At 36.6% G+C, this 114,186-nt stretch overlaps 9 protein-coding genes, 2 long non-coding RNA genes and 5 pseudogenes across 14 annotated transcripts; 10 read left to right on the top strand and 6 right to left on the bottom strand.

Annotated features, from left to right (window-relative positions):
- Nucleotides 1-9,367: 9,367 nt before the first annotated feature.
- On the bottom strand, nucleotides 9,368-22,551 carry LOC137717182 (uncharacterized). 2 transcript variants are annotated; one of them, XM_088698558.1, is made up of 6 exons: nucleotides 22,221-22,551; nucleotides 21,486-22,125; nucleotides 20,397-20,854; nucleotides 20,143-20,257; nucleotides 18,316-18,952; nucleotides 9,368-9,557 (listed from the first exon to the last, which is right to left on the bottom strand). In XM_088698558.1, exons 2-5 carry the CDS (start codon nucleotides 22,111-22,113, stop codon nucleotides 18,381-18,383), a joined length of 1,773 nt encoding a protein of 590 aa, XP_088554684.1. In that variant the 5' UTR covers nucleotides 22,114-22,125; nucleotides 22,221-22,551; the 3' UTR covers nucleotides 9,368-9,557; nucleotides 18,316-18,380. The 2 variants fall into 2 exon arrangements, with proteins under 2 accessions (XP_088554684.1, XP_088554683.1); XM_088698557.1 differs by having other exon boundaries at nucleotides 21,486-22,551.
- Nucleotides 15,430-17,525, bottom strand: LOC148694604 (uncharacterized). Of its 2 annotated transcripts, XR_015965697.1 has the most exons (5): nucleotides 17,285-17,525; nucleotides 17,115-17,183; nucleotides 16,417-16,478; nucleotides 15,660-15,729; nucleotides 15,430-15,516 (listed from the first exon to the last, which is right to left on the bottom strand). It is a non-coding gene; the product is annotated as an uncharacterized LOC148694604 (long non-coding RNA). The 2 variants fall into 2 exon arrangements; XR_015965696.1 differs by lacking the exon at nucleotides 15,430-15,516 and having other exon boundaries at nucleotides 15,531-15,729.
- A 91-nt stretch (nucleotides 22,552-22,642) lies between the features above and the next one.
- LOC137717183 (ankyrin repeat-containing protein NPR4-like) lies at nucleotides 22,643-26,483 on the top strand. Its single transcript, XM_088698556.1, has 3 exons — nucleotides 22,643-23,476; nucleotides 24,340-24,863; nucleotides 25,601-26,483. The coding sequence occupies exons 1-3, from the start codon at nucleotides 22,780-22,782 to the stop codon at nucleotides 26,240-26,242; spliced, it is 1,863 nt and encodes a 620-aa protein (XP_088554682.1). The 5' UTR covers nucleotides 22,643-22,779; the 3' UTR covers nucleotides 26,243-26,483.
- Nucleotides 26,484-28,263: 1,780 nt separating this feature from the next.
- LOC148694603 (tubulin-folding cofactor E-like) lies at nucleotides 28,264-34,536 on the bottom strand (annotated as a pseudogene).
- A 1,663-nt stretch (nucleotides 34,537-36,199) lies between these two features.
- Nucleotides 36,200-43,378, top strand: LOC137717689 (esterase/lipase/thioesterase family protein). Its single transcript, XM_068457129.2, has 13 exons — nucleotides 36,200-36,478; nucleotides 36,556-36,640; nucleotides 36,728-36,798; nucleotides 37,085-37,199; nucleotides 37,310-37,389; nucleotides 37,836-37,920; nucleotides 38,022-38,102; nucleotides 39,321-39,415; nucleotides 39,568-39,618; nucleotides 40,279-40,359; nucleotides 41,244-41,316; nucleotides 41,397-41,474; nucleotides 43,104-43,378. Exons 1-13 carry the CDS (start codon nucleotides 36,354-36,356, stop codon nucleotides 43,140-43,142), a joined length of 1,059 nt encoding a protein of 352 aa, XP_068313230.2. The 5' UTR covers nucleotides 36,200-36,353; the 3' UTR covers nucleotides 43,143-43,378.
- Nucleotides 43,379-43,866: 488 nt separating this feature from the next.
- LOC137717992 (cytochrome c) lies at nucleotides 43,867-45,843 on the bottom strand. Its single transcript, XM_068457521.2, has 3 exons — nucleotides 45,599-45,843; nucleotides 44,703-44,836; nucleotides 43,867-44,265 (listed from the first exon to the last, which is right to left on the bottom strand). Exons 1-3 carry the CDS (start codon nucleotides 45,708-45,710, stop codon nucleotides 44,173-44,175), a joined length of 339 nt encoding a protein of 112 aa, XP_068313622.2. The 5' UTR covers nucleotides 45,711-45,843; the 3' UTR covers nucleotides 43,867-44,172.
- A 3,365-nt stretch (nucleotides 45,844-49,208) lies between these two features.
- LOC137717184 (uncharacterized) lies at nucleotides 49,209-51,031 on the top strand. Its single transcript, XM_068456485.2, has one exon. It carries the CDS (start codon nucleotides 49,342-49,344, stop codon nucleotides 50,848-50,850), a length of 1,509 nt encoding a protein of 502 aa, XP_068312586.2. The 5' UTR covers nucleotides 49,209-49,341; the 3' UTR covers nucleotides 50,851-51,031.
- Nucleotides 51,032-53,583: 2,552 nt separating this feature from the next.
- Nucleotides 53,584-57,426, top strand: LOC137717185 (protein DETOXIFICATION 14-like). The gene is made up of 7 exons (XM_088699233.1): nucleotides 53,584-53,874; nucleotides 55,072-55,619; nucleotides 56,149-56,235; nucleotides 56,327-56,380; nucleotides 56,479-56,720; nucleotides 56,968-57,173; nucleotides 57,364-57,426. Exons 1-7 carry the CDS (start codon nucleotides 53,599-53,601, stop codon nucleotides 57,424-57,426), a joined length of 1,476 nt encoding a protein of 491 aa, XP_088555359.1. The 5' UTR covers nucleotides 53,584-53,598.
- A 7,227-nt stretch (nucleotides 57,427-64,653) lies between these two features.
- LOC137717250 (ethylene-responsive transcription factor ERF021 pseudogene) lies at nucleotides 64,654-65,966 on the bottom strand (annotated as a pseudogene).
- Nucleotides 65,967-75,773: 9,807 nt separating this feature from the next.
- On the top strand, nucleotides 75,774-78,300 carry LOC137718520 (uncharacterized). Its single transcript, XM_068458076.2, has 5 exons — nucleotides 75,774-76,407; nucleotides 77,110-77,224; nucleotides 77,323-77,404; nucleotides 77,573-77,624; nucleotides 77,976-78,300. Exons 1-5 carry the CDS (start codon nucleotides 75,916-75,918, stop codon nucleotides 78,036-78,038), a joined length of 804 nt encoding a protein of 267 aa, XP_068314177.2. The 5' UTR covers nucleotides 75,774-75,915; the 3' UTR covers nucleotides 78,039-78,300.
- Nucleotides 78,301-78,727: 427 nt separating this feature from the next.
- LOC137718512 (uncharacterized) lies at nucleotides 78,728-81,179 on the top strand. Its single transcript, XR_015965630.1, has 6 exons — nucleotides 78,728-79,162; nucleotides 79,590-79,706; nucleotides 79,844-79,870; nucleotides 80,152-80,248; nucleotides 80,452-80,495; nucleotides 80,624-81,179. It is a non-coding gene; the product is annotated as an uncharacterized LOC137718512 (long non-coding RNA).
- Nucleotides 81,180-81,226: 47 nt separating this feature from the next.
- LOC148694602 (uncharacterized) lies at nucleotides 81,227-84,572 on the top strand. Its single transcript, XM_088699044.1, has 8 exons — nucleotides 81,227-81,244; nucleotides 81,634-81,677; nucleotides 81,793-81,845; nucleotides 81,948-82,048; nucleotides 82,406-82,471; nucleotides 82,875-82,996; nucleotides 83,307-83,480; nucleotides 84,078-84,572. Exons 1-8 carry the CDS (start codon nucleotides 81,227-81,229, stop codon nucleotides 84,142-84,144), a joined length of 645 nt encoding a protein of 214 aa, XP_088555170.1. The 3' UTR covers nucleotides 84,145-84,572.
- A 3,717-nt stretch (nucleotides 84,573-88,289) lies between these two features.
- LOC137716839 (ethylene-responsive transcription factor ERF019) lies at nucleotides 88,290-89,114 on the top strand. The gene has a single exon (XM_068456207.2). The coding sequence runs from the start codon at nucleotides 88,405-88,407 to the stop codon at nucleotides 88,942-88,944; it is 540 nt and encodes a 179-aa protein (XP_068312308.1). The 5' UTR covers nucleotides 88,290-88,404; the 3' UTR covers nucleotides 88,945-89,114.
- Nucleotides 89,115-90,658: 1,544 nt separating this feature from the next.
- On the bottom strand, nucleotides 90,659-91,186 carry LOC148694601 (peroxisome biogenesis protein 12 pseudogene; annotated as a pseudogene). The gene is made up of 3 exons (XR_015965622.1): nucleotides 90,990-91,186; nucleotides 90,740-90,844; nucleotides 90,659-90,666 (listed from the first exon to the last, which is right to left on the bottom strand). The product of XR_015965622.1 is annotated as a peroxisome biogenesis protein 12 pseudogene (transcript).
- Nucleotides 91,187-100,800: 9,614 nt separating this feature from the next.
- LOC137716834 (ethylene-responsive transcription factor ERF019 pseudogene) lies at nucleotides 100,801-101,881 on the top strand (annotated as a pseudogene).
- Nucleotides 101,882-110,121: 8,240 nt separating this feature from the next.
- On the top strand, nucleotides 110,122-110,939 carry LOC137716811 (ethylene-responsive transcription factor ERF019 pseudogene; annotated as a pseudogene).
- Nucleotides 110,940-114,186: the final 3,247 nt, after the last annotated feature.

Genomic DNA, 114,186 nt, shown 5'->3' with positions numbered 1-114,186 from the left:
TTAAATGTGGATTAGCTGTGATCCAATTGTTGGCACAGCTAAGCATATTAATTAGTTTAATATTAGCTGCTTTTCCGTGTTTGTAGTCTAGTATAAAGTAGTAGTAATTAAATGATTAAGTTTTATGGATACGCAATCATGTATGTTTGAAGATTTGGGTAAGGGAAGGGCGTGCACGCGATGTACTTATTCTGTTTTTGTTTTTGTTTTTTTTCTTTTTAACGAAATAAATAAAACTGAGTAATTTGTTTTGATATAATAATATAGGGTACATTGCAATTTGAGTATCTGAATTATTACTTCAATTAAAATTAATTTCTTAAACTATTTTTTTTTGGTAAATTAACCATTTGAATTGTTTGAAATCAGCCAATTAACTTTTTACAGTTAAATTCTGTCTGTTATTCGTCAAATTCAAAAGTACATTAATATTTTTATCATTACTATTACTTGTAAGTTATAACCATCAAAATAATTATGACATTATTTTCATCATCAGTATTACTTGTCAGCTATAAATTATAATCACCAAAATAATTATGACATGGACTCAAAATAATTCCAAAACGCGAATGTGAAATATTTTCTGAACTTTGGTGAAGGCTATGCGCTCAGTACTGTCCGGTGAAGTGGAAGTTAATTAATTAAATAAAAGCAGAGGAATTATTAATTAATGTGGATGATAGCTGTAATGCGCTTTTGATGGAGGGATTATCATATCTTATTGGCTTGCTCGTGTTTGGCTTTGTTTGGTTGGGAGGATTAGTTTTATACAACAATTATATCATATTTTGGTTGTGATTTGTTATGACTTTTGGAACTGTCAGTGTCAGCCACCATTATTCCTTATTTAAATTATGGGATCCTTTAAGAGCATATTCAAAGAACATATTAAAAGATAAATATTAAATATTAATTTGATAGCTGACGTGGTAATGTTAGATTTTCTTTACTTCAAATCAATATGTTTTTTTGTTATAAATGATACTTGTATGATACGTTTTAAAAAGATATCAATTAAAATAAAATTTAAAGATATAGAATTAGTGCATTAATTGGAGCCACACAATAATATAATTAAAAATGATTTGACATCATCTTTTTTCATATGTCAAACTGACATACGAAAACTTATATGTCAATCCACATAGGATTAACATATCGGTTAGAGCTTGCTCTTACCTTCAAATTTGATTACATGACATTCCACTTAGGATTTGACATCTCATTTAGAGATGGTCTAAACTACATTCCTAGTGTTTAGCTAACTTCTAGAATTATGATATGAATACAATGAGTAGGTATCTGTTTCGAAAATTCATAAGATTAATATTCAGATGATGGCCCAGGCCGTTTCTCTTGTAATGTCTGCGTTAGTGGTAGAGTTAGAATTTTAGATTAGGAAGGGCCTCTGACAAATGTTATAAAAAAAAAAAAAAAGCGCAACAATATATACCGCCAACAATGCAACAACGTTACAACCGCTCATGAATCCCTCTCTCACACTCGCAAATTCATTTCTCAACCGTCGTCTAGTTATTGTCTCATTCATCATCTAGTCATTGTCTGAGTCACTACTTTGATACTTTAGATTTTTGGTCCGATTCTGATGTTTATTTGCTCGGTGACGACAATGTTGATTTTTCAATTCCACTCCATTTCATCAGTACATTATGCCCAGTTGGGAGTTTTTTTTTCTTTTATGAGTACAATGATATATTTTATACTAAGGGAGGGAGAGTTCGGCTAAGCCACATAATGAGCAACCTAATTTGGTATAGAATTCTCCATCCATGAGATTTAAACCTAAGACTCTCACTTACAAGTGAAGAAGAATACCATCAGATCATAGTACTGAGTGGCTTGGCCAGTTGAGAGTTGATTGGCAAATAAAACAACCTAATAGAAAGGGCTAACAAGAACATAAAAATTGCACATGGATTTCAGCAGAATTCAAGCTTGTCAACAACCACCAGAACCATGTGAAAACAATTAAACTCTAGGAGAAAAAGCTCTCTATGAAAATAATGTCAGGGTAGGTCGAGGACCATTCTTATCCCTTTATGGCTCCGCCTCACGAGACATTATTTTATCAAACAAAGGTCATGATTCTAACTGCTTATTCTATTTACCATCGCTTAAAGCTCTCCGTGAAAATAATGTCAGGGTAGGTCGAGAACCATTCTTGTCCCTTTATGGCTCCACCTCGCGAGACATTATTTTATCTCGGAGTCACGTTCACCACTGCAGTCCACTGCATCAATCAGTCTTGTTTGTTGGAGTGGTGGAAGTCGCGAGAGAGAGCAGCCATAGAGGGAGCTGTCAAAAGCTTTTTTGTTGGAAAAAAGGAATAAATGTAGGGTGGGAAGAACTCACTACTACAGTGTATTGTATGTTCAATTTTATTTACTGAATTTATTGCTCTCTGTTAGTTAAATTTTCAATAGTCTAAACTGCTTGTTAGTAAGCAAATATATTATATTCAACTCAAGTTTGATCGTTCATTTTTCATACTATTAAGTAATTTGGGCTATTAAAAGAGAAAAAAATTCATAGGAACTGAAGCATAACCAATTCAAAAAAGGTTTTACAATTTACATGAGTAAAAATTGGTATGCGACAAAAAATGAGACTAATTGTTGCTAAAAATCTGTGCCATTCGATTGAAAATTTAATAAAAATCACCTTTTTTAAATTCAAAATAAGGAGAAAAGAACTTTAACAGAAGTTTTTTGGTACGCGTGACCCACATCACAACAATAATGAGTCCTCCTAACTATGTCACGCAAACAGTTTTAATGGAATTTGTTGATATGAGACAAAGTGAGACACGAGTTGGATTTTAGCAAATCACACAAGTGACACAATATAACACACACAAAGAGCAACTGGTATGCGGGTGTACGACTTTGCAATTATGCATCTTGACGAGTACGAGTAATTATTCGCTGGTATAAAACCTTATATGGTTCAAATTTATTGTTCATTCAACAAAATCTGTACACTTTATTGGGACCAAATTCAAAAAATCTGTCCAGTTAAATACTTAAATTTGATCATGTTCCATGAATGTGCCTCTTTAATTTTATAGACCAATACAATCTCTCGAACACTTACTTGAAAACTGCACTATTTCTTGTGGCCTTCTCTCCCGGACCTGGAGATAGGGTACTCTTTCACCGGCTCCATCTCTGGGATTGTGTTTTCTAAATTTGGATCCTCTCTGAAAATTAGTGTACGGAATCTAAGGACCAGAAAATTTGAACCCTTGGTATGGAAGTCACATATTTTAATAAAAGAGAGATAAGCGCATTGGAGAAAAAGAGTGTAAAAATCAATTTTCCCAATCACAGTTTTACTATTATCACATTTTCTTATTCCTACTAGTTGGCCTCTAAGTATGGAAGTCACGTATTTACCAATGCTTATAACAATAACCATTATGTTGCTAGTTTTCAAATCTAAATATAAATTGTGAAAATTAATTGATTCTCAATTCAGTTCAATCTTGAAGTCATTTGATCACTTTAAGGATAGCTTAAAATTGACACATTCAGAAGCGTGTCGAATTTACGATCAGTACATAATCTAGTTGAACAAAATTTCAAAACAAGGAGACTGAAAATTGGGGAAGGGATCCTGAGAGAATCCCTTCCACCAAATCCTGTCAATCAACAAATCCGGGTCTTTGAAATTTGATATGACGGCTAAAGTTATTATAACTTTTAAAAGGGTCCCTTGTTTTTAGCCGTTAGGATCAAATTTTAAGGATCTGAATTGGTTGATTGCCAAGATTTGATGAAAGGGATCCGGAAGAAGATCCCTTTCTGAGATTTGGGGCCTCTTCCGACACTAAGAGGAGAATTATCACCAGTTGAATAGTTAACTAATCAATCTAGTTATTTTTATACTTAAAATAGTAAATTATGAAAAATCACTTACCCACTTTTGAAAAATAATACTTTTTGTCCATAATTCTTAATTCATCACACTAGCAAGTGACAACTCAACTTGTTTGTTGTATTCTCTTTCTAATCAGATTGGATTGAAAGTCCCTGGTTTTTGTTTGTTGTCATTACCTTTTCTTAAAATAAAAAAAAAAAAAAAAAAAAACTAGTTAATGGTCTTGCTACAATAGTCTGTCCTTTTAGGAATTGAAAAAACTCATAGAGACTATTTAGAATATTAAACAAACGATATTATCTAATATTCTAGATAGCACAAATTAATTCTTCAAATCCCGCAAAATATCTATTCACAATACAACGGGTGTAGCTTTAATACAAGAGAACTTTAACGAAAAGCTTCCGGTACTGTTCATTTTAACGAAAAACCACATTTTAACACTAAAATATCAATTCTGATATTATTCATTTTACCCTTTATTTCGTCATTATCTTTAAAACTTAAAGTTTTTAAACCATTTTCATTAGTTTTTCTTTAATACAAAGTGCCATTCAATATTATGAGTGTTTTCACCTTCTCACACAACAAAGGTATTCTCCTTTCTTCTTCTTTTTTGAATTCCTGCATTGAATAGTGGGCAGGGCATGAATTTCGCCCATTTCAGAATGCCAGTATGAGATGAGTATCTGTGAATGGGATGGGAAATCCCGAAAATATTTTGATTTTCCCCAGTTTCAGTCAATCGAGATAATCGGTTTGGTTTTGGGTTTTTTTTTTCTTTCTTCCCAAACCATTCAATTCGGTTTTCAGTATGATAATTTCGATTCGGTAAACATCCTTATCCAAAACTGTTGAGATCTTTTATTTTCTTATTTATCAATTTTCTGTATCATTCAATGTTATAAAGTAGTGAAGAAAAATCCAATACACCAAGCCGATTTTTTTTTTTTTGGAATAAGCAATATTATCTATATTAAAGGAATAAAGGGAGGGGTGGGCTTAGCCTCACAATGAGCTAGCAATAATGTGATTCAAATTCGCCTCTGGCGAGAATCGAACCTGAGACTTCTCACTTACAAGTGAAGAGGAATACCACTATACCGTAGTACTAAGTGACAGCAACCAAACCGAATTAAGTAACAAAGGAAGTTGAAATATACAATATATAATACTCATTTTTGAGCTTTCTACACATCATTTTGTTTACAAAAAAAATTGTAAAATATTCAATTTGAAGTGCGGATGTTAACAACAATCCAGTTGGAAATGCTTTCAAATTATGAGCGTCTCGCACCCACACCTGATCTTTTGCAGTCACACTTGTTTGTATCAAATAAACACCACTGCTGCTTGAAACTCACACAAGAATCATAAAGTCGTGTGTACACGTACCAATCTGCAGCTTAACCCATGTTCAACTAATTTTTTTTGTGATATGCAATTTTCTTGCTTTGTCGTGCTTTGAAGGAAGTCCCCAGGAGTAAGGAAAAGAAAAGAAAAAAGAAAAAAGGAAAAAAGGAAAAAAGGAAAAGAGAAAAAATCGTTTTTTTTTTTTTTTTTTTGGGCTACTGTTTGTTTTTCTAGGGTCTCACATTGTTTGACCTAGTTGGTTTGGAATCTTGGCCCTATCAATCATCTCAGACGCTGCATTAAACTCACACGGAGCAACGACATGCTGGACTCGTCATCCCCGCTGTAATGAGTCGTGTGCATTGATTGCCGAAGTTAAGGTAGATTATGATCATACAAGCAATGATGATAAGGTTTTAAAGGTTTCTGCATCTGTTTCGAATAATATATGAATAATTGATTCTGGTGCTACAGAACACATGACTTATGATTCTAGATAGGTACAAACATTAAACCCATCCACCAAAACTAACGTGAGTGTTGCTAATGGTAATGTTGCCCCCATTATTGGGTAATGTGCTGTCTCTCTTTATGATACCCTTAATCTTGATTATGTACTTGTTGTTCATTCTCTTGACTATAATTTATTATTTGTTTCTCAAATAACTGTTGCCCTACATTGCTTGTATTTTTTGGCCTTCCTTTTGTGTTTTTAAGGATATTCGGACTCGCAAGACGATTGGTTATGGTATTAAGAAGGGAAAGCTCTACTATTTGGAACTGACACCGAATAGTACCCGAATGTTGACTCAAGCTCTTGCTGTGGAAGGATCTCAGGGGGAGAAGAATAAAGCTCCGAAGGTTTGGTTGTGGCATCGTTGACTTGGACATGCTTTTTTTAGTTATCTACGAAGGTTGTTTCCTAGCTTATTTGTTCATAATGATGTTTCTAGCTTTAAATGTGGTGTTTGTGAATTGGCTAAAAGTCATTGTACTTCATTTCTGTCTAGTTTGAGTAAAAGTTCAGTTCCATTTATGATAGTTCATTATGATGTGTGGGGGCCTTCTAAAACTGCTACATTTGGTGGTGCTCATTGGTTCGTTACTTTTATTGATGATTGCACACGTATGACTTGGGTTTGTTTAATGAAGTCCAAAAGTGAAGTTCCTTCTTTGTTTCAACGATTTCACAAAATGGTGCAAGTACAATATAAATAAAAAATACAGGTTCTCAAGAGTGATAATGGTGGCGAGTATGTGAACTCTGAACTTCGTGCCTTTTATGATCATCATGGTATGGTTCATCAAACTACATGCCCATATACTGCATAACAAAATGGAGTTGCCGAACGCAAGAACCGTCAACTTCTAGAGGTTGTTCGTGCTTCCTTGCTCGAGGCACGTCTCCCTTTATCCTACTGGGGAGAAGCTCTCACTTCAGATGCGTATCTTATTAATCTTGTTCCCTCTTGATCAGTTGATTTTCAGACACCACTTCAAGCTCTTTCTTCACATGTTAATGTTCATGTAATCCCCAATCTTCCACCTTATATGTTTGGCTGTGTGGCCGTTGTTCATCTCCACAAACAGCAGATGAGTAAGCTTCAACCTCGGACCTTACGATGTGTGTTTGCGGGATATGCCTTCAGTAAAAAAAGATATCAATGTTATCACCCTCTAACAAAAAAGCTGTTTATTACTATGGATGTTGCATTTCATGAGCATGAGATGTACTTTGCCAATCCCAATTCTTCACTTCATGGGGATAATCAACTAGAAGTTCAAACTCTTGATTATACAATTCCGGATACAGATACTGTGAATGATTTAGAATTAAGTGGTGATGACTCGGAAACAAGTGGTGATCATTCACAAGAAAATAGTGATGTGAATGACGTGGAATTAAGTGGCAATGTCTTGGAGACAAGTAGTGATCATTCACATGAAAACAATGTTGAAAACCTTGCAAGAGACGAGCCGACGCCACCAGACAACTCATTGCCTTCCTCACCACTGAACAATCCAGTGCCGCATGTTATCTCACAGTTAATCTCGCCACTATTGAGCCCTAATGACCATAACGAATCATCTTTGATCTCAAATGCACCATCACCATGTCGTTTCCCTAACTGTGTCACCCGAGGTATTCCTAAACTTACTTATGAACCTAACCCTAAATGCAATACTAGATATTCATTGAATAAACCCAACCCTGAGCCTAATGTGCTATACCTGTTAAGAAATTATGTGTCTACTAGTTACTTGTTATGATCAAACAAGTCATTTGTGCATCAATTATCTATTGTATCTATTCCTAATAGTGTACAGGAGGCTTTAGTTGATCCATGTTGGCAAGCAGTAATGAATGAAGAATTGAAGTCTTTGAAGAAGAATGCCACCTGGGAGATCATAGACTTGCCAGCTGGCAAGAAACCTGTGGGTTGTAAATGAGTTATATTGTGAAGTATAAAGCCGATGGGACGGTAAATCGCTTCAAGGCGAGACTGGTAGCAAAAAGGTACATAAAAAATATGGAATCGAATATATGTATACTTTTGCTATTGTGGACAAAATCAATATGGTTTGTGTTTTGTAGTCTTTGGCTGCAAATCTTAATTGGCCCTTACAGCAGTTCGATGTGAAGACTGCCTTCTTGCATGGAGATTTGACAGAAGAAATTAATATGGATCTTCCACCAGGATTTAATGCTCCAGATAAATACAAAAGAAAGGTTTGCAGGTTGAAGAAATCCTTGTATGGTTTGAAGCACTCTCTTCAAGCATGGTTTGGAAGATTCACAAAATCTATGAAAGCGTTTGGTTACAAGCAAAGTAACTCTGATCATACTCTGTTTTTGAAAAGAAGAAATGGAAAGTTGACTGCACTTATTGTGTATATATATGATATGGTGGTAACAGGGAATAATCCGGAAGAACGTGTGGCCTTGCAAAAATACTTGTCTACAAAATTTGAGATGAAAGATCTTGGATCCCTAAAATATTTTCTAGGGATTGAGGTATCGAGAAACAGTTTTGGAATTTTCTTGTCACATAAGAAGTATATTATTGACTTGTTGCACAAAACTGGCATGTCAGCTTGTCAGCCAGTAGCTACACCATTAGAGGAAGGGTTGAAGCTTTTGAAGCTTTTTGTTGAGCCTAATCAAGTTACCAGTTGACAAAGGGAGATTCCAAAGGTTAGTAGGTCGTTTAATGTACTTGGCACACATAAGAGCAGACCTTGCTTATGCCTTGAGTGTAGTAAGTCAATATATGCATGACCTTGGAGAACAACATATGAAAGCAATCATGAAGATTTTGCAATATTTGAAGGTAAGTCCAGGTAAGGGAATCTTGTTTAAAAGTAATAACCATTTTAGAGTTGAAGGCTATACTGATGCTGATTGGGCAGGTTCAGTTAGCGATAGGCGCTCAACATCAGGTTACTTTACATTTGTTGGAGGTAACTTGGTTACATGGAGAAGTAAGAAACAAAATGTGGTTGTTCGTTCCAGTTCAGAAGCTGAATACAGAGGTATGGCCTTGGGGATTTGTGAAATTTTGTGGCTTAAGCTTCTATTAAGTGATTTGGGTATATAACATAATCAGCCTATGAATTTATTTTGTGATAATAAAGTTGCCCGTGACATTGCACATAATTCGGTACAACATGACAGAACAAAGCATATTGAAGTTGATCAATTCTTCATTAAAGAAAAATTGGAGGAGAAAATAATCCTTACAAAGGCTGTTTCAAGTCAAAAGTTTTCATGTTTCTTACACAAGTTGGGCATGTACGACATACATGCACCAACTTGAGGGGAAATGTTGATTTTTATGTATATTCTTGTAATCCTGGGATTTTAGCATAGTATGATTTCATGTAATTATTTCTTTCCTTATTGCTATGATTGTAACATCATATAAATTCCTCCTTAAGAGATGAATAGACACACAATACTATTCTAAAAGCATTCTCTCCTGACAATTTAGGTAAAAAATATTTACTGCAGGAACGAGAAAGTGATTTATGTTGTAGGCATAATTTACCAAATAATTATGGAGGCCAGAGAAAGAGGGAATGTGCGGTATAGAGAGAGAAGAGAGAGATGTGTAATTGTGCGTGTATTCTATTCCACCCCATTGTGCCTTTATTTATAGTAGTAGGGAAGGTTAATACCTTACCCTTTTAGGATTACAACTCTTAACAGGTAATCAACTCCTAATAAGAATATAAGAGATATACCTAGATATACTAGGATTTACACAATCACCTTCCTAATCCAATAGGACTGCAACACTCTCCCTTGAGTGTGTAAATACTCAAGTAAATGGTGCATCAGGTTTTCAACTATGAAGCCAATACAGTTGATGAAGTTATCGGCATAAAGAGCAAATGCGAGTTTTAGATCAACAGAAGAATGCATAAAAAAAAAATAAAACTCACAAAACCTCGCTATGGTAAAACCCAAGGTGAGAGAAAAACCCATAGATTAAGGAGAAAAGTGAGAAGTTGCATTAAGTCAAAACTATACGTCTTTTTCACGCAAGTAGAAGAGCTCATAAGGGTATGATCAGCCCATGATGGGTACCTCGTTAAAACCTAGTTAGGTAACAAAAACCCAGTGGGAAAAATGCTCCTAATCGTAGGAAAAAAAGTACATTAAGATCAAGTGAGTATACTTCTGGATACTCCCCATAAGTTTAACACAACTTCCAAATGAGAACTACAAATATCACATATGAATAGTTAGGCATACCTAACTTCCAAATGAGAACTACAAATATCACATATGAATAGTTAGGCATACCAATTCCTCGAACAAGCTTCTAGAAAGTTGACTTTGGCAGTGACGTCGTGTAGAGGTCGGCCAAGTTGTCTGGGATCGGCTTGCATGACTTCAATCTCCTTATGCCTTGCTGATGTAGACGTAGACGCAATATGTCTTAACGTTGACTTTGTTGATGTATCATGGCTTGGTCGGGATGATACATGCAGCATAATCTTCATGGATCATCGTTGGGACTCAACGATGGATGAAAAACACAGCAAATGCTTCGAATATACTCAGCAAGAACTTCTAACTATGTCTCACTTGTGGCATAATGAAGTAAGGTGAGTCTTGGAATGATTCAAAGATTTCGCAACTAAGGTCATATCGTGGACCTCCAAGATATTACGATATCCCTAACGGTAAAGACATAACCATTTGGTGATTTTGCCTTGTACGGGTTTGATAAGCAACCCGCGTCAACATAACAAACAAGGTAAGCATCATTTTGAGGATCAGGGGGGTTGGATCCGCTTAAGATGCGTTGGGATTTGCCCTAGTGGTACCTTCAGGATATGTCTTTAATACCAATTCAGTGGTTGCGTGTAGGCGCGGTGCTGCATCCTTACCAAGATCAACAACAAAGGAAATGTCCTGTCTAATACAATGAGTTAAGTACAACGAAGTGCAAAGTTGAACTTAGATATGGAATTTTGGATTCCATAACCTCTTCAAGGGTCTCATTTTCATATAATGTATGGACGATCAAAGATATACTCAAAGGTGACATCTTCATGGTGTAGTTCGACTGGTAGACCAAAATACTGTCAGAACAATGCTTCAACTTCAGGTCAAGGCATAAACGAGTTTTCCCAAGATCCTTCATCTTAAATTCCATCTTCATGTTAGAGGCAATTTTCTCAAGCTCTTTCGGAGTCTTAGTGAGATTCGTGTTAACGACATAAACTGTAACTCTAACAATTTGGAATAAGACTTCGTAGTTTAACACACAAGGGCATAATTCATATCCCTGACTGATCAAATAGTCACTTAGACGGATATACCACATCCATCGGATTGTAAGTGAACGCCTCAAACAAGTTAAGAGGGTGTTCCGTGATTTGGAACTGGTTGAACCAGTCCATGTAATTCTTCGAGAACTTACATGTAAATCTTAGTATCTATATCCCTATGGAGAAAACAGTAACCATATTTCATAATGTTGCTATCAATCACAGGACGTTTTGAGAGAAACCGTGCGCCATAACACGTGCATCATATTGCACGATTTCATTCATCTCATAACGCTTCCTTTCCCACTTGTAACACAATAGGGTTACCTTGGGCAGTGCAGGAACGACAGGTCCAAAACACACTTTGGTAAGGAATGTGACCTGGATTGTAATTTTGGTTGTCTAATCAGTTCTACGTTTTCACTTAATCAACGGAACACGGTTTGATATCATCGTTTTTCATTTATGTCGGTATCTACCATATAAGTGAAAACATCATCGATGGTAATCGAATTTCAATTCTATGTAGCTCATCCAAACTAGTATACTAGACCAAGAACTTTAAGTCTCGGGAGTAATATGGATTATTCTCATGAGATGGAAATGATTTGAGACAACAATCGAGTATAGATTCATTGTTGTGCCATGTCTTCCTCTTTTAGGGAAGTGAATCCTACGAACCAAATGATCTATCGTGCTCCAGGCCACGACAGATTGATTGGTTATCCGCCGGTGTACTGGACCGTCCAACAGGGGCGTCCAAATTGTCCAATAGAGGCGGCACACCTTTCGGGGATGTTGACTCGATGTCCGTTAAGTACGTCTATCCTTGCAAGTATGTTTACAACTGGTATATGATCTCGTCACTTTAGCTAGATCAGAGGAATGCGTCTGAAGCAACATTCTTAAAGCTAGAATTCATCGCACTTGTTTATCACACTTGTGCGGTATAAGGATTGAGATGAGATATAATGGGCAACATCCATGCAACTTTGCGCCGTTCTACAAGAACGTTGATGTTCTTATCTCCTCCTAACGGCAGAAAGATTGTCTCATTAAAGTGACAACTCGCAAATGAGCAGTAAAAAGATCGCGTGCAAGGGCTCGAAGATAGCTAATATGAAGGAGAATCATAATCTACAAAGATTTACATCCTTCTTTGAGGACCCATGTTGGTATGTTGCGACGACGCAACTTGGCACATGGAATGCACACCCAAATGTGTAAATACGAAAAACGTCAGGTTCGTACCCAGTAACCAACTGTAACATCATATAGGTTGGGTGGCAATGGGCCTTAAAGGTGGACCACCATAACTGCGTACAAGATTGCATAACCCTAGGCGAAAACCGAAAACTGAAAACTTGGTACGTTCACAAAAATATAGGCGATCATTTAAATTGTGCTTTATGATCACTAGGCGGGGCTATTTGGGGTGAACACGGGAGTTTGATGTTCAATTATAAACCCAAAATACATGCAATACTTTATTGAAAACCGTCGATATAAACTCTCCGACATTATCCGAACCTTAAAGGATAAGTAGGGTGGTGAACACTTAATCGGCCATGAGGTTTAGCAGCAATGTATGTGGACAAACATGTGACCAATTTGTCGATTCATTAACCAAAACCATAAGTATTTATATGGTCCGCATTTTGGTTGGATTAGTCCACACATATTCCCTTGAATGCACTGTAGAAAGAGAGTTGTTTCGTATCTTTGCGAGGAATGATATTGAAATCAATTTCCCTAATGAGCAGGCTTGGCAAAGTATGTTTTGTAGGCACAAGATCTTTACTTCGGGTAAGAAGATGCGTCGTAGCATCATTGTTCGACCTAAGTGTCCCAAAAGGTCGTTCCAAAGCAAGTAAAACTGCTCAATCACCAGGCTCCAGGCCGACCATATATGGTGTGTTCCCAGTTGGGAGATAACTCACTGGCCCCAAATCAAGGCCTCATGCTCATTTTTGGAGGTGGTGCAAAGATATTCCACTCTATTTTCTTCAGTGGTTTCATTTATGATCATTGTTTTCTCGAATATCCTTAAAAACTCAACGACAAGGAGAATTTAAGGTCCCTTAAATGGTAATGCAATACCATTCATATAACGAGGAGCGTGCCAAATGCTTTTAATCAGGTTGGATATACCTAAAGTCGTTGTTAGAGATGTGATTTAGGTGTAAAGTTAGTGTGCGTAGAACACATTCATCCAGACAACTAACTTTCCCACATTCCTACCTAATCAGGTGTTAAGAAACATAATTCAATTAACTCATATTCGAGGACAATATCAATAAGATTATCCATAAGTAAAACAATCACCAAACATGAATCCAAGAACATGAAAAAATGTTCACAAAGTAAATGGTTTACTAAAGGAATTCGGCCAATAAGGCTATCCATTTTAAAGTTCTGCTCTTCCAACAATGTTTGGTGGAGCAAAATTAGTCTCACATATTGATTACTAGAATTGTACTTCTTAACAACATTGGTAGGGGCACGAACAGGTACATAACCAATGATCTATTCCATCAAGACAGAAGTAGATTTTGCAGGGTTAAAGTTTGGGAATACTATCGCTTATTCTTAAAGTTTTAGGTCTTAGGTGCCAAGGATCATGCTTCGGGCATGATGCCACACATTGGCAGGCCCTGATTATACCATATGTCGTAAAAACAAACTCGAAATTGGATTGTGAGAGAGACAGACCCGAATTGGGTTCGGTAGGCTTCAGCCGAACTGGTATAGATCTATACCTTTATCTCATGTTTGTGGTAGTACTCAGATTAGAGATTTCAGTAAACTTCCTGCTTTCTAAATTGCTGCTTCAAGGGAGAGTTAGAAACATGGAAGGATGAGAAAAGTATTCTCCAGTCAAAATTCGATCGGATTTATAAACTTCAGAATTGTACTCATTTGTGGACGTAATCATGGTGTGCTTTGGGCAATATATCGCATGATCATACGGTCTGTAGAAGCGAGCCAAAGAGCCATGGAATCCTCGTTCAGGAGGTATTTCCATTGATAATGCTTCGGGCATAAGTCTTCAAATGAAGATCATGGCGGAGGCTTATTAAGCTTTTCCATGCCATTGTTGGCTTTAATGGTTTCTCAGCTTCGTGATAGTTAAGTGGAGATTCACGTCTTGTAACCCACATTAAGTAGTTTCTATTATAAACGTCCAAATAAGGAAAATCAAACTTGTGACGGTTCGACAATCCATTGAATTGGAGGGAATGGGAATGAATCTTCCATAAGCATCAAAGTTAGAACATTCGAGTTCTAAGACATGGTTTTCATGAAAAACGTCGGGTTTTCATATGTGTATTATTTTATGAAAACTTCGGGTTTCAAGGGCACTAAATTTGAAACTACATGTTCAATTTAGTTTATGAACGTTTAGTTCATAAAAGAGAGGTTTCTGCAAGAACACAAAATGCAATATGCTTATTTAAGTGTAGTGGATTTGAGGTTCTTCAGGAACTCAAGTGTGAGAGCTTCGTTACTACGAAAGTATGTCAACGGTTCAAAGTATAAAAATAAATGATTGAATCGCTAATGTCCAAAAGTGATCTTCAGGTCAATAATTTTGGATTCATTATCGGATTAATGTACTGCATGTCACTTTTAATCAATTCAATAAATCGGGACCAAACACGGTCGATTGTAAAAAAATAATATTAGAATGATATTATCGGGTCGAAAATAGCATAGCCCAAAGGATAGGGTTGGGTGCCGTGAGCAAAAAAGGTGCTCGGAAGTGGGCTGCAGGCCACGGGTCCAAGGGATAAGCCCAGCCATGAAGGTTGGTGTGTTAGGCCAGGGGGGTTAGACACGGGAACAGGCCCAACAAAATTGTTGGCCTGGTTGTGGTGCGAGGAACCCAGCCGAAGGCTGGTTATAGTATAAGGTCGAGGAAAGGAGCCCAGCCGCATGGGTTGGCTGAAAAACTATGGGCCGGGGCTAATACAAGCCCAGCAAGCATGGCAGCTTGCTGGCGTAGGCTAAGACAAGGGATCAGGGCTGCAGGCCTGTGCCTGGGAACAAGCCCAGCATGCTTCTGGCATGTGGGTTTGGGCTCGGGTGGACTAGGGCTTTCAGGCCCCTGTGACATATAAGCCAAGCCGAGGCTTAGTTGTGTTCGATGTGGAGCAACAGGCCCAAAAAGGCTGCACATGTGGTCCTGTTTGTCGACGCCATCCCATGGTGATGCCAAAGATTACCCAAATTTTTTTTTTTTCGAACCTAGGGTTTAGGAAACCCAAAATTTGCTTTTAATTTATTTTATATACATTGACTCAGATATTCCACATAGCAATTTAATTGTGCGATGCATGAAACAAATATATGGAACATATACAATATATATATCGGAAGGTGACACGCCCCGACCCCGATATTCCCCGAATACCAGAATAGGCACATGCTGGCCGACACCCGAGGGTGACGAAAGCCATTTATTGAGTGCAAATGCTGAAAACAAGAGATAAATAAGGTTTATAATTATAAAAGAATAATGAATATGCAAATAAGGACCGTGTTCAGAGCACACCTCTAATCTAGAACACTAGAAGAAAATAATATAAAATTGAATGAAACCAAGGAATGGGTCCTACACCAAGAGGACTTGAAGATGCCGATGCGGAAGTGCCTGGACGTCGGGATTGTATGCCTCGATTCTAAGTCCTGAAGGGGGCGCAAAACAAACATGAGTGGACCAAGTTGATATATATATATAATAAAACAGTTATCAACATACTAACCCCTAGGTTTTATGAAAACACATATATATAATGATAAACATAGGTTTTCCGAACCTAGCATGTCGTGCAATGTCTCAAATCATAATTCGCATAAATAATAAACACTAGTGAATGTCCGATATAACACTTCAGGCCCCATGCCGGCTCCCTGTCTCTGAGCAGACAGTCAGAGGAAAATGCACTTCAGGCCCCTTGCCGGCTCCCCGTCTCTGAGCAGACAGTCAAAGGAAAACACACTCCAGGCCCTATGCCAACACCAAACCGTCGCCCGGGACGGACCGGATCTATCCCTACATCCCGCAGCGGAAAGGACCACTAGGTAAGTACAAAACCAGTGAACATACATATATTGAAAATCAACTTCATAGTATAAAGTCATCCATCATCTATACTATAAAGAAGTGTTCTAAACATGTTCTAAATATCATATCGTCATCCATCAGATATTATATAAGAACATGGGTTATAGGAAAAATAGTAATACTTCAAACTAGCCTTAGTAGGCATGTTATCTCGTAAAACGTTTCATAAAACATAATCATAAAGTCATGCTTTTCTATGTATGCAATTCTACCATTAAAACATGAATTTTTAGAAGGGATCCACTCACAGTACTTCGCCGTCGAAAAGCCACGCCACTAGCGAAGACGGAAACGCCACAAATAATTGCCCCTAAGCACATAAAGGGTACATTTAGTCAAACTCTACTCAAACGATTGAATTTGAAAAAACGGACATCGGAAACGGGTTCAGGACGTCGAAATTAGCTTAGGAGGGGTCCCGCACAAAAACTCAAAAAGGTCAACGGTCAAAGTCAACGTTGACCGTTGACTGGTCAAAGTCAAAGTCAACACTAACCGTTGATCGGGTCAATGGGTCACGGGTTTGGGCTTTAGGGTTTTGGGTTAGGGTAATTGGGTTAGGTTTTAGGTGGGTTGGGTTTGGATAAAAAAGGAAAATGGGTTTGGGTTTTAGAACCTCACGGCCCAAGGCCTAATTAAAAAGGGGAAATGGATTTGGGCTGCAACCAAGGCCCTAAGGCCTTTTGGGTTTTTAAAATGAAACAAAAATAAAAACAAAAACAGAAAGGGTTAGGGTTTTGGGCCAAAAACCAAACAGGCTCTAAGCCCGTGGGTGTGGGAGATGGCCCAAAGGCCTGGGTGGTTTCTTGGGCTGGGTTTCCCGCCGGAGAAGAAGGCCGGAATTCGGCCGGAGAATTCCCAAGCTCCGTTGGAGCTCTAAACTCAACCAAAACATGTCATTCAATATACCAAATTGAAGCCCCGAAGGTAAGGAATCGAAATATACCCTTGGTTCCCGTCATCGTGGTCGGAGTTGGCCGGAAAACAGCCTGGAAGCCACGGGTGTCCGCCGGAACTGGTTAAGATTCAAATGAGCATAACTTCTTCAATACTCAATTAAATTGGGTGAAACAAAAAGGAAAGTTGTAGTACTCAGCGAGACGAAGAGATTGATACCTCGCACGCCGGCCAACTCGCCGTGGTTTGGCCGGAAATTGCCTCGAAAGGGGCGGTGCTCGCCGGAAAACTGGGAAATGTCTCCGGGGTGGTTTCTTCGTGGTTTGACGTCCAAAACACAACCACGGGGTTAGAAAAGAGTTATAGGTGTGGGCATGGGTGTGTGTGGGTGTGTGTGTGCGCGTTCTGCTCGGAGGGAGGGAGAAAAAGACAAAGAGAAAGAAAGAGAGAAGAGAGACTGAGAAGACTTTTCAGAAGAAAAAAAAGAAAAGAAGGGAAAGGGAAAGGGAACGGGGAACAAAAACAGGGGGTGGGCCCCTTGGGCTCACCAATTAAGGCTCAAAAATAATTTTAAAAAAGAAACTATCCCCCAAACTTAGTGAAAATACAAAAATACCCATTTTCTTACGTAAATCCGGGACGGGTTATTACAGAAGGTAAATATAAATGTAGGGGATTCATCCATCATGGGGAATGTTTTCATGCTTCAAGGTTGTTTAAAATATTTTACTTTATTTTAAGAGTACCTGATTGGCAGAAAACTATAAAAGCCTTTGAATTTGTAGAAGATCCTTCTAAAAAAGCCGGAATTGCATCTTCAATGCGTTGTATCACATTCAACATAAAAAAATAAAAAAATAAATTGAATCAATAGCATGTAGATCAATTCAAGAAAATAATAAATTAATTATAAAAAGAATGATTAAAACGTAATACTCCCTAGATTGGAGATCAAACTCTCTTTAGCGTAACATCAAGAGCGTGCTGATAACGTGTTGTAGGCATAGTTTACTAAACAATTATGGAGACCAGAGAGAGAGGGAAGGTGCGGCATAAAGAAAGAAAAGAGAGATGTGTAATTAGGGGTGTGTTCTATTACACCTCATTGTGCCTTTATTTATAATAGTAGGGAAGGTTAATTCCTTACCCTTTTAGGATTACAACTCTTAATAGCTAATCAACTTCTAATAGGAATATAAGAGATATTTCTAGATATACTAGAATTTACACAATTCCTAATCTAATAGGACTTATACTGGCAATAGATTTCTAATTTTTTGGAGCAATCATTGTAACAAGCAATTTTTAGCTTGAATTACATAGCAATAGAGGCAGCAGCCTGGTCACTAGCTGCCGTTGCCACGAAATAAAATATACATAACAAAAGGCAGCCAGTGACACAAATGGCATTGGCAAAGGCAAAGGAACGTTGTAAAACTGCATATGTGCCAGTGACGAATGCAATTGCCATGCACATCATGCTAATCGAGGTGTAACCCAACATAAGGTGGACCGTTTGATAGTCGATCAAATTGTCTTTCCGTCGGCGCCCCATGAAGAGGTGGAACGCAACAGATGAACTGGAGAAAACCATGGCTAAGGTATTTGTTATAATGAATGCTTGAAAGGCTTTGGTTCTAATCAGAATTGGAGCACCCAGAGTGTTGAAACCACCTGGCATGGTGAAACCCGCTGTGAATGTTACAGTTGCTATGAGTGTGGCTGCTATCAAATTGGTATCCCTCATTTTCTTCGAGATATCTGCAATCCTCATTCCTTTTACTTCTGTCCTCTTGTTTTTGGCTTCTTTGCTCATGTTTCTGGCTTCCTCTTCTTTGCTCTCCTTTTCTTCGAGATATCTGCTACCCTCGTGTTCTTCAAGTAAATCTACAAATTAAAGTGAAATAACATGGGAAAAAAATGCTCGACTATTATAAAGCCATGCCCTCAATTTAGGGTTAGAATAGTATATTGTGAATGACTTAGAACTCTTTTGGGAATGCTTTTAAATGACTAAAACCGTTTTTAGATAAGATGTTTTTGGATTGCAATCGCATTGTTATGTGCTTCTTGTAGGAATTGTAGGAAGCACTTTAAGAGCATCTTCAATGGAGATGTTAAAAAATAAATGTCAAATGTTAATTTGATAGCTGATGTGACAATGTCAGATTTTCTATTTTTCTAATTGATATGTTTTTTGTTATAAATGATATTTGTAGAATATATTTTAAAGGGAAATCAATTAAAATAAATTCAAGATCTGTAATTGGTGTATTAATGGGACCCATACAATAAAATAATTAAAAATTATTTGACATCATCTTTTCTCATATGTCAAATTTGACATGTGAAAACTCATATGTCAGTCCATATAGGACTGACATATCGGTTGGAGCTTACTCCAACCTTCAAATTTGATTACATGACATTCCATTTAAGATTTGACATCTCATTTGAAGATAGTCTAATTGCTTTTCCAATATAAATTTCCATGTTTGCTAAATATTGGTTTCAAAACATCTTTTTTTAAAAACACTTTCAGTCATTTAAAAATACTTCTCAAATGAGTCCTTATTCTTAACTAAATTACATAACAAGTTATTTGTAGAAAACTAATCCTAATCCCTAATAGGCAAGGAAATAAAACCCTATTCCAATGAATTAGGCCTAAATTCTGAAGTACTTATTAACAAAATTTTCTTTGTTAACGGTGAAAAGACAATTTGATTTTCTATCACTAAATAAAATAATGAAGAGTAATGTAATGTTGCACAAACTAAATTTTGCTATTGTTTCCTCAAATCTCATTCATATGTCATCATTTCATCTTTAATTTGAGAAGAAAAAAAATCCAGATTTTCTCTCTCTCACATTTTTTCTTTTAATTTTTTTTTATTTTTTATATATTTACACACGACTTCATCTAGTATTACATTAGGAGAAGAGTCTTTTGCAACTATAATATCAGGAATGGCATTAAAACAGAGAATAAAAATATGCAAAGTGAAACATTCTAAAGACGATTTAGAACAACGTAATTGTTTGAGATGTTAGATCAACGTATTTGAAATACTAACATTTTTCTTTCTCGTTTTCACTGATGTTACTTTCGCCCTTTACTTCCAAATCGGCACTATCCCTTGGAATTGAACTTTTCCCACCCTCTTCTTCCATGCGTTCTTTGGTATATCTCTGCGCAACATGTCATCATGTTGTCAATCTTTCATTTGATGCATGATAGTGAGACTTTCAGTTTTTACCAACAGAGCAGCAAAAAAGGTTGAAAACGAGAGAGTGGAGGGGAAATGAATTGCAAGTGCTATGGGGTTACCTTCAATCCTGAAAATTTACCGTTAGCCAAAAAGATGTCAGGAGTTCTTAGGTTCTTTATTTTTGATGCCATTGTACCGGAATCAGTTTCATTTATAAGGCTGCAAAGTGACGAGTTTTCAATGATAAATTTGACAACTTGTTCACTATTGATGCTCTCCATGGCGAAGTGAACAACATTCCGGCCTTTGTGATCAACCAGCTCGCAACAATCGGGGCAGTACGAAAGGAGCTCATTCATAACATGAACATGGCCTTGGCTGGCTGCAATGTGAAGAGCGGTCTTGTTCTCATCCTTGTCGCCAATGTAGACCGCAGACTGAGACTGGTCATAATATAATAGCTGCTTCAGAACTGAAAGATGACCAAAATATGCGGCATAGTGAAGCGGAGTCCATCCTTTATGGTCTGCTTCGCTGGTCAAAAACCAATTTGTGTCCAGTATTTTTTTTGTTATAACTGAAACAAAAACAAACAAAGTTAGTCTTGGACGACCTAATGGTATTCCATTAAGCGATGATTACTCAAGCCATCGTAAACACCAAGGCCATCTGTTTATTGGACAACAATCGAAACTCTTGAAGAATTATCTAGTTACATTCTCAGATGCATTTGATTTATATGATACAGATAGAGAATTTGAGTGTGGTTGAGAATCTTGTTTAGCAGTAACGATATTCAATTGGGTTAATTTTTGGCGAGGATGATTCTTCAAAAGAAACAAACAGTATGTACACTTCAAAAGTTGTCTTGAAAATGTTACGTATACTTCAAATTTTGCTGCAACATTGGTTATGCACCGACACATGATGGTTGAGCAGTTTTGAAAGGCTTTATGTTACGGCCATTGATGCTAATTAAACTACTAACACTACTACGTACAACTAATTAACAACAAAATTAACGGTAAGAATTCACTTTTTATATTTTTAAATTTGAATTTGTATTGTAATACTCAAATAAATAATCTTGCACAAAAGAATGAAAGATTGTAAGCCTATTCTATGACTTAGAAGTTTAGAACCTACCATTCAAACTATGACTTGTTATGTTATACATTCTATGAAAGTAAAAAAGGAAGGATAATTACCTTCATCGTTGAAAATTGCTGCAGCGTGTAGAGATGTTCTACCGTTGGGGCCACCATGGGCAATTGACATGCATGTTTCTAATATTTTAGAGACCACGTCATGATAACCTCTCTCAGCTGCGAGGTAGAGTGGAGTTTCGCCGGCTTCATTAGCAGAATATGGAAAATCCGGGTCCTCTCTAATCAATATTTGAACCACACCAGTGTGATGATGTCGAACTGCCTCATGCAAAGCCGTGTCCTTAGAAGTAGTGATTGTCCTGACCATCTGCGTGGCTATATCTAGTCCGCTTTCAATCTCGTGGTTATTGCAATCATGATGAGAATTTTTTGCACACTGAAGGAGGGCTTTCACTGTGGCAACAAGTCCGTGCCTTGCTGCAATGTGAAGTAAAGTCTCCCCTTTGGTGTTGGCCTGAAGGAGCAGCGATGGGCATAAATCCAGAATCTGTTGGATAAATTGGGTTGATTCATCCTTTTCTTTTTCTCTGGTTTGGGCTGTAATGTTGATGTGGAGGATTGTGTTATTTCGCGGGGTTACTAGGCTGTTAAGTTGATAGTGAACAAATCTTTCCTTAAATATTTCAATCTTCCCTTTTGCTGCAGCATTGTAGATATCAAGATCCATCTTTTATGCTAGCTGAAACGCATAAAGAAGAAACTAGATATAGTATATATTGTTTGTTACCAACACAATAACAAGATATAGATTAGCTAGGAAACGAAATGACGTACTATAATTAGCAATGTTATCCCTCGCTGGAACCAAGGGCTCGTAGAGTTGGTGAGAATCTTTAACAAGACTTCCTATAGAGAAGACCTTTACCATTCATGGGAGAGTCAACCGACACTGATGCAAAGAGGGAAAGAAATGGAGAAAGAGAGAGGGAGATTGAGTCGATGATGGTGGCTTTTTTTTCACAGAAAAAAAACTAAGTCTCAGAGAATTAAAGAGATAGATGAGAGAGAGAGTGGGTGACGAAGAGCCGATGCTTTCGTGTGGTGTGGATGAGAGAAAATATCTGGGGCAAATTAATATCAGTGGCTTTCCAATTTTCATTGCCTCAGAAAATCAATATGTGGCCTTTGCTCCAACTTATAGTGATGAATGAAGCAATCAAAGCAAAGAATATGTGGCCTTTGCTCCAACTTATACTAGTGAATGAAGCAATCAAACCAAAAAATCCAAAGCAAAGAATATGTGGCCTTTGCTCCAACTTATACCAGTGAATGAAGCAATCAAAGCAAAGAATCCAAAGTCCATCCATTGAGAAAATAAGTTGTGATCATTTCAATGGATACAGAGATCAAATCAGGTACCAGAACATTGACGAAGTACCCATACATGGATCCAAATACCTACAAGGCAGCAGCAAAAGGCAAAATTGAGATTTTTAAGGAAATCAGCCAGCAGCAGCATCTCGGCCGCTTATTAACCCCAAACAAGAACACAGTCCTTCATATCAATATCGCGGCCCAAAAAGGAGGTGGAACTGACTACTCAACCGACTTTGTGAAGCAGGTGCTTCATATATATCCATCACTGTTACTCCAAGTTAATATCAAAGGTGAGAGTGCACTGCACATTGCGGCAAGGCACGGCCATGTTGCTGCAGTCAAAGTCCTTCTTGAGTTCGCAAAAGTTGCTCAATCTCACGGTGATCACACTGATGAGCTTGAGAGTGGCATGGTCCGAGGAGATGATCATGAACAAATATCGGTATTGTTGCGCATGAAGAGTAACAAGAATGATACAGCCTTGCATGAGGCAGCACGCTACAATCGACTTGGTGTTGTGCAAGTACTGACCCAAGAAGACCCTGATTTTCCATACTCTCCTAATGAAGCTGGCGAAACTCCACTTTACCTCGCTGCTGAGAGAGGGTACCGTGAAGTAGTGTTTGAAATGTTACAAACTTGTACTTCACCAGATCATAGAGGACCCAATGGTAGAACGACTCTGCATGCTGCAATAATTTTCAAAGATGGAGGTACCATACAATACGTTTAGATATATTCTTAGACAAGTTATTGTTTCTACAATTAAGTAAGTGGAGTAGGAGGGTTTGAAACTATTACAATAATTTAGAGAGGGAGGAGTTTCGAATCCGAGGCACATGCATGGTTGAAACCCAACACCCTATCACTAAGATATTATATCACTATGTTTTTAAGATGAATATACCGCTATGTTGTAAGAAAAAGAAAACAATAACAATAATAATAATAACTGAGAAATCATGTGGTTTGCTAATGTGGCATCTAACAATTATATTATGCACGTTAGTATGTTTATGCATAGAAGGATAATGCTTATGTTTCCCGTATGGGGGAACCTACTTTTTTTCTTCACTTCTGCACTGTACAAACATCATAATCGGAACTGTTTATTCTCTTATCAACACCTTAATATTATGTCTGCAAAAATCGTTCAATTTGAAAATCGATTAGCCATTCATATACATCAAACAAATAGACGGTTTTGGCAACAAGTATCATCCTTATGATGAACCCTTTATTTGTTTGAGTGCAAATGACTGGATAAATGATCTCCCAATTGAATGATTTTTTTTTTCCGCATATATTATCTTTAGATGATAAAGATAGTGAAGAGCTTCAATTATTATTATGTTTGTACGGTGAAGAGATATTAATTGTAAGTGGAATGATAAGTAAGTTCCCAGAACAGAAGATTATCCTATAACTTTTTGCCCTAACAGTTTTAGCTGGCTAAAGGTTAATTAGTTACTGCACGTTTTCATATGTCATGAGTTGATAAAATTTAATGCTGAGGTATCACCTTTCATTTTTCTATATATTATTATTTGAATTAAATTTTTTCTTCTCTTTTTAGAAATGACAAGAAAACTTCTGGATGCAAACTGGACCTTGACTAAAGAAGTAGATGAACAAGGGTGGACAGCGCTACACTATGCTGCAGATATCGGTGACGCTTCCATTGTGAAGCAGCTACTACAGTTTGATAAATCTTCTGCCTACATTTCTGACAAAGAGGGGAAGAAGACGGCTCTTCACGTTGCAGCTGGCCGAGGCCATGCTAAAGTAATGAAGGAGCTTCTTTCAAACTGCCCAGATTGTTTTGAACTGGTAGACAATAGAGGGTGGAATGTTCTTCACTTTTCCGTTGAAAGCAATAGTAACGACGCCGTCAAACTAGTCCTAGAAAATTCATTGCTTAGCAACCTTATAAATGAGAAAGATGCCGAAGGGAACACACCTCTCCACTACGCTGCTGCTTCCCTCTCATGCATATCCTCTTTCATTCATCACCCTAAAGTTGATTTTATGGCCTATAACAAGCAAAACCTGAGTGCTCTAGACATTGTTTTAGCCAATGGTAGTTCCTCAGAGATGAAGGTACGTACGTCCTCCATTAAAATCCTTGTTTGCAAAAAACAGAAACACACACACACACACACATCATTTTTCAGAATGAGTATCGATCTAAATTAATTACTCCATCTCTGCCTCAGATTAGTTGATTAAAGCAAACTCAACAAGCACTAGTTAAAGTTAGCTTTCTTCATGCTTGCTTCTAAACTTTTTATTTTTTATTTTTTTCCCAAAAGGAAAGGAATTTGCTCCTAAACGGAACTCCCTTTCAATGTTTACCAATTTATCATAATAATTGATGTAACAAGTAGACTCCATTTGCCACCTAATGTGGTCAAGTACTACTTAAGGAGATCTTTGATAACCATTTTGTTTTTAGTTCATTTTTTGTGTTAGATATCGAGGGAAAGTATGTGATATAAAGCGATGAAGAAGGTTTGAAGAAAAGATAGTGAGAGCGAGGAGTGAAAGTAAAGAAGATTGTATTAGACAAAAAGTTAAATTTCAGTAGTTGATTTTTAGATTTCATAAATTTTATCATTCCATATTAATTTATTCCACATCCCTTTCACTATCCTTCCTCGACCCCTCTTCTTCTATTTCATTTGTTCATGTGTTTTCCCCCATCTCTAACAAAAAACAAAAACTGAAAACGAAAAACGATATGTTCTTGATAAACATGCCAAACTAATTAGCCAGTTAGTAATACTCAAGTTTATTTCATCATATACAAATATGTACTAATATATAGCATGTTACAGGAAAATGTTGTACAGTACCTGAAGGGGGTTGGTAATAGACCAGCCGTAGGACAAGCTATGACCCCCAAAGTTAAGACAATCAAGGAAGAAAATAATGAGACTACCGGAGGCAATGAAATCAAGGCAGAAAATAATGAGATTAGCAGAGGCAATGACAACAAGGAAGAAAATAATGAAACTAGCGGAGGCAATGAAATCAACAGTGGAGATGAGGACACAAAAGAGGTGAATTTAATAGTGGCCACACTCATAGCAACTGTAACTTTTGCAGCTGCCTTTACCATGCCTGGTGGCTACATCAACGATGAGGGCCACGACCAAGGCAGTGCAGTTCTAGTAAGAAACGCAGCGTTCAGAACATTTGTAATCGCAGATACTATATCCATGATGTTATCCAGTATTTCCGTCCTTCTCCACCTTTCCGTGGTTACGGCTAAGAACCAGCAGAAGAAGGAGAAAACGTTCATGGTGGAGTCGTATCTTATTACTATTGCCATGTTGGGAATGATTGTGGCCTATGTTACAGGTACTTATGCAGTGTTATCACACTCCCGAGGGATTGCTATTGCCACTTGCGTTATTGGCTCTGCTTTGTCGTCTCTCTTTATGTTTTTATATTACACTGCTTCAAAAGGATGGTAATAATAATGAACCACCTAGTACTAGTACGTAAACGTGGATTGTTTAGGTGTTTTCATCAATTGTAAATGTAAAACCGTGTGGCGTTTTTTTATCTCATCCTGAACTTTTATTTTCACGTATTTTGTTTCGAGAACTAAAGCCCACATCCCTAGTGTACAACATCTAGCATGGTGTTTCATTTTTAACGTGTCGTCGTTATGTTATGGTTGTGTTGTTGATATATAAAATTTGATTTCAATCACTTCAGCAACCAAATGTCAAAAGCAGATAATTTAATTGCCCAAAACTCGTAAAAGAAAGACTTGCTTGAGCGCATGTGTGCTGCATATATTATGATAAATCCCGTAAAATCATGAGACTTTCATGTATGGCACCCCAGCCAATTTTACTGTATGAAGGCTATCCTAGTTAGGGAGAAGTATGGAATATCTTCTCCATTTTTAGGAACTATAATACGCAAAATGCAGACATTCTAAACGTGGTTGATTAGTCTGTTATGTGATTTCTGCATCCTCTCTTGAAAATTTGCGAACATATCAAATTTCTCCACATTATTCACATTATTAGTCACGTGATAAGCTCCGCAAGCATGTCATTGGTACACTTGATCCAACTCGGGCACCTTTTCAGCCTGAGATTCATCGGTTGCTAATTCAAAGTAATTCTTTTGATGATACAAACAGTACTTTACACTAAATCTATTTAAATTATAGGTAAGAAGAATTTGAGCTTGAGGCAAAGGAAGCACCTGCGTCATGTCAGTTATTCTCCCTTGGAACCGTATTACAATTCTACTAGTTGTATTTAGAAACAATCGAACTTTGAAAACAAAGTAACATGGAGAAATGAAACCACATCTTCTCACAGGCAAATAAGAAGATGACAACCCACATTTTCATCTTTCTGTAAAGCAAAGCTACTTTTGCCTTGTTCAAAGTAAGGCAAATGTTCTTCCTATGAAATGAAATAACACATATATTCAAACAATTAACCAATTCATTTTTGTATCCCTTTTCCTAGCTACTTGCCTCATCTCTCATGGCAACAAATTTTTTATGAGTAATGCTACACTTACCACCTATTTGTAGCATCGTTTGTACCATCTATCTAATAGAGGAGTGTCCGTCAACAGATGTGGGCCCTATCTCTATCAGAGAGATGATACAAATGATGATACAAATATGTAGTAAGTATAATATTTTTTATTTTTTACATGCAAATAACCGAAGCGAAATATTTGCCTCAAACTTTGTATTACATTCCTTTCTAATATACTCTTCAATAGTTCTTCGACGGAATGAGAAACTTATTAAAAAGGAACAGGAAGGGAACACTTGGCCAAAAGGAACATATAGCTAAACCCCTCAAGGAGAGCAACCTACAAAACTAACTAGTCTTGCGACCGAAAACAAACAAACTAGTCAATAGTTAGGAAGCATATTTGAGTTTCGAAGATAATTGAAGGGACCATGCTAATCGAAAAAAATTATACCGATATTTTTACGAGTTTAGCTCTGCTTGATCAAAACTTTAACTCAAGAGAAAACAATGGTAACTTGGTAACCATGCAAAATTAAGGAAAAGAGAAGACAGAAAATAATATTACGAAGTTGCGTTGCGTCAATGAGCAACATAGGCAATGATACTTAGCAGATCGCCAATGTGACTCAGAATTAATCTAGGTGATTTGAATAATTATTGATTCAATTATCTTAAACAATAACCAATCGTAAAACTCAAATCAAGTCACCTGCGGCCTACATAGCTGTTTCATGGATTGACAGCAGCAGTAGATAGTTTGAAAATGCTTCAAATAACACACTGGCAGTAGCTATCTTGCTTCTGCATGGCTCAAAACTTGATCTTGGCTGTTAAGCAGATGCGGCTTGAAAATCTAACGGTAACAATCCAAGTTGTCAAGTAAATAATCACAATAGTAGGGAAAATAAAAGAAAGGACTTGGGGTGCACCGACAGTTAAAAACCGACCACATATAAGGAGTTTCGCTGCAGATACTTCTCTTAACTCTCTTCATCTACAAGAATGATTGATTCATTTCCAATCCCAAGGTCCGTCAAAGTTGCCATTTCATCATCAAGCAACATTGGCAAAGGAGAACCCTGACAATTTAGGTAAAAGATAATTACTGCAGGAGCGAGAAAGTGATTTATACTGGCAATAGATTTCTACTTTTTTGGAGCAATCGTTGTAGCAAGCAATTTTTTAGCTTGAATTACAAGGCAGTGGAGGTAACAACTGTGCATGCATAGTACTTATTCCATGGACCAATTGAAGATGTTAGCGAGTTAGAATTATTTTATACTGAGGGTAATTTAGAGCTTCTCTCTTTTGGTTCTAAATATTTTTCGAGTTTTGGAGTGTTTAAATTTGTTAGCAATAAATTTGTCTCTTTCTCAAACAGAGAAGACAGAAGAATGTTCGAGTGTGTGACAATTTTTCCATCAAAAGCAAGTGGTAGTCAACAATGACAAAAATATTGCGTAATAGGGAGAGCGAACCTCTTCTTTGAGAAACAGTTTTAGCTTGATAGACTTCAGCTTGAAAAAACTTTCACAAAGAACTTTTAGCTTTCCAACCTAAGAAAAAATGTGCAGTTTCAAGGATTATACATCCAACACGACAGGTAATTCTAGAGAGAGTGTGTATGGGGGACTATAACCGTTGTGGTGGAAGTTTCTTCACCAATGATGGTTTCTCACCAATAGATGCTCCCACACAATTGAGAGTAATAGCTGCATAATTTTGTAAATTCGTTTGAATGTCATGATTATTAGTCCACGAAAGAAGCTAATAAAATGTATTAAAGTTCCTACACAGAAGTCCTGAAGACATTTCCTGAGGGCCTGCTGTTCCAACCAATAGCTTTTCATCCTCAATTCCATGAAAAACCTTAAGCTCCGCAAACCTGTAACAAAGCATAGGTTTACGACAACAGAAGGACTGAATTACTGATTCAAATATCAAGGGATAACATTCTTCGTAGAGATATATAAATATAATGGCATTAATGTCCCAAGCCCAAGGCACTCGAATGCACATATTCAAGGGGGCAGATGAATATCTAAAGGGAGTTTAGGACAGGTAAATTGATATGTTTGCCTCAGCTCTTACCCGATCCCTCAGCAATTGTGTTTCAACATGCAAAAATGTGGTCATATGCCTAAGCTATTAAAGTACACCCGGCCAATTAAGTAGTTTGGATAATTCAATGGAGATTTTTTTTTTTTTTTTTTTTGGGTCGAAGAAACATTCCATTAATGTAAGGGAAATTACAATTTGTGAAGGATGGGCCTAGGTCCAAACAAAACACAAAGCCTTACATAAAACAAAGCAGGACATAAAAGATAAAACAGACAAACAAAGTAGAGCACCAATCCAAAACACAAAGGGAGGCCCATACATCATTAGGCCCGTAGGTAGCAATAGCAGAAAAGCAACAAAAACCCTAATCTTCAGCATTCAAAAGACTGCCGCTGCCGCCGCTGCTTCCACTGCGAAAAATCTGTGGTCCCAAAAGAAAAAGAGAACCCCGACCCATAAACTAGATTTGAGAGTATTGTGCAAAATCTGTCCACAAAGAAATAAAGCCTCCACATCCACACTTGCAAGGAAGGTCACAAAACGTAACAGGAGGAGAGGGAGGGCAAAGGGGGTGTGTAAAACACCCTTGTTCCAAAGTGAATCGTTCCACACTTCGCCCAAATTTTCTGGCAAGCCAGTTGGGTCTTATGTCAAAATAGAGCCCAAAACACCAAGATTTGAATCGTGATTATGGGTTGGAAAATAAGATTGGGAGCAAGAGGAAGGAAGAAAAAATGGGTGCAAAGGTGAGGGGACAAGGGGGAGGCAGTGAACAGCTTCTGGGTGAGAAGTAGGGAGAGATCTAAGTTGCAATGACCGTCGAAAAGGCATGCCAAGGACCCACAAACCGGCGGAGCCGATTTAGAGCGGTGGGAGTCAAAAGAGGGTGGGGGAAAGGAAGAAAGAAGAAAAGGACAGCAAGAAAGACAGTTGTGGAAGGTGTAGGAGGGTGGGGAAGAGGCTAGGAGGAGGAGAGGAGAGGGTGCCGCCAGCCCAAGGGCCAGCGGCGCCAATGAAGCTAGGGTTTGGTGCTCTTTCAGAAAGAGAGTTTTTGGATAATTCAATGGAGTTTGAACTCACAATTTCAAAAGACAACCGAAACCAATCAGTTACGGTAATCTGAAACACTGAACTCACAATGCAAGCAACAATGCTCTTGCACAAGAAGTAATATGAGTCCACATAAACTGATATAAAGAGAACAAGATACCTAGGATGAAGCCACTGGATATCTTTGGCATTTCCTTGCATTTTTGACATAACTAATCAAACATACCTGCACTGTCATATCCCGGCCCGGGGGGGATCACTTCCCGGGCCCGCTCCACCACCGTAGCATGATATTGTCCGCTTTGGGCCCCAACCACGCTCTCACGGTTTTGTTTTTGGGAACTCACACGAGAACTTCCCGATGGGTCACCCATCCTGGGAATGCTCTCGCGCACTACTCGCTTAACTTCGGAGTTCCCATGGAACCCGAAGCCAGTGAGCTCCCAAAAGGCCTCGTGCTAGGTAGGGATGGGAATATACATATAAGGGTCACTCCCCTGGGCGATGTGGGATGTCACAATCCACCCCCCTTAGGGGCCCGACGTCCTCGTCGGCACATCACGACCAGGGTTAGGCTCTGATACCAAACTGTCACATCCCGGCCCGGGGGGGACCACTTCCCGGGCTCGCTCCACCACCGTAGCACGATATTGTCCGCTTTGGGCCCCAACCACGCCCTCATGGTTTTGTTTTTGGAAACTCACACGAGAACTTCTCGATGGGTCACCCATCCTGGGAATGCTCTCGCGCGCTACTCGCTTAACTTCGGAGTTCCCATGGAACCCGAAGTCAGTGAGCTCCCAAAAGGCCTCGTGCTAGGTAGGGATGAGAATATACATATAAGGATCACTCCCTTGGGCGATGTGGGATGTCACATGCACTCCAATATAATTACAGTTTAAAGAAAAGCAATTCACATATGAATCAATTGCCTGCACATAACTACTTGGGTCCGTTGATAACTAAATCATCTATTCCACAGTAGCCATCAAGACATCATAATTTTGTGAACCAGTGTATGCATAGTAAAAACGAAACTATATTAAGTTACCGACTGATTTAGTCAACTTTAAAAGAACAAAAAGTAATGCATGCGTTTATGACGAAGGTAAATATTCAGTTCGAGGCTCTCAGAAAGCTATGAATCACTGAATACAACAAATATAATTGATATGCAGAGAGCCTGAACAGGTCCTGACGAATAAAGAAGCAATCTCCTATTATGAATATGCAGGACTACAGAAACCTAAAGGTTCTTCATGAAAGTGTGCATTACTGGTACTACAAAAGCTTACGGTGACATGAGAAGAATGAGACATACCGAATCTCCGACTCTTTTTTTCACGAGAACTTACCTCAAAGATATGTTAGACACTCAGTATCAGATTATTATATACGCAAAGAAGAAAATCTGGAGCACATGGTACTTCTAGGTTTGCCTCACTCCCATTCAACATTTCAACCTTAGCTAAACGGGTGACCAAATCAAATCTTGGGAAACCACCTTGCCCAGGGTCGGCCACTGGATTATCAGAGAGCCTGATATCCTTTGAAAACAGAGAAAGGAGCAAACCAGATAATATAATGAGATAGGAAATTACCCGAAACATAGATTTGTGCGAATTATCTTATGTCAAAGATCAAGAGGAGAAGCAGATTGATTTTACTAACAAAAACTCCAAGAGAAGAAAATCCAATAATTGATAAGAACTGAAAAGTTACCCGTGTTGAAAGACGTGTGCATCTAGGGGTCGTACCTCTCCCGAGTCTCCACTTTGTTAAGTGTAAGGTTGCGAGTTCAACTCCTAAAAGGATAGGTAGTTGAACCCAACAAAAAGGAATATGTTAAGTTGTTCCTATTATACTTAACAACAAAAAATACAACTTTTCTCTTTTGGTATCAAACTTCAAATATTAGGCTCAAGTGTCGTGTGAGGAGCAAGCAAGAGAAGAAACAATCCTAATATGGCACAGTGCAGATAGCTCTTTCCTTTTTTCCCTCGGTCGGGTGTAGACTGACCTTGATTATAAACTATAAACTAACACCAATCAAAATAACCCAATATCTGTACAAGGAAATCGGGAGACTTTGGAGGATATAGAATGGTAATGTAGCTAGAGGAAATGGAACAGATAGTATATGTATGTATGCATGCATAATCTACCATCTGCACACTTTTAATTCAATATGGTGAGCACAGGCAGGACCAGGTTCAATTTATATTGCAGAAAAAAGTGCAGCATGCATCTCATTGAAAATCACCGGCCTAATAACATGAATGATGATTGTTGTCATACAAAATCTTATCCCCAGTTGTGGGAATGAGTTTAGCGGGTCAACAGAAGATCCTCAATGTTGTTGCCTCCTGGAGCATATAATGAATAAGCAATAAATCACTACACAAGTAGCAAGTGAAGGTTGCGTGAGGGCTTATAGAAAAGTTGTGATAAGTTGCCAAGAAGAAGGCAATGCAAATTTTGAAATGGCTTATGGTTTTTCTGGGGTGATTCATAACCATTTAGTAGTTCATGCATCATGCCATCATCAGGATAAAAGACTCCGTTCAAATTGTTATTGCTTAAATGAAGCTGCTCCGAGCTGGATGAATAAACCACTATGTTAAATTTGTAAAGAAAATACAGCAACATCAGAACCGAGGAGCATTTTTCCCTTGTAGCTCTTTTTCTACTCAAAGCATTTACCAACCAACTTGCTAGCATCCTATGATGTCTTTATTTTTGGCAGAGGTCAATAACCTGAACTAGAAATTTTATACCTCCTGCCAACGGGTGTGAGACAGAGGTTTCCTGAATCCTGACAACCTCTACACTACGACCGGACCACTGTTTTTAAGAGTAAGAATTGTACCCGCTCAACCATCAGAAGATGACTTCTACCATCATGCTACGGAGTAAGTAATAGCCCGGCTAACCACAAAGTAGCTCATGCACAAACTTACACTATAAGGGCAGCCCCAAGATAAATCTCTCTTTCCATCAAAAAGCCAAGACATCCCAAAACCTACTTTAAGTTCTATACTAATTACTGTTGAGGAAGAAAAAATAAATTCTTGCTAACCTTTTTAGGTGAGAAAGTTTCAAGATTTCATTCCAATCAGCTATACAGTTGTCTTCCTGATTCAGAAGTTGCAAATAATCAAATCCCTGAACTGCAAAAGATGATGCAGTCTGGCAAAGAAAGAAGACAAAAGCATAGTTAATTATACTGTCAAAATGCACTAAGTTGTTTGAAATATATATGTGCAATTAAGAAGAAAACCTCGCGTAAAAGAAAAAAAAATTGAAACCCCTAAATTTTTTCGTTAAGAGAATGAGATAATGATTTGAGATGAGCCTACCATTGCATATTTTTCTTTCCTATTTACAGATTTAACTACTCGTTCATAAAGATTTTGGATTTTGTAAAGCCTAACTGAGCTTGTAATGTATTCCAACATTCTGTCATTTTTTTTTCGTTTCAACTTTTACATTCTGAAAATAGCAGTGTCAGATCATACCCTATTCTCAGGTAGCTGGTACTCTATTCCATTCTAAGTAACACACATACAAGCATGCATTCATACACAAATACGTAATTATATGTTAATAGGTGAATATATACAAAAAAAAAAAAAAAAAAAAAAAAAAAAATCACCTACAAGGCGCTGCCTGATGTTGCAATGTCATTCATCGTCCCATTGATCACCTGTGAAATCAGCAGACAGATGACATTGTGCAGGTCAAAACTCCTCTATACTTATACACATATATAGCATAATTATAACACCGGTAGAAGTTATGACAACGATATCAAACACATGTAACCTAACTTATTTGTCACGTTAGCTCAAGTTACTAAATGGACATAAAACAAGCACCAAGAGTTCAGACGGCACACCTTTATTGTGCTTATTTTATTCCCCATAAGATGTTCTTCAATGTCTGGCAAAGAATGTTTGAGTATTTCAACATGTGACATTGAACAGACGATGTGCATCTATTTGATATAGAAAAGCAAATAGTAAAAATAATCATTAGCGAACTAAATCCAAGACAACGCTGCGATTGATCTGTAGCTTGCACATGCATAAACTCGCCACGGTCGTTGCGTATAACCACACCAGCACCTCGAAGCACCCCATGTTCGAATGTAAGCATAAGGCTATGAGTATTTAGGCAGGCCATTATAATTCATTTGGATGCTTAAAAATCAGTTTATGGTTTTATTGAAGCAATTGGTTGAATTATTTGTGTTACTTAATTTGTTTAAGTAATGAGAAGGATCCTATTAATTATATCGCTTATTCTAATTAGTCATTCATTGTATTGGAATGATTTTTAGTTAATATAGTTGTTATTAACTTATACTTAACTTGGTTGTGTTAAGTATGGCCTAGATAAGTGGGAGCAAATTGGTTTGGTTTTGCTATATTGGTTCGCATAATTACAAAGTGCAAATTAAGTTTGTTGTGACTTTTGAGTTAATTCTGCGAGGTAACAGAAAAGATTCTTTAAGTTCAATACTTTAAAATGCATAGGTAAGTTGTAGGTGAGGTTAAGCTTTTGTTATCCAAAAGATTTGGTGATATGATAAAGCTGTTGATTGATATAGTTGTGCTATTCATACAATTATGAATAATTTTATGTTGACAGCTTATTGTCAAGAATGTTTGGTATTTTTTATATCAATTTTGGTCTATATGAGTGGGAGTAGACGTCTTGGTTTACTCTTGAGCTTAGATACATTGCTATGAACATGAACTGGACATTGTGATTTGTAAGTTAAATCTGTATGTTGTGTTGCAAAGGCAATTATAAATTCAGTGGTTTGGTTTATGTGAGCTAGTTGTGTCTATGTACTAGTGTGTTGAAGAATGACTTATGTGATCACCTTTAAATTGAATTTGAGATGATTATTCACTGTTATGAATTATACTCAAGTGGGAGAATGTTAAAGTATGAGTGTGATTCATACGGTTTGGTAATAATCCTTGTTGTCTCAGATTACTATAAAGAAGTCTTAATATGTTTATGAGAGTTAATTCGACTATGGTTTGGATTGAAACTCTGTGTTGATAAGCTTAAGAATAGAACTCGTACAAGGATTTGGTCTTGTATTCTTATAGGGTAATCCAAATTTTGTAGTATAAAAACCACAAGCCCCTGCTCTCACAAATATATGCTCTTATTGTTCCAATTACCTATATTTTATGAAAAAATTAGTATTAGGTTCCTAATTTTTAATGTTCATTGATTAAAACCTTATCAATTTAATGAATTACATGTAAGTTACATAACTTTTATACTAAAAATTAGTAACCGATTTAGAGTTTTAATACTTACACCCTTATTAAACTCCTAATTAATTTTCAATTCAAACATGTCCAAAAAATAAAAAATAAAATTAGAATAAGTTTGTACCCATTAAATATTTATAATAAAAATTTAAATTTTTTAATCTTATATGTACACATTCTTAAATATACCAATTTGTTATATGAAAAATGTACCCTTTTTTTAATATAAAATGTAACCATTTTTTATATAAAATTCATTCAATATTTTCTCTAATCTATTTTTTAAACTTATAAGGGTACATTCTATTTCGTTGAATTGAGAATGTATCTATGTCTAGTTAACAGAAGAAATTTAATAATGTTATTAAGTCTAATATCTTTTTTTTTTTTTTAGTCTTTGAATAACGTACCCATGTTTTGGTACAATAATTTTTTGGTTAGTTTTTATGAATGTATCCGTATATATACACACACAAAAAATATATTGGAGAGTATAATTCATCTTTAATATTTTTAATCCCATAGTTTGTAAGACAGGGTTGAAACTGTAAAAACCGGAGAAAACAATCAGTCACCGGCGCATCGAACGGAGAGTTGGGTCTTGCCCGGTTTTCATTTCGTCCCACACCGACACCTCACCGATCGAATCGATCTTTGCAGCCATGGATTCTTCAAACCTCACCTCGCTTCCGGAGGACACACTCGAAGACGACCAACAACAACAACCGCCACCACAACCCCGACCTCTCTCTGCCTTTGCCGCTCGTCCCGATCGCCCTCCCACTCAGTGAGTTTCAAATTTCAACTTGTGGGTGTCGAGAGCTTCACAGTTCAATGCTTTTTCACATGCTGTTGTTGTTGCAGGACTAGTTCAGAAAAGTACTCAGCTTTGGATTGGAAGGAGTATTTCGACACAGAAGATGATATCAGCATTCCAGATTCGCCTGATGTGAGGCTGTCTGTGTACAATTTTGGATTTTCTGATTCCGCTACGTGTTTATGATCTTCCAATGTGGTTACCCTTTTGTTGTTTCAGGTTTTTCATGTATACACGGCAGGAACGGAGGGACCAGTTGTTTTCTGTCTGCACGGAGGTGGTTACTCAGGGTATGTTTGAATGATTATTTGATTTTTCAGGTTTCAGTTGTTCAGGTTGAGCTGAAACATCTGTTATAATAAACTCAGGGAAGTTTGAAAGCAATCACATTTTGTTGTAATAAACTCTTTTTTGTGGTTTACTTAATTTGAATAAGCCCATAGTTTCATGAATATTGAATGCTAACATTTTTCCACGCATCTGTTTAAGTTTGATCGGCACATTGTATTTATTTTTATGCTTGGATACTTTGAAAATCTGTTATGCTATGGTAGATTACATGATTTATTTGCGCAGGCTCTCATTTGCCTTGTCAGCAAGTAAAATTAAGGAGAAAGCTCGGGTGGTTGCCATGGACTTGAGAGGACATGGAAAATCAACTACCGAAAATGATACCGATCTTTCTATTGAGGTAAATGCGGTCAAAATTGGATTGTTAAACGTAAATTATGATTTGCTCTTCTAAGCTGTGATTCCTCTGTAAGTATCCAGTCAACTAAATGGTAGTTCTCTTATGTGCAGACTATGTGCAATGATGTTGTAGCTGTTGTGAAAGCAATGTATGGAGATTCCCCTCCTGCAATTGTGCTTGTTGGCCACAGGTTGTAGTTTTTTAATGATTTAGTTTCCATTGAAATTTTCGTAGTACATTACCTTTAGGTCCGGCGTGTGTCTTGAGAGAAGTGAATTTAACACTTACTAAATGTATAAAAAAAGATCTCAGTAATCAATTTGTGGGTTTTCTCTGTTTACATTACCACATTTATGGAGAACTCCTGATGTTTTGGGCTTGAAAGCACGAAACATATAAGCTCCATTCATCATCATTAATCTGTAGCTCATTATCATAATACTGCTATCGGTTGCAGGAATAGACAATTGCATATTATTGGTGAATCTTTTGTAGAAGAGCATATCAATGATAATCCCAATTGCATTTTCTTAAGCTTTATTTACTAATTTTTTTTAACTTCCATGAATCTCTAAGGATACCCGGTGTTCCTAATTTTCACATTAATCATTGTTGACTTATGTCACTGTCATACAGTATGGGAGGGTCAGTTGCTGTGCACATCGCTGCAAGGAAAGCATTGTCTAGTTTGGCTGGGCTGGTTGTTGTTGATGTTGTAGAGGTTTGGTTACTGACAAATTAGTATCTCAGATCTGTTTGAGACTAGTTGCCTTTAGTGGCATACATGCAGTCAAATTACACTGGCATTTGTGAACATTTCAGGGTACAGCTTTGGCTTCATTGGTTCATATGCAGAAAATCCTATCAGGCAGGATGCAGCATTTTTCAAGCATTGAAAAAGCGGTACCTACAATGTCTTCAAACCCTAATAATTCCTGACTTTTGTTTACGTTCTTGTGTGCATGAGTGGCATGAAGCACAATTTTGTTCAAAACTTGCACTGCAATTAGGGCATCACACTAGAAGATGAACAAATTAACACAAAGATTCTTAATGCCAGGATGCACATATGTAAATGTGATCAAGGCATTATGGCTTTTAAAGGAATATATCAAAGGGCACCCTTGAACTTAGGGGTCAATACCAATTTCTTCTTGGCCTCCGGTTTGATTAATGTAGAGCCTAAACATTAAATCTTCCTGCCAATCAAATCCATTCAATTACATTTTTGCAATTATTTTTCTGACTTTCCAGGAAAAAAAATGTTAGATTAATGAATTAAAAACAAAAAGACTTAAACTTTTAAGAACTCAAAACTAACATGAGCTCCACATCCACTGTTGCGCATTAGTCCTACGGTGCAGATTATTATTCCAATAACTTGTTCTAAAACTGGTTTCTGCAAACACATCCTCTACCATAAATGTAGTCCATTCCAGTCCCATTGAATATGATTGGACGTAATCATGTTCTTGTGGTGATCACCTTTGTCAACTTTTACAGCATCTTTCATTTGATTTCATCTCGTGGCAATGCTGATGGTCAGTGCCAGCAGTTCCTAGGCTATGTAGGGCATTGGAAGATACCAGTTTTATTGTTTTATTTGCTGATTACCATTTTTTCCATGGAAAACCACGAGCGTGTTACCTGCATAATGATCTATTAACAGATTTGGTTGAGGAAAAGGGCATTTTGAAATTTTACTTATTCTAGGGGAAACAGTGGTCAAATTAAATGTAAAGGCTAGCATCCTCTTAGCACCAAAGAGAAAAAGGTTAAACATGGACACTGGAATTGGCCCCAAACTTCAAGGAGGATATTGAAGTTTCCCCTTCTGTTTTATTGTGGACTTTACTGTTAAAATTACATTTTTTTGCTCGTTTGGTATGCCTGGCTATGATGTGAAGTAAAGCTATTTAAAATCCATGGACGATCATAAGCATTTATTATACTTTTTCATGTTCAAGGGAAGTAAAGTAATATGGAATAAAATTGTTGGGCAAACAAGGAAAATGGAATTTGTCAGAACCAAATGGCTTCCTTAATATACATGTTGTTATGAAAATGGTAATGGACGGGGATGAGTTGTTGTGCTGAAACTGAAAATTTATTCCTTTGTAGATTGAATGGAGTGTGAGGGGAGGTTCTTTAAGAAACATTGAGTCTGCTCGGGTGTCAATACCTTCCACATTAAAGTATGATGATTCAAAGAAATGGTAAGTATTTTAGTAACTGCTCTTTTACAATTCCTGTAAGCAAATTATGATAATTTATCCACTCCCATGATCCATTGTTGTATTCCTTTAGTCAAGTCTCTGTTAATCTTAGTCCTGTACATAACAGGCACAGTTTTGGTATTGTTCTGCAGTTACATTTATAGAGCACGACTTGAAGAAACAGAACAATATTGGAAGAGCTGGTATGTTCAAACTACTTGTTAATCCATTTAAAATTTGGCAAATGGTCAGGGTCCATGTCACTACATGTTGTGCGTATTTCAGTTGAAACCAGACTTGCCGGCATCTATGTAACATTTATGAGTTGGAACATTTCATTCTGCATACTTGTTTACAGTTTTCTTGTTTGGTTGCTGCATCAAGAATGTAGCATGGCTTGCTTGTTGTTACAACCTGTTCATATGACTGATTCAGGGTGCTTCTGTAGGAAACACTTTCAGTAGAAGCATTTAGGAAATTTCTATAAAAAATCACCTGGTACTTCTCCTGAAATCACTGAAAGTGCACAACTTAGAAAGCATTTTAAAATTTCTATTAAAGGCTATCAAAAATACTTTTGGCTATCCGAAAGCTCTTTTAGAACTTCGAGAAGCCTTGCCGAACAGGCCCACATACCAATATTGTTCAGATTTACACTAGTTGGTTTGGATAGAGGAGTTAGAGATGTAAATGAAACTGCATCACTTTGAGCTATCCTTATGTCTCATAATATTTGATAGCCATGGTAGCGTAGTGATAAAACTCATTTAAGTATCATACATGGAGATGCTTTTACTCATTGTGTTTGGTTTGACTTTTGTGTCATAAATCATTTCCTGTTGAATATATTTACTCAAATACAGGTATGAAGGCCTTTCAGAAAAGTTTTTGTCATCTCCCGTTCCAAAGATCCTGCTGTTAGCTGGAACAGACCGACTAGACAGGTTCTTTCCATTTGACTTGCTAGAATAATCTGCTCATATAGTTTAAATGAAATCCTTTTCTTTGATAAAAAGTATCAGTATGATGCTGTCTAATCATATCGATTTTGTGATGACACAATCTTTAGAGATGTTCTATGTTATCACACTTTGACTGTTTGCAGATGGTATGCACATTAACACATTTATGGCATGCGTAGCGGTTTATGATTTGGGTCCCACTATAGGTTTAATTTTTGACACATGACAAACTAGGAAAGGAAATCTTCATTAACGGGAGGGCATCTACTTTTAACGTTTTGCATACACACAAACAGATATAAGCAATTTCCTCACATTGTCTTACCAAGAGGAATTGTGTAATTCATAAAGTGTATTTTTGGGTTGAAAAAGAGAAAGATTTGAGGTTTGTTGAAACTTGTATACAAGTGTGTTGGAAAATTTCATAAATTACTTAAACGATTGTAATTTCCCTTTTTTTTTCGTATTAAAATAAAAAAATGTGGAAAACCTTCAAGTCCATATTTGTGATATTGTCTTGTCAAATGCTCTTATTGGAGTGAAGTATCCACTTTATTTTGCATGTTATACGCGGTATTTAATTACACAATATTTTGATATTACTTGCTGCTATGTGACTATCCTTGTGTAAACATATCATACAAACACAATGTTATAGCACTGATCGGCTGGTTAGGTAGATAACCTTATATTTGTGAATTGCGTGTAAGTGATAGTTTTTGGCACTTCCATGCTAATGGAATATTTCTATTTCCTTGGTTATCTTTTGTGCGTGCGTGCTTGCTATGATTGAATTTATTTGGGTCAAGAACCATGACTGCTTTCAAGGAATGATGTAGGCTGGGTCTTTCTTTCTTTTGTTACAGAGCTCTGACAATTGGCCAAATGCAAGGGAAGTTCCAAATGGTTGTCATCAGACATACCGGGCATGCCATACAAGTATGTATTCTGTTTATCTTCCATGGATTTTTTTTGTCTTCTAAAGCTAACTAGAGCTTTGATGTCCCATATTTTTGCAGGAAGATGTTCCTGATGAATTTGCAATGCTAGTAACTAATTTTATATCCCGTAATCGCATAGGCCCTCGTGGAGTTGAGGTATGCACATCCTGATAGAAAGTATAATTTATAATTATAACATATGGAGATATGTTGTATTTGGTATTTTTGATTCGTGAAACTCTTCTGATTCCTTCAAAATTCAGAGTCCCACCCTTAAATACGTTCGTCCAGTTCAGGAGCCACATATGGACACATTTTAGCCCTTAGCTAACCACCATCTAATGGTTGTGAATACGTCTGACGTTCAGAAAATAAATTAATAAATAATTTTCTTTGTACGAGAGAATGCTCTACCTGTGAATCTCCCTCTTCCTGTCATTTCACTCAACTCTCCCCTTCCTCAAATCACCTACACTTACTCTTCTCTCTTGGACTCTTCCCTTCAAAACCATCCAAGAAACATAGGCTTCAGAATGAAAAACAATAGGATAGCTTGCTTAGGTCATACAAAGAAGGACAAAGTGCCGTTGGCTGCTCTTAGTTACATACTCAAGACTGACGTTTAAGCTGCTACAAACACTGCAATTAATGGCAATGCTTCTATCCGCAGACGTTTACTTAGGCTATATCCTTTTTCTTAGGACCAAGAAACTCTTATAAGCATAGGAAATGCTAATTGGTTACATCAAGGCTCATCTTTAAGTCCTTACCTTTTTGCATTGATAATGGATGAGTTAACGGGACATCTCCAAGATGATATTCCTTTGTGTATGCTTTTTGCAGACGATATAATGTTGATAGATGAAACTTAATGAGTAAATGCGAAACTTAACCTTTGGAGAGAAATGTTGGAATCTAAAGGTCTTCGCCTAAGTCGGTCAAAGATAGAGTATATGGAGTGCAAGTTTAGTGCGAACGGAGGCTCAAATAACTTAGAGGTGAGGATTGGAGATCAGGAAGTACCAAATAGTGACCACTTTCGCTACCTAGATTCTATCTTGCAAAGGAACAGAGAGTTGGATGGAGACCTCAACCATAGAATACAAATTGGATGGATGCATCGGGTGTGTTGTGCGACTGTCGTATGCCACTAAAGTTTAAGGGAAAATTTTATAGGACGGCAATAAGACCAGCAATGCATTACAACATGGAATGTTGGGTGGTGAAGCACCAACACGTACATAAAATGAGTAGCGAAGATGAGAATGCTTCGTTGGATATGTGGGTAAATGAGAAGGGATAAAATTAGGAATGAGGATATTTAAGGTAAAGGAGGAGTAGCCAAAATTGAAGGAAAGATGAGAGAAAATCGGTTACAATGGTTTGGACATGTAAAACAAAGGCCTACTAACGGTCCGATTAGAAGATGCGACTACGAGACAAAGGTTCAGGGCCGAAGGGGTAGAGGAAGATCTTTAAAGAGACTCTAAGAAAAGAATTGGAGTACTTGAATCTAACAGAAGACGTGACACAACACCAAGCGCAATGGCGTTTTAGGATTTATACAGTCGACCCCATTTAGTGGAAAAGACTTTGTTGTTGTTTTATTTGACGAAATTCGTATAATATGATGCATAAAAAATGGGAATTTGCAGGTTCATATCTATTTTAATAATGATCAACTGATGCGTAGGTCTCTTTTTGGTACTAAATCGTGCCATGTCCTTTGAGGTATAATTTATGGGTCTGTTTGCCGGCCTTTTAACATCATATGTTGTGTTGCAGATTCCAGGACTCCGTCGGCCATCCCAGCCCAAACCTTGAATCAAAAGTTCCGCGAATCAATAGTGGGTTTTGGGTTCTATTTGCATTTTTCTTTTGGGGAATGTTGTGGGAAGGCATCTCAATTGACAAAAATGATAATCGTCACTTGAGTTACAGATGTATAGCAGTTAAGGAAATGTTTGAAGTGTGGGTTTAGAATAAAGCAATTTTCGAGCAAAGACATTAGAAACCGGTAACATTCCTTCAGAAATAAAAGTGCTATTTCTAGCAAAGAAGCTAATCTGCATGCTATTTTACTTTTGTACATTCAATTGGTGAAAACGCAGAAATCGAGTTCTCAATTTTCTCACTTATAGTGCATGCTAGTTTGCTCTTGAACGGTGTGCTCAATTACCCTAAGGCATGTAGGTCAAAGTGCGCACAAGGAGGTCATGAGTGCGTTGAGCACGGAGCGAACGATTTCTTTTCCTTTTAGTGAAGAATGCTGTGTGCGTGAGTTGGTACTACGGTTTAGTAGTATTCATCTTTCCTCATAAGTGAGATTTTAAGTTCGATACTCACCAAAGACGAATTTTAACTACATTATTACTAACCCATTGTAAGACTCAACCCAGTACCATACTCCTTTAGTGTATATTTGTTCAAAAAAAAAAATTCATGCATGTAAACGTCGATTTAGAGCCTAACCTCCCTTATTTGAGAGAGCAACGGGTAAAATATTGACCCAAGTAAATAAATTAATAGCGACCAGCAAGTGTAGCGATCATCATAAGTTGTTGCTACACACTTTACGAATGTAGCAGTAAATTTATCATCAGAAAAACTGGCATTTTTGCCAAATTCACAAGATCTAGTCACAGCTTCTAAATTGAATTGAATGTTGCGTTGCCAATTACAGCAACCTCTTCCTACAAACACAAAAAGCAAGCTAGACATGCAAACAAGAATTGCAGACCCGAACGGTCCTTTTAAGATTTATTGGCAAAAAAATAGTACTATCCGCCTTGTGTGAAGTTACCACCTCCATATACTGCAAAATGGGAATCGAGGACTAGGAAAATGCAAAGGTTTAAGCAGTGGATTGCTTCAAATATGCAATGAGATCAGCACGGTCCTGTGGCTTCTTCAAACCAGGGAACACCATCTTAGTTCCGGGAATGTACTGCATAACAACAATTACACCGGCTCAGTCTACAATATGGATTGTCCGCATCAATGAACTATCACTACCTAACACATGCAAGGGGATCCTACATCATCTACACAGAAGATGAAATATCATGAAACGTTCTAAGATCTTGAAAGAACAATGAATTTACATAGAATTATAAATGAAGAGATAGTTGCAGTCTAAGAATAAAAGCGTGCTGATGTTCAGACCCATACACTTCCACCCATTCTTTTATGTGAGAGGTACCACCTATACACATTTTATGCACCGTGTATATCTCAACTATTTTTTTTCTATCACTGAGCTCACCTACATGTCAGCATGAATGATTGATAGGTGATGATCTATGTCTATCTCTAATGCTAGTATGAACCTAGCTCTAAGAAATCGCGTATCATGAGGAACAACAAATAGTGAAAATTGCATACCTTCTTGGGGTTCAACAAGTAATCATACAAGGTCTTTTCCTCCCAAATCACAGCCATGTTCTTGTTAGCAGCAGAGTATGAGTATCCAGCACCTGTACCAGACTGCCTCCCGAAAAGTCCATTCAGATTAGGTCCTGAAAGTTTTAACAATCGAAAGTTAACAACTTTAATAAACTCAAATTGAACTGAAACTTAGCAAAGAATGCATGTAGAAATCCAATAGATTGAAAAACAGAACAATGGAGCTAGTTCGCATATACGCCAAAGTATAAACACAAGATCATACAATCACCAAGCTCGTCACATCAATCTAACGAATCATATATAGTGCCCCTATATACTGAGTAGCATCAAAACTTTCTATATATACAAAATCTCAGAGCATGGATACTCCTAAAGATCTAACATAACTTTTCCTCCCACAAGTTGCGAATTAACAATCACAGAAAAGGAAAGTTGATGGATTTATGAATTACTTGCACAAACACAAATAACTTGTAACCGAAATCCAAAAATCAAATACAAGAAAGGAAGATTGATAATATCAGACCAATCATTTTAAACCTAAAAACTGCTAGAACCATTCATTTCCGATAGTGTAAACCAACATCAACTGAAATTCTCGCCCTCGTCAATTTTCTCAGAAACCAAACAAAAACTATATAAATTGGAAACACGAATAACCCAATAACGAAATCGATCAGATCGGGCAAAGATCAATCCGTAATCCAAACAACCAAATCGAAACAAAAATCAAAATACACAAATCCGAAAACCAAATGCAAATAAGGAGCTACAATTGTCGGTTACAAACAAGATCAAGAAAATAATCCAAATCAATCACCAAACAAAAAGGAAAAACGAGGTTTGGTGAGCGAGAGAGATGATAAGATTACCCTGCTTGTGACCGGCGCCTTTCTCGACAGTATGGCACTGGGCGCACTTGGTCTTGAAGATTTTCTCTCCGGTCTTTGCATTTCCGGGTGGAGCTTCGGCGAACGACGCCATTTCCCGAGAAATCTGGAGAGAGAGAGGTTAGGGTTAGGGTTTGCAGACGAGAGATTTTGATTTGGTCACAGAGGCGCACCGCACCCAACGTTCTCCAATTTATTTATTTTCCGCGGATTCTTCCTGACGAAGAAGCGTGGGAAACGTGCTGTGCCGCAGGCCCAAAGGCTTTAGACGTGGCGAGTGGACCAGATTTTTCTTTGCCCCTCAGGCCTTTTCACATTGAGCGAAAAAGGGCGAGTCTTCCGACGGAATGCACTTTTCCCCGCACCGATAAATTCGACGTGCCGTTGCTATTTTTTTTCAATACACACGATTATGTTTACACAGTATTACGGTTTAATAGTATTTTTTTTATTTGTAAATGAAAATATCTTAAATTTGATTTTCGTCAAAAACGAATTTGAACCATATTATTGCTAGTTCATTGTAGTGATAAGCTCACATCATTCCCTTAGGATAGATAATATCGTTTGTTAATAAAATAAAATAAAAACAACAATGATCTTAATGTTGGATAATGCTAAGTAAACAAAATTTTTACATCAAATTTGCAAACCAAATGATGTGGTAATTGATAATTAAATTATTAGTTAAGTGTTGATTAACGTGTTTATTTTCTATTGGTAACACATAATTTGGTTTGTAAATTTAGTTTAAAATTTGATATTCCTAGCATTATCAATTTAGAATTGAGTTTGGTATCATTTGAACTTTTTTATATATAGAAATTGAAAATACCGTTCTGTTTAGTTTTTCATTTGCTTTATTTGTGTTCGGGTTATCTAAAAAAAAAAAAAAATTCTTTGAGAAATTTTATTTGAACCTATGAAACCTCTTTCTACACCCAACTTAACATTTAAATGTGAATTGTCTTCTTTACTCTATTTTTATAATTACCATTAAATACAAAATGAAATTAACAATAAAACTAAAATTTATCAATAAACACATACTCAATAATTAAACATTTACCATAACGCAATCATTTTCGAACGTTCTATTTGGCTAAAACCCTAAGCCGAGAGCAAGCTCTTTTTTTACGAATGAATGGTAACTTTGAAGTTTTGAACCTTTCAACTAAGTTATGAATTGATTTATATAAACAAATGAACCCTCGTACACCATTGAAGGCTAGTGGGGCAAATAAGTAGTTTTATCATGCACTATATGCTGTTGTAAAATTGCTTGTCTAAAGCTGTAGTTCATTCTATATATAAACGAATGAACTCATTTCAATTAAGAGCTGGTTGTGGTCAGCAAAAAATGTGAAGCAAATGGATGGTTTCATTATGGATGGTTTCATTATGGATGATTCAATCTAGTAGCCTTATCGCAGTAGCACCAGATTCAAACCGCTAAGGGAAAATGACACACCGATTGGAAGGATAGAATGTCAGACGAGGGAACATATGTTTTGATTTTGAGTTTTTTTTATAAATGGGTGTAAAAATAAATTTACATATTAAATTGAGTTTATGAGGGTAGTTTAGAAAGTAAACTAGGGTTTAAGGAGATATTAATAGCTTAATTGGAAATAAGATGGGTGTAGAGAGTAAGTTGGGGGTAAAGAGATGTTATATGGGTTCGAATAAAATTATCCATAATCATTTGGCTCATTTACATGAAACTTTTATTAGCACTTTAAATTTTTAATTTTGCCTATTTATAAGTGTATTTTTCTTTTTGAATATAAAAAATTTAGAGTTCAAATGAGAATTTTAAAGTACCAATAATAATTATTTATTTATATTCGAAATTTTATTTTTATTTAATTTTATTTTTTGAACATCTGTTTTTCAAACTTGACAAAGGATGATTAGAGAAATGCTTTTGCAAATTTTGGTTAAACGAAGAAGAATTGAGGAAAAAGTAGGGAGAGTTTCACCCAGCTTATCCCATGTTTATTAAGTTATACGGAAGAGGATCCTCTTCAGATCTATTTTGTGGGGATCTACGTCCTAATCGTTCATCGTACATTATGCAACTAGTCTTCGTCAGAAGCTATTATGTTTAATTTTAAATTAAAAAAAGTCAAATAATTTTTTACCTCACGATATACGATAAATGACTAAGATGTGGGAATCCCAGGATCTCTACAAAGTGAATCCGAATAGAATCCAATTCCAAGTTACACCACCTAACTTGCTAATTAACATGGGCTGAATGTATATTAGGATTTGGTGTGGCGCTGCACCCAGCTTATTCCACTTTGCCAACGTTTATTATACCACATGTTTCACACCATTGTTTCTCTTAAAATTTACTATAACTTTATAAGAGCTTCGCAAAATATTTTGTAAAATACTAGTAACTTGTAGTCACTTAAATTTTCATTTTGTACTATCAAATTCATTAAAGTGCTAAACAATTTAATCAATAGTTTTATATGATAAATATGTAACATTTCTAGCCAACAAACCATGGAGTTCATATGAATGAATAGTAGGCGTAATTCTTAATACATATGGTAGTGCAAGGGGAATTGCGGGTAATGCCACAGGAGAGGGTTTGCTTAGAGATGACAGTGGAAGATGGATCATGGGCCTTGGACTTAATATAGGAGGACTACGCCCTGTGACCGTAGCAAAACTTGAGCTTTATACCATGGGTTGGAACTGACCTGGGCTGAAGTTCTATATACATAGATAGATACGCTTTCACATCTTCTTAATCAGAAAACAACTGGCCCCCCACTTATGCCTCTAGGCGCTAGACCCCTCACAAGTGCCTGATTAAAGACTAGAGATTTTTAAAACATTGTCTATGACAGAAGATTATCTCTATTTCTAACATTTTAATTTGTTTATTCTAGATGTTGAGAAGTTGGAACCAATGTCCCCCATCTCAATGGAGTGAATAGAGAGTTTCATAAATCTCGGTGTGCATTTGAAATTTTTTATACGTAAAAGAAAAATACACTTTTGAGAGAGAAGTACAAGTGACTTCTTACCACAGTGGTGGAAAGGTGTTGAACCCTTGTATGACGGCATGAGTTCGAATCCCGTCTGTGGCTGATTTACTATCTAATCTAATAAAAAGTATTGTTTGACAAGAAAAAATTATAAAAGAAAAAAAAAATTAACTATTTACATGGATTTAGAGTCATTCGCGAATTGAGACATGATGTTTCAATCTTCGCATATTGGTGAATGTGCCAATTTTCTCTAATTGCTCAACTTTTCCAAATTCTTTAAATTCAAATTCTAATTGAATACATTCTTTAAATTCAAATTCTAATTGAATACATTCAGAATTATAAGGATTTTAATAAACTATCTTAAAATCCTGATTGAATAAACATTGAATTTCAGAGAATCACTTAAAATCATTTTTGAATACCCCTAAATTCATTAAAAGAATTAAAATCCATGGAAATCCCAATTGAATATGCCCGACAATTCAGGAAAAAAAGAAGAGAAATTTCAGGGCTCATTTGCAAATAACCCAAAACTATGGTGGCGAAAAATGCAGTTTACTAAAATAAAAATTGAAACCCAAGCCAAACCCACTTCTGAAAATCTGGCGGACTCCACAGTTCACATCCCAACACTAAACCCTGCTCCTCTGGCAGCTCTTCCCTGTCCCCGTCGCGAGCTCAGTTGGTGTTCACCTTCAACATCCTACCACCATGAAAATATTCAGGCGTTTCTCCAACCCTCACAATCTCGACTCTCTCTTAGTACAATCCACACCCCCATTTCATTCCCCCATTATTCCTCCCAAAACCCTAGTCTCACACGAGCCCTCTCCTCCTGGCAATTTCTCCAATTCAAATCTGCCCCACACAGAAGCTGCTTTCTCCTCTCTGAGTTCCTTGATTTCCTTATTTGGGTCAACCCCATCTTCTCAAAATTCCCAATCTTTGCTGACTATTTACTCACTCAAGCATCAATGTCACGGACGCGTTCAGCCATTTTCCACTGCGCCTTCCGATGTGTTCGAATCTTCCTCGCCGCCAGGAGCTTCGGGTTCCGATGAGGGTAATCGATTTGGGAATGTGGGTATTGATGGGATTCGACCGGATGAGACTTCAAATCAAGTTTTGGAAATTATTGATATGATCAGAATGGGTGAGAATGATTTGAAGTCCAAGTTGAATTCCATGAATGTAAGTCTATCTCCTGCCTCCATTACTCGGGTTTTCGAGGTTTTGAATTCTGAAAAGGTACCTGCTTTATGTTTCTTTGATTGGATTAGGGATTCACAACCCATTGGTAGTTATGGGAATGAAATATGTAGCTTGGTTATTGATAATTGTGGGCGGGTAGGTGATTACCCTGCAATGCTTCAGATTTTGAAAGACTTTCAATCGGAGGAAATTCGTCTCACCCAAAAGGCATTTGGGTTTATATCTTCAAATAAGGCTTCTGTTGTCAAAGTGGTAGAGGTTTTGAATAAAGTTGGTGGACTGTGTCGGGCAACTGGAGTGCTCTCTTTGATTGAGATGTTTAGTGTCAAGGGTTTATTTGAAATGGCTGAGTTTGTGATGAAGAAAACAGAGAGGAAGAGATGTTATTACATTATAATGGTCAGAGAAACTTGTCGGAGAAGAAATTTTGGCAGAGCTGTTGATATGCTTGATGAGATGAGGCTAGTGGGGTGTGACCCAGATACCAAAACTTACAATTATCTGCTCAGTAGCTTATGCAAGAACTATAAATTTGCTGAAGCTACTAAACTGTATGAAGAAATGCTAGAAAGGAATTGTCAACCTGATGGCATAACCTATGAAATATTTATTTGTTACTTATTTAAAGTTGGAAATCTTGATTTTGCAAGACAGTTATTTGATAGAATGATATTGGAAGGCATTAAACCTCGCGTTTCAACACATGCTGCCTTTGTCAAGGGTTATTTTAACTTGCGGAGATATAAAGAAGCATATAATTACGTTGTTGATTTAGCTGCTAAAGACTGTTTCTCTAGCAGTTCAGCGTACAGCTTGCTTGCAAGGCTTTATATGAAAGAAGGAAATGTAGTTGTTGCCCAAAATATTCTTACCGAAATGATTAATAAGGGTTTTAGACCAGATTATTCAGTGTATGTGAGAGTTTTGAAACGGCTGTCCAAGTCAGGCAGAAGTGGTTTGGCTGAAGATTTGGAAAGCAGGTTCTCTAGTCTAGCAGGAACTGAATAATGTATTCCAGAAAACGCGTTCGCCCTGTTTTCATGTAGTTTACCTTCTGGTGTATGTTTGCCTGTTTGTTCTTTTCCAGTTGAAGTGTTGAAATCTCCTATTATCGAACCTCCAATTGTTGAAGTGATACTCAAAAGCATTTTTGCTAGATTTAATACAAATCAGTTGAACTTTCTGGTAATTTTCCTCAACGATTTCATGTTGCTATGCAGGCTATAAGAATAAAAACATTCTATCTCCGTATTTCTTGGTGTGTTGGACTTGAGTTTCCAAAAGAAGAAAAGGTAATGCATTTTGTTATCTCTCTGTTTTTATTTATTTATAGAGTTTCCATTGTTTGGCTGGCATTCTTTTTAGAATACTAGAAATGCAGCTACGAAGACCTTAGCCCCCAGCCATACATGTACTCTTGGTGAAACTAAGGACAACAGGCAGAGGAAGCTGTTTAGGTTGTGTTAGTCAACACCCTCGTCAGCTACATTTTTGCTTCTCATATGTAATTTTTTGTGCAATTTTAAAATATTTTCAACACTTGGGCTCATGCCTCACTTGGGTTTCAGAAGATTCAAGTGCTGTTGAGTCCTTAATTAATTGCATACGTGAGAAATATCGCTACTTTCAAGAAAATATGTTTCGACATCTTGCTACTTGCTACAAATAAATTTTTCTGCTTTTAGCAGAAAAAAATTGCATATTTTCTTTCGTGTCAATAATCTTGTACGTGTTTGTGTTCATCTTATGGATGTACTGTAAAGTACCTGGGGGCTTGGTCATTGGCCAGTTTGAAGTCTTTGGCAGAGCTTTGTAATGCAATTCCATACTATCGACAAAGAAACCTATGCAAAGGAGAGCAGAATTGGTTGCAATATTAGGCAGATTGAGGAGTGATCGTCCGCTGATTCCAATTGGCGTAGTAATATGATGATTTCTGTTCTATTCTCAATGCATCTTGTGCCATTCATTATCAGTGTCTAACATACATTCATGTAATGTGATCGCGAGTCTAGAAACTTTAGATAGTTTATTTAGTATTTGCAACACAGTGAAAGAAGTCGAGTTCTATCTTTTACCTTTTGAATATTCCTCTTTTATTGGTGCACTTGAATTGTATGCTATATGTTTTTGCTTGCAATTTCGGTTGGATTATTGTTGAGTGGAGGGCGGAACTGAGGAAAGGAAGGCAGAGATTGTTCACGGTGTTCTCTTTATTGATGAGATGCACATGCTCGACATTGTGTCCTTTGCATTTTTGAACCGAGCTTTGGAGAATGGGATGGCTTCGATATTAGTTGTTGCTACCAACAGAACTACCACCAGCGGCACAATTATAAATCCCCACGCGGAATCCCTGTTGATCTCCTTGATCGCCTGCGTATTGTTACCACCCATCCTTATACAGAGGATGAAATCCATAAGATTTTGGAAACCAGATGCCAAGAAGTTGAAATGTCGGAAGAGGCAAGGCATTTGTTGACCAAGATTGGTGTTGATGCATCCTTGTGATATGCTATCCATCTCATAACAGCTTCTGCGTTATAAATGTGATGACACGTTCATCATCCTGCTGCATGAGCCCAATTGATCTTGTATGGGGCAGTAGTCACCACGGCATTGGAGAGTTCAAGTCCCGGCTCAACATCTCGAGTCTACACAGAAACTCGGAACTGCAACAATGCAGACACCGAGAAACAATGAGTCATCTGGACAACAACAACAAAACCTTATTCTACTAAGTGGAGTCGGTTATATGAAGTTTTATCCCAATAAGTCATCTATATATACAAAAAAATATATAATTAGTGAGTTTGCAGGAACAAGACAACGATGGGGAAGGGAAAGTAAACAAGAAGAGGACATTAGATTAGATAGCAAGTGAATTAGAGGTATGGTGCGTTGGTTCCCTTCAAGTATGTGGAAGGGTGGGGTGGGTGGATGGAGTCTCCTCACTTTGTGAGGGTGAGGGGGCGGGAGGAGGGAGAACTTTCATCGCACGCAGCCTTACATTTGTTTTACAAAGAGATTATTTCCACGATTTGAACTTGTGATATTTCAGTTACAAAGGAACAACCTTTCTCTTGTGCCAAGTATAATAACCTTTCTGTAACCAAATATAATAAGATCTTGCGTGTTTTGTTAACATTCATAGGGAGTTGCGGTGCAAAGTAGCTTTTTTAAAGTACACGTCACAATATGACGTGGCGCCTAGCTAGTCTGTTTCTAAGGTCCATCCTAGCAACAAGTTAGCATGCTAAATTTATCGATAATTCAACCATCCAAACTTGTAAATTTGGTAGCATCATGGATAACATTTAACCACAACTCTGTTCCAGTTCCCAAGTTCCAATATCCTGATATACTAATAAATGCACTATGGTTTCACCGTACATCCCAAGCCGACAAGATTCGTTGTTTTACAAGAATAAGGTAGAACGTCTATCGTAGTCAGTCTTAACTTTACGAGGATCGAGTAAAACGTTTATTGTAATCAGTCTTATTCTTATTTTACAAAGAGACTATTTTCATGACTCGAACCAGTGTCACAAAAAACAATATTCATGTTTCACTGCGCATCGATGACAGCACATTTTTCAAGTAATTACTTTTTAAAGAAAAACAATAAAACTTTTAATGACATCCATTTACAGAAATTCATCGCTGCGCCATCCTTTAAGGAGAATCGGCTAAAGACAATCCACCACTCACTAAATCCACATCTCTCTTTTTGGACTTTCCTTGCTAGTTACGATAATGGGAGGGGGAGAGCATGAAATCGCTTTAGAGGAGGCACTAATATCTTCCACGTTGAGAAAGCAAAGGCTGCAGGAAATGGAAGGGAAATGGACGGAGTTCCTGAAAGAGCTTAAGAAGGTGAGCTACATGGCAGCGCCGATGGTGGCTGTCATGGTGATGCAGTACCTTATACAGGTTGTTTCCGTGATGATGGTTGGACATGTCGATCAGCTCTCTCTTTCCGGGGTCTCCATCGCCACCTCTTTCACTAGTGTTACTGGCTTCAGTCTTCTTGTAAGTCCCTATCTCTTTTTTCTCCTTTAAGTGCAATCCCTGCATCCTGTTCATATTGGTATTAATATCTTGTGCTCTAACTCCTTGCATTTTTAAACAACTAGCTTCAAATTTCAGTGAAAAGGTAAATGAAAAAGGTTACCAAGGGGTTAGAAGATACTATCATAACCAAATTATTACTAGTCTATTGTGTGATACTGCTCTAACTCGTCCACCACTACCGATATCATCATGCAAAAATATAATAATATCAGCCTATCGATGTAAGGATATAATCCCAAAACCGTTTTTTTTTTTTTTTTTTACATCGTGTCGATCAAACGATTTGGACCACATTTAACTTAAAAAAAAAAAAACCATTAGACCGCAATTAACCCTTCAGATCAATTCCATTTTGTTGGGGTTAAAACCTTTTTTTTTCCAGTAACATTTAAAATTTATTTAGCTTATCCAAATTTATTTTTCAAAACATTTAACTTAAACATATTTAAATTTCAATAAAGAATGAAAAATCACTAAATCTACCTCATCCTTACACATGCACTACATGAACAAACATGAAAAACCAAACAACCTAGCCCATTCTTAAACGCATAAAATGGTAAGAAAGAAAAAAAATGGAAGAATTGTATGACGAAAGCAAAATTTGTGAGGATGTTTGAACAAAAGTATAGGTATATAGAGTTTTTTGGTGAATTTTGTTTTTTTAGTTGTTTGAGCCGTTGTATTTAATGTTGGACCGTTTAGATCTTTTTTTTTTTTACTGCTAGATTTGATCATATTCGATCTCAACCACGTGGCCGGTCCGATAAAAAAATAGTCGTTGGTATTTCCACAAGTGGCCGACAATGACAGCAGCTGTGTCTCCAACCACTATCCTTGCTCATTTTTTGGGCTAAAAATAAGTTTCAACACAAAACCTTTTTTTAGCCCAATGATTAGAGAAACTTTGAGAGGTTTAGGACTCAAATTTTGAGTTTTAACCCAACCACTGGAGTGGGTCTTAGATAGATTTATTACATTTTCATCCAAAAACCATGCAATGATATGAGTTGCCCGGAGAAATCGTGTTCTACAAGCTGGAAACTCAAATATGTTGATAAAATCATAAATTTTTCTTTTGGCTCAATTGTTACTTAGTCGTCAAGCGACCTTAAGTTACTCATGATATGTAATTAATCTTTGAAAATGTTGCAGTTTGGTCTAGCTGGTGCACTGGAGACTCTCTGTGGACAAGCATATGGGGCACAGCAATATCAAAAGCTTGGAATTCATACTTACACCTCCATCCTATGTCTCTGTCTCGTCTGTCTCCCAATATCCCTCCTATGGGTATTCACAGACAAACTTCTAAATTTGATAGGTCAAGATCCTTTAATCTCCAAAGTAGCACACAAATACTCAGTCTGTCTCATCCCTAATCTTTTCTCTTACGCCATTCTTCAATCGCTCATCCGCTATTTCCAGACACAGAGTTTGATTCTTCCGATGTTGTATAGCTCAGGTGCAACTCTGTGTTTGCATATACCTCTTTGTTGGGCTTTCACCCTTAAACTGAACTTAGGAAGTGTTGGAGCAGCGTTAGCAATAACCTTCTCTTACTGGTTTAATGTGATTGTACTCGGGTTTTACATGAAGTATTCGGTGGCATGTGAAAAGACTCGTGCTCGTGTGCTTTCAGTAGAAGTCATTCGAAATGTTAAAGAATTCTTCTGCTTTGCTACTCCATCAGCTGCAATGGCTTGGTAATCAATTCTTCTTTTCTTCCTCCTTCTAACAAGATAGTAGTATTGGGTTTCTTATACCCATGCCCGCACGCACGCCTTTCCCACATATATAACAAAGGTTTTCACCAGTCAGATTGTAAATCTGAACCATTATTAATCAGATTCTTAAGTTCATGAATATATCGTCGAAGTTGACTCTTGAACAACCTAAGTGCAGCAAGAAAATTACCCTAGCACGTTTACTGGAATAGGAATTGGAATCATTATGATTCTTAAGTTCCTTGGGCCTACTATAACATGGGTGTTGAAATGACTTCAGTTTCAAACTTCCCATGTTACTAACACATATGCAATCGGAGAAAGTGTGGGTTTCCCCCTTAAACTCCATAATTTAACACATAAAAATCAATAGTCAAATCAACTGAAGAGGGTAGTAGATTCGATTCCCTTTCCTTACTTCCTCTATTTCAAGTTAACAAGCATGCAGATACATGTATGCAATTCCCTGTTGGCCTTTTTTATTATTTGACATGGTACACATTTGTAGTCTTGAATGGTGGTCCTATGAGGTGCTCATTTTGCTTTCTGGGCTACTAGCAAATCCGAAACTGGAAGCATCAGTGCTTTCTATATGGTATGTTTCCTTCGTAATTATCTAATGTCTTCGACATTTTGAAGATTATGCAGCATGCTAATGGTTTTTCATTTCCACGGAGTTTGAGCAGCTTTACAATTACGTATTTGCACTACTACATACCATATGCTTTTGGAGCCACAGCAAGTTATGCTCTTAACCTGATCCTGATAACTGACAAAGAAAATTTCAATTCAAATTCGTACCTACATTGTTTTCCAAGAATACTCTTTGCCGATTTTGTAGCACTAGGGTTTCAAATGAGTTAGGAGCTGGGAATCCTCGCGCTGCTAAAGTGACAGTCTGTGCTATTACGGTTCTTGCAATCGCGGAAATGGTTGTTGTAAGCACAACTCTTTTCTCTTACCGCCATAATCTCGGATATGTATTCAGCAAAGACAACGAGGTTGTGGAGCGTATAGCAGATATGGGTCTTCTTATTAGTCTCTCCATTGTTATGGATGGGTTACAAGCACTACTTTCAGGTTTGTTTCTCAAACTTCACTTCAATTCCTTCTTTAGAGGGTCACTGGTGCCTGTAGGAACTAGAAAAAAGAGAGACCGATATAAAATTGTGTTCTGCCAAGGCTCTGGGCTCACATATCACGCACGGAGTCTGGCACAGTGCACGAGATGTATCTTTTGCATTTTTCAGCCTTATTTTAAACATTCATATAAAGCCTCTGAAATCTAGGAGACACGCTCATGACGGTTGATTTTGTTTCAAATTAGGGGTTGCTAGAGGAACAGGATGGCAGGAGATAGGAGCTTATGTAAATCTGGGGGCATATTATTTGGTTGGCACTCCGGTGGGTGTAGTGCTTGCCTTTGTTGTACACTTGAGAGCCAAGGGCCTATGGATTGGATTATTGACAGGGTCTACTGTTCAGGCTCTCCTGCTTGCTCTTAAAACTGGTCTCACAAATTGGCAAAAGCAGGTTCAAGCTCTCTTTCACCAACTATTTTTGCGTGACTACACATACTCACAACACTTATTCAGTATAGTTCACCAATCACGCAGCTGATTATTTTCTCGGCATGGCAGAAGCAGTTTTATCATCGCAACAATGTCAACCTTGCCCCCAAGTATGATATGTTAATTAATTAAGCTCATGTGGAATGATGCAGGCTTCACTTGCAAGAGAGAGGATGCTGGAAGAGGTCGTACCTATAGTGGAATCAGTTGGATAACAGAGAAGGAACAGAATATGAATATATATATATATATATATATATGTATATAATCTCCAAAAAGAGGGGAAGAGTTAACATATACTCATACAGTTTCAGGATTAATTCATGAGGATCGAGGAGCATCTAGCAAGTTTCTTTATAAAGGAAATATCCACGTTTTATTCATGAATATATCATCATAAATGCGTACGACACCATTTCAATGATCTAGAAGAATGTTGTACTCTTTTTTCCTTCACTTTAGTTGTCCCACTATGTTTTTCAAGTAAAGGTTTTAACAAGGCAACAATATCTTTTCTGTGATAGAGATGAAAGTCCAACACAAAATCTAATCTCTTTTTCTTTAACTTTATTCTAAGAATGAAGGAATTCTTCCGGTTTGCTATTCCTTCAGCTGTAATAACCTGGTAATCAACGTATGTTTTCATCCCCCCTACAAGAAAATAATGGTCTTGGTTTTCTTTACTTACCAACCCCACCACCCCCACCCCCCACAAACCACCCCCCCCCCCCCCCCCCCCCCCCTCTAATCTCTTTTTCTTTAACTTTATTCTAAGAATGAAGGAATTCTTCCGGTTTGCTATTCCTTCAGCTGTAATAACCTGGTAATCAACGTATGTTTTCATCCCCCCTACAAGAAAATAATGGTCTTGGTTTTCTTTACTTACCAACCCCACCACCCCGACCCCACCCCCCCCCCCCCCCAACAAACACACAGACACTCATACAGCGAAGTGTCCTGTTGGTAGACTGTAAACATAGACCATTGATTGGGTATTTCTTTCATGAATATGCGGTCGAATATAGTTGAAAATAAAGGGCTTAGGATAAATTTAAAATTATTCTCTACAATCCCACACTTCTCAAATACAACATCAATACTTTATTCTTCTTCATAAGGAGGTCTTTATAAGATAAAGAAGGAGCAATAATAGGAAATAAACCAAAACAATCCTTCGTCTACAAGACAAGGAAACCTAGACCAAATCAAATCATATCAAAACCCTAATTAAATCATATAAAATCACTAATTAAATCAAATCCCTAAAATACTGTCCTTTTTATTTTCCAACACTCGAAAACTCAGGATGTGAAATCATGAGTTTGCCAAGAAGGAAATCTTCATTGATACGCTAAAGCTAACGCCAATCTTTTCGAAAGCTTAGCAAATCACAATCTGTCTAAACTAACGCATCTTTTTGAATGCCCAGCTGGAGTTAGCACCAATCTTTTTGAAAGCCCAATTTGTCACATCCTGGCCCAGGGGGGACCACTTCCTGGGCCCACTCCACCACCGTAGCACAATATTGTTCGCTTTAAGCTTACCATTCCCTCATGGTTTTATTTTTGGGAACTCACGAGCAACTTCCTAGTGGGTCACCTATCATGGGATTGCTCTAGCTCTCTTCTCACTTAACTTCGGAGTTCTTACGGAACCCAAAGCCAGTGAGCTCCCGAAAGGCCTCGTGCTAGGTAGTGATGAGAATATACATATAAGGATCACTCCCCTGGGCGATGTGGGATGTCACAATTCACCCCCCTTAGGGGCCCTACGTTCTCGTCGGCACACCACGACCAGGTTTAGGCTCTGATACCAAATTGTCACATCCCGGTCCAGGGAGGACCACTTCCCGGGCCCGCTCCACCACCGTAGCACGATATTGTCCGCTTTGGGTTTACCATTCCCTCACGATTTTGTTTATGGGAACTCACGAGCAACTTCATAGTGGGTCACCCATCATGGGATTGCTCTAGCCCCCTTCTTGCTTAACTTCGGAGTTCCTACGAAACCCGAAGCCAGTGAGCTCCCAAAAGGCCTCGTGCTAGGTAGGGATGAGAATATACATATAAGGATCACTCCCCTGGACTATGTGGGATGTCACACAATTAGTAACAAATCATAACCCCATAACTGAAGCCTATTTTCGAAAGTCCAACTGGAACTAACGATAATCTTTTTGAAAGCCCAATTGTAACTAACTTCTTTTTCGAAAGCTCGATAAATAAATCACTTGATGTGTTGGAACTAATGCCTCTTTTCAAAATTCCAGTTGATCAAATGCTAATCTTTTCAAAAACACAACTGAAATGATCGTCTCTTTTCGGAAGCCCCAATCACCAAATCTCTCTTTTCCTTAAATGTTTTTTTTTTTCATTCTTCTTCTTGTTGTTTTTCTTCCTCAAACTTTAAAAAAAAAAAAAAAAAAAAAAAAAAACTAAACTCACAAGAACAAACAAAATAAAACACAAAAAAACTACTTGATAGGAAACATATATCCTACATGAATTTTTTTTCCTCCTAATCTTTTTCCTCCAAGGCTTTAAAACCACACTTTTCTTCCCTGTACTCTTCTTCTTGGCAGTGGAAACTTATATTCTTCTAACAATAGTAGACAATCTTCACCATTAGGTTCATATCATGTGGGCGCGCAAAGAAAATTAGCTTCGTGCACCCACATGGAAGCGTTGACAGCAAAGTTCAACCAAGAATCGAACCTTACTCTGATACCAAGTTGAAAATAAAAAGTTTAGGACAAATTTAGAATTCTCTATAATCTCACAATTCTCAAATACAACTTCAATATTTTATTCTTCTACATAAGGAGGTATTTATAAGGTGACAAGGGAACAATACTAGGAAATAAACCAAAACAATCCTTTTTGTCTACAAGACAAGGTAACCTAGACTAAATCAAATCATATAAAAACCCTAATTAAATCATATAAAATGACTAATTAAATTACTTATTAAATCATATAAAATCACTAATTAAATCAAATCCCTAAAATACTTTTCTTTTTATTTTCCAACAGATATTGCCTTTCAGGTTCGTTTCCTACAAACGTCGCGTTAATCATTCTTTCTTTAGAGGGTCACTGCTACATCTTGGAACGGGAATTTATCAATAACAGCCAAAAATTCACAAGGGCTTATTTTTTAAACTGAGTTTGTCAAGCATCACTAGTACAAAAAACACTTTGCACAACGCATGTCCTTCATTGTGCAAAGTCAAAAACCGTCACACAAAAATTAGCCCAACGAACCTTCGTCGCGTACCAACCGTCGCGCCAAGGCCGTAACAGCAGGATTTGTGTGACGAAGAAGTAACATGCGTCGCGCAAAACTACTTTGCGCGACGTATGTTACTTCTTTGTCGCACAAACCTTTGTTTTTTTTTCGAAAAAAATATTTTTTATTTAACAACGTGCACGAAACAGCGCAAAACAACGCCTATTTTTTTTCAGTTGGGCCGCCAAAATTTTAACAACTTGTGCGACGCATGTATTCATCGCGCAAACATACCTTGTGCAACGCACCAACCAATACGTCACGCAAAGAGTGTTTGCGTGACAGAATAACCGCGTTGTGCAAAGTGTTTTTGCGCGATGCACCAACTAATACGTCACGCAAAGGCTGGTTGCGCAACGCATTGACTAGTGCGTCGCGCAAGTTAATTTAAAAAAAAAATATATATATATATTATAAAAATTACTGAAAATTTAACTTTATTCCCTTAAAATTTAATTTTTTTTTATATAAAACCCATAATAATATATTTTTCTAACAAAAACTCGATCCGAACTACAATAATAAATTTAAATCTACTTAATAAATAAATAAATATATATATATATATACCATTTAATTTCTTAAGTGTTATACGTACAAAATAAATAAATTTAAAGCTACTTAATAAATATATATACCATTCAACTTGATGGGATACGCATTTTACGAAACTAGTTTCAAAGATCCAATCATCAAACTTGTTTGTATATACTTCGAGATCGCGTAAGCCAAAAATCGCAAAAAACAAAAATTCAAAGATCAAGTAACGGGACAAAACTTTTCGACTATTATAAATAAAAAATCACAATGTAACGGTTATTTTTAACTCTGAATTTTATTGATTTTTTACAGTTACATTCCTTGACCCTATATGAATACAATGAATGAATTTGAATTCAATTCAAAATATTTACACTAGTGGATACCACAAAATCTTATGTTATACTTAGTGAAAGTATAAATAAACTCTTAAGTGTTAGTGAATCTATTGTTTTGATGGGATACGCATTCTAGAAACTAATTTCAACAATTCAACTGTCAAACTTGTTTCAATATACTTCGAGATCGCGTAAGCCAAAAATCACAAAAAACAAACATTCAAAGATTAAGTAATGGGACAAAACTTTTCGACCGTTATAAATGAAAAATCACGATGTAACGGTTATTTTAACTCTGAATTTTGATGATTTTTAACAGTTACACTCCTTGACCCTATATGAATACAATGAATGAATTCGAATTCAATTCAAAATATTTACACTAGTGAATACCACAAAATCTTATGTTATATTTAATGAAAGTATAAATAAACTCTTAAGTGTTAGTGAATCTATTGTTTTGATGGGATATGCATTCTAGAAACTAATTTCAACAATCTAATTGTCAAACTTGTTTATATATGCTTCGAGATCGCATACACCAAAAATCACAAAAAACAAACATTCAGAGATCAAGTAACGGGACAAACCTTTTTGACGTTATAAATGAAAAATCACGATTTAACGGTTATTTTAACTTCGATTTTGATGATTTACAGCTACTATCCTTGATCCTATATGAATACAATGAATGAATTCGATTTCAATTTAAAATATTTACACTAGTGGATACCACAAAATCTTATGTTGTACTTAATGAAAGTATAAATAAACTCTAAGTTTTAGTGAATCTATCGTTTTGATGGAATACACATTGTACGAAACTAATTTCAACGATTCAACCATCAAACTTGTTTGCATATGCTTCGAGATCGCATACGCAAAAAATCGCAAAAAACAAACATTCAGATATTAAGTAACGGGACAAAACTTTTCGACGGTTATAAACAAAAAAATCACCATTTAACAGTTGTTTTAACTCCGATTTTAATGATTTTTTACAGCTACACTCATTGATCCTATATGAATACAATGAACTAATTCGATCGTCAATTTAAAATATTTATACTATTGGATACCACAAAATCTTATGTTATACTTAATGAAAATATAGATAAAATCAAGTGTTAGTGAATCTATTGTTTTGATGCGATATGCATTGTACGAAACTAGTTTCAACGATCCAACCGTCAAACTTGTTTGTATATGCTTCGAGATTGCATAAGCCAAAAATCGAAAAAAACAAACATTCATATATCAAGCAATTGGACAAACCTTTTCGACGGTGATAAACGAAAAACACGATTTTACGGTTATTTTAATTCCGATTTTGATGATTTTTTACAACTACACTCCTTAACCCTATATAAATACAATGAAGTAATTCGATCATCAATTTAAAACATTTACACAAGTGGATAGCACAAAAGAAGGCAATACAAGAACCAAAGAACCCCAAAAGAAAAGCAACAGGAAAAAAAAAAATTCTTTGCGAGACAAAGGCTGGCGTCGCGCAAAGTGTTTTTTTTTTTATTCCCTCCATTTGCTTATGAACTAATTCAATCATCGATTTAAAACATTTACACAAGTGGATATCACAAAATCTTTTGTTATACTTAATGAAAGTATAAATAAGCTCTAAGTGTTAGTGAATCTATTGTTTTGATGGGATACGCATTGTACGAAACTAGTTTAGACGATCCAACCGTCAAACTTGTTTGTACATAATTCAAGATCGCATACGCCAAAAATCACAACAAACAAACATTCAGAGATCAAGTAACAAGACAAAACTTTTCGACGGTTATAAACAAAAAATCACCATTTAACGGTAGTTTTAACTTTGATTTTAATGATTTTTTACAGCTACACTCCTTGATCCTATATGAATACAATGAACTAATTCGATCGTCAATTTAAAATATTTATACTATTGGATACCACAAAATCTTATGTTATACTTAATGAAAATATAGATAAACTCCAAGTGTTAATGAATCTATTGTTTTGATGTGATACGTATTGTATGAAACTAGTTTCAACGATCTAACCGTCAAACTTGTTTGTATATACTTTAAGATCGCATACGCCAAAAATTGCAAAAAACAAACATTCAAATATCAAGTAACTGGACAAACCTTTTCGACAACGATAAACGAAAAATCACGATTTAATAGTTATTTTAACTCTGATTTTGATGATTTTTTACAGCTACACTCATTAACCCTATATGAATACAGTGAACCAATTCGATCGTCAATTTAAAATATTTAGATAAGTGGATACCACAAAAGAAAAAGGCAATGCAAGAACCCCAAAAGAAAAGCAAAAGGAAAAAAAAAAAATAGCTTTGCACGACACCAGCCTTCGTCCCACAAAGTGTTGTTGTGCAAAGTCTGTTTGCGCGACGAAATTTGATGCATCGCTGAAGTTGCTGTCGCCTAAGCATGTTTTCGTACTAGTGCATGTAGTGTTCTCCCTGATAAGTTTGAAGTGCCATTAACCTCTGAAAAATTCACTGTTAATTGTCAACTTCTGATCAGGTTTGAATTAGTTCTTCTTAGTATTGTCATTCATAAGATTGACACGCCAATAACTCAACCAATAAATTCTCTCTAACAATAATAGTGAAAAACTGAAAAGAATTTTGTTTTAGGATGATGCTATTACTTAAACGTGCTCTATACTACAAGTGACGCTCATACATCATAATGGAGCTCACATTTATCTAATTGGATCATCTCCGGATTTTTTTTGTGAGAATCTTATAGATCTGTGAATCGTATCCATTTATTGTACATCATATGATTAGTTTTTGTCAGATACTGTTTTTGTTTAATTTTAAATAAAAATATTTAAAATAATTTCTGACCATACGATGTATGATGAACAGACATGATTTACGAATCTCTCGGATCCTCACAAAGAGGATCCGGTGAGGATCTGGATTCCACATTTATCATATAGTGTGTCAACACACGTGTTACTTTTGTTTGTTCAAATAGTTTTGTTGTTTATTTTTATTATCGAATAGACCAATCATAGGAAAAGGGAACAAAATGCATTCATACTTTATCACCATTTCTCAACAATTTCATATTTGTTATCTCTCAGAAATAGACATGAAAATTTGTACATCTAATGATTTCTTTTGTTTCAAGGGAGGGTTTATAGATGAAATTGTTTTGAACTAGAGTGATTGTTTAATACTTCTTGCTCCGGCCTCCAATGTAAAGTTTCCATTCGAATCTATCGTTTGAAAAAAGTAAAAAATGATTGCCCACATACACTAATATTATTACGTACATTAATCTCAATGACAAATTATTTGCATTACATCAAATAATGTAAACAATGAGAGCAAGAAAAATAAAATCACACGATCGAGTACACTCTTCTAAAGCTGATATAAAAAGTAGCCAAAGAGTTTATGGTCCTCCTTCACACAACACAAATCGATCCCACCTCACCTACTACCACACCAGAACTAATGCTTGATCAGTCATCAGTGTCCCTCCAATCCACAATTTTAAACATTTGATCACCAAGAATGTCTCTTTCCGTACACAAATGGTGTTTCCTCAAACCAAATATGATTATTCCATCAGCACTTAAATCATTTTAATTTGCTAGTTTTGTCAATCAATTCAAAACAAACTAAACTCAAAGTTTACCAAACTTTTTATATGGGTAGACTTGTCCCCATCTTTTTTTTTAATGAAACTGTATATATTTGGAAGGTTTATTTGAATATATATAGCTCATATATTTTAGTCAAATTAACTACGTTCACACACTCGTATTTTATAATATATATAGTTGATATTTTGTCATTGTACTATTACGTAAAAGTTAATTACCTAATTAAGGATCCCAAAGATAGTCATTTGGCATATCCTCCCACTGATTCTCAAAGTCATTAGAGAACATCGTAGGCTCTGCCATTTGCATCCACATTTTGGGCGAGTCCAAGGGTGACTCGTTGATCGCTTGGATTTGAGACGGCGAGAGCCTCACCGTCACCGGCCCGACGTTTGAGCTGGAGCCCTCAACCTGATCATGACCTTCAACCGCACCAGCACCACTACCTCTCAGCATCAAGGCTGCTTCCTGTGCCGCCATGCGTATGTCATCGGGGGTTGAGCTGGCGGGGCGAGGCAAGTTACTGACAAGTTCAGGCAAGTTGAGCCTTGCGTCGCGACCCCTGAAATGGAACGCCGCCACATCATATGCGGCCGCGGCCATCTCTGGTGTCTCGAAGCTGCCTAGCCAAATTCGGGTTTTGGTTCCGGGCTCGCGGATTTCCGACACCCATTTGCCCCATTTTCTCTTGCGGACGCCTCTGTAGGTCGAAGAGGCAGGGCCGTAGGCATTGCTAGAATTGGCGGGATCTCCCATGCATGCAGAGAAATGATAGCAGAAATGTTAAATTTGGTGTTTGTGTTTGAAAAATAATTAGCTTTGAAGCAATGGTAGTACAATTATAAAGCACATTGGTTGGTGAAAGTGTGGTCCAGTTGATACGTATTTATAGAAGCGAACGTCTTACGATTTTTGAACGATACGTGGTCGCATAACATGAAATGAGCTTCCACGCAGTTGCCTTGTCCAGGTGCAGGCTTGCAGAATTATCTTTTCTATTTGTCGAAGAATCTAAAAAATAAATCAACAAAAAATATTTGAAATTATAAAAGTTGGGGATGAAAATTCAGGCAATATGATGAATCAGAAGATTAACAAGTGTTGGGGGAATATTTTAAGCCAAATTCTGGATGGACTGATGCAGTTAACCAGAATAATTAATAGATAAATAATATGTACTGAACTGTTGAGGACGCGGTTTAAACCCAGGTGGCATGAAATATACATATCCATTCTTCTTCTTCCTTTTTGGTTGAAGTATGAAATCCTTTCGGAGTCTGGACCCACTGAATATCCGTTCTCACAGAAGACAGGATAATGTAGAGCTGATCAGTGATAAGCATCAGCATGGCGAATCTGAGATCACCACACAACCTTTTTTTTTTTTTTTTAATTTTTTTTTAATTTTTAATTTTACTGTTATGTTGTTTTTTCTTTGCAATAGGGCCCATGTTTTAGTGTAATATATAAATTGAAAATTTTTAGTGTGATTTAATACTACTACATTCTTCTTTGGTTAAAGAATACTACCACATGTTACTACCGACTAGAAACTTGTTTAAGGATTCTGCTTCTCTAGGAACCACAATGCTTATAAAGGCTCGTTTGGAAGTGTTTTTAAAATAGTTGATAGCGTTTTTGGTAAAAATGTTTTTGAAACCAATTCTTAATAAAATGCAAGTGAATCTTCTTGGAAAAACATTCAAACTGCTTCATGAAAGAAGCACATGACTAGTTTTGCATAAAACACTTCAAATGCTTTTGGAACCCAAAAAATATTTTTTCTGAGAGTGTTTTCAGTCATTTACAAAGTACTTTCCAAACGAGTCATAAGTGTTCTTTCTAAAAGCGCTTTTACGTTTAAATTACTTATCAGAAGTAAAGTTAGTACTCTAAGCTACACTAAGGGAAGGAGAACGGGTTGAACAGGAGAGGCGTTAGGTTGAACAAGAAGGTCCTCCTGAAGAAGCACCTAGCTTCTGAAGACATTTGTATGACTTAGGATCTCTCAAATTTTTCTACCTAACATAATAAAAAATGTTAAAAAAAAAATCTCCGATGATTTTGAGTTGGATACTCAAATACTTAACATAGTATAGTCACATTAAGTGATCCTAGCTAAACCATTAGATTTCAATCTAATCACTGACGTCGTCCAAGAAAAAAATTGAAATTCCAAAAGTTTAACTTACATAAGATTAAGTGTCACCCATCATTTCCTCTATTCATGCTGAATATTAGAAAAGAGAATCAAATTCATATGTATTGTATACTATGATGGCATGTTTACTAGTTATTAATAAGAACAAAATAAGGAGTTGGATTGCAATTACGAATCACTCACAAGTTCAATGAGCATGGAAGGATAAAAAAATAAGCATAGCCTACCCAAAATTATGAATTCAATTCTTGATTTGGATCGACTAAGTGGATTCTTTGGAGAGACGTAGCATTCTATTTTTATGGAGAACCAATTCATTATGAAACGACACAGACATAATGATCCCTATAATCATGGCTCATACATAGGTCATGCATGATTACCGATATAACGAGTCATTCCTAAACAAGTTATTAATTAGTGCTCCTTATCACGTCTCTCATATAGTCAACAATTGTTGGCTAAATGAGCGGGATAACGTGAGTTCAAACCAACTACTTAAGGAGCGTCACGCATGCCCTAATAAATCACCTTTGAGCCCATGTTTGTCTTTATATAAAGGTATGCTTATACAATGAAGGATATCCTTTAGCTAATAAACTCATAACTTAGTATTCATTTTCCTACAATAAGTATAACTTAAGCATCAAAGAGCTTTTGGCTCACACCACACCGGTGTACATGTGGCAAGGTCTCACCTGTACCTTTTCATTCTTGGTTGCAAAGATATCAGAGTAAGTTTAAGTTTGTGTGAAATTCGTCCCCTACACGTTTAAAAAAACTCTCTTTGTTAACTAAAAAGGATAAAATGACTATAATGTCTTTACACCTTTAATCAGTTTAAATATAACTTTCATATATAATAATTTTGATTTACCTTCTTCCTCTCTCCATCCTGACTTTCCTCTTCTTATCTCTCTCTACTTTGTACAGCAACTAGCTTACCCTTTACTCTAGTTATCATATGATACAAACTATAATTTCCTATTCCAGGATCCTTGTAAGAATGTAATTCTTTTGTCGTCAAGAAAGTAAAATTCTGTATTGGTTAAAGAAAAAGGAAAAAAAAAAGAAAAAAAGAAGAGAATTCTGTTGACCAGGAAAAGACGAAGAAGTTCTGTTTCGTGTGTATGCACGTGTTCTTTAAACTATCACTACAAAATACTTGTAGTTGTAGATAGTAGCACACCCAAAATTAACATTAAAATGAGAAACGTGGGGTTTCATGGGTTTCTAAAAGTAGCCCAAATCGATGCAAAAATATTTGTTGTGTACTTACATTATGATCGCTTCCTTTTGTACCTGTTTAAATGAAACAAAAGTTGTATCGTGCTTCGAAATATAGATACTCTTATTAGTTTTAACTTTTAAATTTTGATTTTTGTATTTTTAAACAAAAATTTAATAACCATAACACCTTAAAGATGAGGTACCCCAAAGTACCACAGTATCCCCTGAACGATATACCCTCTTCCATATGAAATCAACTATGAACCTACATGTGAGGAGTACGAAAATATAAGGTATTTACGTTTTCAATATTTGTTCAAAATATACTACTACATATCGAATAGAATTTATAAGGCATTATTTTGAGAAATAAACTGAGAATATGTTTATCATCACTTATTTTTTGTAGTTTGATCCAAGCGATTGAGGATTGTGTGTTCTTATTTGCTTTGCATGTATGTGATAGAGTAGCGCACTTTAGTTGCCTCTTTTGTCAGTCGTTTTAAAGAACCTTTTCATTCGAAGTTGGTTGTTTCTAGCTACTTTATAAAATTTTAGAAAGTTATGCACGTTGTTCATTCAATGTATGAATCCTAAACCACAAATTACAATATATATCTTCTCCCATCTAAATAACCAAAGTTTCGTAAATTATACCACACGAATATATGATATAGTAGAAGCTAGCTATTGGGTCCACTTAGTGTCATATTTCTAATGTAATTTGGCTAGTGACTAACACAGAAATCAGTCCTAATAGGAAATGGATTTAATTGGTAACAGCTCAAGGGCAATATGTATCCAAATGGGACCATACAGCGGACGAGAGACCTTCTTTAGAGTGAAACAGCTGGATCATGCTAATCATCCAATTATCTTGATAATAAAATATAATTAAGCGATGTTTCTACCCCTTATTCCCATTTAATATTTGATTTACTAATAGCGTTGACATAATCGTAGGTTTAAATAATCAGCGCTGCCATGAATATCTTCTCTTAATTTTTGTCATGACAATATGATATTGATGCGGCGTACGGATACACGATCTCCGCGTTCACTCGAGGTTTCGCATGTTTGATTGTGGACGTGACACAACATAAGTTATAGAATACAGGATCACGAACAGTTTTATAGATTTTATAGAAAATATCGATTTTCAATTGAGTAATATAATCATGATATAACTCTAAAGTCGTTTATATAATCCTGAGAAAACATTCTTAAAACTTAAGTGTTCTTTTTTACCCTTTAAACGTCATTAAGACGCTAGAATCCATCTTAAGTCATAGGAAACTGAAAAATTTAATTCGTATCGTGGTTCTCTGTCAAATAACGTATCATGAGCCCAAATGGAATACAACCGCAAAACACTATTCACAGAGCAGTTCCAAATTTGCCATTTGAATCGGAAAAGGATCCTCACCGGCTTTTTTTTTAAGGATTTTGTAATTGTAATTGTTCATGGTATATCGTACAGTAAAAAAATATTTAAATTTTAAAATTAAATATAAATAATACCTAACAAAAACTGATCATACGATATACAATGAACGACTATGATCACGAAATTTTCGAAATCTCTGGAAAAAGAATCCGACGAGAATCCTTTACCATTTGAATCATCTCTTCTAGTCCCTTGTCAGGACGTAAAGTAATAAAATCATCATTTTCTTTCTAGTTTTCCTGCCTTCAATCTTCCAGTTCCCAAGGTTATTATGACTGCATGTGGAAGTCAGATGGTTTGCATTTTGGGAAGGACAAGGATTGTTGCCCTCTCATTTTCGGTGTTCTTCCGTGCCCTCCTATTTGTATGATCATGATTAAATCACATTAACATTTTATATTACTATTCATTTTTGTCTTATTATCTTTATAAAAAAAACAATATAAAATGTTGACGTGGCTTAACTGTGACCACACAAAACAGAAGGGCACGGGAGTGCACCGAAAGTGGGAGGGCAGAAAATCCTTGTCCCTTTGGGAATGAGATCCTCTCCTGAGCTTGGGCTCAAGATCCTCCTGACCGACACACAAAGATAGTTGGATTTTGATCTAACGAGGGTCCTCTAAAAATTATAATAATTGTAGTCATTGAATCAAAATCCAACGATCCTTGTGTATCGGTCAGGAGGATAGTCCTGAGCCCAAGCTCAAGCTCAGAAGATGATCCAATTCATGCACTTTGAATTACATGCTCAAAAATGTTCTAAAATTTCTATTTTTTTTAATACGACGATATACTCTAAAGGAGGCGATATTTTACTGTACAATAAGAGGAGATTGCACTAAGTTACATTGTATATTAGTCACTAATTACGTATTGAATACAACACAAATATTCTATGGTCTCGCCATCTAATGAATTAAATAAGAGAACAATTCACTTATATATAAAGAAGAATATCACTAGACCGTATAAATCTTCCATCTTAAACACACCTAATTTACCAACTAAGAAAGTGCAATTAGAAGTTATTCAATTCTGAATTATTCTAATTAATAAAAATGAACATTCAAATTTAAATGAGATGGACCGACACACTACCTTAATCGATTAGCCTAGCCACATTTGCTCGCTACCTTAATCGATTAGTCTAACTCACGATTACTTAAAATTAAGCAAAATTCAATTGCCGTACTTTTTGTGCTTAAGAAAGACTTAAACATTTACTTGTTGAAACCGACAAGGATTAATCTATTAACTAAAGCCAATAAAATAAAAACAACAACTATAAAAAGTTAGTGTTTCAATCACAAAATCTACAATCGTTGATGAATCTTTTGATTCACTGAATGCAGAACAAGAGCCTTACTGATAAAAAAAATAAAACAAAATAAGAACAAGTGCCTTTTGTTATCCTTAGATTTATGTTGGTCAACGAGCCTTTAACTTGTCTACCACCGACAACTTTTGTTTGTATGAGTAACGATAGGGATATGAATTATAATATTAGTTATTATTTTCTTTTTATATTAGTAAACCATTAATTCCACAAAAAATGATATATAGTTGTTGTAGGCTAAGAAAAGGGAGAGGACCGGCAATAGGAGAGAAAATAGATAGAGAGTGGGAATTATGTGTTGTGATTTCACCCTTTTATTTCTTTATTTATAGTAATATGGAAGAAAGAATCTTGTTCTCCAAGTAATACAAGTACAATAAAGAATGATCTCATACAATCCTATACATAATCTACTAAGATTTACACAATTGCACTTCTAATGGAATATTAGCTGCAATACTCCTCCTTGTTTGTGTAAATATTCAAGTAGATGGTGCATTAGATTTTTAGCGATGATGTAAAAATAGTTAATGAAGTCATCTGCACAATGTGTAAACGCAAGTCTCAAACACGAAATGCACATGGAAAGTAAGTCTAAAAAAACCTAGCTATGTTGAAAATCAAGGCGAGACAAAGCCTATAGGCTAGTAGAAAAGTGAGTTAATGCAAAACCCGTCAACACTAAACGTGTATAGGACGCCAGTGGGATGCACAAACGGGTATGACCAACCAAGGATAGGTGTCTCATCAAAATCTCGTCAGGCAACAAAAATCCAATGGGACCAAATGGTCCTAATTGTAGGAAAAAGAGTACATTACGGTCAAATGAGTGTGTTGCAAGATACTCCCATTGAATTTGACAAAACTTCCAAATGAGAACTATAAATGTTGTAGCTTAGATAATTTACGCATACCAATTTCTTGAACAAGCTTCTGAAAAAATAGACTTTGGAAATGACTTGGTGAAGAAATCAATAAGGTTGTCTTGGGATCGGATATGCTTGATTTCAATCTTTTGAGGCTCTTGTTGCTGATGCGAATAGAAAAACTTTGGTGCGATATACTTGCTATTCTCTACTTTGATGTAACCTTTCTTGATTTGGACGACACAAGCAACATTATCTTCATAAACTGTTGTAGGAAAATTAACTACAGAAGAAGGTCCACAAATGCTCTGAATATCCTCACTAACAACACTTAACCATAAGCATTCATGAAATGTGAGATCTTAGCATGATTCGAAAAAGTCACAACTAAGAGGTCTGTTTGATTGACCTCTAAGATATTGCGGTATTTCCAACAGTAAAGACATAACCCTATGATACGCCATCTTGAAATGATTCATTTTACAATTGTGAGAAAAATGATTTTAAAGAGCATTTTGGTTATTTTAAATTTTACTTCAGTGTTTGAGGCGGATTTAGAATAGATAGGAGGCGGATTTAGAATAGATAGGTAGAACGCATGGGCAACAACCGTTACGAATCATAGTGGAAAAGAAGAAGTTACGGAGTGCTCGCATTTTGATCTTTTGTCAGTTACTATAAACAAAAACTTGACTCCAGATTAAAAAAAAAGCCATAAAGTAGTTTCTAGAAATGGAAATCCAACCGAAACCCATAACTCGCGACCCACTGAATCTACTGACCCGCACAACTTTGAGTTTTTTATGCGAATTACGGCCAACTGTGGACGAACTTTTTTTCGACGTCGCCACCACCACCAGTTTGAAGCTCTTACTTCCCTCTACAAAACTCACCCAAGAACCACCTACCGTACATGGTAGTGCGAGGCCTCCAAATCCAACGTGTCTGGTTGCCTTTTTCTATTTTTTGGCTAATTGGTGAAATGGCGACTGACGTCATCATTTGGGTCTTATAGCACATCATCTCAGAAGTAGATCCGACCAACCTCAACTTTTTTGGACCATTGAAATCAACAGGATCCTCTCCGGATCTTTTGGGTGAGGATTTTGGAGATCCATGAATCGTGTTCGTTTATCGTACATCGTGTGGTTAGTTTTTGTCAAGTACTGTTTATGTTTATTTTTAAATAAAAATATTTAAAATAATTTATAACCGTACAATGTATGATGAAAAAACACAATTTATAGATCCCTATGATCCTCACAAAGAGAATCCGGACTCCCATTGAAAAGAAGAAGATGACTAAAGTGATCCACGTCGAGAGACATTATTATATGTCATAATTAAACCATTAAACGGATTAAGTTAATTAAATTAGAAAGGCCCATAATCAATGCGGAAAACAGCTGCAAAACAATAGAGTACTTGGATGTTACATAAGATTAAATAGAATTGTTATTAACACTTTAAAAATCTCATTTTATATTCTAAACTTTTTATATTAGAAAAGAAAAATACGCTTATGAAAAGTGTAAAATGAGATTTTTGAAATACCAATAACACTTCTCTCATGATAAATACTAAAAACGACATTATTTTACTTTTGACTCAAGTTTAAAAGCAATATTGGAAAGTTTTCTTCATGTGTTTTTCCTTTGTTTTTGGGTCGCACGAATTGCAACTTTCACATTGCAAATTTGCGATATCTCTTGACTTTTGGGGAACAAAAGATCAAGTGCCGGTGGTTTAGTCAGATTCTACTCTGACTGCGGTCAGAAACAAATTGATTGAGACATACATAATCATTAGAAAATTGGGAGTAGAAAGGACTAAACAAGGAAGGATCTTGCGGGGCAATATACTCTGATGTTATACATACTAATATACAATGCTATTTAGATCTACAAATTTACTTATTAAAAAGCATTTCAATAATATACTCAATTAAAATAACAAAATTATATTATAAAGGGCAAAATTATATTATAGTATGTTGCCTATTGAATTGTCTTATAATAATAGTCTGAAATGACTCTAATAGATTAGGTAAACTAAGAAGGTAAAATTATATGTTATACTTTGATCCAAGTCTAAAATTTAAAGTTGCTATTGGATTTAGTCTTGTTCCATATTTTTATACTTTAATTAAATTTCTTGATTTATGCATCTTTACTCAAAATTTTAATTTAAATATTTAAATATGAAAATAGAACCACTTTTATGAAAAGTATATACGAAAGTAAATAAAACTTAATATACTTATTATCCATAAAAATAGTCGAAGATATTTTATCTTTTATACATTTATAAATCCACACACACACACACACACACACACATATATATATATATATGATGATGATGATATATAGCACCTACAACATACAATATTCAAGTAAAAGACAATCCTATAAATAAGGGATAACATTTACAATTTAATTATAAATAATTAAATTTAAAAACAAAAATAAAAACTGATGTAGATAATCAATGAGTAGACCTAGTCGAACAAACTGGACTAAATTCAATAATGACTCAAAAAATTGAATTTACATCACGTTTACTCTTTATTTCGTGTGTAACATCAATTTTTACCTTTTGATTTTGTCATCTTCCTCTACATCGAATATTTGGTTATCAAAGGAGGGTGTGGGGCCTGAATTGCCTACTCATGATGGTGTAGGCAACGTTCCTATTTTAGGAGGGTATGTAGAATTTGCATACTCAATTGCCTCTATTATTGGAGCTAGTTTTTACGTACGTGTTTGATTAAAACAGGTATTCCAACTCAATTGTCTACATTAGAGATGTTCTAATACTTAACACGTGAACACCCTCCCGAATTCCATCTTGAATCCTTCTCTTTTTCTTTTATTTTTAATACATTAATATATTTTTGTTTAATCTACATGACATCACAAAATTGGACATGGGAATCCGCATGTGGGCTGCATCATAAGATGAACGAACTTTTTTTACGAAATTATTTGAACGGCATGGACCAATAATGCACATTTTGTTAAATTTAGGGACATAAATTTAAAAAACTTTTGTTCATGGATGAATTCTAATTTCGAGATAAATCAGCTAATGGTTTTAATTTTATAATTAATCACATGAGATTAACATGTTGAATAGGCCTCATATGAAGCTTTAGGTTTCAAGGCCCATTGGTTTTGGACCTAGGGCTTGTGATTTAAGTTACAGTTGTTTACTGCATGCAAACCAAAGCCTAGTTAGGCTAAAGTGTTATTTAGCACCAAATGACAAAAATTAATTTCTCAATGAGACATATTTAGCTTAGGCTAAAATAATTCAATACTCTTAAAACCAATTGATGATATATGGAGTAGTCCAACTCTTTATAAGCTCTTGAATGATTTGGTCTCAGTGTGGGACTTTGTCCTAAAATCCTCACACCAGGGCTTTGACCGCGTGCCTGTTGAATAATGAATCGGTGACTCATAGGTAGTGACTTGTTAAGGAACCCACCAGGGTCGTAGCAAAAACAAGTCTTCATATGGTAATTGTCACTGCCTATGGACTCAAACCTGGATGATCTATCCATGACCAATATCTAATTATTTAATTTATGTGGTAAGGATATGTTATTTGTAAATGGTAAAAGGTGTATATTCCCCCATGAATATATTCTTTAATACTCATACTGTCGATATATTTCATATATTTGGATGAATAAACAATCACTGATTTGAATGGTTTTTTTATTTTATTATTTTGGATGGAAGATTTTTAAATGAAAATTAGGAATTGAACAATTTGGATTATAAATTTAGACAATAAAAATACATTATTCGCAAATGGTAGAATATAATGTGCATTCCCGTTGGGGATGCAAGTAACACACTTTTCATTAGTTTTCTTATATATGCAAGTATTATCCGATTCAAATTCAAGTAATTTCGGATTTGTTTCTTGTTTTCAAACATCAGCCATGCTGATGATAAACTCCTTATTCCTCTCATCTTCTTCTTCGTCTCCTCGTCTCCTTCTTAACCACACCAAATCTCCTTCCATTCCAATTACCACTTCCAACCTCTCCATATCCAATCCAGCAACTGCTATCAGCACACCTCTGAGATGGACCCCGCAGACCCTTCAGTTTCGGGTCTCATCGTCGTCAGCCAATCCGACAGTCGAGGTTGCATCACCGCCGGGAACTGATGGCGATGAGTCTGCTGATGTGGTGGAATCTGGAGCGGACGTTGTGAGGAAGTTCTACGGAGGAGTCAACCGCCAAGATTTGGGTTCAGTGGAGGGGCTCATTGCAGAGAAATGTGTGTACGAGGACCTCGTTTTTCCTCGTCCCTTCGTTGGTCGCAAGGTACTCTATCTCTTATCCACTTCTCAGCTCTTTTAGTATGTGCTTTGATATTTGACTGTAATATAATAATTTTAAACTTAAAAATAAACAGAAAAAGTAGTCCAAATTGACAGAATTATAATAAATATTTAGAAATAAAAATAATAATATAATAAGAAGAAAGAACAATTTGTGGAATTTACGTGTGTAGTCAAACTGCGATTTAAGGATTTTAAAAACTTTTTAAAATAACAATATAGATTTTGGCAGACTTTGACGGATCCTTTATGAACTTTCGAAGATTTATGTAGACTTTTATTACTGACCTTTGAGGATTTACGTGGACGTTCTTTTTTTTTTTTAATCGATCTTCTGGTAACAAAATTTCCAAAAAATTTAAGCATCAATAATTTTATTGGAAAAAAAAATTCAAAAAATAAAATCATGTTAACCTAAGGTCCGAAATCACTAACTGAACTGTAGGGTTGTTCCTGCAAAACTTAAAACCCAAACATTATGGGTATTAATGCTTCCAGCCCGTCTAGAAAAATGTTTGCGTATATAAATAAATTTCAAGTAATTTTTGGATTTGTATTTTCAAACATGATGGAGGAGGTCTTAGGTTTGATTCTCAAACATTTTTTTTATAGAAAAATGTTAAGCTGCTCCGAATTATTGTGTATTTTATTCTCAAGATCAAGCACCAGCTTCAACAATGCGCAGGATATACTTCAATTCTTCAAAAAGTTCAATGATTCTGTCGGCAAAGACCTTCAGTTTGTTATTGACGACTTATCCGCTGAGGACTCCACGGCAGTTGGGGTAACATGGCATTTAGGTATGTTAATGGAAGAAATTAGTTACACTACGTCTTTCCTCCTCTGTGAGATATATGTTGATCCGATCCCCACTGAAATAGTATGTATTTTCGATCAGAATGGAATGGGAAACCTTTTCCCTTCAGCAAAGGATGTAGCTTTTATAAGTTGGAGGTCATCGATGGCAAGAGACAAATAATGTAAGGATACTTCAAAAGAACAGATAGCAGTCGTAGCTTACACCAGATTATAGTACTGCACGCTCATTCAATTTCGTTCCCGAAGATGAGGAAACATCTTGTGTACTTGTGTATCTCTGTTGAGTGCGTATAGTCTGTTGGGAGACTAATTTTGTCTTTGATAAACAGCTACGGGCGAGATAGTGTCGAACCTGCGATCAAGCCTGGAGAAACTGTGTTGGTAAGTGCTTAACCTCCACACTATCACGCTCTCTCTTTTTTCTTTTCTTTTTTTCAGGGCATTCCATATACTATTTCGAAACCAACATGGTCTAAAACAGACGTTTAGGTTGGGGCCTGATCTCTGATGGTTCCAGTCTAAATTCTGTAGTGCAGCCTTCCTGCCATTGGCATTGGATGAACATGTAGAATATGAATATATGTTCAAATTTGTCCTATTTCTCGAATTTCTGTTCTGTTTTATCTGCTTTTCAACCTTACGGATACGAAAACTAGATGTGCAGAAATCATAAGACTATAATTCTTTGAAGAACTAGGTCAGGTTTCACTTCAAATCCTATATGTTTTACAGATCGCCATCAGAGGTGTGGCATGGCTTCTACGACAATTCCCTCAGCTGATCGACCAGATTTAAAGTTATTTTCTCTACTCTCTTTTTACCTCAAGGAGAGGATATGTACACTTTTTTACTTTGGACTTGCATGAGCAAGCAAATATGATGTATAGGCATACATATACGTATGTAGAAAATGTGAACTGAACGGAGTATTCATTTCGAAATTCTCGAAAAACAAAGTGATATTGGGGAGGGGGAATCAAACTCATGTCATTGAATGCAGAGTGTAGGTGCTCTTAGCTAATTGAGCTACATGTCTAGTGCTTTTGTTGACTTTTAACTTAAAGGGTCAATGTTGGATTGTTGTGATGACCTCTTGTGAAGTCCTCGTGTTGCATCCCCACGACCGACCCCACTCGTGGGAAAATGCTTTGTTGTGTTGTGTTTTTGTGAGCTATATCAATAGCTAACAGCTAAAAACACACTGTGCAGCTGTTCACCTCAGGTTTGTTCTTGACAGGGTAACGAGTTGTACGCATGTTTTCTTTTCCATGAGCAAACTGAAAGAAAAAAATGGCAACCTTCATCTTTTATCCGCGAGATATAAAAAAATTAATAAATACCGAATATATTTATCGATTAACAACATAAGCTTTACCGTAATTCATTTCAGATTTTAAACTTTTGATTTTTTTTTTTTTTAAATTTACATACCCCTCCCATTACAAATTTTCATAATTTCAATCGAACATAACTAATATCAATGTCAATTTAAGCATCGATATTTTTACCTAGATCAATATTTTAAACACCGGTAACTAGTTACAAATTTCCAAATTCGCAGGAGGCAGCAAACCAAACGCCAAAATCTCGTTAACCATGAAAAAAAGGCCGAAGTCTCCACTTGTCATGTAATTCGTCCATAGCAAAAAAGGAGGTCCGCGGGAGCACCGACTGCTTCCCTCGGTATCTCCGCCTCCACTTCCGTCTTCTTCTTCTCTCTCCGTTTCGCTCCCTCTCCCTCTCCCTTCCCGCCGATATTCCTGAATCTGTCATTGCGAGACGCCGTCGTTGCAACAATGGCGGCGATTTCGAATCTTGAGGGGTGCAGTCACGGCGGGAACTCAGTTATTTTCGGAGAGAGGAGGCTACAGTTCCGGTCAACTCCTGGATTGAAAACTCGGATCTCTTGGCCCTCTAAGGTATCATATGACATTATTTTTACTTCAATTGCTTTTCATATTTTCCATTTCATCTCAATTATGTAAATTTACGCAGAGAAATGTTGTTGTTAGAGTGACCATTTGAACAATGCTACTTCTTCAGACCATCAATTCGAATAATTGATTGGATGGATGATTGTGAAATTCCAAGTGTTGCACTTTTTATTTTTTTATATTTATTTGTTCAAATTTTTTATATTGTACGTGGGTTTAATCAAGGAATTTGGTTACATTCAAGAAAACTATAATTTATACATGATTTTTTTTACCAATTCCAATGTGGGCCTGCTGTGTTTTAAGTTTCAAATTTGTAGTGATATAATACTTCTCTGTTTCAGAGACCAAAATTCGGTTTGATGATCAATTTTTTTTTTTCACGTAATCATTTTCCCTCTTCTTGATATAGAATCAGTTAGCAGTTGGTCAATAGGGCAAGTCAGATAAGAATTCCCGTGTTCGTACGGCATTAGTTGGTGAGAAGATTGCACGAAGTGGAGATTTTTCCAGGCCTTCTGACATCCTGGTATCAAAAACTACTTTTTCCACACTGTGACTTAAAACAAATTGTAAATGTGTCTTCTTTGGAATGTAGATGATGTTAGTCTGAAGTTTCAGGCTACTTAATTAACATTTTTTTTTGGTTTTGTTTTTATTTGGCAGGCATTTGATCTTGTTCAAGGAGCACTTGTAAGTCGTTGTCTTTAATCTCCTGATAAGCTGATATGTAGTGAGTTAATGATTGAGAACTTGATGCAATTGTTGTTCAGATTCTAACGCTTCTCGTTCATATAAAAGTACCATACTTTTGTTCTGCCCCAGTACCTATATTAAAATTTAACAAACTAAATTGAGGAACAATCTCAAATGCGCTAGTCAGTGAAGATGAGAAATCATGAGGAGTTGCCACATAGTTTACTTTTATTGTTTGAGTTTGCATAATCACATATCTGAATAGTCACAGCGTGCAGGTAAAATGGAGTCCGGATGTGGTTGTGGACAGGTCATTACCTGAGCCTCCAACAGCTGTTTTTCTGCATGGAATTGTACGTAGCAGGAAGAACTGGGGTACGTTTGTTCTTTTCCCTTTCTATTGTTCTCCGGTTTAGTGTCCCTTTTTGTACTGTTCTGTGGCATGTAGGAGTTTTCTCGTGTATTACTTTTCAATTCATATCTTTGCAGCATTAGCAACATAGTGGTGGTAGTGGATTTTCTATTGTTTGCTGTGCATAAATAGTCTGCGGTTTTATCCGTAATATCTGATATTGCAGGAACCTTCACCAGGAGATTGGCACAAAAATTTCCGACATGGCAGGTATGCTTTTGTACTTTAACTTATCATGAATGAAACGTGTATTTATGTGGTAAAGCTCATAACATTTAATTTTCTTATAGAATTTCCGACATGGCAGGTAATGTCTAGGCTTATTTATTTGTCTGCAGTATTGTGACAAATTGATTATACTAAGTGATCCTATATACCACAAACACAAGCACCGCCAGTACAGATCTGCCACAAAGACATGCAAGGCACACACAAAATCATCGCTAACAAGCAAGATCACATTACTCAGCCCTGGGCGAGCAGTAGTCCACCCAAAGTTTGAGAGCTAAACCCAAAATCCTAAGCTCTAAAACGGTGATTCTGCACCTCAAATTATTAAGTCCCAGACCATGCTAAACGCTACACTTCTAACTCTCAATAACCGCTTGTAACCATGGGTAATTTGCAAAAGTTTTTAAAGCAATACTTTAATTGTCTCAAGGGGATAGAAGAAAAATGGAAACAATAAAAACTTGGGCGGCACTTAGAAATTGATCTCTCACTTGAGGTTCTTTTAAATAGTTTACTGTAGTTTTGTGACTGATCTAACTAAGCATATGTACTACTTCGCCTGTTGTCACTAATTACGCTTGTAATTTCTGTGTTTTTGGGGTGTGTATTTGGATATATTGAATAGGGAATTTTTATATTTGGTCATGATGACAATCTTATGTTATTCTTCTATTTATTGGCAAAGTTTCTGTTAGTGGACCTGCGGTGTCATGGTGATTCAGCATCAAGTAAGAAAAGTGGACCCCATAGTGTTTCATCCACTGCTCTAGATGTCCTAAAACTGGTACGTGTTTCTTGCGCACTTGCTGTCATTATTTTTGAAGGACAAGTTTCCCCATTGTCATATATTACCCTATTTTTCCAAGAAAAGTTTCAGTTATTGTTCTGAATTAGATGAATCTCACAGCCTTCATCTGTGTTTCTTATGCCTATATTTTTCTTTCGTACTTGCACACTTCTTTGTAACTTCATCATTATTTTCATGAACAGTGTTGTATGCACAGCATTTGAACACTCCCAGATGTTTGTATATTTTTGTCTAGTACCTTCTCATGCTTCAGATACAACTATGTGAGGTAATGTTGTTTCTTCTTCCTGTATAGGTTTGACAGCTTAGATTAACACCTCGGGTTATAGTTGGACACAGTTTTGGAGGGAAAGGTATCTTAGGCTATTTTGGCATGTTGCATACCTTTATTGGAGAGTGCTAGTACACAGTACATCTGCACCATCTTAAAATGGATTGATGCTTACTATGTTTCTGGTTTTCATGTAGTTGCCTTGAGCATGGTGGATCAATCTGCAAAAACTCTTGCACGACCAGTCAGAGTAAGTAATGGGAATATATTGAATATATTGAATATATATCCTAGAAAGTTCGAGGGTCTCTGGACATTATCCTTATTTTCGTCTCACTAGTTGTTTGTCTAGGTTTGGTTCTAGATGCTACGCCTGGAATAGGTCATCCTGGTGGGAATGGGGAGGACCATCCAGAAGAATTGATTTCTGTCCTAAGTACACTGCCAAACGAGGTGAATACATGTTCAATAGTTGTTTCCTTTCTTTTTTTACGAAGTTGGGCGCCTTTAGGTATTGTAGTCCTTTTATTATTTAATTATTTGTCTTTAGTATGTCTTTCTTGCCCCTTTTTATCATCATTTGTCTCTCCATTTACAACTCTTAAGGTAAATTCATGTAATACAACTTGATATCAGATCATTGTTAATCAGTTTATTACACGCTTTTGGGTCCTACTGAATAGAGATACATGTACACCACTACAGTGACCAAAACCTGAAAGGTTTCATTCTCACTGTGTTTGTTGTAAAGACTTCTACCAATGTGTCTTTCAATAAAAAGTTCATTCTACCAGTTTTTCTTAGAGGCAGGTTTCCTCAAAGCAGGATGTTGTGGATGCTCTAGTTAATAAAGGATTCTCCAAAGATGTCGCACAGGTACTTTAAACTGTGAGACATGCTTGAATGGAATAATTTGTAGTTTGGGCTTTGAAATTTTTTATGTATGGACCAGCTTGGTATTTCTTATTTCCGACATTAATACTTAGCCTAATTCATATTTGGTCGTTACATTTTGTTTCTTTATTGATAGCACCTATCTAACTTTCAAATTTAACAGTTATGCATATTTGCTCGTTATGTTAGCTGACTATGTGGGAAAAAAGTGGTTCCAATCCCATCTTCTGCTATTACTCTGTCTCATTAATTTCACCATATCATTTTCATGTTTGATACTCTTGTGTTCTTTTTTGTCTTGCGGTGCAATTGATTTACCCCTTTTTTCTTCTTCCATGCCTTGAGGATTTTATTTTATTGTTATTATATGCTGTTTCATGTGCAGTGGGTGGTTACTAATCTTCGACCAACCAATTCTCTTGGTTCATCACCATCAACCTTTTCATGGGTGTTTGATCTGAAGGGAATCGCTGAAATGTATAAATCTTATGAAGAAACAAATTTATGGTAATTAGTTCATATCCTTATCTTGTTGGATTAGTTTTATGTGGCACAGGAGAGTCAATACCTAGTGGTTAAATATCCTTTTAATCAACCGAAATACTGCCCATTTGTCTGAGCTGGGGGTTTTCTTTCATGAATTATATTTTCTTTTAAATTATGTGTATTTTTTATTCTGGATGTACATCAAACTACATATCCTTCAAATATTGAAACAAAAAGGACATTTTCATTTTTGAAGTTACGTCTGCTTCAACTTTTTCCCCATATCTTGAATGTCAAATTTGCAATTGGCTCTTATTGGATTGGATCGTAGTAGGAAAATTGTTGAAGATGTGCCTTGGGGTGTCCATGTGAACTTTTTGAAAGCAGAAAGGAGCTTGCACAGATGGGCTTTAGGAGATCTCCAGAGAATTCATGCGGCTGAGGAGCTTGCTGCTGAGGAAGCAGGTGGAGTGGAAATGCATGTCCTTGAGGATGCAGGCCACTGGTTATGTTGCTTTACAGTTTAGAATGAAGCACACAAAATGGAACACTTGTGCTTGTATATGTGGACGCATATATAGATATATATATATATATATATATATATATATATATATATATATATATATATATATATATAATCATTCACAAGATATATTAGAATCTTAGAGGTTCCGATAGATCAGTATTGGCTCCCAGACTCCTGGGCGAGCATTTTGGGCATGGGAATCATAATTAATGTATTTTTCTTTTGAGCATTTATTTGGGTTAGCAGTTTTAGGATTTATAATTTTGTGCAAAATTAGTATCGTTCAGTAGTGACACTTTCTTTGCGGCAATGCTACTGATTGGTATCATAGGAACTGCTTGTACTCATTTTGGACAAGGGAATTCGTAGTTTTGGGGAAGTTGCTTTTGTCATACAGTCATGCACAAGTGATTCTTTGGCTTTGTCAATGCAGTCTAGAATGCATAAGATGCTGCTTAAAATATCAAATTGTTCGACGCAATTTGTTTGAAACTTGCATGAATGGGATAATATCAACTGTACTGTATTTGCTAAATATGCAGCGGTGCTCATTTTTCGTCCTTTCATTTTCAGGTCCGTGCTGATAATCCAGACGAGCTGTTTAGGATCCTTTCCTCTTCTTTTTAAAGCAATGGTTTAATTGCCAAAACCTGGGGGAGCTTTGGCATGCTCTTGATCAGTTCAGACATACCAGCATTCTACTGAGAATGAGAAATCACCAGACGGTTCCAATGTTTTAGTCCTCGGAAGAAACAGGTCAAGTTCTCTATCAAATGATTATATACATCCGTTTATATCATAGTGATTTTTGTGTATTATCGTTCCTCGTTCTTTTCATTTCTTTACGTGGCCTCCGTCCCCTTCTCGTTGCGGTTGCAGCTATAACTTTAAACGTGTGTAAATCACTATAGAGAAGATGGATATCTACGTTTTAATGATTCAAGCGTTTGGCTTAGATTAGTTTTATTTTTACAATTTATGAGAACACGTACATGTTTGTATGTATAAATTGTTCAAAAAGAAAAGAAAAAGGTAAAATGCAAACTCTGTAATCATTTGATTTGAAAATTTAAGGGCGTTTTGATAACTATTTAATAGATGAAAGCATTCAAAATTAAAATTTATTTTATGTTGTGTACACTTTTAAGATTTTATTTTCTTTCATCTTTCTTTTTTTTTCGTCCTCTCTCGGTGCCATTCTTCATCTCCCCTTTCCTCATATCTCAAGCACGAAATGTAAAAATCAACGAACAAAGATGGAATGATTGTCGCTGGAATGTACCTGAGAGGATAGTTGGACCAACAAATTGGTCAAGGATTAAAATGGCAAATACCTAAATGTAGAAACCGGAAACTCTAACAAGAACCAAACAAATATTGAAGTTCAACGTTGTGTTTCACGAAACTCCATAACTCAAGTGTACCAAAACAACGTACCCTATATGTTGTTTTAACTGAGGACTTTTGACTGAAATGATCTTTAATTTCAATTCCTAATTGTTGAAATTATCAAAGATTAAATATTGACGACATAATGATCAAATATCGATGAAATAGAAATAAAAGATTGACGATATAGTGATCATATATCGATAACATACTAAATAGTGATTATTTCAGCAATTGAGATTTGAAAATTAATCATATATCAACAACGTACTAAAAAGTCATTTCACCAGAATTTCTAGCGAGTAAATCTTCGTTATTAAATTGTTAAATAAAAATTTAACAATCGAAAATTTCGGTCCATAAGATTTTCTCGAAACATATTAGAAAATATGTTCATTAGGCTAACCCATTAACTCTTTGAAAATTAATCATATATTGACAACATATTAAAAAGTCATTTCACTAGAATTTTCAACGAAATTTCGATGAATAAAATTTTCTCCAAACATACTAAAAAATATGTTGATTTGGCCAACCCATTAACTCTTTGAATCCCCAAAAAGTCAAACGGAAGTCTTCCATGAAATTTCGAGTAAAAAATCCACTTTTTGTATTAAATGCCAAGTATTTCAATGAATGCAGGATTCAAATTCACATGGTTTGTTAATGAAGGCCAAAGCAAGACCATTAGCAGTACCAATCAATGCCCAAAAATAGTTGACATAAACACTAATAAGGTAGATTTTGTCTGGACAGATTCATCTCAACATGTTCAAACATTTTGCCTCTTGACATGATGTCGTGGACCCAGTCAAAATTGCTTAAGCATAACAAAATCCAACCTTCACCCTAGAATTTTTTTTCAACCCTCTTGTTCTCTCTCTTTCCATTCTGCAACTCGATCTTTCTTTATCACTCTCCATTTTCTTCCAAACATAGAATTTGCCAACCTGATATCCTTTCACGGTCATCCTTCACCGCCCTAGTTGCAAACTTGAATTTTTTGAATTGTACAATATTTTTTATTTTTTCATTTCCTTTATTTTGGACTATGGAATAGTATTTCTTGTAATGCTTTGATGGGAAGTTTTAATGGCCACTAGCAGTTCTTGTAATGATTTTGCGTTCTATCTGAATGTGTTAATTTTTTACCTTGTTAATTGAACTCTTGGAAATTACTACTAAGAATCTTATTGCCAATTCAAGCTTTCTATTCTTTTTCGTGTAATCATGTTTGTGTAAGGGTGCAAGCATCTTCCAAAGCCTATTTATATTGGTAGTTGTACTTAGACTGAACAACACATTATGAACTAATCAATTGATGAGGAAAAATGGTTACTTTGAGACATTTGATTTAAGAAGCACTACTTGTTTTGGTTAGTTAAAATTATTTTTCATAAAGAAATCACAATTCAAATGAGAAGGGAAAAAAAAAGACATATTTGATTGGTTTATATTTCCATATCAATATATATACATACATATATATATATATATATATATATGTTTATGTCTTTTTTAGATTGTGCACTGAAAAAAGAATTTATGTCATAAGAGTAAAAAAAGAAATCCTAACAAATCCATGAAAGAAATCATTACAAATTCATAGAAATCTATAATAGAAATCCATAATAATCTGTCAAAATTCATATAGAATTGTATAATCTATTAAAATCCTTTGAAATCTGTCACTTAAAAAAGTCTATTAAAATCCTTTGAAATCCAAATTGACTACACACCCTTGGTGTATCGAATCGTGTTTTCAGTACACTGAAAAAAATATTTCCTACTAGTATTATGCAACCAAAAGCAAATAACATGTTGTGCACGTGACAACTTCAATAAAACTACATTTTAAGGACAACATGTGGATTTAAAACATGGTTTATAAAATTGATATATATATATAGTAGAGAAGCATCAATTTGGTCAAGGGGATTCGCACAATATTGGAGGGATCTAATTTGGAAGGAGTGCGTTTGTAGGAGAGGGAAACCAGCTACGAGCAAAACATATTTGAATTTCAACGTTGTGCGTTTCATGGGTTAGCACATGCAAACAAGAATGTTTTGAACCGACCAAACCTTATATTTTCTTGTTTTGAACCGGCAAAGGATTTTGCGTGGACTTGGTCCTTTCGCTAAATTTAAAACACCGCCGTGGTAAACTGGTTGAGGTAATATGCATCGAATGCCAACCTCGCACGCCAACCCCTCATCAAACCAAATTCTCAAAGATTCCAAGATAATTTCTGACGTGACTTCCTCTCATACTTAAACTACAAGTAATGCTACATTTAATACATGTTTGTACGATTATTTGCATTATTTCTTTAATAGGAGTGACATTAGGTATATCAATTTTGTTCAATTTTGCAAATAATGTGTAGAAAAAAGCACATTAAGCAATACTTAATGAAGAGTCCTATCTCTATTATAAAGATAGTATAAATATATAGTGAAAGTAGTATTTTTATTAAACTCCTCCAAAGTCGATTACTCATTCTTGACATGTATTTCTAATCATAAATCTCAGCCATGCGAGATTTTTTTGTGTGCTCAGAATATGAGGTGTTACACTGTGGGTCACCATACAAGTGGTGACATATTTGTATTAAAAAATTAACAACTTAAAAATAAAGCATCCCATCACTTATATAATAATACAAAATGTACCACCCGTGTTCGGGACATAATGAATTTTCTCTCAAAACTGGGCTTTCATGCTCACCTTAATTAATCACGTGTGTTTTTCTGTAGGAAATAAAATACCTTCTATATACTCTGTTTTAGACTTTAGTAGCCCAATTGACATAAAACATGTTTATCTTTACTGTTTTAGTCTAATAACGAAGAGTTACGAGTCGTTAATAAATACCTTAATTATTTATAAACAATTAAAATTACTTATGATATCAAATAAGTTATTATCATGTGAAGTCCAACAATCATACATATTTCACATTACTTAATTGTGTTATTCACGTATTAAATTTGAAAATTTATCATACGTGATGAAAATATTAAAAGTATAAATCTAACATCATAAAAAATAATTAAGTTAACTTTTTTTAATATTAATTTTATAATTAAATCTCAATTTTATTCATGATATCGAAACCTAACAATGTATTAATTTTATACTGAATCCAGTTGACATATATCCTTATCTTGCCTCGGTGTCTCTCACCGTCCATACCGCTTCTAGTTTCTGGTATTGTTGGAAACCCCTCTTATACTTTGACCTTTGAATATTTTGACCTTCCCCTCCCTCGCACATGATATGCTACTGCTACCCAATTAATTAATTATTGCACCTCTGACTTTCATAGTTGTTCAACCTATATAAACACTTCCTCCCATTTGCCTTTTTCATTCACAGATTCAGTCGGAACGTTTCCCACATCTTCCTTACTAGCTACTTACGCAGACGAGTCAGAACTCAGAAGAGAAAGTTCATATTTTACATAAATATAGTTTTACATATATATATATATATCATCATCATCATCATGAGTTACAGTTCGGAAGAAAGCGGGAGTACTCCATGCAGCACATCAAACAGAAAACTCAAGGGGGTGCGCCAACGAAAATGGGGCAAGTGGGTGTCCGAAATCCGAGTTCCGGGGACCCGAGACCGGCTTTGGTTAGGTACCTTCTCCACCGCAGAGGCGGCAGCGGTGGCTCGAGACGTTGGGTATTATTGCTTGCGTCGACCTTCCACGTTGGAAGGCCTTAACTTCCCGTTGATGTTACCGTCTTGTGTGAGCGATGATATGTCGCCCAGGTCGGTGCAGAAGGCAGCTTCGGATGCTGGCATGGCAGTGGATGCTCAGCTGATTGCCAACAAGTCCCCGCCGCCGCAGCCAGCTGGAACTGGAAGCAATGCGGTTGAGACGACTGAGTTTTGGGAAAATGGTTATGTTGGAGAGACTTCGACTTCGACTCCTACTTCTACTTCTATGAGCAGCTGGGGAGGAGGACATGGGTTTGGCAATGGCGGTGATCATCAGGGGTGCTTGAGCATTTCCGTTGAAGATTATGATCTCTAAATCTAATTATTAAGTGTCGTCAGTCAAAGTTATACGGTTTTTTATTTTTTATTACAAATGATATTTTGTACTAGTTTACTAGACAAATTTAAATTCGGGACACGGTATGATGGCATAGAAAGATCTTAACCATCAGAGCAACCCATCACCGCTTGTAACTATGATTTTGGTCCATGGAAGTTTTAGCAATGTTAGCATAAAGTTATTAACTAGAACTATGCACGTGTTTGTGGGTAGATTTGCTGGAATATATATGTAGCCCTGTATCACACTCACCGTAAGACTAAGTCTAGCTATGCCAAGAAATGGAAACAGACTGGTTATGATTTACAATACGACTTTGACCTCCCAAAAAAGGAGTGGAGTTGCATCATTTTAATATTGAAAAAGACGTAAGCTGAATTTGAGACCTGGTTACAAGGAGAGAGAGGAAAACAAATCTAGACTTCCGCATGAATTCGCTGAATTGTTTGAATGTACAAATAATAAAAAAAGAGGAAAGCAAATCCATAATTTCGTATAAATTCACTTAACTAACTGAATTATTTGAACGTACAAATAATGAACAAGTCATGTTTCAAATACTTTGTTGAATTCAACGACCCTCTATGGAAAGAGGCAAGTGTCCTATTGATGATTTGGAACCCAATTAACACTTAAATAAATTTTATGATGAATTTCTAAACCATGTTTTAGTGCTGCAAATTGAGCATATATTTTAAATCCAACAGAAACCTCAGAAAATAGTGCGATTCTTTGTGCAACCAGTGACACCAAGTGACCACTATTAACGAAAAGGAGATATACTAACATGGAAATCATTTATACTATCGGTGGTGCCACTGAAACAATATATTAGTTTCAACAGAGTTTCTCTTCACAAAGTGAAAATAATTGTTTCTTTCCTCTTTTTGGGTTAAAACTACAAATGTTTTTCTTTAGAAATAACTTAAGCATCATTCAGAAGATAGTACAAAGATGCCCAGATGAACTAATCATCACTCAAAAATGAAATGAAACAAATGTCATACTTGATAAGAAGAAGTGCATGTGTTGGATCGATGTTTGGCCGGAACATAGCTTCAAGATTGTTTCTCGATCTGCTGATTTCCTTCAACATCCCGCTGCCATTTTCGGAGGATCTGCTGATTCCCTTCAAGCTTAGAAGTACTTGTTTGCACTGTGTTCCATTTTATTTTGGTCTTATACGGTTTGATTTACAATCATCTCCATGCATTTTATGTATGTACACAAAAGGGGTAATTCAGCTGAAGACGTTTTACACTCGTGGAATCTGTTCTTACATACTTACAATCATGACCCAAGGGAAACCAAAATTGAAATTTCAAAGAATTAGTCAAATGAAACCAACTTACCCGCTTGTTTTTTGAGTTTGAACTCCGCCAGACTTTGTAACAAAATCTTGTCCGAAATAATCAAGGAAGAAATCAAGTGCCAAAATTTGAAGATTTTTTCTTCTGAGCCGAACCAAAACTTAAAAATTGAAAACAAAACGGCATCAGCCACCATACAAGTAGGAGTTTCAAGAGAGCAACCCTTATATATAGGCCGTTCTTTGCTTGTCTGAAATAGGCAGCTCGTGGATCCCCATCAACATCCACGGTTATCTTCACAGCCTTCCTTCTCAACCCGTATAGTGATTTGGAAAACAAAGCATCTGCCGAAGAAAACAAACATAACCCAGAAAACAAAATCAAATTCCTGAACAAAGTAACGTCAGAACAGAAGAGAACAGCCACTGATCGATAGAAGAGTAGGAATTCCAAAAACGTGCCTGTAGTTCGTAAGCTATGAGTTTCGAGAACGAGCATGGGCAAGGAGAAGAACTCGTCCTCGTAGTCGAGAACCCTGTGGAGGAAGGTCTTCGTAAAGCTAACACCTGTGGTTTGTTGTTGAAATTAATTCGACATTAATTTAAACTTAACTTAATAAACAGAAGATTAAAAGATCGAATTTTTGCAGCATCCCACCAAAACCCAGAGAGGAACAATGAATAGAGTTCCAGAGAAAGGAAGGAAATGAACTTACGCTGATGGAATAGGTGAGGGTGGCGCGGAGACTGGCGGGAAGCTGCTGAGCCGCCTCCATCTCGAAGAAGGTGGGGCGAGTCCCTTGGCCTCCCACCTGAAACAACATCTTCTTTTGCTGCAGAGGAGGAGGAAGAGGAGGAGAAGGAACTGGGTAAAAAAAAACTATGCCTTCCCCCTGGAATTTTGATAGTTTGAAGTACAAATTTCCACCAAAAGCATGCCAATGCCATACAATTATCAATTTATCCATTTTTCTCTCTTTGGGAAAAAATTGGGCCCAAATATGGTAAAGTCCAAACAAAGAGACCCTTTTTCTTTCTCATCGTATTGATAATATATAGATATCGTGTGTGTAGAAACACTGTCAAATGCGGGTCGTGCGCAACTCATGAGCAAAACCCGCCCGTAGAAATGGAGAAGGTCTCAAAGTTTTTATTAGAAAACTCAAAGTTAGACAGCCACCCAAAGAGATAGTTTATGTAACAATCCGTCCCGAAATTTACGAAACAAAAGAAGTATTTTTTTTATTTTCATTAAGTTTGAAGGATACTTTCCTTTTAAAAATAGTTTTTGGATCTTAAATGGTGTGCCCAAAGGCCCACCCCTGATTTTGTCCCCCGAGCCTTTCGCCTCTCTCTCTTCTCTCATTCTCCTCGAGCTCTCTCTCTGTCTCATTTCTATCTCTCCCTCTCAATGCTTTTCTCTCCGACCAGAACACACGCGCACCCATACATACACATGCACAGCCAACAGGAGAACTTCACCATCATCTTCATCATCTGACCTTCATCATTCTCTCCCTCACCACCTTGCGATCTCTCTTCTTATCACTGTGCACAGTCACGGTGCACGTGATTTCCGACGAGGTAAGTCAAAAGCACCCTTCCATCTTCCTTCCACGTAGTCTAGAAGGTTTAGTGGTTGTTAAAGTATGGTCTTTGGTGAAGGTTTGGATGTGAAAACAACTCAAGGAGCTTTCCCCAATTTTCAGGCGAGCACCGGCCCTTTCGAGGCAATTTCTTGCCAAACCACGGTGATTTTGCCAGTGTGCAAGGTATCAATCTCTTCGTCTTGCCGAGTACTACAACTTTCCTTTTTGTTTCACCCAATTTCATGGAGTATTGAAGAAGTTATATCCATTTGAATCTTACCCAGTTTCCGACGACCTCTGAGGCTTTCGAGGCATTTTCCAGCCAAACCACGGCGAGTTGGATGTCGTGTGAGGTTGCATTCTCTTCGTCTCTTCGAGAACTACAACTTTCGTTTTTGAATCACTTGATTTCATTCAGTTTTGACAAAGTTATGAACGTTTAAAGTTAAAGAACTTTCTGGCTGAATTCCGGCCTTCTCTTTCAATTGGGTTCGGCGGCCCATGTTCTGAACTCAAACCGGGCTTTCAAGCCCAGATCCTTTTGAACCAGGCCCTTTGGGCCATGCCAAACCTAGGGCCTTAGGCCCGTTATCCTTTTAAATCCAACCCAATTACCGAAGCCCAAGTTTGAAATCCAAACCCAGGCCTTTGGGCCGGATCACTAAGCCGAAGCCCATTTCTTTTTAGTTTTGTTTTATTTTTATTCCTATTTAAATTAAAGGCCTTCGGCCCGTAAACCCTAAACCCATTTATTTAAACCCTCAAACCCATTAGACCCAAACCCTTTAGGCCCAACCCGGTCCAATCCAAAACCTTTGACCCATATCCGTTGACTTTGACCCGGTCTGACCGTTGACCTGGTCAACGGTCAGCGTTGACCTTGACTTTGACCCATCAATGTTGACTTTTTGGGTTTTCGTCCGAGACCCCTCCTAGGCTAATTTCGACGTCCTGTACCCATTTCTGATGCCTGTTTTCCCAAATTAATTCGTTTGAGTAGAGTTTGACTAAATGTATCCTTTATGTGCTTAGGGGCAATTTATTGTGGCGTTCTGTCTCCGCTGGTTGCGTGGCTCTTTGGTGGCTAAGTATCTGTGAGTGGACCCCTTCTAAAAATGCATGTTTTGATAGTAGAAATGCATACATGAAAAGCATGATTTGATGACTATGTTTTATGAAATGTTTTATGAGATAACATGCTTATTGAGGCTAGTTTGAATTATTACTATTTTTCCTATAACCTATATTCTTATAGAATATCCAATGGATGACGATATGATATTTAGAACATGTTTAGAACACTTCTTTATAGTATAGATGATGGATGACTTTATACTATGAAGTTGCTTTTCAATATATGTATGTTCACTGGTTTTGTACTTACTTAGTGGTTCTTTCCGCTACGGGACGTAGGGATAGATCCGGTCCGTCCCGGGCGACGGTTTAGTGTTGGCATAGGGCCTGAAGTGTGTTTCCTCTGGCTATTTAGCACAGGAACGGGGAGCTGGCATGGGGCCTGGAGTGTATTTTCCTCTGATTGTCTGCTCAGAGATGGGGAGCCGGCATAGGGCAGGCCTGGGGGTTATCGGACATTCACTAGTGATTATTATATATACAAGTTATGATTTGAGACATTGCACAACATGCTAGGTTTCAAAAAACCTATGTTTATCATGATATATGTGTTTTCATCAAACCTGAGGGTTAGTATGTTGATAACTGTTTTATTATATATATATATATATATATATATATATATCAACTTGGTCCACTCATGTTTGTTTTGTGTCCCCTTCAGGACTTAGAATCGAGGCGTACAATCTCGACGTCAAGGCACTTCCGCATTGGCATCTTCCAATCCTCTCAACGTAGGACCCATTAAAATTTTATATTATTTCTTTTAGTGTTCTAGATTAGATGTGCGCTCTGAACACGTTCCTTAATTGCATATTCATTATTCTTTTATATTTATAAGTCTTATTTATCCCTTATTTTCAGCATTTGCACTCAATAAATGGCTTTCGTCACCCTCGGGTGTCGGCTAACACGTGCCTATCCTGGTATTCGGGGAATATCGGGGTCGGGGCGTGTCAGTCTACATAACCCAGCTTGTAGAAATCAACTTGACTATGAGTAAGCGAAACCTCAAACCCTTCAACTGCTCATTCTCCTCGAGCAGACCAGCACGTGCGTAGTTCTTCCACTTCCTTCTTCAGACTGTCATTGTTCTTTGAAGCACCCTGGAGCTCCAACACTTGAGGTTCAAGCCTATCAACGACCTTTTTAAAGTGGATCACTTGGTTATAAGCAGCGATCAATTCTTCATCCTTTGCGTAAGCAGCAGAGCGGAGCTTAGAGACAACACGCTCAAGGTCTTGAATCTGAGGTATGTAACACCCGATCTCTTTCTCTGAACTTTCATACTTAACTTGAATCGTATCAAGCCTAGTATTCAAATCCATGATCTTCTGGCGAGTAGTCTCAAGTTATAGAGAAGTAGGGGCAAATATATTAGACCCCTTCAAAGTGGCAAGCTCAGATTCCAACCTTTTGACTTTCTCAACCGAGGAGTAAGCTTCGGCTGCCACATTCCTTGTCACATCCCGACCTGGGGCGGATCACTTCCCTGGCCCGCTCCACCACCGTAGCACGATATTGTCCGTTTTGGGCCCCGACCACGCTCTCACAGTTTTGATTTTGGGAACTCACAAGAGAACTTCCCGATGGGTCACCCATCATGGGATTGCTCTAGCCCCCTTCTCGCTTAACTTCGGAGTTCCCATGGAACCCGAAGCCAGTGAGCTCCCAAAAGGCCTCGTGCTAGGTAGAGATGGGAATATACATATAAGGATCACTCCCCTGGGCGATGTGGGATGTCACATTCCTTGCCACCTCATTGGCAACCTTGGTATCTTCTTGATTAAGGAGCATAGACTCAGTTGCTAGAATCGTCGTTTTCTGCATCATAGCCAGCAGAGCAATCTTCCCATACTCGGTCGTATACTTCACAAAGGAACTTGGGTCAACAACCCTTTTGACACCATCAACAAACTTGGAATACACATCCATGTGCTCGAGCTTATCTGGTCTCAAGAGCGCACAAGTCTTAGCAACTTCCCCAAAAACAAACTTGGTAGACTTCTCACAACTACCTGGACAAGCAGTCTCCTTCTTTTCAGCAGGCGAATCAGACCCAGCAGCAAGGGGAGAGGGTTTTGGCGCCACTTTGGCAGTAGAGTCCACCTTATCGCTCTTCATGGTAACAATTATGAAGGTGAAGCAGACTTAGCCCCCGATAGACGTTTTGGCACAAATTTCGAGCACTGGGGGTACGCCAAAACTTCTATGTTAAGCATTCCTGTCAGCAATAAATGGAAGGCATCACTGGCATAGATCTAGCAGCCTCTTCTTTCTCGCCCTTGGAGGAAGTCAAGTCAATCACAAGCTTGGGGGCAGCCGGCGAACCTTCACGAGCAGTGGAATAAGTCTTTAGCTTTTTCTCAGCCGGTATCTCCTAAGCAGGCGGGGAAGATCTCTTCTTTCTACCTTCATGCATGGTAGGCTCAGCTACAGTGATCGGACGAGCCCCAATGCCTTAGCCTTGATTGGTTGTGAAGTTCCAAGTGTTGCACCTTTTTTTTTTTTTTTTTTTTTTTAGATTTATTTGTTCAAATTTGTTATATTTTATGTGGGTTTAATCAAGGAATTTGGATTACATTCAAGAAAACTATCATTTATAAATGAAGGAATTTGGATTACATTCAAGGAAACTATCATTTATAAATGATCATTTTTTACTAATTTTGATGTGGGCCTGCTGTGGTTTAAGTTTCAAATTTGTAGTAGTTTAGTATTCTCTGTTTTTGAGACCAAAATTCTGTTTGACGATCACTTTTTTTTCCTTCCTCTTTTCCTCTTCTTGATATAGAATCAATTAGCAGTTGGTCACTTGGGCAAGTCTGATAAGAATTCCAGTGTTCGTATGACATTAGTTGATGCGAAGATTGCACGAAGTGGTGATTTTTCCAAGCCTTCCGACATCCTGGTATCTAAAAGTTTTTTACCCAAAATGGTCCCTGATGTTTGCATAACTTCTTACTTTGATCCCTGAGATTTCAAATCAATAGAAGTGGTCCTTGAGATTGTCCACCATCCATCATTTTGGTCATTCTGTTAAAAACTTCGTTAAGTGTCCAGCAATTTTCAAAGCTTCGTAACTCAATCATTTCTTAACCAAATTCGACCCATAATATATCAAAATGAAGATAGGAAAGTGTAAAATAAAATTATACCTATTTGAAAGCCCAATGGTTACTAGAGATTATCGGAAAATAGCCTCAAAGTTGGTTGGTCCGAGGGAAAATTGGAAAACTCGCCGGAAACTAGCAAACTTTAAACGTTCATAACTTCTTCAATACTAAACGAAATCAAGTGATTCAAAAATGAAAATCACACTTCTAGAAGAGACGATGGTACCTTTTTCAACAGCTAACTCTCCATGGTTTTTCCGGAAAACAACTCGAAAATGGTTGTCTTGGTCTCAAGTTAGCCACTTTCGAGCCATTTTTCGGTCAAAACATGGCGAGTTAGCCACTGAAAAACATACCATTCTCTTCGACTCATCGAGAAGTATGATTTTCATTTTTGAATCACTTAATTTCGTTGAGTATTGAAGAAGTTATGAACGTTTAAAGTTTGCCCAGTTTCCGGCGAGTTTTCCAGTTTTCCCTCGGACCGGTCAACATTGGGGCTATTTTCCAACCATATCCGGCAACCATTAGACTTCCAAATGATATAATCTTATTCTCCACTTTCCTATCTTCATTTTGATATATTATGGGTCGAATTTGGCTAAGAAACGATTGAGTTACGAAACTTTGAAAATTGCCCAAACTTCCGGCCAAGAGCTCCGAAACACTTAACGGAGTTTTTAATGGAATGACCAAAACGATGGATGGTGGACAATCTCAGGGACCATTTCTATTGATTTGAAATTTCAGGGACCAAAGTAAGGAGTTATGCAAATCTCAAGTACCATTTTGGCTAAAAAGCCCATATAAAACTACTTTTCCACAGTGACTTAAAACAAATTGTAAATGTTTGTCTTCTTTGGAATGTAGATTATGTTATGAAGTTTCAGGCTACTTAATAACATTTTTTTTGTTTTGTTTTTATTTGGCAGGCATTTGATCTTGTTCAAGGAGCACACGTAAGGCTTTGTATTCCTTAATCTCCTGATACGGTGACATATATAGTGAGTTGATTGAGAACTTGATGCAATTGTTGTTCAGATTCTAACCCATTTATATAAAAATTGCGTACTTTTGTTCTGCCCCACTACCTATGTTAAAATTTAACAAACTAAATTGAGGAGCAATCTCAAATGCGCTAGTCAGTAAGATGAGAAATCACGAGGAGTTGCCGCATAGTTTATGTTTATTGTTTTTGCATAATCACGTATCCGAATAGTCATAGTTTGCAGGTAAAATGGAGTCCGGCTGTGGTTGTGGACAGGTCGTTACCTGAACCTCCAACGGCTGTTTTTCTGCATGGAATTCTAGGTAGCAAGAAGAACTGGGGTACGTTTGTTCTTTTCTCTTTCTAATGTCATTTCACTTCCAGTGATTATTTCAGCAATTGAGATTTGAAAATTAATCATATATCGATAATATACTAAAAAGTCATTTCACCAAAATTTCCCGCGAGTAAATCTTCGTTATTAAATTGTTAAATAAAAATTTAACAATCGAAAATTTCGATGCATAAGATTTTCTCGAAACATATTAGAAAATATGTTGATTAGGCTAACCCATTAACTCTTTGAAAATTAATCATATATTGACAACATATCAAAAAGTCATTTCATCATAATTTCCAACGAAATTTTGGTCATAAAATTTTCTCCGAACATACTAAAAAATATGTTGATTAGGCCAACTCATTAACTCTTTGAATCCCCAAAAGCCACACGGAAGTCTTCCATGGAATTTTGAGTCAAAAATCTACTCTTTGTATTAAATGCCAAGTATTTCATTTTTATGTTGATTAGGCCAACTCATTAACTCTTTGAATCCCCAAAAGCCACACGGAAGTCTTCCATGGAATTTTGAGTCAAAAATCTACTCTTTGTATTAAATGCCAAGTATTTCAATGAATGCAGAATTCAAATTCACAAAAATCTACTCTTTGTATTAAATGCCAAGTATTTCAATGAATGCAGGATTCAATTTCACATGGTTTGTTAACGAAGGCCAAAGCAAGGCCTTTACCAGTATCAATCAATGCCCAAAAATAGTTGACATAAACACTAAAAAGGTCGTTTTTGTCCGTTTATGGAGAGAATCAGCTCCACCTGTTCAAACATTTTCCCTCTTGACATGATGTCATGGACCCAGCCAAAATTGCTTAAGCATAACAAAATCCAACCTTCACCCCTAGAAATTTTTTTCAACCCTCTTGCTCTCTCTCTTTCCATTCTGCAACTCGATCTTTCTGTCTCACTTTTTATTTTCTTCCAAACATAAAATTTGCCAACCTGATATCCTTTCATATTCATCCTTCACCGTCCTAGTTGCAAACTTGAATTTTTGAATTGTACAATATTTTCTTATTTTTTTTCATTTCCTTTATTTTGGACTATGGAATAGTATTTCTTGTAATGCTTTGATGGGAAGTGTTAATGGCTACTAGCAGTTCTTGTAATGATTATGCGTTCTATCAGAATGTGTTAATTTTTTACCATGTTAATTGAACTCTTGGAAATTACTACTAAGAATCTTATTGCCAATTCAAGCTTTCTGTTCTTTTTCGTGTAATCATGTTTGTGTAAGGGTGCAAGCATCTTACAAAGCCTATTTATTTTGGTAGTTGTACTTAGACTGCAACACATTATGAACTAATCAATTGATGAGGAAAAAGGGTTAATTTTGAGACATTTGATTTAAGAAGCACTATTTGTTTTGGTTAGTTAAAATTATTTTTCGTAAAGAAATCACAATTCAAATGAGAAAGGGACTGAAAAAAGAATTTATGTCGTAAGAGTAAAAAAAGAAATCCTAACAAATTCATGAAAGAAATCATTACAAATTCATAGAAATCTATAATAGAAATCCATAATAATCTGTCAAAATTCATATGGAATTGTAGAATCTATTAAAATCCTTTTGATATCTGTCACTTAAAAAAGTCTATTAAAATCCTCTGATATCCAAATTGACTACACACCTTTGGTGTATCGAATCGTATTTTCAGTACACTGAAAAATATTTCCTACTAGTATTACGCAACCAAAAGCAAATAACATGATGTGCACGTGACAACTTCAATAAAATTTCCTTTTAAGGACAACATGTGGATTTAAAACATGGTTTATAAAATTGATATATATAGTAGAGAAGCATCAATTTGGTCAAGGGGATCGCACAACATTGGAGGGATCTAATTTGGAATGAGTGCGTTTGTAGGAGAGGGAAACCAGCTACGAGCAAAACATATTTGAATTTCAACGTTGTGCGTTTCATGGGTTAGCACATGCAAACAAGATTGTGCAATTTGGGTAATTTTTGGATTCCACTTACCGACCAAACCTTATATTTTCATGTTTTGAACCGGCAAAGGATTTTGCTTGGACTTGGTCCTTTAGTTAAATTTAAAACACCGCCGTGATAAACTGGTTGAGGTAATATGCATCGAATGCCAACCTCGCACGCCAACCCCTCGTCAAACCAAATTCTCAAAGATTCCAAGATAATTTCTGACATGACTTCCTCTCGTACTTAAACTACAAGTAATGCTATATTTAACACATGTTTGTACGATTATTTGCATTATTTCTTTAATAGGAGTAACATTAGGTAAATCAAATTTGTTGATCAATTTTGCAAGCAAAATAATGTGTAGAAAAAAGCACATTAAGCAATACTTAAAGAAGAGTCCTATCTCTATTATAAAGATAACATAAATATATAGTGAAAGTAGTATTTTTATTAAACTGCCCCAAAGTCGATTACTCATTCCCGACATGTATTTCTAATCCTAAATCTCAGCCATGCGAGATTTTTTAGTGTGCTCAGAATACGGGATGGTACACTGTAGGTCACTATACAAGTGATGAGATATTTGTATTAAAAAATTAACAACTTAAAAATAAAACATTCCGCCACTTATATAATAACATATAGTGTACCACCCGTGTTTGGAACATAATGAAATTTCTCTCAAAACTTGGCTTTCATGCTCACCTTAATTAACCACGTGTGTTTTTCTGTAGGAAATAAAATACCTTCTATATACTCTGTTTTAGACTTTAGTAGCCCAATTGACATAAAACGTGTTTATCTTTACTGTTTTAGTCTAATAATGAAGAGTTACGAGTCGTTAAGAAATAGTTTAATTATTTATAAACAATTAAAATTACTTATGATATCAAGTAGGTTATTATCACGTGAAGTCCAATGATCATACGTATTTCACATCACTCAATTGTGTTATCCGCGTATTAAATTTGAAAATTTATTATACGTGATGGAAGTATTAAGAGTATAAATCTAACATCATAAAAAATAATTAAGTTAACTTTCTCTAATATTAATTTTATAATTAAATCTCAATTTTATTCATGATATGGAAACCTAACAATGTATTATTATGTATTACGAATCCATTCAATATATATCCCTATCATTACACTGAATCCAGTTGACGTATATCCGTATCTTGCCTCGGTGTCTCTCACCGTCCATACCGCTTCTAGTTTCTGGTATTGTTGAAAACCCCTCTTATACTTTGACCTTTGAATATTTTGACCTTCCCCTCCCTCGCACATGATATGCTACTGCTACCCAACTAATTAATTATTGCACCTCTTGACTCTCGTAGTTGTTCAACCTATATAAACACTTCCATTTGCCTTTTTCATTCACAGATTCAGTCGGAACGTTTTCCCACATCTTCCTTACTAGCTACTTACGCAGACAAGTCAGAACTCAGAAGAGAAAGTTCATATTATACATATATATATATATATAGAGTTTTACACATATATATCATCATCATCATGAGTTACAGTTCGGAAGAAAGCGGGAGTACTCCATGCAGCACATCAAACAGAAAACTCAAGGGGGTGCGCCAACGAAAATGGGGCAAGTGGGTGTCCGAAATCCGAGTTCCGGGGACCCGAGACCGGCTTTGGTTAGGTACCTTCTCCACCGCAGAGGCGGCAGCGGTGGCTCGAGACGTTGGGTATTATTGCTTGCGTCGACCTTCCACGTTGGAAGGCCTTAACTTCCCGTTGATGTTACCGTCTTGTGTGAGGGATGATATGTCGCCCAGGTCGGTGCAGAAGGCAGCTTCGGATGCTGGCATGGCAGTGGATGCTCAGCTGATTGCCAACAAGTCCCCGCCGCCGCAGCCAGCTGGAACTGGAAGCAATGCGGTTGAGACGGCTGAGTTTTGGGAAAATGGTTATGTTGGAGAGACTTCGACTTCGACTCCTACTCCTACTTCTACTTCTATGAGCAGCTGGGGAGGAGGACATGGGTTTGGCAATGGCGGTGATCATCAGGGGTGCTTTAGCATTTCCGTTGAAGATTATGATCTCTAAATCTAATTATTAAGTGTCGTCAGTCAAAGTTATACGGTTTTTTATTTTTTATTACAAATGATATTTTGTATTAGTTTACTAGACAAATTTAAATTCGGGACGCGGTATGGTGGCATAGAAAGATCTTAACCATCAAAGCAACCCATCACCGCTTGTAACTATGATTTTGGTCCATGGAAGTTTTAGCAATGCGAGCATAAAGTTATTAACTAGAACTTTGCACGTGTTTGTGGGTAGATTTGGTAGAATATATATGTAGCACTGTATCACACTCATCGTAAGACTAAGGGCTGGTTTGGTATTGCTGTGCTTTGAAAAAAAGCTGCTCTTGCTGTGCTGTGAGAATAAGCAGCTGTGAAATAAAGCAGCAGAGTGTTTGGTAAACTTTTTTGTAAAAGTGCTTTTGAAAAAAAAAAAAAAAAAGCAGTATTATAATGTTTGGTAAACTTTTATGTAAAACAGATGTGAACTAAGCATCATTCAGAAGATAGTACAAAGATGCCCAGATGAACTAATCATCACTCAAAAATGAAAATTCTGAAACAAATGCCATACTTGATAAGAAGAAGCGCATGTTTGGATCGATGTTTGGCCGGAACATAGCTTCAAGATTGTTTCTCGATCTGCCGATTTCCTTCAACATCTCGCTACCAATTTCGAAGGATCTGCTGATTCCCTTCAAGCTTAGAAGTACTTGTTTGCATTGTGTTCCATTTTATGTTGGTCTTATACGATTTGATTTACAATCATCTCCATGCATTTTATTTATGTACACAAAAGGGGTAATTCAGCTGAAGACGTTTTACACTCATGGAATCTGTTCTTACATACTTACAATCATGACCCAAGGGAAACTAAAATTGAAATTTCAAAGAATTAGTCAAATGAAACCAACTTACCCGCTTGTTTTTGAGTTTGAACTCCGCCAGACTTTGTAACAAAATCTTGTCCAAAATAATCAAGGAAGAAATCAAGTGCCAAAATTTGAAGATTTTTTCTTCTGAGTCGAACCGAAACTTCAAAATTGAAAACAAAACGGCATCAGCCACTATACAAGTAGGAGTTTCAAGATAGCAACCCTTATATATAGGCCGTTCTTTGCTTGTCTGAAATAGGCAGCTCGTGGATCCCCATCAATTATAGAAATATCAGAAAGACGAGCCATACGGCCCATTTCCAACGACACAGATATTGTCTCCAACTTGGTAATTACCACCTGCACAATTCGTCAGGTGTGAGGTTTTATCACAAAAGGTCTCGGTGTTAGTTAGAGTGGGGTTAGGATATTTAAACTGTTACTTTTCTTTTTGTATGACCGTTCCCTCAAGCAAACTCAGCCCTCCCATGAAGAACCTACCACCATTCCACGGTGGAAACAATTTCATCCTAACCGATCCTAACCCTATACTAAACACTACAACCCTAAACACTACTACTCTAACTGACCCTACCATGAATCCTCCTGTTTCGAGTTCTTCCGACATGCCTCCGGAGTCCTCAGGTAACTATGGTTATGCTTTTAATATGAATAATTGTGATACTTAGTCCGATTGGATTATTGACTCCAGTGCCACAGATCATATGACCTATGACCCCACTGATTTATCTTGTGATACTGTTCCACTTCGACGAAATATTACTAATGCAAATGGTGTTACCTCATCGGTAACTGGTGCTGGCATTGTACGTCTCACGCCTACCTTCTCATTGCAACATACACTACTTGTACCTTCACTAAAGCATAAATTAATGTCTCCTGGCCAAGCTACTGAGCAATTGAATTGTTGTGTACTATTGTATCCGAAGTTTTGTCTTATTCAGGATATTCTCACGAAGGAGATAATTGGTCGTGGTACTAAGAGGGGGGATCTCTATTTTGTGGACGATGTCAGTATAGGACGAGTCAATCTCGTCCAAAAAGCCATTGATCACAAACGGCGTCAGATATGGTTATGGCATCACCGTTTGGGTCATACGTCTTTAAGTTATTTACAACATATGTTTCTGGATTTATTTGTTGGTTGTTCGATTTCAAGTTTTAAATGTGACACTTATGTACTTGCCAAGAGTCACTGTGTCTCTTATCCGTTGAATTTTAATAAAAGTGATATTCCTTTTAGTCTTGTTCATTTGGATGCTTGGGGACCATCTCCGATTACTACTTCATCTGGTATTAGGTGGTTTGTAACGTTCATAGATGATTGCACACGGATGCCATGGTTATACCTTTTTAAGCATAAAAGTGATGTGTTGCTGGCATTTAAGACATTCCACACCATGGTTCAGACACAGTTTTATACTAAAATCCGGATTTTGCGTTCTGATAATGGTGGTGAATATGTTAATAATGATTTTACACATTATTTAACTAATCACGGAATCCTCCACAAGACTACTTGTCCTCAGACTCCTCAACAGAATGGGGTGGCTGAGCGCAAAAATCGCCATCTATTAGAAACAGCTCGATCACTATTGATTGGGGCAGATGTTCCCCGCTCCTCTTGGGATGTTGCTCTTCAGACTGCTACTTACCTTATCAATCGTATGTCATCCAAAGTATTGAATTTTCTTACACCTTTGCAAGTTTTTGCTACATTCGTGCCTCTACCGTCCGTTTTGGTGCTCCCATCGCGAGTTTTTGGATGTGTTGCCTTTGTTCATCTACATAAAAATCAACGGACAAAACTTGACCCATGTGTTCTCCGGTGTGTTTTCATGGGGTATGGATTACATCAGAAAGGGTATCGTTGCTACCACCCTCATTCATGTCAGATGTATACTACAATGGATGTTACTTTTCCCGAGTCTGAGATGTATTACTCTTCGGCATCTTCCAACCTTCCTCTTCAAAGGGAGACACTGCATGACGAGTAGGTTTGGACCATGGCTGCTGCTACCACTGATCTTCCATTGCCACTATTAGCCGAGCTCGCAGTGGCTGCACTGCCAGCCCAGCCAACAGAAGCAGCATCGCTGCCCACAGAACTAGCGGCAGACACTACAGTGTCGTGCTCACCCATGGAAATAATGTTGCCACTTGCCGATCTTAAGACTTCTACTAATACTACTCCCCTTTGTCTCAAAATGTAGTACCACCAGACAAATAATGAACAAGTCATGTTTCAGATACTTTGTTGAATTCAACGATCCTCTATGGAAAGAGGCAAGTGTCCTATTGATGATTTGGAACCCAATTAACACTTCAATAAATTTTATGGTGAATTTCTAAACCACATTTTAGTGCTGCAAATTGAGCATATATTTGAAATCCAACAGAAACCCCAGAAAATAGTGTGATTCTTTGTGCAACCAGTGACACCAAGTGACAAATATTAACGAAAAGGTGATATACTAACATGGAAATCATTTATACTATCGGTGGTGCCATTGAAACAATATATTAGTTTCAACCGAGTTTCTCTCCACAAAGTGAAAATAATTGTTTCTTTCCTCTTTTTGGGTTAAAAGTACAAATTTTTTTCTTTAGAAATAACTTAAGCATCATTCATAAGATAGTAAAGATGCCCAGATGAACTAATCATCACTCAAAAATGAAAATTCTGAAACAAATTTCATACTTGATAAGAAGAAGCGCATGTTTGGATCAATGTTTGGCCGCAACTTAGCTTCAAGATTGTTTCTCGATCTGTTGATTTCCTTCAACATCCCGTTGCCAATTTCGGAGGATCTGCTGATTCCCTTTAAGCTTAGAAGTACTTGTTTGCACTGTGTTCCATTTTATGTTGGTCTTATACGGTTTGGTTTACAATCATCTCCATGCATTTTATGTATGTACACGAAAGGGGTAATTCAGCTGAAGACGTTTTACACTCATGGAATCTGTTCTTACATACTTACAATCATGACCCAAGGGAAACCAAAATTGAAATTTCAAAGAATTAGTCAAATGAAACCAACTTACCCGCTTATTTTTTGAGTTTGAACTTCGCCAGACTTTGTCACAAAATCTTTTTCGAAATAATCAAGGAAGAAAGCAAGTGCCAAATTTTGAAGAGTTTTTCTTCTGAGCCGAACCAAAACTTAAAAATTGAAAACAAAACGGCATCAGTCACCACCATACAAGTAGGAGTTTCAAGAGAGCCACCCTTATATATAAGCCGTTTTTGCTTGTCTGAAATAGGCAGCTCGTGGATCCCCATCAACATCCACGGTAATCTGCACGACATTCAGAGAAAATAAAAATTAAGAATGCTAAAATTGATAAAAGTAGGTTTACCTCGTCAAGTCTGAACTTGGAATGTTAAATAGTTACGATGCGATCTGTTTACTTGTAGGACCAAACTCTGTCATAATTGTAAACTAGTAGTTCAAAAAAAAGGGTTCCAAAAAGGGTTTCAAAAAAGACGGATAATGTCCAGAGACACTCAAACTTTCTAGGATATATATTCAAGGGCAGTTTGATAACTATTTAATCGATGAAAGCATTCAAAATTAAAATTTATTTTAAGTTGTGTACACTTTTAAGATTTTATTTTCTTTCATTTTTCTTTTTTTTTCGTCCTCTCTTGGTGCCATTCTTCATCTCCCATTTCCTCATATCTCAAGCACAAAAAGTAAAAATCAACGAACAAAGATGGAATGATTGTCGCTGGAATGTACTTAAGAGGATAGTTGGACCAACAAATTGGTCAAGGATTAAAATGGCAAATACCTAAATGTGGAAACCAGAAACTCTAACAAGAACCAAACAAATTTTGAAGTTCAACGTTGTGTTTCACGAAACTCGATAACTCAAGTGTACCAAAACAACAGGAGGAGGATTCTCTACCCTCCTATTCTCATCCCCTTCCATCCCCTCCTCTCACACATTGCTTTTTATCTTATTATCTCTACAAAAAAATCAATATAAGATATTGACGTGGCTTAACTGTGACCATTCAAATAGAAGGACATGGAAAGGTAGAGAGATTAGGAGGGTAGAGAATCCTCCTCCAAAACAACGTACCCTATATGTTCTTTTAACTGAGGACTTTTGACTGAAATGATCTTTAATTTCAATTCCTAATTGCTAAAATTATCAAAAATTAAATATCAAAGACATAATGATCAAATATCAATAAAATAGAAATAAAAGATTGACGATATAGTGATCATATATCGATAACATACTAAACAGTGATTATTTCAGCAATTGAGATTTGAAAATTAATCATATATCGACAACATACTAAAAAGTCATTTCACCAGAATTTCCAGCGAGTAAATCTTAGTTATTAAATTGTTAAATAAAAATTTAACAATTGAAAATTCTGATGCATAAGATTTTCTCGAAACATACTAGAAAATATGTTGTTTAGGCTAACCCATCAACTTTTTGAAAATTAATTATATATTAACAACATACTAAAAGTTATTTCACCAGAATTTCCAACGAAATTTTGGTGCATAAAATTTTCTTCAAACATATTAGAAAATATGTTGATTAGGCCAACCCATTAACTCTTTAAATCCCCAAAAGCCACACGGAAGTCTTTCATGGAATTTCGAGTAAAAAATCTACACTTTGTATTAAATGCCAAGTATTTCAATGAATGCAGAATTCAAATTCAAATTCACAAAAAAATCTACTCTTTGTATTAAACGCCAAGAATTTTGATGAATGCAAAATTCAAATTCGCATGGTTTGTTAATGAAGGCCAAAGCAAGACCTTTAGCAGTATCAATCAATGCCCACAAATAGTTGACAAGCATAAACACTAAAAAGGAAGTTTTTGTCCGTTTATGGATAGAATCAGCTTGACTTGTTCAAACACTTTTCCTCTTGACATGATGTCATGGACCCAGTCAAAATTGCATAAGCATAACAAAATCCAACCTCTATCTTTCGAATTTCCTTTCAACCCCCTTGCTTTTTCTCTCTCTCCATTTTACAACTCGATCTTTCTTTCTCACTCTCCATTTTCTTCCAAATATAGAATTTGCCAACCTGATCTCCTTTCACGTTCATCCTTCATCGTTCCAGTTGCAAACTTGAATCTTTTGAATTGTACAATATTTTATTATTTTTTCATTTCCTTTATTTTGGACTGTGCAATAGTATTTCTTGTTGTGCTTTGATGAGAAATGTTAATGGCTGCTAGCAGTTCTTGTAATGATTATGCATTCTATCTGAAGATGTTAACTTTTTACCATGTTAATTGAACTTTTGGAAATTACAACTAAGAATCTTATTGCCAATTCAAGCTTTCTGTTCTTTTTTGTGTAATCATGTTTGGGTAAGAGTGCAAGCATCTTCCAAAGCCTATCTATATTGGTAGCTGCACTTAGACTGAACAACACATTATGAACTAATCAATTGTTGAGGAAAAAGGGTTAATTTTGAGACATTTGATTTAAGAAGCACTACTTGTTTTGGTTAGTTAAAATTATTTTTTGTAAAGAAATCACAATTCAAATGAGAAAGGGAAAGAAAAGACATATTTGATTGGTTTATATTTCCATATCAATATATATATATATATATATATATATGTTTATATTCTTTTCAGATTGTGCAAAAAAAGAATTTATGTCATAGGAGTCAAAAAAGAAATCCTAACAAATCCATGAAAGAAATCATTACAAATTCATATGAAATTGTAGAATTTATTAAAATCCTTTGAAATCCAAATTGACTACACACCCTTGGTGTATCGGATCGTGTTTTCGGTACACTAAAAAATATTTCTTACTAGTATTACGCAACCAGAAACAAATAACATGTTGTGCACGTGACAACTTCAATAAAACTACATTTTAAGGACAACATGTGGATTTAAAACATGGTTTATAAAATTGATATATATATATATATATATATATATATAGTAGAGAAGCATCAATTTGGTCAAAGGGATTCACACAATATTGGAAAGATAAAATTAGGAAGGAGTGTGTTTGTAGGAGGGGGAAACCAGCTACGAGCAAAACATATTTGAATTTCAACGCTGTGCGTTTCAAGGGTTAGCACGTGCAAACAAGATTGTGAATTTTGGGTAATTTTTGGGTTCACTTACCGACCAAACCTGATCTTTTCTTGTTTTGAACTGGCAGAGGATTTTCCTTGGACTTGGTCCTTTCGGTAAACTGGTTGAGGACTCGTGACATCATGGCTTAGGTAATATGCATTGAATGCCAACCTGGCGCGCCAAACCGTCGTCAAACCAAATTCTCAAAGATTCCAAGATCTTTTCTGACTTGGCTTCCTCTCATACTTAAACTACATGTACATGCTACATTTAACAGGAATTGGATCCACTCCTGATCAGGAGATCAGGATCCTCCTGACCCATTAACACGAATTGTTGAATTAAAATTCAACAAGAAGCTTTTCTAAAGGTTATAATAATTGTAGACGTTGGATCAAAATCTAACGGTCCGTGTTAGTGGATCAGGAGGATCCTGATCTCCTACTCAGGAGAGGATCCAATTCCCATTTAACACATGTTTGCACGATTATTTGTATTATTTCTGTAATAGGAGTAACGTTAGGTAGATCAAATTTATTGATCAATTTTGCAAGTAAAATTATGTGTAAGAAAAAGCACATCAATCAATACTCAAAGAAGAATCTTATCTCTATTATAAAGATAATATAAATATATAGTGAAAGTTGCATTTTTATTAAACTCCCCCAAACTCGATTACTCATTGCATATTTATTAAACTTCCCCAAAGTCGATTACTCATTCCTAACGTGTATTTCTAATCATAAATCTCAGCCATGCGAGATTTTTTTAGTGTGCTCAGAATATGGGGTGATACATTGTGGGTCACTATACAAATGGTAAGATACTTGTATTAAAAAATTAACAACTTAAAAATAAAACATCTCACCACTTATATAATAACACATAATGTACCACCTGTGTTTATGACAGAATAAAATTTCTCTCAAAACTCAACTTTCATGCTCACCTTAATTAACCACGTGTGTTTTTCTGTAGGAAATAAAATACCTTCTATATACTCTGTTTTAGACTTTAGTAGCCCAATTGACATAAAAGGTGTTTATCTTTACCGTTTTAGTCTAATAATGAAGAGTTACGAGTGGTTAATAAATAGTTTAATTATTTATAAACAATTAAAATTACTTATGATATCAAGTAGGTTATTATCACGTGAAGTCCAATAATTATACGTGTTTCACATCACTCAATTGTTGTATCCGCGCATGAAATTTAAAATTTTATCATACGTGATGAAAGTATTAAGAGTATAAATCTATCATAAAAAATAGTTGAGTTAACTTTCTCTAATATTAATTTTATAATTAAATCTCAATTTTATTCATGATATCAAAACCTAACAATGTATTATTCTATATTACGAATCCATTCAATATATATCCCTATCATTACACTGAATCCAGTTGACATATATCCTTCTGTTGCTTCGGTGTCTCTCGGAAATGACTTGGCTACTGAAGAATTCAGCAGCCAAGTCCAGTTCGGTGTCTCTCACTGTCCATACCGCTTCTAGTTTCTGGTATTGGTGGAAACCCCTCTTATACTTTGACCTTCCCCTCCCTCGCACATGAAATGCTACTGCTACCCAATTAATTAATTATTGCACCTCTGACTTTCGTAGTTGTTCAACCTATATAAACAGTTCCTCCCATTTGCCTTTTTCATTCACAGATTGAGTCGGAACGTTTCCCACATCTTCCTTATTAGCTACTTACGCAGACAAGTCAGAACTCAGAAGAGAAAGTTCATATTTTACATATATATATCATCATCATAATGAGTTACAGTTCGGAAGAAAGCGGGAGTACTCCATGCAGCACATCAAACAGAAAACTCAAGGGGGTGCGCCAACGAAAATGGGGCAAGTGGGTGTCCGAAATCCGAGTTCCGGGGACCCGAGACCGGCTTTGGTTAGGCAGCTTCTCCACCGCAGAGGCGGCAGCGGTGGCTCGAGACGTTGGGTATTATTGCTTGCGTCGACCTTCCAAGTTGGAAGGCCTTAACTTCCCGTTGATGTTACCGTCTTGTGTGAGGGATGATATGTCGCCCAGGTCGGTGCAGAAGGAAACTTCCGATGTTGGCATGGCAGTGGATGCTCAGCTGATTGCCAACAAGTCCCCGCCGCCGCAGCCAGCTGGAACTGGAAGCAATGCGGTTGAGACGACTGAGTTTTGGGAAAATGGTTATGTGGGAGAGACTTCGACTTCTACTTCTACTTCTATGAGCAGCTGGGGAGGAGGACATGGGTTTGGCAATGGCGGTGATCATCAGGGGTGCTTGAGCATTTCCGTTGAAGATTATGATCTCTAAATCTAATTATTAAGTGTCGTCAGTCAAAGTTATACGGTTTTTTATTTTTTTTTATTACAAATGACATTCTGTGCTGGTTTACGGAACAAATTTGAATTCGGGACGCTGTATGATGGTAGAGAAAGATCCTAACCATCAGATCAACCCATCATCGCTTGTAACTATGATTTTGGTCCATGGAAGTTTTAGCAGTGTTAGCATAAAGTTAATAACTAGAACTATGCACGTGTTTGTGGGTAGATTTGGTAGCACTGTAGGTCCATGGAAGTTTTAGCAGTGTTAGCATAAAGTTAATAACTAGAACTATGCACGTGTTTGTGGGTAGATTTGGTAGCACTGTATCACACTCACCGTAAGACTAAGTCTAGCTATGCCAAAAAATGGAAACAGACTGGTTATGATTTACAATACGACTTTAACCTCCTAAAAAAGGACTGGAGTTGCATCATTTTAATATTGAAAAAGACGTAAGCTGAATTTGAGACCTCGTTATAAGGAGAGAAAGAAAAATAAATCTAGACTTTCGCGTGAATTCATTGAATTGTTTGAATGTACAAATAATAAACAAATCTTGAAAAAAGAGGAAAACAAATCCAGAATTTCGTATGAATTCATTTAATCAGCTGAATTACTTGAATGTACAAATAATGAACAAGTCATGTTTCGATTACTTTGTTGAATTCAGCGATCCTCTATGGAAAAAGGCAAGTGTATGTTGAGATGTAAGCTGCATACAAGCTTAAAGTGGACCTGCAGATGACAATCCTGCAGAAAGAAGTGAAGAGAACTCTGAAATCGAAGAAGTGAAGAACTTGCTATTTTTAGCAAGTAGCCGTTTGGTTTAAAATGTGCAACGGCTAAGTTTCTGTTTTTAGAACTCTTACAGCTGGGTTCTTATCTGGTTTTTTAATTGTACTGTGTTCTCCATCTTCTTCCAAGTGGATGGATGATATCCTCCAATGTCAATTAATGACTGGAGAAGAGGTCCTAGGTTCCTAGAGTATAGGTTCTGTTTTGTGATCTGAAAAGGTCTGATATAGTCCTTGTAATGTTTTAAGTTTTTTGGCTGTATTGAAATGAACACAGACTCTTGATTTCTCAACTCTCTCTCTCTCGAAGAACTTCAGTTTTTTCTAAAAGTCTATGATTCAAGATTCAATCTTTAACAAAGATTAATCGAAATATACAATGCCTGGTACCATTTCAAACATGGTATCAGAGCTACTGGTCTGATTCCGAAGAAGGGAGTAAAGCTGTGAGTGAGGTTCCTCCTAGAACAAGATCCCAGAAGGGATAAAGGTGGTTCCTTTATTGGTTGTTTCACTGATACTCACTAAGAAAATGGTGGGATCAGGTTCTTCCAGTGGAGACTTACGAACTCCACAGTTCGATGGTGCAAACTACGATTTTTGGGCTGTCAAGATGGAAACTATCCTCATAGCGCATGATCTATGGGATGTAGTGGAACTCGGTGTACAAGTTCAGCAGATTTCTGAAGAGGAAGAAGGTTCTGGAGAGGAGGGTAGCGAGGCTGAGCAAATTCCAGTGGAACCACCAACCATCTCCAGAGAGGACAGAATCAAAAATGCCAAGGCGTTGAGTCTTATACAAGGAGCTATAACAGATGAGCTTTTTCCTCGTATCAGAAATGAAAAGACTGCAAAAGGGGCTTGGGACATTCTGAGAAGAGAGTTCAGAGGAGATAAAAAGGTAAGAGCTGTGAAACTTCAAGCTGTTAGAGCTGACTTTGAATATATGAGAATGACAGATAGTGAAAACCTAGATGACTATTTGGGTAGGTTTTTTGGAATTGTGAATAACCTGAAGTCTCTTGGTGAAGATGTGACTGAACAAAGAATTGTGCAGAAATTATTGATGAGTCTAAGTAGGAGGTATAAATCCATTGTGTCTATTATTGAGGAGACTCGAGATCTGGATGTTATTAGAGTGGAAGAAGTTATTGCATCTGTCAAAGTATATGATAAAAGGGAAGACTTACATGATGAAAGGGATAGATTGACAGGAACTGAGAGGGCTTTTAGTAGCCTCAGAGTTGGAAACAATCAGGTCACTGGCACTTACAAAGGTTCTCAGAGTAGGTCAAATCAAAAGTGGCAGAGACAAAACAAGAAGGGATCAAACTGGTCTCCGAGTGGAAGATGGAGTAACAATCCAGGAGGTAATTGGAATAACAGATTCAATTCACAGAACAAGCAAGGGAGTAGTAGTCAAAGTTCTGTGAAACCACAGTGTCAAGTGTGCCAGAAATTTCATTTTGGTGTGTGCAGATACAAAGGAAAACCAAAATGTGGAAAGTGCAATCGTTTTGGTCATATTGCAAAGGACTGTGATGGTCACAAGCAAGTTGCTCACTGTGCAAAGGAAGAAGAAGTAACTACAGGAACCATGTTTTATGCCTGTCACTCATCAACTGTGCAAGATAGATGTGTGTGGTTTGTGGACAGTGCTTGCAGCAACCACATGACATCACAAGAGTCTACTTTGATAAATCTTGACAGATCTGTGACTTGTAAAGTTAAAATGGGTACTGGTGATCTTGTACAAGCAACTGGAAAAGGTACTTTAGTGGTTGAAACTCAGCGTGGGAAAAGGTATATAAATGAAGTTTTGCTGGTTCCTGGCTTGGATGAAAACTTACTAAGTGTAGGTCAAATGATGGAGCATGGCTACTATGTCCTATTTGGGGGTAATATGGCAGTGATCTTTGATGACAACAGTCTTAATAATGTTGTGGCAAAGGTGATTATGGCAGGAAATCGATGTTTTCCTCTCTCACTGGAATCCATAACTCTTGCAGCAAGGAAAGCTTCTATGGTTGAGGATTCATGGATATGGCACAGAAGACTTGGACATTTGAACTTTAACAGTATGAAAAAGATGCAGCCGAAGGAAATGGTGTTTGGACTACCTGTTTTGACAGAAATAAGAGATGTGTGTGAAGGTTGTGTATCTGGCAAGCATCACACAGAATCCTTTGACAAAGGAAAAGCTTGGAGAGCAAGCTGCCCACTTGAACTGGTACATACAGATTTGTGTGGACCTATGCAAAATGAGTCCATTGGAGGAAATAGATACTTCATCACATTCATTGATGATTTCTCAAGAATGTGCTGGGTATACTTTCTCAGAAACAAATCTGACACCTTCAATGTGTTCAAGAAATTCAAAGTGTTTGTTGAACTGCAAAGTGGATTCAGTTTAAAGAAGCTAAGGAGTGATAGAGGTGGTGAATACACCTCAAATGAGTTTCTAGATTACTGTGCAAGCATGGGAATGGAGAGGCAACTGACTATTGCCTACTCTCCTCAGCAGAATGGAGTTGCTGAGAGAAAGAATAGATCGATTGGTGAAATGGCAAGGTCTATGATGGTTGAGAAAGGAATGCCTATAGAGTTATGGGCAGAAGCTGTAAGCACAGCA

The sequence above is a fragment of the Pyrus communis genome, chromosome 8 (genome assembly GCF_041283825.1).
Source record: "Pyrus communis isolate YQ-2024b chromosome 8, ASM4128382v1, whole genome shotgun sequence".
NCBI classification, from domain to species: domain Eukaryota; kingdom Viridiplantae; phylum Streptophyta; class Magnoliopsida; order Rosales; family Rosaceae; genus Pyrus; species Pyrus communis.
This window is presented reverse-complemented; position numbering and strand designations above follow the sequence as displayed.

What these genes read in the sequence shown, in the direction of transcription:
- LOC137717182 (XM_088698557.1), bottom strand. Translation starts at nt 22,113, where the DNA reads ATGGATCTTGATATCTACAATGCTGCAGCAAAAGGGAAGATTGAAATA. An exon ending in AGCAATTTTCAACGATGAAG is followed by an intron (nt 20,855 to 21,485) that starts GTAATTATCCTT and finishes TTTTTGTTTCAG; the next exon opens with TTATAACAAAAAAAATACTG. An exon ending in TGAAAACGAGAAAGAAAAAT is followed by an intron (nt 18,953 to 20,142) that starts GTTAGTATTTCA and finishes TTTAATTTGTAG; the next exon opens with ATTTACTTGAAGAACACGAG.
- LOC137717183 (XM_088698556.1), top strand. Translation starts at nt 22,780, where the DNA reads ATGGATACAGAGATCAAATCAGGTACCAGAACATTGACGAAGTACCCA. An exon ending in AATAATTTTCAAAGATGGAG is followed by an intron (nt 23,477 to 24,339) that starts GTACCATACAAT and finishes TTCTCTTTTTAG; the next exon opens with AAATGACAAGAAAACTTCTG. An exon ending in GTAGTTCCTCAGAGATGAAG is followed by an intron (nt 24,864 to 25,600) that starts GTACGTACGTCC and finishes AGCATGTTACAG; the next exon opens with GAAAATGTTGTACAGTACCT.
- LOC137717689 (XM_068457129.2), top strand. Translation starts at nt 36,354, where the DNA reads ATGGATTCTTCAAACCTCACCTCGCTTCCGGAGGACACACTCGAAGAC. An exon ending in ATACCGATCTTTCTATTGAG is followed by an intron (nt 37,200 to 37,309) that starts GTAAATGCGGTC and finishes TCTTATGTGCAG; the next exon opens with ACTATGTGCAATGATGTTGT. An exon ending in GGAACAGACCGACTAGACAG is followed by an intron (nt 40,360 to 41,243) that starts GTTCTTTCCATT and finishes CTTTTGTTACAG; the next exon opens with AGCTCTGACAATTGGCCAAA.
- LOC137717992 (XM_068457521.2), bottom strand. Translation starts at nt 45,710, where the DNA reads ATGGCGTCGTTCGCCGAAGCTCCACCCGGAAATGCAAAGACCGGAGAG. An exon ending in AGGCGCCGGTCACAAGCAGG is followed by an intron (nt 44,837 to 45,598) that starts GTAATCTTATCA and finishes TAAAACTTTCAG; the next exon opens with GACCTAATCTGAATGGACTT. An exon ending in ACTTGTTGAACCCCAAGAAG is followed by an intron (nt 44,266 to 44,702) that starts GTATGCAATTTT and finishes GTTGTTATGCAG; the next exon opens with TACATTCCCGGAACTAAGAT.
- LOC137717184 (XM_068456485.2), top strand. Translation starts at nt 49,342, where the DNA reads ATGAAAATATTCAGGCGTTTCTCCAACCCTCACAATCTCGACTCTCTC.
- LOC137717185 (XM_088699233.1), top strand. Translation starts at nt 53,599, where the DNA reads ATGGGAGGGGGAGAGCATGAAATCGCTTTAGAGGAGGCACTAATATCT. An exon ending in CCATCAGCTGCAATGGCTTG is followed by an intron (nt 55,620 to 56,148) that starts GTAATCAATTCT and finishes ACACATTTGTAG; the next exon opens with TCTTGAATGGTGGTCCTATG. An exon ending in GCATCAGTGCTTTCTATATG is followed by an intron (nt 56,236 to 56,326) that starts GTATGTTTCCTT and finishes GAGTTTGAGCAG; the next exon opens with CTTTACAATTACGTATTTGC.
- LOC137718520 (XM_068458076.2), top strand. Translation starts at nt 75,916, where the DNA reads ATGCAAGTAACACACTTTTCATTAGTTTTCTTATATATGCAAGTATTA. An exon ending in TGGGGTAACATGGCATTTAG is followed by an intron (nt 77,225 to 77,322) that starts GTATGTTAATGG and finishes ATTTTCGATCAG; the next exon opens with AATGGAATGGGAAACCTTTT. An exon ending in AGCCTGGAGAAACTGTGTTG is followed by an intron (nt 77,625 to 77,975) that starts GTAAGTGCTTAA and finishes TATGTTTTACAG; the next exon opens with ATCGCCATCAGAGGTGTGGC.
- LOC148694602 (XM_088699044.1), top strand. An exon ending in CTCTTGCACGACCAGTCAGA is followed by an intron (nt 81,846 to 81,947) that starts GTAAGTAATGGG and finishes TTGTTTGTCTAG; the next exon opens with GTTTGGTTCTAGATGCTACG. An exon ending in CTTGAGGATGCAGGCCACTG is followed by an intron (nt 83,481 to 84,077) that starts GTTATGTTGCTT and finishes TTTCATTTTCAG; the next exon opens with GTCCGTGCTGATAATCCAGA.
- LOC137716839 (XM_068456207.2), top strand. Translation starts at nt 88,405, where the DNA reads ATGAGTTACAGTTCGGAAGAAAGCGGGAGTACTCCATGCAGCACATCA.